The sequence below is a fragment of the Diadema antillarum genome, unplaced genomic scaffold (genome assembly GCF_040938485.1).
Source record: "Diadema antillarum isolate AM-2024a unplaced genomic scaffold, OU_Dant_1.0 seq00000097_RagTag, whole genome shotgun sequence".
Classification (NCBI taxonomy): Eukaryota; Metazoa; Echinodermata; class Echinoidea; order Diadematoida; family Diadematidae; genus Diadema; species Diadema antillarum.
In genome coordinates this window covers 1,520,259-1,664,437 of record NW_027271186.1, presented here as the reverse complement: position 1 = coordinate 1,664,437, position 144,179 = coordinate 1,520,259, and the positions used below count along the sequence as shown (strand labels likewise).

Below are 144,179 nucleotides of genomic sequence, written 5' to 3'. Positions count from 1 at the left end.
CTGGGGGCATTTCATGAAGCATTTTTGTCCGACAACTTGTCGGACAAAAATGCTCTCAGCCAATCAGATGCAAGGATTTCAGTAGCTTTTAACATTTTGTCAGACGAAATATCTGACAAAACGCTTCATGAAATGCCCCCCAGTTGTATCACAAGACATCCTACCATATACAGTTTTTGCAATCAAAGCAAACATATAAAGAGATATCAGTATTTTTCTCAGTAAAGCATAAATGCGGACGGTTTAGTCTGGAAACATGTTATCATAGAAATATTGTTCACATTTTGTGTTATTAACAATACTTAACATTGATTATACAGATTCATTTTTTACAGAGGTTCTTTGTATCCGTAACTTACACTTAAGAATAATTTTCAAGCACTAATTTTGGGTTTTTGCCTTTAATTATCCACAAAAAGGAGGACTCAGTGCATAAAAGGTGTATGCTTTATTTTTGGAAAATGTTGAGGAGATCAGGAAAATAATATATATTGATGTAGATTTTGGACCTGAAGGAGCAGTTGAAGCATTTTTAAGAAACAATGCCTTGTGGCATCGTTCTTATCATCAAAAATTAATAATGGCAAACTCAAATGAAAATTGGAGGGGGGAAGAAAAGATGAACATAATGACATGAGACAGCTTGGTAAAGATTAAACGCTAAAATAGACAATGCAGCCTCTTTTCTCAGTTCATACTTATCCAGAGTGTGTGCTTTCTTTCCAGTACCGGTATTATTATTTAGATAGGTTAGGGGAATCCCTTTGAATTGTGTGATACATCATTTTAAAGCTTACAGTCTGCTCTTTCAGAATCTGTCCTTAAAGGACAAGTCCACTTTCATGCGCACGTGGATTCAGTGAATACAACAATATTAGTAGGACACATCACAGAAAGCTTGGAAAAAATCGTACAATCCGTTCAAAAGTTATGATTTTTTAAGGTATCTGCACAGTCGCGGCTGGATGAAAAGACTACCACAGTGTATGATGTCACATGCACACATTCTAAGGAAAATGAAATGAGAATTTCACAAAACCATACTTTTTGAATAAAGTTCACATAGTTTCTTTGACTTGCTACTTACGTATGTCAAGGGTAAAATTATTCCCCCTGCCTTCTGAAAGAGAAGTCGAGTATCCTTTTGTAAGCGAAAATAATTTATGTTGAATTTTCTTTATTCATTCTTTATATCGTTGTACACATGTGACATTACAAGGTATAGTAGTCTTCTCATCCAGCCTCGACTGCATGAGCAGAAACTTCAAAAATTCATAACTTTAGAACGGATTGTCCAATTTTCCTCAAACTCTCACTGATGTGTTCTACTATTGTTGCTGCATTCACTCAACCCACATGCTATAAAGGTGACAAATCTTTGTCTGGCGACTTTTTTGTTGATCAATTATACCAACCCTGATGGAAATCTCTTCAAATTCATAAGTTCTGAAGTCTCCTTTAAGTTTAACCAAAATCTATATATGTAGTTGCCATGGCAACATACCACTTAACACTAATGAAAAGTATTTCAAACCTCTATACATCCCGTTGATCAGTTGTACCTATTCAAATGGAATCTCTTCCAAACTGGAAAATAGCCTCCTGTAACTAACTTCAATCAAAAACCCTCGTTTTGGGTTGCCATGGCAACGCACAAATCAACAATTATATTTGACCCCTGGTTTATACTCTTGGTACCTTCTATATAACGTTCATATCAAATTTTGTGAAAATTGAATCTTCCTACCTGGAGAAATAAACAAAAACATGATTTTTAGAAAAAGTTCATTGACCTTTGACCTTTGACCTTTGGAAAATTCACCCCAAATTCAATCAAAATATTTTACTTGTTCTCAATATTCTTCCTGCCAAGTTTTATCCAGATTGGATATTCCTGACCTGAGAAATAGCCAAAAAACCTATTTCACAAATAAAGGTCATTGACCTTTGACCTCTGACCTCCTTCCCAGCATCAATTTTCTTGGAGCACCCTATTTTTTGAGAAGGTACATCATGAAGTACCTTTGGTGAAAAAATCATGCTTTTGTCCGCCGTGTCACGATAATTTCACTAAGCCACCCCACTATATTGTGTTGTATTTCTTTATTTTAGAGAATAAAACTGTGAAATGTAACTGTATTGTTGTCAACTTAGTATCAGTCATATAATAAGTTCAGCAATTCAGAGGTTTTTGGTAATCCTGCAGCTGAAATAAATAATGTTACTAGACCTAGAAAGACAAGTTCAAGTGAAAGAGAGGTTTTATATCATGATATGAAATACAATGTACTGGCCATTGATAATGGAAAGAATTATGGTTATAGCTACAGCATAAAACCACAGAAATATAAAACATGAAATGTCTGCATGCCAGCCAAACATAAAACCTACCCACAAATAACCCTAACCCTGCTTTAGCGTATGTAATGGGAAGAAGATGTGAAGCAGTTTGGTCCAATTTCACTCTTTGTTGTCCATACGGAAATTACGTTTGCTTCAAGTTTTACTTAAAAACACATAAAATATTAAGCAAAAATACATTGTATAAGACATTCACGTGAAAGGGACTGTACAGTACTGGTTGAGGTGGGAATTCATGTTTTGAACATTCTTAATAAGTGAGATAATGAGAAACCTCTTGTGAAATATGAAAGAGCATGTAATTTTTAAGAAGGATTCAACGTTTATTTGATGAAAATTGGTTTTCAAATAGCTGAGATATAAAAAAAAGTGATAATAATAAAAGGCAACATGCCCCATCTTTATTAGGATCTCTTTGTTTCACGTTGTTTTTTGATATCTCAGCCATTTCAAAACCGATTTTCATCAAATAAACTTTTGATACCCCTTAGAATTGCATGCTCTTTGACATCTCATAGAGTGGTTTCTGAATATCTCCCAAAATGTTAAAAGCTAAACCCTCACCTCAACCAGAACTGTACACACCCTTTAAACTGTGTGATGATGTATGGGATTGTTTGCCGGGTTGCGAATGTCTGGACGTTGGTGTGTGGTGTGTAGGATAATTGGAGGATGATGGTCTATGGATTGCATGTGGCTTTGTGTGTTTCTATGTGATTCAGTGGGTTTGAATGTAGCATTACTGGTCATAGATGTAGATGCATACAAAATTTTTCTTAGACTACGAAACTTGACACGTAAAGTACACGGACTGTGAATGAAAGAATACTACATGTACTACTAAGAGGCAAGGAGTTTGTTGACATTTCTTTGATTCTCTTTATTGGTTAAATTTGTAGTAAACAACAAACAGCGATGCATGTATATTACTTCATCCCATATTACACTGTAGAGTGTATTAGATATAACAGCATGTAAATCATACATCTTGATAGACTTGAACGTATGATCCCTGATCTTTTGTCAGGACACATTTGCTTTTCTGACATCAAGGCACGAGATATGTGATACCATGAATAAGCCTTGACGTACATTGTACATTTCGTACAACATTATGTCACGACCATATCAATAATGTTGTTAGACATTTCACTGCGTTAGAGTAGAACATACATCAAATATTACATACATCATTACGTAGTACATTGTACATATCACGTATAGACTGACAATGTCATCAAATGACTTCACGTTGGTGACTGCACTGCTATTAGCATAGAATAGTATGACCGCAGATATGATGATTATTATAAGGAGTATAAACGTATAATGAACGAATATTATTAATCACATATAACGCAAAAGTATGATGAATAACTCTGCATAGTGATGTCAAAGTGTGTCAATGCTCACTGTCTCTGTTGAAGTCCAATTACTCAGATATTTGACGATTTTATTTATTGTTCAATAAGGAAATTCAGTTTTCACGTGGTTTGACAATACAGATAAATATATATAACAAGATATTTTCGAGATGTTGGAAGTGAAAACAACAGAGCTAACCAAACAACTTGAGCGTGAATCTCGTTAAAGTGACCGAAAAATCTTAGAAACCTATTCACTTCCCCGGACTCATAGAGAAATTTGAAAACTATTTTGTCGGAACTGCCCGTGGTTGTATTCAACCGGTAGATATGATGTCAATGCAAAAACAGTATCTTTACCCAGCTCTCTTGCAAAAAGACCCGATAGATTACCTCATCAAAAGTATCATAACCACATTCCTACTAAAACTGACAATCTCGATTATCTTTATACGGTATCACTTTTCTTGCTCCGGACGTTGCGTATGTCACATATCTCAAAGCATAAGATTGTGAGAAAAGATAGGATTTACTTTCCGTACGGCTGGATGGAACGTCAGCTACCTCCGATAAAGGATTTTTGTGATAACGTCAGCTACCTCCGATAAAGGATTTTTGTGACAACCTTCATAATGATAATCAGTTTTCCCGATGAACAGTGCTTGTACTGCCAGCTTGTGTGGAAAGAGTAAAACATTCAACATGACGTGTCTCTAAGATTATTTCACCTGGTATAACAACCGTGATTCGACACCATTCATCGAGCGGTTAAAAAAAAGATAATGATAAAAAAGCGAGTTCTGTAAAGGTCTGACAATCGACCTGCACTTGTCAAAGAGTGCTTGGTTACGATGTTAATGCCCTTTATTTCTAGGCTATTATGCAGGATATGCCGACTGGAGAAAACATTCGGGGATGAGGAGAGACCGAGTTTGTTATGAACATGACAAGAAAACCAGTGTTCCTCACATTGCTCGAGATTTGTTATGATGGGAGGCCCATGAATGGAATATTCGCATTTGCCTCAAAGAAAATGGTGTGGAGAAAAACAGACTGCCAGTGGATGGATTTTGCAGTGAAACCTATCAAGCGTTCAAGTTTAAAGGATGCTATGGAATGGTCATGATTATGAAATTATCATAAGTAAATTATGAATATTAGGAGAAATGCCTTCATGGTTGATTTGTTCATGTAGACTCGAGAAAAACAACCTCTTTGTTGTTGCAATGGTATATCTACATGATGGAAAAAATGTGAGTCGCATCTCCCAAGCAGTCGAATGCATCTCTAAGAGTTGATTCAAAACATTCGGGGAAGTTGTTTTCAGATGCCAGAAGGACTGGAGATGCTGACTCGTCAATATGTATCATCGCCGACACCATGAAACTTATCGGTAATTCATCTTACGGGAAAACCATCACGAATAAATTTAAGGCCGTCGAATTAATGGCCACATTGCAGATGACGATAATGCGTATACGTAAATCAACATACCACTCTTTCTGAACATTAAGAAGATGGCAACAAACTGTCATGAAATGATCATGACAAATGAAACAATCGGAGAATATATACCCCTACACTTCGGTTGCGATTGGAGATGAATAGGGAAAACACTGGAATTATGGACAAAGTAGAATCGCAGTGAAAGAAATGAAAACGTGAGATTTTTTTACCCTTTGCAGTTGAAGAGAAATACTCCTGACATTGAGCGGACTTCTTCATATTGGAGCATGTCAGGTGCTTGCCAACAGCAAACAAAGTTTACTCCCAACCTCCGAACACGTCAACCTGAATGTTGGCGGGAAAAGTTATGAAACTATTATACAATCGATACACGAACTCAAGAATCCGACTCTCTCCTCAGTGATGTTCACTGGAAATCGCCAGGAATAGAAACGACCACTACCTCATCGACAACAATGGTAAAATGTTCCAACATATCTTGAAGTTTCTGCGACATCATCGTCTCGTGCTGCCTTAGAAATTCGATGAGGTAGCTTGTTGATGTGCAAGAAGAGGATGTGCAAGAAGAGCTATCATTGCCGACACCACAAAACGTATCGGTAATTCATCAGTACACCAAGTTTCGTGTTTACTGTATAATTCAAAAATTAGAAAGTACTGGAATGCGGGCAGAGAGGACAGCGTTGAATGTTATCACAACGTTGTAAGGTAAGGTTTCTTCACCCTTCCAGTTGAAGAGATATTTTCTTTGCATTGAGCAACGAACAACGGCGTCGGGTCAAATACCATCTCGAGTCCCTGGTGAGTACATGAAATCGACTTCCAGAGGCTTCAAAGGCTACTGCAGAGATAAAGAGGACCTCCTCGACCGCGTTGTATTAAATACCAAGAAGCTTGATTGTACCATGCGTCATTGGGACACGACCTACGAGTGCAGAGTCAAGGATCAATCCAGGAGGAGATATGAAAAGATCGAGTATAATGCCCGTTTTTATTTACGACGCGAAATTGACGCGCATGAAATGACCATGGGAAAGAAAGCAATCAGACAAGATATGTCCTTACGCTTTACTTGGGACTTGAGATAGATTCGGAAAGCACTGGAATTATGGATAAATATAAACGCGGGTAAAGAAATGAAAGCATAAGTAAGATTTCTTCAACCTTGCAGTTGGAGAGAAATTTTCTTGACATTAAGCAGAGTTCTTCATAGGAGATTCAGCGCAGTAACGTCGCGGGACATTCCGAGCACATCGCGAGGTTTCAGCGCAGCAACATCGTTAAGTATACCGAGTACATTCGAAAGATACACCTGTACATCGAGAGGTCATCTGCATGCATACGATGAGAGGAGGAGGAGGTGGGAGGCGGGCCCCTGTCACCGATGAGGAATTCTAAGGTTCATCCGATAGAGCGAGAACTCATACGCCCAATCACCAAGATATCGGCAATGTGCCGGAAGAAATTCAATTTTTTCATCATGTGAGTAAGGTCACTCATAGGAGGATGAAAACGTACAATGCAAATTCTATCGATTACACCGTATCATTTAATTCCGTGAATCAATTCGGTCCCATGATTGAATATTGATTCCGAGGGTTAGGGATATGTTTGGTAATAGTGGACGAGTTGTTAGTTGGGGTGAGGGAAAGGGATATGGTACGCATTGTATTTATTGCGCCACAATTAGAAAGGCCTGTTCAGTTACCTTTTGTCAGGCGGGACCAGCTTGATAACGATATGCTGGCAGCTCGCATAGAAGAAATGTTACAATCGAATGAAGAAATTTCACTCGATGAAAACGTGGCCCTAAATGTAGGGTCCTACTACAAGTGGAAATGCCCGAGGGAGGTGATCGTGCTAAGAGATACTTGGAAACAGCGCAGAGGTTGATCAAAAAGAGGTCTATTACTCAAATCATAGACAGGAGTAACGAAAAGATATTATGCTGTGAGCGCTATAGTGATGGGGATAGCTCGCATATCATAATAGAGAGATCCCAACTAGAACTCCATAAGGATGAGTTATGGTAAACAAGAGGTATATGCTCGTAAGCTGCATGCGGCAGCAGGCGTTCCGATTGGGCCTTGCGGCATTTGATGAAATCAAGCGATTTGAAAGTATCCCATAGCCAATGCACAATAATCGGAAAGTAGTAGTTTTAACCATATAGGCCCTACTTTGCGCGCGGGCCCGGAAGATCGTGAACATAGCGCACAATTTTTAAAGCTACGACTGGATATTTATTCAGAAGTATCTGTATGAAAACTGTAAAGTGCCAAATGTCATTTTCACCGGCGGAAAGATAATGTCACTGTATGTATATTTTACTAAGATTCGCTTTATCGACTCTCTCAATTTTTGCTAATGCCTCTGGCTGCTATGCCAAACACATTCGGTCTGTCAGAACTGAAGAAGGGGTATTTCCGCATCTCTTTAACACGAAAGAAAACGGGGATTACGTAGGTCCACTAACCCCGAAAGAAATGAATAATCCAAAATTCATGAGTAGCAAGACCCAAGCAGATTTTTGGCTTGTTACGATAGTAAGGTTGCTTCCACCAAGCAATTTGTCATGGAAGATGAGATCTACGCTCATTGTATCAGTGACGTTACGGTATATATCATGCGTCGCTGCTGCACTTTAATAAATAGATCGGTTTTTATCTACATTGCTGAAAAAAAAAAGATTCGGAAAATATTGGAGTAGATCCCTTTACCAAGTGCTCCACGAAAGCTGATGCTTGTCATTTGGTGAAGAGACGCAATTTCGTGCCTAAAAACATAAGAACATACACATTATAGGCATGCGCGAAACCTATAGGTGAGATGAGAATTGGGAAGTATGAATGAGAACTATACATGCATTTGCTGTTGAGATTTTTACACTCGGCAGTCTACATTCCTACTTCGTCATGGCTTCTTTTACTTCATCATCACACGCTGCTGTAGCAACATCGGAAGAAAATGGTGCACTATCCCCACATCAATTGGCAGAAAACTTGATTAACAATGCTTTTCAGGTAAGATGCAAGACGCAATTTAGGTATCGTGCTGTTTCCATTGAGGAAATCATGTCAACCCGGAACAAAACTGGGGAGGAGGAGGAGGAGAAGAAGACTATTATACTCTTTCAGCGTTATTGATGGTTGTTGTTGGAACGGTAATAGCTAGAAAGATAAAAGATACAGTATGTTTTCGCTGCTACGGTTATGAAGACTGTAAGTCTTTCAGCGTCATTGATGGTTCTCGTTGGAACGGTAGTAGCGAGAAAGATAAACGACATACACTGTAGTACGTTTCGCTGCTATAGGGTTGTCAGCATGACTGGCCAGGACAGAGAGACCATAGAGTGTTTATGAAGGAGTTGGGAGGAAATAGTCGATGACTACTTTGATGAAGCCATCAAGGCAGTCAGTGAGGCTGATCTGATAGGACAACTACGCCAGATCTATCACTGGGAGGAGCTTTTTGAGGAAGACAGAGAACTGTAGGTAGTTGATATGGTAGAGTTTTTTTCACTTCTAGTTAGGCACAGACCCCGTACAGAAAACACTAAAAAAAAAACAATGTTAGTGGAGGAGTTGGGATAAGATAGTTGATGACTACTTCGATGAAGCCATCAGGTTAGTCAGTGAGTATAGGGTCCAAATGTAGGGTCCTACTACACATGGAAATGTCCGAGGAAGGTGGTCGTGCCAAGAGATACTTGGAAGCAGGGCAGAGGTTGATCAAAAAGAGGACTATTATTCAAATCATATACAGGAGTAACGAAAAGATATGCTGCGCGCGCTTTTGTGGCGGGGATAGCTCGCATTGAGAGAGATCCAAACTAGAACTCCATAAGGCTGAGTTATAATGGTAAACAAGAGGTTTATGTTCGTATGCTGCATGCAGCAGCTGGCGTTCCGATTGGGCCTTGCGGAATAGATGAAATTAAGCGATTTGAAAGTACCCCACAAATGCACAATATCAACGAGAAGTAGTAGCTTCGAAAGAACACCTTAACCATATAATTTGGACATCTACAGCAGATCTATCACTGGGAGGAGCTTTTTAAGGAGGACAGAGAAATCTTGGCAGCTGAAATGGTAGTTTTTTCACTTCCAGTTAGCAACAGACCCCGCACTAAAACACTAAAAAACAATGTTTATGAAGGAGTTGGGATGAGATAGTTGATGACTACCTCGATGTGAAGCCATCAGATCCGTCAGTGAGGCTGATCTGATAGGAGAACTACGGCAGATCTATCACTGGGAGGAGCTTTTTTAGGAAGATAGAGAAATGTTGGTAGTTGAAATAGTAGAATTTTTTTTCACTTTTTGTTAGCCACAGATCCCGTACAGAAAACACTAAAAAAAGTGCTTATGGAGGAATTGGGATGAGATAGTTGATGACCTCTTCGATAAAGCCATCAGGTTAGTCAGTGAGATGGGTCTAAATGTAGGGTCCTATTACGCATGGAAATGCCCGAGGGAGTTGGTCGTGCCAAGAGATATTTGGAAACAGCGCAGACGTTGATCAAAAAGAGGTCTATTATTCAAATCATAGACAGGAGTAACGAAAAGATATGTTGCGCGCGCTTTTGTGACGGGGATAGCTCGCATATCATATAGAGAGATCCAAACTAGATCTCCATAAGGATGAGTTATGGTAAACAAGAGATTTACGCTCGTAAGCTGCATGCGGCAGCAGGCGTTCCGATTGGGCCTTGTGGCATAGAAAAAAAATTAAGCGATTGGAAAGTACCCCACAAATGCACAATTATTGAGTAGTATAGTAGTTTCGAAAGAACGCCTTACCAATACGCGGGTCCCGAAGATCGTGAACATAGCGCACAATTTCAAAAGCTAAGACGGGATATTTAGTCAGAAGCATCTGTATAAAAACTGTATAGTGCCAAATCTCATTCTCACCGGCTCGCCGGTAAGAATGAGATTTCCTCTGCGGCGGAAAGATCATGTCGCTGCATGTATCTTTTAGTAAGATTCGCTTTATTGACTCTCTTTTTTTTTGGCCAATGCCTCTGGCTGCTATGCCAAACACATTCGGTCTGTCAGAACTGAAGAAGGGATATTTTCCGCATCTCTTTAACACGTAAGAAAACGAGAAATACGTAGGTCCACTATCCCCGAAAGAAATGTATAATCCAAAAGGCATGAGTAGCAAGACTCGGGCTGGTTTTTGGCTTGGTACGATAGTAAGCTTGCTTCCGGCAAGCAATTTGTCATGGAAGATGAGATCTACACGCTTATTGTCTCAGTGATGTAGATATCTGCATGCAATTTAGATCGCTTTTCACTGAAATTACTACGAGAGATTCGGACGATGTTGGAGTAGATCTCTTTACCAAATGCTTCACGATAGCTGCTGCTTGTTATTTGGTAAACAGACTCAATTTAATGCCTAAAACCACTATAGCCTTGCTCCCGCCATAGGGTTATCGCCCACGAGATAGAGTCAGTGGCGAAGCGCCTTAGGGGATGGCTTCAGTACGTCGAGAAAAGGGAGAACATACACATTAGGCAAGCCCGAAACCAAGGTGAGAGGAGAATTGGGAAGTATAAAGCGGAACTTCATGCATTTGCTGTTGAGATTTTGACACTCGGCAGTCTACATTCCTACTTCGTCGTGGCTTCTTCTTTTACTTCATCATCATACGCTGCCGTAGCAGTATCTCAAGAAAATTGTGCACGATCCCCACATCAGTTGGCACAAAACTTGATTAACAATTCTTTTCAGGTAGGATGCAAGACACAATTTTGGTATCGTGCTGTTTGTATTGAGGAACTTATGTCAAACCGGAAAAAAAAAACTGGGGGGAGGGGAGGAGGAGGAGGAGAATACTTTTCGTAGCTACTATGATGAAGACTGTGAGTCTTTCAGCGTCATTGATGGTTGTCGTTGGAACGGTAGTAGCGAGAAAGATAAACGAGATAGTTTACGTTTTCGATGCTACGGTTATGAAGACTGTGAGTCTTTCAGCGTCATTTATGGTTGCCGCTAGAACGGTAGTAGCGAGAAAGATAAACGATATAGTACGTTTTCGCTGCTACGGTTGTCAGCACGACCGGCCAGGACAGAGAGACCATGTGGACCATATCGACGAGAGTATTGATGGTATCCCATGTTTCTTTTTGTTCTGTATAGGCAGGTGCTGATGAAAAAGGTGAAAGTAGTCTGAAGGTTGTTGAAGAGGCGGGTAGTCGGTATAGCCACGAGATAGATTACAAACTTTGCGAATTCGAATTGGGGTTAAAACCATTTCACTTGGGCGGAAAACGCTTTGCGGTTGTGAAAAAGTTCAGAGGGGTCCCCTACATAAATATTCGTGAGTACTACCAGCTGAAAGGGACAAAGAGAATGCTGCAGGGGCAAAATGGGATCAATTTGACGGGTGAACATTGGTGGAAGCTGATGAAAGCCTCGTTTAAGATCAGCGCTGCTATCCGTGAACTGAGCAATGTTATGAAATAAAACAATACAGAGATGCATTCAAAATGATTTAATCCAAAACGCAAACGTTCGTAACTCGAGTGTCTATACCGTTCTACTCCTCCATCTTCTCGTACCAAAGGCTGCTGCTGCTGAGGTGGATCTGCAGCACGAGAGACCTCCTTCATCCCCGCCATGTTTGACACCTCCAACCCCCGATATTGGTCCGATCTACATCGAAGATTCACCTTCGTCGCCGCTGCTATTTTCCCCCTTTCCGTCGCCAGAGGGACCGATGCCAGCAAGACCGCAGCTACAAAGGCAGAATGCAGTGGTGGAGGAGCCAACCAGCATACCACCTATATACACCCGATGCCCCGGCTGTAGTGGCGCCACGTCGAATGCGGCTGATGCGGCTGAGAACCCGACAGCAATACATGCATGATCTTCAGATAGCTACCCCACCCCGTGGATCAACTCAGCCACCATCTGCCCCATTACGCCAGGTTAATAGAGGAGGAGAACCGGCAGAGATACCCGCATCGGCCTGGAGCCTGGAGAGTGTGCAAAAAACCCTGAACTTCGATGAGGAAGAGGAGGAGGAGGAGGTGCAGCCTGGGGAAGACGGGAAGAAGGAGGAGCTACAGCAACGGTCGCAGCAGCCACCGCAGGAGGTAGAGGGTGGGGAGAAAGAGGCTGGGGAGCTGATGGAGGAGGAGGAGGGAGGACACCTACCAGTTGGACCAGTGATGATGACGATAAGAGAGCACTTTCGAGTCAAATAAGCAGGCTCATCCATGACTCTTGTGTGGGGTGTCAGAACGGGTACAGTAGTCAAATGGACCATGAGGATTGCACATGGTTACTGTGGGAAGATGTGATGGAGATATACTTCGACGCCGCAATTGACAAGTTGGATGAGGGCGAATACTTTGGTTTCCTCCATGCAGTGTATATAACATTGCACAAAATAATATGTAATGTTCGAAGAAGAGAGGGAAGCTTGCGTGGCTGAAGCCACGGAGTTTTTCTACTTGGACTTGCCAAAGAACTCCGTTAAAGCGTGTATCAAAACAAAGCTAAAGAGGCGGTAAAGGTTGAAAGGTGAAAGGGGAGGGAAAGGGAAGGGAAGGGAAGGGGGGAAAGAAATCGAACGCGAAACGAATGTTAATTGCGTACCTGGTATTATCATATTGTAAAGATTTGTGAGTACATATTTGCAGTTTGATGGTTTGTAAACTGGATTGAATATGTATTAAATGTTTACCAGAGATGTGAGGCTAATCTGATAGGACAGCTACAGCAGATCTATCACTGGGAGGAGCCTTTTGAGGAAGACAAAGAATTGTAGGTAGTGGAAATGGTAGATTTTTTTTTCACTCCCGATTAGCCACAGACCCCGTACAGAAAACACTAAAACGGTGTTTATGGACGAGTTTGGATGACATAGTTGATTACTACTTCTATGAAGCCATCAGGTCAGTCAAGGAAGCTGATCTGATAGATCAACTACGCCAGATTTATCACTGGGAGGAGCTTTCTGAGGAAATGGTTTCACGTCCGGTAAGCCACAGACCCCTTACAGAAAACACACACACAAAAAAAGAGGAAAAGAGGGAGGATGAGGAGGATGGGACCGGAACAAAACTGGGGAGGGGGAGGAGAAGAAGAAGACGAATGTGAGTCTTTCAGTGTCATCAACGGTTGTAGTCGGAACGGTAGTAGCGAGAAAGATAAACGAGATAGTACGTTTTCGCTGCTGCGGTTGTCAGCACGACAGGCCAGGACAGAGAGACCGTGTAGAGTGTTTATGGAGGAGTTGGGATGAGATTGTTGACAAGTTCGATGAAGCCATCAGGGAAGTCAGTAAGGCTGATCTGATAGGACAACTACGCCAGATCTATCACTGGGAGGAGCTTTCTGAGGAAGATAGAGAACTGTTGGTGGTTGAAATGGTGGAGTTTTTCCACTTTCAGTTAGGCAGAGACCCCATACAGAAAACACTTAAAACAGTGTTTATGAAGGAATTGGGATGACATAGTTGATGAATACTTCGATGAAGACATCAAGTCAGTCATTAAGGCTGATCTGATAGAACAACTACAACAGATCAGTAGTTATAGTAGTCTGTATAGACAGGGAGAATTAATTAACACTTACTAATTAGCGCTAATTGGGAGTTCCGGTGATGAGTGAAAGTGACTTCCGTTATGAATTAGTCGTTTTCCTGTTTATGACGATATGACTCAAACCCGTTTCCGGAAGGGGAAGCGTGTTGTTTACGAAATGAAATCTTGAATATGCGTCGGTACTTTGTTGGTGATATCTTGCTGCACAAATATTGTGTGCTACAGTTTTGCTATCAAGATGAAGAATGCGGTATAATGGTCAATGTTAACTTGCACGATGTGTACAGCCGCGATGAATGGTAATGCACAGTGATCAAAAGTGTATCCAGGCACAAGCTTGCAGTTCCGATGTATATTCCACACTCGGAGCAGAATGGAGGTGTACATCATTCAGGGTGGTATAAACACACATGAGCAGAATGGAGGTGTACATCATTCAGGGTGGTATAAACACACATGAGCAGAATGGAGGTGTACATCATTCAGGGTGGTATAAACACACATGAGCAGAATGGAGGTGTACATCATTCAGGGTGGTATAAACACACATGAGCAGAATGGAGGTGTACATCATTCAGGGTGGTATAAACACACATGAGCAGAATGGAGGTGTACATCATTCAGGGTGGTATAAACACACATGAGCAGAATGGAGGCGTACATCATTCAGGGTGGTATAAACACACATGAGCAGAATGGAGGTGTACATCATTCAGGGTGGTATAAACACACATGAGCAGAATGGAGGTGTACATCATTCAGGGTGGTATAAACACACATGAGCAGAATGGAGGTGTACATCATTCAGGGTGGTATAAACACACATGAGCAGAATGGAGGTGTACATCATTCAGGGTGGTATAAACACACATGAGCAGAATGGAGGTGTACATCATTCAGGGTGGTATAAACACACATGAGCAGAATGGAGGTGTACATCATTCAGGGTGGTATAAACACACATGAGCAGAATGGAGGTGTACATCATTCAGGGTGGTATAAACACACATGAGCAGAATGGAGGTGTACATCATTCAGGGTGGTATAAACACACATGAGCAGAATGGAGGTGTACATCATTCAGGGTGGTATAAACACACATGAGCAGAATGGAGGTGTACATCATTCAGGGCGGTATAAACACACATGAGCAGAATGGAAGTGTACATCATTCAGGGTGGTATAAACACACATGAGCAGAATGGATGTGTACATCATTCAGGGCGGTATAAACACACATGAGCAGAATGGAAGTGTACATCATTCAGAGGCTACGTAAGGAATGAAGTGTGCACACGATGAAGATATCAGCAGCGAGTGACTATCCCTCTATAGTGTAAGACTATAGAATAGCATATACAACCTATGTCTTGGGATGATGAAGCAAAGTGATGATGTAGAGGGAAACAATTGTTATCCAGGTATTTCCTCTTTGAACAAAAATGGTGGACTCAGAAAATTCAAGACAGGATGGTGTGGCCTGACACAAACAACAGGGTATGGCTCAGGAGGAAATCGGTAGACAATGGAAGGGAAGGGGTCATGAAGTCCATTCATACGGTAAAGGTACACCTTTTTGAGTGTTGGGATGAGACACAGGTAGTGAGGAAGCAGGGGGGAAATCGGTAGACAATGGAAGGGAAGGGGGCATGGTCAAGTCCTTTCATACGGTAAAGGTACGTCTTTTTGTGTGTTGGGATGAGACACATGCAGTGAGGAAGCACGAGGAAATTACGACTCAAACCCGTTTCTGGAGGGGGAAGCGTGCTGTTTATGAAAATGAAATCTTGAATGACCAGTAATTAGGCGTTCCAGTGATGAGTAAAAGTGACTTCTGTTATCAATTAGTCATTTACCTCTGTATTAGTTAGGAAGAGGAAGTTTTCCTGAGCTGGGATTGGTTGACTTTTAATCAGCTACCTCGATGATGATTGGTCAGCAAAGAGGTTGCTTGCTGATGATTGGTCGAATAAATAAAGAGTGCGAAGGGAATGGTCGAGAGGGTTGGTACATAGGAATGTGTAGTGAAGAGAACGCATATATAACAGTGTATGATACGAGTTACGAACATTGATCCAGAGCTACAAATTCAGATCTTGAGGAGCATCTATAGCACACATTACGTATTACTGCGTCATATCGATCGTCATGATGGCCACACACTCACCGACGAAGACTTCTGCCACTACGTGCCACTTGAACAGTGTACTGCACACGCCTAAGTTATTGATACCAGAGAACCATGCCCATGAAGTCTTGCGCCCTGCCAATTTTTCACTTTCGACAGTGATGGAACAGAAGAAACTCACACCAAAGACTCCCCCTGGAATCCTTGCATTGAGGGTAAGTGTTAATATTCAAGTTATGATATGATATGAAAAGTTTGTGTGTATGTATGTGTCCTGTGATTTCAAAACAATAACTATGTATAAGGCAGAGTGACTGCATGAAGAAAATGTGAAAGCATGGGTAAGCAACACTGTTTGAATCGAATGCTTAATTTCTTTTTCCATCGTTATTTATGTTTCTATATATTAGGCATCTAAGGAGAGAAACGACGAGAATGAGTACAAGGTAGTGGAAGAGGCAGGGTGTCATTACAGTCAGGAGACAGGTGTAAATACATGTGAATTTGAAGCGGGGTCAAAACCATTCCATTTAGGTGGGAAGCGCTTTGCCGTTGTCAAGAAATTCAGAGGAGTCCCATACGTGAATATTCGAGAATATTATAAATTGAAGGGCACTAATAGGATGCTCCCAGGTCAAAAGGGCATCAATTTAACGGCGGAAAATTGGTGGAAATTGGTCGGTGCAAAATTCGCCATAAGTGATACTGTGAGAGCATTCAGTAATGTAAAGAAATAGATGATTTTTGTGACATTTGATTTGGACTGGTATTGAATGTTAGAGACCGAAACAAAAACCAAAGCAAAATAATTTTCAAAGAAATTTCATTTTTTGTAAATTGGCAAATTTCCTGACTGTTCGACACTCTAACCTCTGTCCTTACCCAGACTGCCCTCGCTGAGCTGGATCAACAACTTCAGACAACTTCACCACAAGTTGTAGCTGGTCAGCCGTCTCCAGCATCATCATCACCGCTAACTCCAGACGTCATACTCATCGAAACGTCTCCCCCGAGAGCTCCAGTAGTCCGCCGCCACAGACTGCGGAGGCAGCATGCTGTCATAGAAGGAGTGACCACACCAAGGCGAGGGTCAAGTTTGTTATCACCAACTCTACGGGAACAACCGGGCCAGATAGAGGCAGAAATCTCCCCCAATGTTCCTCAAGATCTACAGAATCTTCGCAAAAAGCTCACCTACGATGAGGAAGAGGACAACCTATTATGCGCCGATGTGAGTGTACCAGAGACCGAGGAGGAAAAGATGGAGACCGATGGCAGTCATCTTCCAGTGTCGCCCGTCCTCATGGCCGTCAAGTCCATTTCGGGTATAATCAGCGAGCTTGTGCATCAGTCTTGCGTTAGATGCATGGAGGGGTACCCCAGTCAGAAAGACCACGCAGACTGTACGTGGCTTCCATGGGGAGACTTGATCGAGAAATATTTTGATGCAGCCGTGGGCAAGCTCACTGAAGAGCGATTCTTTAGTTTTGTCAATCATGTCTACAATGTGGAGAACATGTTTGATGACGAACAGGACGAATGTGTGCGAGAAGCCACAGAATTTTTCAAAATAGAACTGAAAAAAAAGGACGTTCAGTCTCACATCAAGAGAAAACTCAAGGAACAGTAAGGATGCAATTTCGTTGGTATACGAGTGAACTGAGAAAAAAAAGGACTTTGCATACACATTTGAAGAACGTTCGTCTTGTATATCATAATAATTAATATCCTTGTACATTGTGTGTTTACTTCGTCGTTCATCTTTATGGAATAGTTGAATTGAATTTGAATTGAATGGTTATTTATTCATTATTCTTTTTTTGTTTTTGCAAACGCGTTACATTATTCATTTGAAACTTGTTTAGAGTCATGCATGAACTATCATATAATTCTGTAAGTATTGTGGGGGATGAATTTGTTGATTAAGAATTGGATTTTTTTTTCTGTGTTTACGAATGTTCATCTGGCGGGATTATTCATTTGTACAAACTTGATAAATTATTCGTTTGAATCTTGTTCGCTTTACTTCTTGAACCGTCCATATAATTTTCAAAGTATTGTGCAACCGAAATTGTAAATGCAATGAAATTCATGTTGACCAAGTTTAACCAAACAAACAAAACTGTTTCAAAGTGATTGAAGTTGTGAAAAAATAAATTTGCGCATGAGAAATGAAATAATTTGTTACATCGTCAAATGTTGAAGTGAAGTCCATCACTTATATTTTGAATGAAGTGTACGTTGATCGTCATTTGTCATTTGCACATGGTGACTTGCGAATGTAAATGTGTGAAGACTGAGTGCTGTAGCGAGATGGATGAGTATTTGCGAGAGATATACTTTGATCCGATGCATGAAGCTGGTTTCAGTGGTGCTGAGAAACTTTATCAATTTGTCAAGAATGAAGGACAGTTTGACTTGTCGAGAAAACAGATTAAACAGTGGTTGGAAGGGAATGATACTTATACTCTACATCGCCCAGTGAGGCGAAAATTTGTAAAAAGTAGAGTCATGGCCTATGGAATTGATGATGTATGGCAAATGGATTTGGTGGATCTGACTTCTCTCTGTAGATACAATGCGGGATATAAGTACTTACTGACGGGCATCGACGTCTTATCAAAATTTGCGTGGGTGGTTCCTCTCAAAGATAAAAAGGGGAAAAGTTTGGTTAGCGCACTCAAGAAAATCATCCAAAGATCTAAACGGGAACCATATCATATTCAAACCGATAAAGGGAGCGAATTGACAAACAGACAATTTCAATCATTTCTCAAAGAAAGGGACATTTCATTTTATACTACCCAAAACATGACTAAAGCGTGTATAGTAGAGAGGTTCAATCGCACGCTCAAGGAAAAGATGTACAAGTACTTCACGCATCGTAACACACAAAAATACATACCTGTTTTGAGCAAGTTAGTGCATGCTTACAATAATTCCTATCATCGATCCATTAAGACGAAGCCGACACTGGTTACAAAAGAAAATGAAGGGGGCATATGGAAAACGTTGTACAAGTCAAAAACTGAATCATCAAAGTCCAAAACTTTAAAGTATACTGTGGGGGACAGAGTTCGCATTAGCGAAGCCAAAAAGACATTCGAAAAGGGCTATCTTCCTATTTGGACGGAAGAAGTTTTTAACGTAAAACGTTTCGCGTTTCGCGAGGAGGAGGAGGAGGAGGGAGGACACCTACCAGCCGGACCAGTGATGATGACGATAAGAGAGCACTTTCGAGTCAAATAAACAGGCTCATCCATGACTCTTTTGTGGGGTGTCAGAACGGTTACAGTAGTCAGATGGACCATGAGGATTGCCCATGGTTACTGTGGGAAGATGTGGTGGAGATATACTTCGACGCCGCAATTGAAAAGTTGGATGAGGGCGAATACTTTGGTTTCCTCGATGCGGTGTACATAACATATTGCACAAATGTTCGAAGAAGAGAGGGAAGCTTGCGTGGCTGAAGCCACGGAGTTTTTCTACTTGGACTTGCCAAAGAACTCCGTTAAAGCGTGTATCAAAACAAAGCTAAAGAGGTGGTAAAGGTTGAAAGGTGAAAGGGGAGGGAAAGGGGAGGGGAGGGAAGGGGGAAAAAAGAAATCGAACGCGAAACGAATTTTAATTGCGTACCTGGTATTATATTGTGAAGATTTGTGTGTACATATTTGCAGTTTGATGATTTGTAAACTGGATTTAATATGTATTAAATGTTTACTCGAGATGTGAGGCTAACCTGATAGGACAGCTACAGCATATCTATCACTGGGAGGAGCTTTTTGAGGAAGACAGAGAACTGCAGGTAGTTAAAATGGTAGAGGGTTTTTTTCACTCCCGATTAGCCACAGACCCCGTACAGAAAACACTAAAACGGTGTTTATGGAGGAGTTTGGATGACATAATGATGACTACTTTGATGAAGCCATCAGGTTAGTCAGTGAGGCTGATTTGATAGGAGAGCTACGGCAGATCTATCACTGGGAGGAGCTTTTTTAGGAAGATAGAAAACTGTTGGTAGTTGAAATGGTAGAATTTTTTCACTTCCACTTAGCCACAGATCCCGTACAGAAAACACCAAAAAAAGTGTAGACGTTGATCAAAAAGAGGTCTATAATTCAAATCATAGACAGGAGTAACGAAAAGATATGTTGCGCGCGCATATATAGAGAGAGATCCAAACTAGAACTCCCTAAGGATGAGTTATGGTAAACAAGAGGTTTATGCTGGTAAGCTGCATGCGGCAGCAGGCGTTCCGATTGGGCCTTGTGGCATAGATGAAGTTAAGCGATTTGAAAGCACCCCACAAATGCACGATATTATTATTTAGTAGTAGTAGTTTCGAAAGAACGCCTTACCTATACGCGGGTCGGGAAGATAATGAACATAGCGCACAATTTCAAAAGCTAAGACGGGATATTTAGTCAGAAGCATCTGTATAAAAACTGTATAGTGCCAAATCTCATTCTCACCGGCTCGCCGGTAAGAATGAGATTTCCTCCGCGGCGAAAAGATCATGTCGCTGCATGTATCTTTTAGCAAGATTCGCTTTATTGACTCTCTTATTTTTTTTTTTTTGCCAATGCCTCTGACTGCTTATATGCCAAACACATTCGGTCTGTCAGAATTGAAGAAGGGAAATTGTCCGCATCTCTTTAACACGTGAGAAAACGAGAAATACGTAGGTCCACTATCCCCGAAAGAAATGTATAATCCAAAAGGCATGAGTAGCAAGACTCGGGCTGGTTTTTGGCTTGAAAATCGTGCACGATCCCCACATCAGTTGGCAGAAAACTTGATTAACAATTCTTTTCAGGTAGGATTTAAGACACAATTTTGGTATCGTGCTGTTTGTATTGTGGAAATTATGTCAAACCGGAACAAAACTGGGGAGGAGGAGGAGGAGGAGGAGAATACTTTTCGTAGCTACTATGATGAAGACTGTGAGTCTTTCAGCGTCATTGATGGTTGTCGTTGGAACGGTAGTAGCGAGAAAGATAAACGATATTATAGTACGTTTTCGATGCTACGGTTGTCAGCACGACCGGCCAGGACAGAGAGACCATGTGGACCATATCGACGAGAGTATTGATGGTATCCCATGTTTCTTTTTGTTCTGTATAGGCAAGTGCTGATGAAAAAGGTGAAAGTAGCCTGAAGGTTGTTGAAGAGGCGGGTAGTCGGTATAGCCACGAGATAGATTACAAACTTTGCGAATTCGAATTGGGGTTAAAACCATTTCACTTGGGCGGAAAACGCTTTGCGGTATAGTGAAAATGTTCAGAGGGGTCCCCTACATTAACATTCGCGAGTACTACCAGCTGAAAGGGACAAAGAGAATGCTGCAGGGGCAAAATGGGATCAATTTGACGGGTGAACATTGGTGGAAGCTGATGAAAGCCTCGTTTAAGATCAGCGCTGCTATCCGTGAACTGAGCAATGTTATGAAATAAAACAATACAGAGATGCATTCAAAATGATTTAAATCCAAAACGCAAACGTTCGTAACTCGAGTGTCTATACCGTTCTACTCCTCCATCTTCCCGTACCAAGGGCTGCTGCTGCTGAGGTGGATCTGCATCACGAGAGACCTCCTTCATCCCCGCCATGTTTGACACCTCCAACCCCCGATATTGGTCCGATCTACATCGAAGATTCACCTTCGTCGCCGCTGCTATTTTCCCCCTTTCCGTCGCCAGAGGGACCGATGCCAGCAAGACCGCAGCTACAAAGGCAGAATGCAGTGGTGGCGGAGCCAACCAGCATATCACCGACACCCGTTGCCCCGGCTGTAGTGGTGCCACGTCGAATGCGGCTGATGCGGCTGAGAACCCGACAGCAGTACATGCATGATCTTCAGATAGCTACCCCACCCCGTGGATCAACTCAGCCACCATCTGCCCCATTACGCCAGGTTAATAGAGGAGGAGAACCGGCAGAGATACCCGCATCGGCCATTATCAGCCTGGAGAATGTGCAAAAAACTCTGAACTTCGATGAGGAAGAGGAGGAGGAGGAAATGCAGCCTGGGGAAGACGGGAAGGAGGAGGAGCTACAGCAACGGTCGCAGCAGCCACCGGAGGAGGTAGAGGGTGAGGAGAAAGAGGCTGGGGAGCTGATGGAGGAGGAGGAGGGAGGACACCTACCAGCCGGACCAGTGATGATGACGATAAGACAGCACTTTCGAGTCAAATAAGCAGGCTCATCCATGACTCTTGTGTGGGGTGTCAGAACGGGTACAGTAGTCAAATGGATCATGAGGATTGCCCATGGTTACTGTGGGAAGATGTGGTGGAGATATACTTCGACGCCGCAATTGAAAAGTTGGATGAGGGCGAATACTTTGGTTTCCTCGATGCAGTGTATATAACATATTGCACAAATGTTCGAAGAAGAGAGGGAAGCTTGCGTGGCTGAAGCCACGGAGTTTTTCTACTTGGACTTGCCAAAGAACTCCGTTAAAGCGTGTATCAAAACAAAGCGAAAGAGGCGGTAAAGGTTGAAAGGTGAAAGGGGAGGGAAAGGGAAGGGAAGGGAAGGGGGAAAAAGAAATCGAACGCGAAACGAATGTTAATTGCGTACCTGGTATTATATTGTAAAGATTTGTGTGTACATATTTGCAGTTTGATGGTTTGTAAACTGGATTGAATATGTATTAAATGTTGATGTGAGGCTAATCTGATAGGACAGCTACAGCAGATCTATCACTGGGAGGAGCCTTTTGAGGAAGACAGAGAACTATTGGTAGTTGAAATGGTAGAGGGTTTTTTTTCACTCCCGATTAGCCACAGACCCCGTACAGAAAACACTATTTTTATGGAGGATTTTGGATGACATAGTTGATGACTACTTCTATGAAGCCATCAGGTCAGTCAAGGAAACTGATCTGATAGATCAACTACGCCAGATTTATCACTGGGAGGAGCTTTTTGAGGAAGTCAGAGAATTGCAGGTAGTTGAAATGGTAGAATTTTTTTTTTCATGTCCAGCAAGCCACGGACCCCTTACAGAAAGCACACACACACAACCAAAAAAAGAGGAAAAGAGGGAGGAGGACGAGACCGGAACAAAACTGGGGAGGAGGAGGAGAAGAAGAAGAAGACTGTTAGTCTTTCAGCGTCATCAATAGTTGTAGTCGGAACGGTAGTAGCGAGAAAGATAAACGAGATGGTATGTTTTCGCTGCTACGGTTGTCAGCACGACAGGCCAGGACAGAGAGACCGAAGAGAGTGTTTATGGAGGAGTTGGGATGAAATTGTTGACGACAAGTTCGATGAAGCCATCAGGGAAGTCAGTAAGGCTGATCTGATAGGACAACTACGCCAGATCTATCACTGGGAGGAGCTTTCTGAGGGAGCTAGAGAACTGTTGGTGGTTGAAATGGTGGAGATTTTCCACTTTCAGTTAGGCAGAGACCCCATACAGAAAACACTTAAAGCAGTGTTTATGAAGGGATTGGGATGAGATAGTTGATGACTACTTCGATGAAGCCATTAGGTCAGTCATTAAGGCTGATCTGATAGAACAACTACGACAGATCTATCACAGGGATGAGCTTTTTGAGGAAGACAGAGAATTGTAGGAAGTTGAAATGGTAGTTTTTTCACTTCCAGTTAGTCACAGACCCCGTACAGAAAACACTAAAATACAGTGTTTCTGAAGGCGTTGGGATGAAATAGTTGATGACTACTTCGACGAAGCCATCAGGTTAGTCAGTGAGTAGGGTCTAAATGTAGGGTCCTACTACTCATGGAAATGTCCGAGGGAGGTGGTCGTGCTAGGAGATACTTGGAAACAGGGCAGAGGTTGATCAAAAAGAGGACTATTATTCAAATCATAGACAGGAGTAACGAAAAGATATGCCGCGCGCGCTATAGTGATGGGGATAGCTCGCGTAGAGAAACATCCAAACTAGAACTCCATAAAGATGAGTTATATGGTAAACAAGAGGTTTATGCTCGTAAGCTGCATGCAGCAGCTGGCGTTCCGATTGGGCCTTGCAGCATAGATAAAAATCAAGCGATTTGAAAGTACCCCACAAATGCACAATATCATCGAGAAGTAGTAGCTTCGAAAGAATATCTTAACCATATAATATGGACAGTTACAGCAAATCTATCACTGGGAGGAGCTTTTTGAGGGAGACAGAGTACTATTGGTAGTTGAAATGGTAGAGGGTTTTTTTTTTCACCTCCAGTTAGCCACAGACCCCGTAAAGAAAACACTTAAAACAGTGTTTATGAAGGAGTTGGGATGAGATAGTTGACGACTACTTTGATGAAGCCATCAGGTTAGTCAGTGAGGCTGATCTGATAGGACAACTACGCCAGATCTATCACTGGGAGGAGCTTTTTGAGGAAGACAGAGAACTGTAGGTAGTTGATATGGTAGAGTTTTTTTCACTTCTAGTTAGGCACAGACCCCGTACAGAAAACACAAAAAAAAAACAATGTTAGTGGAGGAGTTGGGATAAGATAGTTGATGACTACTTCGATGAAGCCATCAGGTTAGTCAGTGAGTATAGGGTCCAAATGTAGGGTCCTACTACACATGGAAATGTCCGAGGAAGGTGGTCGTGCCAAGAGATACTTGGAAGCAGGGCAGAGGTTGATCAAAAAGAGGACTATTATTCAAATCATATACAGGAGTAACGAAAAGATATGCTGCGCGCGCTTTTGTGGCGGGGATAGCTCGCATTGAGAGAGATCCAAACTAGAACTCCATAAGGCTGAGTTATAATGGTAAACAAGAGGTTTATGTTCGTATGCTGCATGCAGCAGCTGGCGTTCCGATTGGGCCTTGCGGAATAGATGAAATTAAGCGATTTGAAAGTACCCCACAAATGCACAATATCAACGAGAAGTAGTAGCTTCGAAAGAACATCTTAACCATATAATTTGGACAGCAACAGCAGATCTATCACTGGAAGGAGCTTTTTGAGGAAGACAGAGAACTGTTGGTAGTTGAAATGGTAGAGTTTTTTGTTCTTCTTCTTCCAGTTAGCCACAGACCCCGTAAAGAAAACACTTAAAACAGTGTTTATGAAGGAGTTGGGATGAGATAGTTGATGACTACTTCTATGAAGCCATCAGGTCAGTCAAGGAAACTGATCTGATAGATCAACTACGCCAGATTTATCACTGGGAGGAGCTTTTTGAGGAAGTCAGAGAATTGCAGGTAGTTGAAATGGTAGAATTTTTTTTCATGTCCGGTAAGCCACAGACCCCTTACAGAAAGCACACACACACAACCAAAAAAAGAGGAAAAGAGGGAGGAGGACGGGACCGGAACAAAACGGGGGAGGAGGAGGAGAAGAAGAAGAAGAAGACTGTTAGTCTTTCAGCGTCATCAATGGTTGTAGTCGGAACGAAAGTAGCGAGAAAGATAAACGAGATGGTACGTTTTCGCTGCTACGGTTGTCAGCACGACAGGCCAGGACAGAGAGACCGAAGAGAGTGTTTATGGAGGAGTTGGGATGAAATTGTTGACGACAAGTTCGATGAAGCCATCAGGGAAGTCAGTAAGGCTGATCTGATAGGACAACTACGCCAGATCTATCACTGGGAGGAGCTTTCTGAGGGAGCTAGAGAACTGTTGGTGGTTGAAATGGTGGAGATTTTCCACTTTCAGTTAGGCAGAGACCCCATACAGAAAACACTTAAAGCAGTGTTTATGAAGGGATTGGGATGAGATAGTTGATGACTACTTCGATGAAGCCATTAGGTCAGTCATTAAGGCTGATCTGATAGAACAACTACGACAGATCTATCACAGGGATGAGCTTTTTGAGGAAGACAGAGAATTGTAGGAAGTTGAAATGGTAGTTTTTTCACTTCCAGTTAGTCACAGACCCCGTACAGAAAACACTAAAATACAGTGTTTCTGAAGGCGTTGGGATGAAATAGTTGATGACTACTTCGACGAAGCCATCAGGTTAGTCAGTGAGTAGGGTCTAAATGTAGGGTCCTACTACTCATGGAAATGTCCGAGGGAGGTGGTCGTGCTAGGAGATACTTGGAAACAGGGCAGAGGTTGATCAAAAAGAGGACTATTATTCAAATCATAGACAGGAGTAACGAAAAGATATGCCGCGCGCGCTATAGTGATGGGGATAGCTCGCGTAGAGAAACATCCAAACTAGAACTCCACAAAGATGAGTTATATGGTAAACAAGAGGTTTATGCTCGTAAGCTGCATGCAGCAGCTGGCGTTCCGATTGGGCCTTGCAGCATAGATAAAAATCAAGCGATTTGAAAGTACCCCACAAATGCACAATATCATCGAGAAGTAGTAGCTTCGAAAGAATATCTTAACCATATAATATGGACAGTTACAGCAAATCTATCACTGGGAGGAGCTTTTTGAGGGAGACAGAGTACTATTGGTAGTTGAAATGGTAGAGGGTTTTTTTTTTCACCTCCAGTTAGCCACAGACCCCGTAAAGAAAACACTTAAAACAGTGTTTATGAAGGAGTTGGGATGAGATAGTTGACGACTACTTTGATGAAGCCATCAGGTTAGTCAGTGAGGCTGATCTGATAGGACAACTACGCCAGATCTATCACTGGGAGGAGCTTTTTGAGGAAGACAGAGAACTGTAGGTAGTTGATATGGTAGAGTTTTTTTCACTTCTAGTTAGGCACAGACCCCGTACAGAAAACACTAAAAAAAAAAACAATGTTAGTGGAGGAGTTGGGATAAGATAGTTGATGACTACTTCGATGAAGCCATCAGGTTAGTCAGTGAGTATAGGGTCCAAATGTAGGGTCCTACTACACATGGAAATGTCCGAGGAAGGTGGTCGTGCCAAGAGATACTTGGAAGCAGGGCAGAGGTTGATCAAAAAGAGGACTATTATTCAAATCATATACAGGAGTAACGAAAAGATATGCTGCGCGCGCTTTTGTGGCGGGGATAGCTCGCATTGAGAGAGATCCAAACTAGAACTCCATAAGGCTGAGTTATAATGGTAAACAAGAGGTTTATGTTCGTATGCTGCATGCAGCAGCTGGCGTTCCGATTGGGCCCTGCGGAATAGATGAAATTAAGCGATTTGAAAGTACCCCACAAATGCACAATATCAACGAGAAGTAGTAGCTTCGAAAGAACATCTTAACCATATAATTTGGACAGCAACAGCAGATCTATCACTGGAAGGAGCTTTTTGAGGAAGACAGAGAACTGTTGGTAGTTGAAATGGTAGAGTTTTTTTTTCTTCTTCTTCCAGTTAGCCACAGACCCCGTAAAGAAAACACTTAAAACAGTGTTTATGAAGGAGTTGGGATGAGATAGTTGATGACTACTTCTATGAAGCCATCAGGTCAGTCAAGGAAACTGATCTGATAGATCAACTACGCCAGATTTATCACTGGGAGGAGCTTTTTGAGGAAGTCAGAGAATTGCAGGTAGTTGAAATGGTAGAATTTTTTTTCATGTCCGGTAAGCCACAGACCCCTTACAGAAAGCACACACACACAACCAAAAAAAGAGGAAAAGAGGGAGGAGGACGGGACCGGAACAAAACGGGGGAGGAGGAGGAGAAGAAGAAGAAGAAGACTGTTAGTCTTTCAGCGTCATCAATGGTTGTAGTCGGAACGAAAGTAGCGAGAAAGATAAACGAGATGGTACGTTTTCGCTGCTACGGTTGTCAGCACGACAGGCCAGGACAGAGAGACCGAAGAGAGTGTTTATGGAGGAGTTGGGATGAAATTGTTGACGACAAGTTCGATGAAGCCATCAGGGAAGTCAGTAAGGCTGATCTGATAGGACAACTACGCCAGATCTATCACTGGGAGGAGCTTTCTGAGGGAGCTAGAGAACTGTTGGTGGTTGAAATGGTGGAGATTTTCCACTTTCAGTTAGGCAGAGACCCCATACAGAAAACACTTAAAGCAGTGTTTATGAAGGGATTGGGATGAGATAGTTGATGACTACTTCGATGAAGCCATTAGGTCAGTCATTAAGGCTGATCTGATAGAACAACTACGACAGATCTATCACAGGGATGAGCTTTTTGAGGAAGACAGAGAATTGTAGGAAGTTGAAATGGTAGTTTTTTCACTTCCAGTTAGTCACAGACCCCGTACAGAAAACACTAAAATACAGTGTTTCTGAAGGCGTTGGGATGAAATAGTTGATGACTACTTCGACGAAGCCATCAGGTTAGTCAGTGAGTAGGGTCTAAATGTAGGGTCCTACTACTCATGGAAATGTCCGAGGGAGGTGGTCGTGCTAGGAGATACTTGGAAACAGGGCAGAGGTTGATCAAAAAGAGGACTATTATTCAAATCATAGACAGGAGTAACGAAAAGATATGCCGCGCGCGCTATAGTGATGGGGATAGCTCGCGTAGAGAAACATCCAAACTAGAACTCCACAAAGATGAGTTATATGGTAAACAAGAGGTTTATGCTCGTAAGCTGCATGCAGCAGCTGGCGTTCCGATTGGGCCTTGCAGCATAGATAAAAATCAAGCGATTTGAAAGTACCCCACAAATGCACAATATCATCGAGAAGTAGTAGCTTCGAAAGAATATCTTAACCATATAATATGGACAGTTACAGCAAATCTATCACTGGGAGGAGCTTTTTGAGGGAGACAGAGTACTATTGGTAGTTGAAATGGTAGAGGGTTTTTTTTTTTCACCTCCAGTTAGCCACAGATCCCGTAAAGAAAACACTTAAAACAGTGTTTATGAAGGAGTTGGGAAGATAGTTGACGACTACTTTGATGAAGCCATCAGGTTAGTCAGTGAGTATAGGGTCCAAATGTAGGGTCCTACAACACATGGAAATGTCCGAGGAAGGTGGTCGTGCCAAGAGATACTTGGAAGCAGGGCAGAGGTTGATCAAAAAGAGGACTATTATTCAAATCATATACAGGAGTAACGAAAAGATATGCTGCGCGCGCTTTTGTGGCGGGGATAGCTCGCATTGAGAGAGATCCAAACTAGAACTCCATAAAGATAAGTTATATGGTAAACAAGAGGTTTATGCTCGTAAGCTGCATGCAGCAGCTGGCGTTCCGATTGGGCCTTACGGAATAGATGAAATTAAGCGATTTGAAAGTACCCCACAAATGCACAATATCAGCGAGAAGTAGTAGCTTCGAAAGAACACCTTAACCATATAATTTGGACAGCAACAGCAGATCTATCACTGGAAGGAGCTTTTTGAGGAAGACAGAGAACTGTTGGTAGTTGAAGTGGTAGAGGTTTTTTTTTTCTTCCAGTTAGCCACAGACCCCGTAAAGAAAACACTTAAAACAGTGTTTATGAAGGAGTTGGGATGAGATAGTTGATGACTACTTCGATGAAGCCATCAAGTCAGTCAAGGAAGCTGATCTGATAGGACAACTACGCCAGATTTATCACTGGGAGGAGCTTTTTGAGGAAGTCAGAGAATTGCAGGTAGTTGAAATGGTAGAATTTTTTTTCATGTCCGGTAAGCCACAGACCCCTTACAGAAAGCACACACACACAACCAAAAAAAGAAAAGATGAAAAGAGGGAGGAGGACGGGACCGGAACAAAACTGGGGGGGGGGGGAGGAGGAGGACAAGAAGAAGACTGTTAGTCTTTCAGCGTCATCAATGGTTGTAGTCGGAACGGTGGTAGCGAGAAAGATAAACGAGATAGTACGTTTTCGCTGCTACTGTTGTCAGCACGACAGGCCAGGACAGAGAGACCGAATAGAGTGTTTATGGAGGAGTTGGGATGAGATGGTTGACGACAAGTTCGATGAAGCCATCAGGAAAGTCCGTAAGGCTGATCTGATAGGACAACTACGCCAGATCTATCACTGGGAGGAGCCTTCTGATGAAGATAGAGAACTGTTGGTGGTTGAAATGGTGGAGATTTTCCACTTTCAGTTAGGCAGAGACCCCATACAGAAAACACTTAAAACAGTGTTTGTGAAAGAATTGGGATGAGATAGTTGATGACTACTTCGATGAAGCCATTAGGTCAGTCATTAAGGCTGATCTGATAGAACAACTACGACAGATCTATCACTGGGATGAGCTTTTTGAGGAAGACAGAGAACTGTAGGAAGTTGAAATGGTTGTTTTTTCACTTCCAGTTAGCCACAGACCCCGTACAGAAAACACTAAAACACAGTGTTTCTAAAGGCGTTGGGATAAAATAGTTGATGACTACTTCGATGAAGCCATCAGGTTAGTCAGTGAGTAGGGTCTAAATGTAGGGTCCTACTACTCATGGAAATGCCCGAGGGAGGTGGTTGTGCTAGGAGATACTTGGAAACAGGGCAGAGGTTGATCAAAAAGAGGACTATTATTCAAATCATAGACAGGAATAACGAAAAGATATGCTGCGCGCGCGCTGTAGTGATGGGGACAGCTCGCGTAGAGAGAGATCCAAACTAGAACTCCATAAGGCTTAGTTATATATGGTAAACAAGAGGTTTACGCTCGTAAGCTTCATGCAGCGGCAGGCGTTCCGATTGGGCCTTGTGGCATAGATGAAATCAAGCGATATGAAAGTACCCCGCAATGCACAATATCATCGAGAAGTAGTAGCTTCGAAAGAACATCTTAACCATATAATTTGGACAGCTACAGCAGATCTATCACTGGGAGGAGCTTTTTAAAGAAGACAGAGAACTGTTGGTAGTTGAAATGGTAGGATTTTTCTTTTCACTTCCAGTTAGCCACAGACCCCGTAAAGAAAACACTTAAAACAGTGTTTATGAAGGAGTTGGGAAGATAGTTGACGACTACTTTGATGAAGCCATCAGGTTAGTCAGTGAGTATAGGGTCCAAATGTAGGGTCCTACAACACATGGAAATGTCCGAGGAAGGTGGTCGTCCTAAGAGATACTTGGAAACAGGGCAGAGGTTAATCAAAAAGAGGACTATTATTCAAATCATATACAGGAGTAACGAAAAGATATGCTGCGCGCGCTTTTTGTGGCGGGGATAGCTTGCATTGAGAGAGATCCAAACTAGAACTCCAAAAGGCTGAGTTATACGGTAAACAAGAGGTTTATGTTCGTATGCTGCATGCAGCAGCTGGCGTTCCGAGTGGGCCTTGCGGAATAGATGAAATCAAGCGATTTGAAAGTACCCCACAAATGCACAATATCAACGAGAAGTAGTAGCTTCGAAAGAACATCTTAACCATATAATTTGGACAGCTACAGCAGATCTATCACTGGAAGGAGCTTTTTAAAGAAGACAGAGAACTGTTGGTAGTTGAAGTGGAAGAGTTTTTTCACTTCCAGTTAGAAACAGACCCCGTACAGAAAACACTAAAAAACAGTGTTTATGGAGGAGTTGGGATGAGATAGTTGATGACTACTTCGATGAAGCCATCAGATAAGTCAGTGAGGCTGATCTGATAGGAGAACTACGCCAGATTTATCACTGGGAGGACGTTTTTGAAGAAGTCATTGAACTGTTGGTAGTTCAAATGGAAGAGGGTTTTTTGTTTTTCTTTTTTGTTTTACAGTTCAAAAGAAATGTCCGCCTTAATGTAATCTTCAATTTGGAGAAACCTGTGTTTTATAACCTTATTATACCCGTAACATCTTAAAGGAGCATAACGATATTGTTAGAATTTGTATGTATATGAGGTTTCGAAGAAAAAGAAAACGTGTTGTGAAATATAAACTTGTGTCACTTCATCGTGGCATATCATTATGGTAGATAAAGAGTGAAATTACAGTAAACTTGACGAATATCATGATCAAGTGGTCGTGTAATTGATTGGATATTAATGTTCTGAGTCTTAGTTCGTGATCCATCAATCAGCAACTTGGCAATTTCAAGCGACACATGAGTTGTTGCTGAGCGTTTTTGATCAATCGGAGATTGTGATTTAGAAATTGTGTATAGATTTTGTTCGAACCCCCCCCCCCCTCCCGATGATCTGGAATATCTCCTATAAATCGTAAAGTTTGGCAAAACATCAGCTTGTTTTGTGAATGCGTTAAATACATACGCACTGTCATGGTGCATTCGAATTGAGTTTGCAATTCATTGTTATTATAACAGGGAATACCAGTGGTAAAAGCTGTATTGTTGTTTTTTTTTATGAAGTGCTTAGTCTACATTACTTCCAACGTCAGGTACAGTAAAGTCCCTATGCCATGTATACCAAGGATTCAAATCTGCGGTCAAACTAGTGCTTCTAGCAATGCACTCACCACACTATTAGCAGGGTATTTCTCCAATATAGCTCGTCGAGATCTTTGATCCGCATGCGTGGTACTCCATTGACTCTCGGCATCAAAGGACTTGACATATCATTCGTTGAGGCCCGGAGAAATTCAGAAGGCCTTGTATTTCCCGCTGGATTAGGAATGAACAACACAAATCGAAATTCAGTCTTTAAGAAGTTTATGCCCTGACTTTGATAAATCGTAGTAAATCATAGCCACTGAAACAAAGACTATAAATGAAAACGCCATAACTCTCCAGTTAACCTATTTATTGATTCTATAGACCGTGTATATATCGATGATAATAATAATAATAATAATAATAATGTCTTCTTTATCCAGGGCATATAGATTCTTCAGTGTTGCCACTGCTCTACCAGAGGGCCCTGCCATTATTATTACCCTAGCGTTGCCAGGTACCAATTTATACACCTGGGTCGCGAGGGACATGGTGGGTAAAATTCTAAAAACATCTTGTCCAAGGACGTAAGCACTGGGCGGGAATCGAAATCGGGTCCTCCGATTGGCATGCGGATTGGGAGTCGGGAGTCCTATCCACTTTGCCACAGCGCGGTAAGCTACCTTGCTGTGAAATAATACGCGATTTTGCCCTTATTGAAAACACGAGTATTAATGGTGTATGCACATGACACTTACGTGAAGTTGTCGGATAAGGTCATCCACCCCGTCCTTGTTAACCCCCTCGATGCCATGGCCTTCCCCCTCGTCGATCGCATCGCTGTCTCCACTGTCTTCAGGTGAGACGTGCCAGGAATTTTCACTACTTCGTATACAGGGAATTGTGGGGTCGCTGTAGTCATGAGGAAAGTAATCAAAATACAGATGGATCAGGTTATGAACCATTTTATGAGAGTATTAAACATTTTACAAGATGAAGGGAGTGGTCGCAATTGTAGACTTCGTGTTGTGAAGAAAGTGTGGATGTCTAACCTTTCTACAATGTGGTTCTGGCGTCTCGAGGATGACCAAGGGGGATTCCATCAAAGTAGAAGAAGATGTGAACAACTGCTCTTTTACCTCAGCTTCATGTTGCTGTGGTTGCTAGGCTGGCGTTGTAGATATTCATACTGCCCTTGTGCGAGGTTTCGGATCGCTGATTCTTCGATCGTTTACCATATTCTATAAATAGTGGGACAGCTCGAGTGTCGTGACGGTAGTGGCGAAGGAAAGCCATCTATGCTGACCATTTCCTCAAAACGGGTGACCTTGAGCTTAGAGCGAAGAGCAGTTTTTCCCCTCGTGTTCATGAAAACCCCATTCATCGTTAGCAAGTTGATGTGTTTAAGCTTTGGAAAGACACGCATGATGAATCTGCGTGAAAAAACAACAAACAAACAATACATGTTTTGGTTATACAAGAATATGACACGCAGGTAATAATTAGACCTGATATGGGTGACTAAAAAAGGTAAAAAACAAACAAACAAACAAACAATAAAACGTGTATACATAATTATATTGGAGTCAAAAGGGGCCTGAGCTTTCGATCCTAGCAGAATCTTCCTCAGAGGCAAAAATGACAAACAGACAAGGACAGCAATCACGTATAAGGACTTCACACAACAAGAACAGTCAGGGACAGGCTGGGTACACAGAACAAAGAAAACAAAAGGGGACGGTTGGAGGTCACTGGCAAGGAGCCCAACAGGTTAAGGGAGGGGGATTAGGGAGGGTGGACAGACAAAAGGCAGAGGAAGGTCAGTGATGATCCCGAGGACCATGGGGGCAACCTTTGAAGGATAAGGATGAATAGGGAGGCAACATCAAACGAGATGAGGAACAACAGAGGGATAAAGAAAGGAAAAGAGTGAAATAGCAACAGCAAGAGTGTGTGTGTGGGGGGGGGGGGGCAGTAAGCAGCGAGCCCTAACCAGAGGTGTACCAAGAGGAGGCACAAAAAGAAAGTAAAAGTCAACCAACAAATGCAAGCTATCAAACATATCAAAGTGTGTATAAAATAATAATAATAACAACAATAAAGATGATATTGATAATAGTAATGGTAAAGATAATTACCATTACATAATCATATTGGACAACATAATGCACCTATGTATGTGAGGAACAGCCAAAATGTGCTCACAACAAAATACACCGACACAGTGTAAATTTCACAACCAACATCTACAAAACCGAGCAAGCTACAAGACACACACAAACACACACACACACACACACACACAGAGGATGTTATGATTATACACTTTTCAGGAATATATTAAATGTACATTGTACAAGATGGGGAAACAAGCTCCTTTCCCTCATCTAAAATAATCTATATTCGCCTCCAAGAGTATATGACTCAGGGCAAAAGTTTGGTAACTAAACCAGAGAAAGAGAGAAAGAATTGAGACTAGCACACTTGCATTTTTACATAAAACAAGACAACTCCTACAATGTATATGAACAGCTAAACTAACTCTTCAGATTCTTGTTGCTTGGTGTACACTGTAAAACTATGAATTTTCGCGCGCATGAAACTTTTGCGTATTTCGCGAGGACCCAAGAATCGCGAAATTCAATGCACGTGAAAGTGCTTTTTTGATTATACGCCAGGACATGATATAGCGCACCCATTACTATGTGTTTACTAACACCTTATGGTGTAGGACCCTGCTCACACCAAGAAGGTACTTCACATTATGAACATGATGTCTTCTCATCTTATAATAAGGGAATGATTGAATAAGTTTTCACTGTACTGTACCATTCTGTTCTTACGTAATGATTACACAAATAAGCGTAAACATACATTCCATTATGGACAATATACAGTGTACTAATGATACTGCAAGGAGACGTGTTTCCATATATGTTTACAAGGAAAAGAATACATGTACTCTACACAATGGATATGGATGGCATGATTTAAATAGTACATAGCTGTTCTCAGCATGCTAACTTGCCCAATTCGTTAATTACAAGTTTGATATGAAACTTACCCCCTCGATGTATCACTTCACGTGGCTTCATGGGTCTGAGGGTTCCTTGTGCTGCCTGTATGTACCAAGAGAAACATATTTATAGTCATGATAGATACCTATTCACACAATATTGGCTACAATTTGGTCAATTTGTCAATATACTGTGTCTATTTCATAGACACAGTCTCTCACTACTTCCTATCTCAACGATGGTGTAACAGAAAATGACAGAGAAGCATTCTTACCCGCACTGCCTCATGGCCAAACAACTTACTGGTATATAGGGAAAGATATAAAGAGAAAAAGATAGACAAAGGGGAGGGTGGACGGAGCGGGCAAGAGAGCAGAAAGGAGAGGGAGGGAGATGAAAGAAAGCTAGGGAACAAAGAATTTCTAGTGAATGGGGCACTTCCTGAGTTGCTCTTGTTGGGAACATTCCCACCATACACTCCACATAAAACATGGTTATCCAACAGAACACGATATTGGCAAAAATAAATGTAAAACATAGTATGGTACATGCATATCCTTACAGATAATGATAGATTATCATATCCTGATTTTAATTTTATACACAATAATGAAGCTACATAGCGATAGAATCAGGATTATTCGGGCGTCATGGATCAGCCATTTATGCAGTGTACGGTCTCTCACGCTTTATAACATGCGATCATTGCCAGCCGTTGGTGCCTCAAAAATCAAAGGCATGGTACAGTTTCGGTTGAGATGGGACTTGAGGTTTTCAACTTTGATAATAATCCTTTGAGATAATAAGAAATCTCTTACAAAATATGAAAAAAACATATATTTCTAAGAGGAATTCAAAGTTTATTTGAAGAAAATTGGTTTTGAAATGGCTGAGATATCCAAAGCAAAGTGATTCTTTTTGTTATATAAAATTCGGATCGCTTTGTTAGGTGATACGCTATCAGCGTATCACCTATTGTGATTGCCAAAATTTCTCTTTTTAGGTGATACGCTATCAGCGTATCACCTATTGTGATTGTCAAAATCTCTCTTTATTTCTTTTTATTCTTCTTTCTTTCTGGACAATTTTGTGTCATCAATATCTCAAGAATGACATTACGGAATAACATGACATTTTCAGGGAACATGTCTCATGACAATATCTAGCCACAATAAGGTTTTCATGACAGTAACATATCTATGACGTCGTCTAGGCGCCATTTTGTGATTTTTGGACCATGTTACATGATCGATCATAACTTCATAACTAAAGGTCATTTCTGTATCATTTTTTGTGGACATAAAGTTCAGGTCACGTTCTATCTTACTTCTTTTGATGCTAATTACCTAGGACATCATTAAGTGCGCGTAAGCGCGCGTCAAAATTTTAAAAGGCTCAAAACAACTTTCCAATGGGAAATCTCGAAGTTTCAGACAATTTTATGCGTTTCAAACAATTTTGCGCGTGCGCGTCCGTCCGCGCATTTTCGCGCGCACAGCGCGTCAGCAACATGAAAATACACTTTTTTTGACAGATTTGGATTCCTGATACTTTGAGCAACAATATCCATTGATTTCTAATCGATTCCTACAAATAACAAAGCAATGCACTTGCGTCAAAGTTCAAATTTCGCCTGCGCGTCTATGTGCAAATATAGTGAAAAAACATGTCTTTGTTTATTTCGCCATAGCTCTTTAAAACGTCAGGTGACCCTATGTTTTTATTGCATATTACAAAAGCATATAAATTGGACTTGACGTTTCAAGTATCATTATTTCCATAATTACATTATGACGTCATCATATCGTCATCTGAAATCAAAAAAGTGGAATTAATTTTTTTGAGGTACTGTTTCTGACATTCATTTGCTCGTATCTCTGTTGTTTAAGCTCAATATTATCCCAAATTCAGATATGTTGTACTTTGAACATTTGCCTTTCAAGTCCATGTCATGGTTTTGAAATTTGATGACGTCATCATGCTTTAAATTGTGTTTAAAGGTAAAGACGCAAAATCGGACAAGTTTACGTGTATTGTCTATGGGAGGTGATTTTTTTAGAAACCATGCATTGACTTGACAACGTTTAAGCACCTTTATCTCAGCTGATTTTGCTTCATTTCCTCTGAAACTTATTTATGTTGTAGATGTGACAATAAGCTGCAGTAATCATGCATTTTATTCTTTGAAATCTCCTCATGAGGTTGACAATTTTGCAATTTAAAACTGAAAATGAGAATGGAATGCGGACCAAACGATTCGTGATTCATCTTTCACGTACATAAGCTTACGTTCCTCTAATTTTCTCGTCGAGACGTATGGCCGAGTGGTTAGAGGCGTCGTCTTAGAAACGTGAGGTTGCACACGTACGGGTTCGATCCTCACAAGAGCACGAAAGAAAATAATAATTTTTTTTAACTTTTTTTCTTCAATGGAGTACTACACCTTCGTCCATGTAGAAATCACGTTTGCATGTAAACACACCTATACGCACACACTCACACAGTATACCTTTGTTTTGCGTTGGAGACTGCATTACTTCGTCTGCTGCAAAATTATAGTTTTGCAGGTTGGGCTTTTCAAACTGATACAGTATACTGTAACAAAATGAAATTTGTTCATATCAATTCAGTAACACAATGTAGTCGTGGTTACTTTGTGCTGATTTATACATGTAACAAGCTATACATTGTAAAAAAGGTATTCAGTCTTCTGTATTGATGATTATTTGTCAATTAGTGGTTTTTGTGGAGTTTCAGATAGTGATAAAAAGTATGGATGATAAGTGCAGCGATAATTCCTATAGTTAGTTCAAAGCTGTGTTACAGATGTTTGATACATACATTTAGCATTGTGTGTGTGTATATACGTGTGTATACAGGTTGGCCATATGACACATTCTAGACAATTACTCTTAATTGATTAGCAAACGTGATCAGCTATGGAACTGAATATGGTACTAATGTATGATGTTAATGATTCTAATTAAACTGTGACGAGTTTAAAGGGATAGCGTAACTGTGTGTAAAAATAAGGCAATTATAAGGATATTTTAGGGCAATTTGATAACCATGCCTATAATAATTTCATACAGGTACTAATGCCTCCCTCATATTCATGTGATAGATCGTCATGTCAATAGCAAACTGACAACGTATGATGAATGTGTTATATATTGAACAACTGTCTTTCAAGTCCATAACGTTCCCCATATTTTCCCGTCGAGACGTGTCGCCGAGTGGTTAAAGGCGACGTCTCAGAGACGTGAGGTTGCGGGTTCGAACCTCACAAGATCACGAAACAAAATACTTAGCTACTTTACTGTTTTTTTTTCTTCAATTTTGTATTACATATTCGTCCATGTAGAAATCACGTTCGTATATAAACGCACCTATACACACACACAGACACACACACACGCCATATCCCTCTTTTTTGTGTGTTGGAGACCACATTGCTTCGACTGCAGCAAAATTTTGCAGGTTGACTTTGTCAAACCGATCATAGTATGTAATGACGACGACTGAGGTGTTGTACTTTGAACAATTTTCTTTCAAGACCATGTCATTGTTTTGTAATTTGATGACGTCATTACACTGAAAATTGTGATTAAAGGCAAGGTATCAAAACCAGCCGATTATAGGTTTTATGTCTGCGGGACGTATTTTTCCCAAGTTGCCAGAAATGGTATAGCGACCTCAGTCGTTACAAGGCCGCTTTTCCGTCTAGCAATGCAATAGATGTTCACACGGCCGCGTTAGTTGAGTGGGCATTGACTTTCCCCCCGTTATATCTATACATTGTTGTTGTTTTTCTGTCTTACCATTTCCGTGGATGACCCGTGGCCGAGTGGTTACAGAAACGGTTTCGCATGCACGCTCAATATAACTTCAAGGTGCCTATATCACATTCTTTTCTTTGTCGATCACAGATGACTGTCATCTGATGACCACAAGCGTATCACCTAACTCGTCCTCAATGTGACGAGTTTTCATGTCTCGTTTTTTATTCTTCTTTCTTTCTGCCACATTTTGTGTCGTCAATATCTCAACAATGACATTACGGAATAACATGACATTTTCAGTCAACATGTCTCATAACAATATCTAGCCACAATAAGGTTTTCATGACAGTAACATATCTATGACGTCATCTAGGCGCCATTTTGTGATTTTCGGACCTTGTCACATGATCGATCATAACTTCATAACTAGATATCATTTCTGTATCATTTTCGGTGGACATAAAGTTCAGGTCAGGCTCTATCTTACGTTTTAACGCTAGTTACCAAGGTCATCATTACGCGCGCGTACGCGCGCGTCAAAATTTTAAAAGGCTCAAAACGACTTCCCAATGGGAAATCTCGAAGTTTCAGACAATTCTAAGCGTTTCAAACATTTTCTCGCGTGCGCGTCCGTCCGCGCAATTTCGCGCGCAGAGGGCGTAACCAACATGAAAATGCAATTTTTTTTGACTGATTTGGATTTCTGATACTTTGAGTAACAATATCCATTGATTTCCGATCGATTTTGACCTATAACAAAGGAATGCACTGGCGTCAAAGTTGAAATTCCGCGCGCGCGTCTTTCTGCAAATATAGTGAAAAAACATGTTTTTGTTTATGTCGCCATAGCTCTTTAAATCGTCCATTGACCCTATATTTCTATTGCATATTACAAAAGCATATGAATTGGAAATAACGTTTCAAGTACCAATATTGCCAGGAAAACTCATGACGTCATCATATCATCATCTGAAATCAAAAAAGTGGAATTAATTTTTTTGAGGTACTCTTTCTGACATTCATTTACTCGTATCTCTATTGTTTAAGCTTAATATCACCCCAAATTCAGATATGTTTTACTTTGAACATTTGCCTTTCAAGTCCATGTCATGGTTTTGAAATTTGATGACGTCATCATACTTTAAATTGTGATTAAAGGTAAAGACGCAAAATCGGACAAGTTTACGTGTTATGTCTATGGGAGGTGATTTTTTTAAAAACCATACATTGACTTGACAACGTTTAAGCACCTTTATCTCAGATGATTTTGCTTCATTTCCTCTGAAAATTAAGTATGTTGTAGCTGTGACAATAAGCTGCAGTAATCATGCATTTTATTCTTTGAAATCTCCTCATCAGGTTGACAATTTTGCAATTTAAAACTGAAAATGAGAATGGAATGCGGACGAAACGATTCCTGATTCATCTTTCACGTACATAAGTTTACGTTCCTCTAATTTTCTCGTCGAGACGTATGGCCGAGTGGTTAGAGGTGTCGTCACAGAAACGTGAGGTTGCACACGTACGGGTTCGAACCTCACAAGAGCACGAAAGAAAATAATAATTTTTTTTTTACTTTTTTTCTTCAAAGGAGTACTACACCTTCGTCCATGTAGAAGTCACGTTCGCATGTAAACACACCTATACGCACACACTCACACAGTATCCCTTTGTTTATCGTTGGAGACTGCATTGCTTCGACTGCTGCAAAATATTGCAGGCTGGGCTTTTCAAGCTGATCATGGTATATTGTAACAAAATGAAAATTTGTTCATATCAATTCAGTAACACAATGTAGTCGTGGTTACTTTGTGCTGATTTTATACATGTAAGAAGCTATACATTGTAAAAAAAAGGTATTTGAATTGTTCCTTTAAGTCAGTCTTCTGTATTGATGATTATTTGTCAATTAGTGGTTTTTGTGGAGTTTCAGATAATGATAAAAAGTATGTATGATAAGTGCAGCGATACTTTCTACAGTTAGTTCAAAGTTGTGTTACAGAGGTTTGATACATACATTTAGCATTGTGTTTGTGTGTCCACGTGTGTATACAGGTTGGCCATATGGCACATTCTAGACAATAAATCTTAATTAGCAAACGCGATCAGCTATGGAACTGAATATGGTACTAATGTATGATGTTCATGATTCTCATTAAACTGTGACGAGTTTAAAGAGATAGCTTAACTGTGTGTAAAAATAAAGCAATAATAAGGAAATTTTAAGGGAATTTGATAACCATGCCTATAATAATTTCATACAGGTACTAATAGCTGCCTCATATTCGTGTGATTGATCGTCATGTCAATAGCAAACTGACAACGTACGATTAATATATTATATATTAAACAACTGTCTTTCAAATCCATATCGATGTTTTCTAGTTTGATGACGTCATCATACTTTAAATTGTGATAAAAGTAAAGACACAAAATCGGACAAGTTTACGTGTTATGTCTATGGGAGGTGATTTTTTTTAAAACCATGCATTGACTTGACAACGTTTAAGCACCTCTATCTCAGCTGATTTTGCTTCATTTCCTCTGAAACTTTAGTATGTTGTAGCTGAGACAATAAGCTGCAGTAATCATGCATTTTATTCTTTGAAATCTCCTCATCAGATTGACAATTTTGCAGTTTAAAACTGAAAATGAAAATGGAATGTGGACAAAACGATTCCTCATGTATCTTTCACATACATAAGTTTACGTTCCCCATATTTTCTCGTCGAGACGTATGGCCGAGTGGCTAAAGGCGACGTCTCAGAGACGTAAGGTTGCGGGTTGGAACCCCACAAGATCACGAAACAAAATACTTAGCTATTTTACTTTTTTTTCTTCAATTTTGTATTACATATTCGTCCATGTAGAAATCACGTACGTATATAAACGCACCTATACACACACACAGACACACACACACACGCCATATCCCTCTTTTTTGTGTGTTGGAGACCACATTGCTTCGACTGCAGCACAATTTTGCAGGTTGACTTTGTCAAACCGATCATAGTATGTAATGACGACGACTGAGGTGTTGTACTTTGAACAATTGTCTTTCAAGACGATGTCATTGTTTTGTAATTTGATGACGTCATTACACTGAAAATTGTGATTAAAGGCAAGGTATGAAAACCAGCCGATTATAGGTTTTATGTCTGCGGGACGTATTTTTCCCAAGTTGCCAGAAATGGCATAGCGACCTCAGTCGTTACAAGGCCGCTTTTCCGTCTAGCAATGCAATAGATGTTCACACGGCCACGTTGGTTGAGTGGGCATTGACTTTCCCCCTGTTATATCTATACATTGTGTTTTTTTTTGTCTTACCATTTCCGTGGATGACCCGTGGCCGAGTGGTTACAGAAACGGTTTCGCATGTACGCTCAATATAACTTCAAGGTGCCTATATCACATTCTTTTCTTTGTCGATCACAGATGACTGTCATCTGATGACCACAAGCGTATCACCTAACTCGTCCTCAATGTGACGAGTTTTCATGTCTCGTTAACTTTGTTTTCGGATATGTCAGCCATTTTAAAACCGTTTTTCATCAAATAGACTTTAAATTCCTCTTAGAAATAGAATTGCTAGCTTTTTAACATTTTCATTACTGGTTTCTAGGTATTTCGCAAAATGTAAAAGCTGAATTCTCACCTCAAGCAATACTGGATCATCCCTTTAAGCACTGGATGGTCGGAGGAGGAGCTAGGAGGGAGATATCGTGCAGCATCTATTCGTAGCGATGTGGAAGGGTTCTTGATGAGACGGATGCAGACAGCCTGCCCTTGGTGACTCAAGAAGACAGCTCTCGGAGTCCTCACGACGATCAAACGCCTTGATTACTTCTTACAGCTTCTATTCGTAGCGATGAATGAGGCTGAACGTTCTTTAGAGCTGGCTATCTCCATTCTGTAGTATGATTCCACACTCGGAATCGGTCCATATAGGCTGCCGGAGTGACTGATGCGCGCAATGCAACTTCCCTCGTGATTTGAAGCGTTTTTATACCATGCACTTTACCCACCATGAGTGTTAATCTATCTCAATGGCAGGTGCTACAACCACACAAAGGTAACTTGCGAGTTATGTTTATTTCAGCTCGACCAATACAAAATTCGTGTACGCTCTAAGAATAGTGTTCTGCAGTCCGGGTACCAGTAAGAAATACCGTGGTGGCAGATCTTTTTGTCCGTCATACATTGCCGGTCGTTCCTGGGCGCATGCAGGTTGCCATGACTGTGTTCGCTTCAAGTGCGCAGTATAGACCAATTCGGTTTGGACGCTGGTTTTAACGGTTCTTTCTAACTGGGAGCTTCAAGTATGCAAAACAACAAATAATTTATGCACTGACATAGCAACGCACCTGTAGCATGGCTCATTGCATATCCCATTGAAAGTGCTTTTGTTCTTCTTTGGAATCCCCACCCCCCCCCCCCCCCCATGGCCGCCATAAGTTACAGTGCTCTGAAGTCGGATTTATCTATAGGCAGTTTGCTCCGAGAAGGGGTGTCCATGGTTACGCGCAGGGCCAGGTTCTCAGCTGTGGAGGGAGGGGGCAGGGAATCCACTGTTGCAGCGGTAGGCCGATAACAATGATGGACATGGTGGGAAGGGGGAAGGGCTTTAAAGAGATCGTATAGTTTTGGTTGAGGCCTACAGTAACTTCCGGTTTCTAACATTTTTTGGTGAGATAATGAGAAACCTCTTATGATATATATTAAAGGGCGTGTAATTTCATGAAGAATTCAACGTTTATTTGATGAAAATTGGTTTTGAAATGGCTGAAATATCCAAAACAGAGCGATTCTAATTAAAAAGCGGGACCCATCTTTTATTACGATCGCTTTGTTTTACTTTGTTTTTGGATGTTTCAGCCATTCCAAAACTGATTTTCATCAACTAAACTTTTCCTCTTAGAATGGTATATGCTCTGTACTATTTTATAGGTGTTTTCTTGGTATCTCGCAAAAAGTTAAAAGCCCAATTCTTATCTCCACCAATACCGTACCATCCCTTTAAGTCGGGACAGGGGGAGGGGGGGGGGGGGTCACCGGAAGATGAATGAGCAGGAGAGGAAGCAGATGGAGAAAATAAAAAAAGGTAAAGAATATGGATGAAACGAAGAAGGGGAAGATGATAAAGACGGAAGAAGAAAAAGATTTTCAAAAAGTATAGGAGAAATTGAAGAAGAAGAGAACGGGGAAGCAAAAGAGATGGTAGAAAGAGGCTGTTTACCAATTGCAAACAACCAGACAAAGTGCAAGAAGAAGATATTATACTGCTGTGTGAATCTGTTGGTTTATGATTCATGGATTGCCATACACCGTTATAGAAAAACACAGAAATTTGCAATGAAATATCGCGTATGTTCTCTTTTCGCTCCTGTAAGTAAAGGAGAATAGTACATCAGTATACCTCACACTTCACTCCTTTTTAGTTTACAAAATTTAAATGAATATATTATATAATGCGGGAAGCATCACTACTGTTGTCATCAATATCATGGCCGGCGCAGCCGTGGGGGCAGTGGGGGCTCGGGCCCCCACACTTTTTGTGCACCATACAAAGGAATACATAAGGTGTCATCACTTTGGGCCCCCACACTTTTTTTTTTAACCCGGAAGTACGTAAGTGGCACTAAAATAGAAACAGATAGGGATCTTGAAGTATGGCGGCGGTAAGGTTATGTTTTTTTCTCTGAAGACCTTTTTTTTTTTTTTTTTTTTTTTGCTTGTCAGCTGAAGAAACCCGGAAGTGGACGGGGAGAAGAGATGAGCCTTTTTTTTTTTTTTGCTTGTTAGCTCATGAAACCCGGAAGTGGGCCCCCACACTTTTGAAAACACTGCGCCGGCCCTGAATATAACCACGATCATGGCAATAATGGTGCAGCAAGATCATAAATCATCCTTCTCATCATCATCATCATCATCATCATCATCATCATCATCATCATCAATACCACGCATCGTTAGTCTACATAAATGATATCATTTTGCAATTATTAAAACATAGTAAAAGTTTCTCGCGAAAAAAACCCGACAAATTGTCAAGGAAAAGGTCAAATTGCAATGCCGAAATATGTGGAAAATATTGTCCTGATATATGCCTGTACCAATATATGGGAAAAGGCTAAAATGTATTAAAATAAACCCTGCGTATCGAAGCTATAAAGAATTTGGGAGAGAAATGGTGGCTCCTTTTACATGCAAAGATACTTTCTAAAACTAGTACGTTGTTAGAGAATTCGAATTTGTCGTGGTGTTCAGTTATCACTGTCATTCCCACGAAAGTATCCTTATTCCTTTTTCACAAGAACGTCCATAGAAATATTGTCTATTACCTTCTGGTGACAACCGCGTATAGATGCAGGATAATTAAATTCCCATTGCTACCTGTGCGGTAACAACATTCTGTAAAGGAGTGTTTGAATAAGAACGATATAATTACGGACATGACAGCATCCTGGATTATTGTGAAGAATGTTATTAGGATTAATGTTACTTGTGTCGGAAATCATATCTGGATTTGTATATAGATCTAGATAGGTCATCGAGTAATGGTCACAGCTGCAGAGCGGCCCGATATTGTTAAAGTGAGTAAGAGAGCCCCATATCTCGAATGCAAACTAAAGAAAAGAAGAAATTTTACTCACCTCTTCAAGAAAATTGTTGAATCACATGGCTACAAATATTCGCAACTGGCTCTCAAGGACTATTGAAAGAAAGCAAAATGAAAATCTGTTCCATATTCCGGTTCGTATAAACAAAAGGCGTTTTCACATCAGCCCGATAAAAATCCAAGCTCGAGATATTTTTTAATTTCCCAAGTCAGAAAATAGCGCGCTATTTTGAAACATCAGGCTGATGTGAAAACGCCTAAAGAGAGTGAAACAAAAGATCGTATCCAGGCTCTGTAGAAATATCAATTATCTCGTCGTATATGTCATCCTATAGAGCCCGTTAAAGAATCAATACCATGAGAAAAAAAAATGAAGTTCTGGTTTATCATGAATGCACGATGCTATAACATTTACATGGATTTATCATCGTTTATGAGTTGTTGGATCGGGTTTTGTTTTGTTTTGTTTTGTTTTGTTGTTTTGTTTTTACGAGAAAAATGAAATGTAGTTCTGAAAAGAGATGAATAAGGCGTATCTAGACGCATCATGCAATCTCATGTGCATTCTCTCGTTTTTGTTGTAATTCTCCCACCGTATTATAGTGAATAAACCAATACCGAATAGCTTAATTAAACGATAACGGTCCGCACCCTAGGTACTAGTTAGTGGAGCTTGTTCGTAACGACTTAAAGTTTCAACATTCGCATAGTAGAAACAACTTAAATGCTCACAATGAATCTGCTGTGTCTATGATTATTCGAAGCTGCTATATTATATATTTTTTCTCTCTCTCTTCAATGAAACGGGTCCCTTGCTTGTTCCCATTAGTGTTAAACTCCATACATCTGACTTCTGAAGATGACGATACTTAAGTAGGCGTCACACTGCCACAGAACCAAGCAAAGATGGGCACACGATAAAAAAAATGTTCGAATATAATTATGATCATGACAATGATAATGAGAAGTGATGAAACGAGGAAGTAGCGATTAATAAGACTATAACTTATTCGTTCAAGAAAACGTGATATTAATTAACTGACAACGAGTACGATAAGATATGCACTTTTTGTATTCTTCCACTTGTCCATACGTAATCGTGGAATATTTCTGCAAATTGTCAGTGTTTCGCAATCATCTGAACTATTTTCAAGACAGCAATCATGATAGGTTTTGTATTTCAATTTATTTATTCATTTTATCTATTTACTTATTTATTTATTCATTCGTTCATCATTCATTCATTCATGCATTCATTCATCCATTCATTCATCCATTCATTCATGCAGCATTCATTCATTCATTCATGCATTCATTCATCATTCATTCATTCATTCATTCATTCATTTATTCATTTATGTATGAATTATTTATTTCTGGATCTGGATCAGTACGCTGCTAGAACCTGTTTATTCATTTATTCATCCATTCATTTATTTATTCATTTACTTATCTATTCATTTATTCATTTATTTGTTGTTCTTTATTTTTTATTTTGAAAATTAGGCGAGTTCGGTTCATAAAGCAGAATTCATCGCAATTTGTCATCACAGAGTTTGACTACTAGTATACTGACAGTCACCGGTAGATGGCGTCCTGTTCAAAACAATCAGTAACATTCACTCTGCCTACGCTCGTCGGTCCACCACACCACCTCCACAGCCAGCGCAGCGGCTAGCGAGCTACAGCTTCGCGTTCTACGTAGAAGGTAACATCTGTGCGAGCTGCAGTGTACATATAACATACCGGAAGTGCTAAGTAGTTATTTATGTCTTCGCATTTCTCACTGTCATCTCGAGAAACATGGGTAGTCGTTTAAAGTGAGTACAAATAATTGTGTTATTGCTCGAAAGTTTTAATGATGTGATTTTCTGTGTGAAACTAATCAACTGTTGGTTGAAATTTGTTCTACCATGCATGTACGAGAAGTGTGCAGTAGTGTCTGACTAACTGTTCATTGTCACTCGGTTTTTCTCCCTACAGACTTTACAGTACATAAAGTGTGAATACTAAAATAGTGCAGTGGTCTATGACTATGGTCGTGGTAGTAATGATTGCCGCAGTGCAGTATCACATGATGATGACTCCTTATAGTCATTAGATTACATAGTAGTAGTACCTCCTTGTATAGACCAGGATCGAGGGAAAGCTAGAAGAGTCGAGTGGTGATAGTTGTTTGTCACAGATATGTGCATTCTTCCTCCACCTGTTCGATTTATCACTCGAGGACGATGTACATTCTGTTAGCTGTTGAGTGTTGTCAGTGTTGAAATTTTGATGTATGAAATATTGGTCGCATTAGTCTGCACTTACCACACGGCTTACAATTGACCGAAAGATCAGTCTGTATCTGGTCATCAGGGATATGTTCCACGGAGACTTCATGCGGCTTCACGGAATCCCCTTCTACGGAGGAGAGTGATAACGTCCAAAAAATAAAAAATCCTCTGGACAGACGGATACCTTTCTGTCTAACATACACTTAATGGAATGATGGAGGAAGACTATTTATTGACTTGACATCAGTGCAATACATTATATGTCAGGGATCCATATGACAATACCTGGTACTTATTGTGTGCCTCACTGCCCTGTCATAAATCTTGACTAGGTTGTGGTTCTACATATACAGCATGTACCTGCAGTTGTACAGATGTGCAGTCTTGACAAGTGGTGTAAATTTACTGTACCATAGTAGACTAGGCTAGATTTATGTTAGACCCTTATTTATGTCTACAGCTCTTAAACTTGCATGACAAAGTAACTCATTGTGTAGTCATTTCAAATACTAAACGCAGGTCATCTCTCAAGACTCTAGAGCTCTAGCACTAGACTGTAGACACACAAATGTGTATTCTGCCTTCAGAAGTGGCTTACAACAGTCATCAACATTTAATCATTGAACATATACAGTTGTAGTTGCCATGTACACATGCATGATGTACACTGTACATGCAATGTTAATTCAACTACTTTAGTACACTGACTTTCCACAATTTGGAGAAGACATACAATGGTGTATTAGTTCCAGTACTTACAATGTCAGCATACACATACACGGAATATGTATTGTTTGGCCTTTGTCTAATTCTTTACAAAGTATTATTATGTGATACATTAATCATTATATCATTTTATAGTATTGTTTGACAAATGATATCAATAGAATTAATGTAATAATAATGTTGATATCATACTGTTGACTTCATCAAAGTATTTACCATTCAGATAAATATGTTTAAATTGTAAACAATGGATACGTTAATGTACAATTATAACAACACAATCAATATCACAATCATTCCGTTTGTATGTAACATTACATACATACACTATGCACTGACAGTGACTGACTACATTCAGTGATCAGTGGCAGATCCAGAGGGGGGCGCAACCGGCGCACGCCTCCCCTTTATTTTTTGTTAAAAACAAAAGAAATAAAATGAAAAAAATGAAATGAAAACCAGAACTGGCACCAAAAAATATTAGTTACACCCCCCTTTACAGAATTCCTGGATCTGCCCCTGGTGATGGCATCCTCCCATTCCTGTGTGCAAGACATTAATGTGCTGAGGGAGAACAATTTATGTAATTGAATTTGCGTGATAATGATAATTTAACTGTACAGTTTTATTCAGAAAATTAAAAACAAAAACAACAGCATTAACATTCATTATAGCACAAGTAAGAAACGTCATGAAATCACATTTGATAATCTCTTGCTGTGGCATATTACAATGTGAAATAGTCTTTCCCAAGTTGTATATGGCTTCAATCAGGACATTCATGTAGGGTACATCGATGCTCCATTGTATTGCGACAATTTTATTGTGCACATGAAATGCACCAACAATTGTAAGATCCACTAGACATATTTGTAGGTAAACATTAATGAAACGGAAGGATGATCCATTCTACATCAAATCATGTTTTGAATACAAGTCTGTCAAAATGTGATCCATTCTAGCATTTGGAGTGAGTGGAAATCCCTATGGAGATGTGAATCATGGACTGGTTTGAGCACTTTAAGCAAACCCACTTGAAAAACAAACAAATAAATATATATTTTTTTACCATTAGTCTTGTATACTGTATGCGCCAAATATTTTGCGAGGTTTTTATTTTCACGAATTTTGCAAGTCGGGTGCTATTCGCAAAATTAAAGGCACGCGAAAATATTGACTCTGATCCCGATCTGAATATGACGTACGCGTGTACACTTCTCCATTCAGTACAGGAGTCTACGATTACGAAGCTAACCACTCGCAAAATAGTCGGGAATTCCCGATTCACAAAAAATTAGACTCGCGAAATATATGCCGTATACAGTATTTTACAAACAGTGTGTATTTGTGATGTATGAAGCATGATGAGTCCCACCAACACGCTGTATATGTTTTAATGTTGTGGACTTCCAAGCATGTTGCTGCCAGTAAGATATCCAGCCAGTACAGTACGGTACAAATACATGTAGTATGCCCTGTGCCATGCCTGTCTTGAGCTGAGCCCTAGCAAGAACAGTAGTGTACTGATCTTGTAGAAGTGTGTGGATGTACATAGCATCCAGTTGAGTGCACAGGCAGCAGGGTACAAAACGTTATGCGAAATAAGTTGATAAGGATGGTACAACATTTGGCATTAAGTGATTTTTAGAAGAGAATAGAGAAGAGAGCTTTGATTGACGTACAAAATGTAATATTATTAAAATAACCTGCAGGTGAAAAATTATTTGATGTACAACACATATTTGTTCATGATTATCAAAATACATTAATTGTATGAGTTTCTGGAACATTGTTTCTGCTGTAAATAAGCATAGGATATTCACAAATTAATACTCACGCTGCCCCTGCAGATGGGGAGCCAGTTAGCTGACATGATCATTACGCTGAAGGGGTGGTGCCCTGAGATAGATGTGTAAAACCTCATTTCTTTTTCCATGCTTGACAGAGACTTGGTATTTCTGTGGTACACATGATTTATTTTGTGATTTTTTTTTATTTGATTTGATATGACTGAGAGATCCAAAACAGAGCAATCCTAATAAAAGATGGGACCTACATTTTATTAGGATCGCTTTGTTTTACTTTGTTTTTGGATGTCTCAGCCATTCCAAAACCAATCTAATAACCTTTGAATTCCTCTTAGAATGGCATGCTCTGTATAATTTTGTAAGTGTTTTTCTAGTATCTCGCAAAAAATTATACAGTATGCCCAATCCTCATTTCCACCAATACTATACCATCCCTTTAAACACTTGGTGGGCCACCAGAACTTTATATATCCTTTCTGAAAAAGTGATGGCATCGGACCACCGCTAATGTTGAGCCCTGCATGTACATTGCAGACCTGCTCAATATCTGCCTTGAGCTCTTCTTTTTCAAAACTGAAAATGACTGAATGGTCTAACATTAGATTTAAAGGGACTGTACAGTATTGGTTGAGGTGAGGATTCAGCTGGTAATGTTTTGCAAGATATTTAGAAGCCACTCTATGAAATGTTAAAGAGCATACCATTGTAAGGGGAATCAAAAGTCTATTTGATGAAAATTGGTTTTGAAATGAGTGAGATTATATCTAAAAACAAGGTGAAACAAAGAGATCCTAATAAAAGTTGTGGCCTGTCAATTTTATTAATATCGCTTTTTTGGATATCTCAGCCATTTCAAGGCCAATTTTCATCAAATAAACATTGAATACTTCTTGAAATTACAAGTTCTTTTATGTCTCATAAGAGGTTTCTCATTGTCTCACCAAAAATGTTATAAACCTGAATCCTCACCTCAACCAGTACTGTAAGTCCCTTTGATAATTCTAGATGTGAAAAAGAAAGAAAGAAAGGACTTAAAACGATTGTTTTTTTTGTGTGTAAAAAGAAAGAAAAAAGGAAACCAAAACATTCTGAGAATTCATTGGAAACATACAAATCACAAGAGAACCATGTCATGGTGTACAGACAACAGCTCAGTTTTCAGGTGATGCTACAGAAACATACAAATCACAAGAGAACCATGTCATGGTGTACAGACAACAGCTCAGTTTTCAGGTGATACTACAGAAACATACAGTGTATACTGTGCATAGTACAGTTTCCCTATCTGTGACTTTTCATTCTTTGTAATATATTGTACCTGTACATCTGCCACAAAGGGTGCCAGAGACATTGATTGTTCCTTTTTTATATAATACTATAAATATTTTCTTTTCCCATTTCATTTGTGTGTGTACAAACAGTATGACTCAGTCTTGGTACACTTTAGTGGTGGAATGACACACAACAATACAGTCCAGCGCACAGTGTGGTCATTTCACATTCATCTGTTGTGCTGACAAATGAAATGGGGAATGGATTTCCCTGTTGTTCTGAGTCATTCCAGCGTGAAATGAACACTGACAGACAAATCCGTCAACCCTCCCTGTAAAATTGTAATATACATACAGTATTAACTGCAGTCAATATCCAAGATAATTCAAAAACAAACAAACAACAACAAACAAACAGACCCAAGGTAACATAGATTTAAGCTTGTTTGTGTATCCACATTGCGCTGGATATGAATGGGAATGCCAGGTACTCTTATAGTGAATAGTTTGAGTTGATTTTTCATGTCGTATGCCTTTATTGATTTGTGTGTGTTGGTTTTGGTTTCATTTTGTTTTGTTGTGGTTTTAAGTGCACAGTAAAAAGCATTACGTTTTACAATGTAATGGTCTAGCTGTATCAATGCTCATTTAAACTTTTCACAAACCATCCTGTCGAAAGTCCTTCCCATTTTTTCTTTCAGTCAAAGTTTATGGCATAAAATGTGTTCTAAATCTTCAAAGATTTTGTGCTGGGTTAGTATTATTGTTAATGTTTAATTCCAGCTAGGAGATTGTGCTAAAAAACAAATAAACTTTAAATAAAATGGACAGTATGTTTATACTCTCCGTAACATGCAAAAAGCACTACATAATACTGAACAGTGGGTGTACATGTGCTTTGAACTGACGTCAGACAATATGCATACCTTACAAGACTCTGTGTTTACAGTAATCAATGAGCTGATGTTTATTACATCGTAGTCCAGGTAATTTACAATCATAGCCCTACCTGTAGGTGACCATTACTGCCATGCATTCCTCCATGGTTACCCAGCAATGGTTATAGTCGGCTATTAAGTTCTAATAATGTTTGTTCATCAAATATTGGCCTTGAGGCTTGGATGGTCAGTAGCCGGGGTATTGTAGTACTAATTAACATTTAATGTGAGGACAATTGAATGATACCTAGATATTTAGTGCCCCATAGGCTTGAACTGTACTTGCGTATTTCCATCAGCGTGCATTATGCTTCGGCTTTTATGATACCAGGTACCTAGCTTTTTTGTCCCTTCTAGCCGAAGGGGGCAGCATTATGTAACATGATGTCTTTCAGTTGTCTGTCTCTGGCTCTGTTTGTGCCCCAGATCTCATTAACTCAGTAGATTTTCTTGGCACTTGGCCCAAATGCTCTAAATGCTGATATTTTTCGCATGCAGATCCATTTATGAATGGCAGTTGATCAGGCATTTTGGTATGTTGTTAATTTCGCCCTTAGTGGTCTTCTCGTTATAATGATAACTGGGAAAAAACAACAACATAGAACAAACATTCAGAAGAAAGTGGGACTTCTCAAACAAACTGTTTTGTTATTGAAACATTGTTTGATTCATGATCAAATCTCACAGAAAAAATACTTTGGTATATTTGGTACTTTGTAAATCAGACTGAAGATGTCATTGCCAGTCATATCGTCAGTTATGATAGCTACAGTGGAGCAATGTATTGGAAGAAAGGATGAACTACTTGTGTATATACAAAACAACTCCTATCACTGGACAATTGCCTCATTGACATGACAGAATTTTTTTGAAAAGGCCAAATTTCAGGGTCAAGGTCTGTAAAATTTAGAGGACATTTGTCAATTTCTGCTATCCGTCTGCTAGGGCAGTCCTGTAGAAAAATGTAATTTAATATCCTGGACAGGAATATATTTGGATATAATTCTATGTGCAAAGATAGTCAGAGGTCAATCCTGAGGGTCTATCCATAATCTACAATGGATCAATGACATGCAAATGAAGGGCCATGCACAATGATATTGCAGTGTTGTGTCATTCCAGTAAATTGTATGCTGTTTTTGCATCGCTCAAGTACATACTGTTTGTGTTTCTTGATTCCAGGCCATGGATGTTTTCATTGCTAAAGTGCTCCGCACTCTCGGGTATCCTAGCTGATAAAGTCTGTGATTTATAAGCTCTTGATCTTTGTATCGTAGGTACAGGATTCTGGAATGTTGACAAATCTATTGTCCATCTGGAAGAATGAAAAAAAAAAAGGATTTTCATTGGAATTTACTTTCATCCACTATTTGCTCTGTCATGTCAATATGAGTCTAAAAACATGACTTGTACAATGCAGACAACACAAATTGTGTATTTGCCAACATGCAAGTGTCATCGTATCTGAGGGTTTACACAATGTAGTGTCTTTTCATTTTCTGTATTATAATCCTAATGGTTGATGCTATTGGCAAGATTGTGTGCACACCACAATAATATCTGATGTTTGAGTGGTGCATACTGTACAGCATTTCTCTCCCTTTTCTCATTTCTTGTACCTTCCTGGAGCGGAACTCGCAAAGGTAGCATTACGCGTGCCCCAGTGACTGCATGCATTTTACAGATCGCTGCCTAACATGCATTTTAGCTGCCGTGTTGGCAGGGAGAGAAAAAAAGAAGAGAAATCATGATTTTGTTGTACATTCTGTAAAGGACATAGACGTCACACATGAAGGGTGTGTTGAAGCAGAGATCCGAATCACATTCAGTGCTGTATACATACCTAATCTCGGAGAGCAGTGCAGTGCACCCTTGTGTATATTATATGATAATTATGCACAAAAGTAGCAGAGCAGAATGGCATATTCCAAAGGGAATACCTCCATCTGTAGCCTATCTTCATTATCCTTGAATGATAGCACACCAAAGAACCACAGTAAAATGTGTAAAATGTGTAATGTATGGGGGTATGTATAGTGTAGGTATGTGCATGAAAATACTCCAGACTAATTGTGATTATGACACTGATACAAATTAGAGTGATTGGTATCATGCAACACCTGAAAAGATTCTAGCTATCCGATTGGTCGATTGCTCATCATGTGACATGCAGTCAAAAGTACTATTGCATGCTGTTGCTGTTGAGCCGACCAATTTTTGTCTACAGAACAAAAATGGATATTGCATGACTGATGTCAATAATTTACAGCAGCGCCTCACTCCTGTGCTTAATAGGCTCATGATCAACTCATACGTTGTAATTCTTACACCATTGCCCGCCTCTGATGTCACCTTTGCTGCATGTGCTCAATCAGTTACCTGTACAAGCCTGCATTCAGTCACTCATTTTACTCTCAACAATTTCAACCAATCACTTTTGCATGTGATGGACAACTCTACTGTTGTGCGCCTCTGATACCATGTACAACCATTCACGCGTAACAAAAATAATGGTTGTCATTTCTATACTACAATGTACAATCAAGAATCGGTGTGGACCACATGCGCTGACGTCCAAGGTGTTGTATAAAACAAATAGTGTATGGTCTTTACTCATGCAGTGGAACAAGATTTTACACTCCACGAAAGATGAGGCACACTTTTCAACTCAGCTTCGCCTCTTGAATAAAGTGCCTCACCTTTCACCTCGTACGAAATCTTGTTCCATTTCACTTGTGACTTTTCCCTATTTGTATACCGTCCTTTTGTTGCACCTTTGGGAGGACACAAATTTGCTTTGATGTGAAGATCACCTTTGAGGAACAGGTGCGAGGGTACTTAATATCCATCTGGTATCCTGTGAACATCGTCATAAAATGGACACCATCCATTAAATCCTGATGGACTGCTTGGTGACTGGACATGATCTCTAAGACCCCGTTTACAGTGAGTGAAAAGGCCAGGCTCAGTCCGGGCTCAGCCCGGGTTTCCTTTCACTGTAAACGCTCAAAAGGCCAAATGCGGTCCTAAAACGGCCGCGCATTTGGCCAAGCTGTGGAGGTAGTCTTGGCCTGGCCTTTTCTCGCTGTAAACGCAAACTGGGCCAAATGCGGTACCAAATTGCGATCGGCGCGCTCCCAATAGTAATCGTTTGTTTACAAGCAGAGCGCCACTGCGACAAAATATTGAAAGGTTTGAATTAAAAGCCCTGGTCGAGCCCTCCACTGTAAACGGACAAAATTGCGGGGCCGAGTATCGCAATTGAGGCCGGCCCATGTGTAAACAGGGTCTATGAGGAGCGTCATTGCTCAAGCCGGCCCCGACGCTCATGTGTAAATGGTCCACAAAGCAGCCTTGGGCTGGCCTCGGGCCGGCAACGAAAAGCAGGACTCGGGCCGCCTTTCGTAACAGGGGTCCATGTCATCTTGTGGAAATGCAGTACTTCTCAATCATATCCTATCACAAATTCTAGCAGCATTAACAGCATATTTTGTAGGTGCCACTGTGCAAAGTTCTGAATTCCCCGTGTACCTAATTGGGCAAGTAGGATTAAAGAGAGAGAGAGAGAGCACAGGAACCAAAGAAGAACCTTTCCCAACTTCACTAATGTCTTATAGAGCAAATGATCATAAGCATGAGTGAAATGCTGAGAAAAAAAAGGTACTCATTTATTTTTTTAAACACAGCAATTACAGTGATTTATCACTATCATAAAAAGAAAAGTAGAAGAGGAGGCATAGTGTTTAAGAACATTTACAATATGAGAAATGTTAGGCTTCAATATTTAAATCCATTATTACAAACATGGAAAAAACATGGACCCAAGGAGTGTCAGGGCAGAGTTTCAATCATGAAATCTGCTTATCTGAATAGCATCAGAGACTTGGAAGTGAAATTCAACAAAATATTGAGACTCTGCTGCTGAAGCATAAGATCAAATTCTATGATTTACAACATTGTACAAATAGTATATTGTACAAGATATGTCTTATATGTCACTTCATCAGACTTTATGGCTGATTGGGATTTTTATGACAGGGCAAAAATTTTTTGAGCAAAATCTTATAAAGGGAGAGGTTAAAAAAAGGTGAAGGTTGATTGAAAAAATTTCACATTCAACACACACAAATGAATAGGTTTATACCCATACAATTTTGTATTTCACAAAACATGTATGGCTATTTAAAGGCTCTGATTACTACAGGCCTAATATTGACATGTATTCTACTCTTACCTGCCGGGGAAATGTCTGGCAGATTATGTATGTATGTCTAGCAGTCAAGTCCAATGTTTATTGTTTTCATATAATGCAAGTATTTTCAAAGTATCATGTATATTTTTCTGAAATGACAGGTAGGTAGAATGTAGGTTTACATACTAGATAATGTGGATCTATAGCATAAGACTTTGTAGGATGAAATCTAGTATGAAGATTGAAGGTTGTGTGTACATGAATGATCAGTAAGGTCAGGGTCAAATTTTAGACTTTCACTTTCTGTTTTAATAGTGAATGACAAAACTTTACTTTCTTGTGAACATCAAATTTGGTGTCACACCAAGATAAAGGTAGAGGGAAATACTCTGATGAAAATGTGGACAGATTACTACAATTGTATGACAGATGGAATCCAGCTCTGTTGCCGTGCAAAACTCTTGTACTGTTGAAAGCTCACCAAACTTTGATATTGCATTGTTTTTATGATATAATGGGGTACATGTACAGTATTTGCAGGCGAACAGTACACTTTGGTATTAAATGGCTCAAAAACTGTGAGGTTTGAAAGGTGTTGTAAGGTCAAAGTTTCGCAAGTGCTCATTCACCCACATCCTGTTGCTAAAAATTACTACCTGATGGGGTAGACTTTGATCTGACAAAGTTTGGACACCTCTGGAGCTTCCGCAGCACAACCGATCCTAGTATTAAAAAAGTATGTGTTGTTCGCAATCCATGGGGCTTGCTTGTATATGAACATGTACAAACTGTAGGTGCAATAAAATATGCATGCATAAACCATAGCACCGTGAATCACAGTGTGTACATTTTGTATACATGTCTTTAATGCAAGTTTCTAGAGTGTCACAAAGCAATCACGAAGAGTTTTAGTGTGTGAGCACATCAGAAGTCTTTGGCTGCGTTTTCTTATCAACTTTCCCCTGTTTAAACGGCTTTCAGAAGCCGTTTCCAAAGCCCTTCAGAAAGGGCTTCCAAAATAGTTGCGTTTATCAACTCTTCGCGAACACGATAACTGGCCTGTCACTGCACAGCTGCATTGCGCAATTCGACCCGAGGAGAAGAGGTCATATAAGGCGTGCATTGTTCATAACTGCAGTACAATACTACAAAGCCGTTTCAAAACAGCTTTGCGTTTATCAACTTCAAAAGGCTTTTACAAACAGGTTTCTGAAAACCTGTTTAGGAAACCTGTTTGGAAAGCCACAAATTTGCGGCTTTCGAAAAGGCTTTCCGAAAGGGCTTTCAAAACAGCTTTGCGTTTATCAACTCGTAAAAATTCCTTGAAAGCTGTTTGGAAAACCTGTTTCTGCTGAGAAAAAGAGTTGATAAACGCACCCATAGTCAGTAATTACACACAAATGGACACAGCGATTGAATAATTTAGTAAGTGATTTCGTTTAATCTCCTTTGTGTTCTGTTGAGCCTTTTTTTTTTTGAGTGGGGGTAATTAGATGTAACTTCTAGTGGTTTTGCAGGAACGTGTCTTTTAGTACTTCACTTGCGCTGACACATATTCAAAAACAATGATAAATGTTAGCCACATTTTTGACTTATCATTGGTAATATCTACATTGTAGTGTATTCTTGTATACAAAGCTCAGTTAAAGTGCATTGACAGTTCACAAGCACAAACACACCCACACAATTAAAAAAAAAAATCTTTGAGTCTGTTCTATGTCAGTGTAGATTATATTCCACATATTACACAGAGACCACATACAAAGCAGAAATTTGTAATTGTGCAAGAAATATATGATGTACATGTAGACCATACATGGAAAAGTAGGCCTATGTAGAGTGTATGTACACTGATGTACACTGTACTGCATACTATGTACTTGTACTTTGTATTTATATGCATAATATGTTTATTGGTATTTAAGGCAGCATTCACTTCTTGCAAACTCCAATCTCCCTTTAAAAAAAATGACCCTACAAAGTATTTCTTCAATGTCGTACCCTTGTAAGAAGGAAATGCCAGTTCAGTGCTCATTTTTAATGTGGAGCAAAATGAACTGTTGATTTCGCTTTAGTAAAACTTTAATTAACCTCCGAGTCTATTAAAATCTCATTAGCGGACACCTGCTCCCTTCCGATGTGCTTCTCAAGAAGTGCTGTGTTTCATCCAGGAATATTTCTGATTGAGCAGTCTCCGACTCGTTCATACAGTCTACATGTACATGCATCCGTTCTTCTCAGGTTGTGTGAGCCCCAAAATGAGATTCCCATGCAAGGGTTAGCTGCCCTTTACATCGAAGTACAGCTTGTATATTACAGACTGTGTGCGCCCTTGGATGCATGTGATAAGGTTTGTTCTCAAAGACTACTTGACTATAGGGCTCACACCTGTAAATATAATGGAATATCCCTGACCGCATCACAAAATTGTACCAAAGATACTAAAATAAATGAAGAAAAAAAATTAAAAATCAGAAAAGGCAGTTTGGCAGAAAATGAATAGCTGTAGATATTGAGTATGAATTCAATGTACAAACTGCATTTTGGTTGGAAGATGAAGACTTTTCTCATGGAATTTGAAGGGACTATATTTGTTTCGGTGCATGTACAGAAAGTATGTGATTTTTTTTTAGTTAAAATAACTTGTAGTCTGGCTTTGCGAACCCTTGGACAGAGTTTGAGCCAAAGAACTTCCCTTGGAAATTTGATGGATGAAAGGGTATACCCCACTTTTTCAGCTTACTGAAGATGAAACACCTCATTTCTCCCAGCTATTTTACAGAATTTTTTGAATTTTGAATTTTAACACATGTCTTTATGTGAATTATTTACATGTGTGAGCCCCATAAACTCTCCCAGAATGTAATGACAAGTGTAAAGTGAAAAAGGAGATCTTTATATATAATATATAGGACTGAAGTGTAGTAAATATTTTCAGGTAAATTTTCAGGTTCAATTAAAGACTTTACACAAAACCAGCCTAATTTTTTTTTTGATAATCCAAGGGTTAATGAATGGGTGTCACAGATTGTTTGTCTTGGGTGTGAGATACTTTGAAGTTTTGTATTTTCACCAGAGAAATTGTATACTTTGCTCTTCCAGGATATCTAAGAAACATTCTGTGTAATGAATATTCATTATATTCAATAGATTTTATTCAGAGAAAGCATGAAGGATGTTTAGAATGAATCAGGATAACATCCTCAATATTTAGTTTTATATATATATATATATATGTTTAGAGTTTATTTTTGAGCCAGAAAGTTGTTGAGAGGGACTGCCTAAACACAAAGTGAAGAGTCTTTAAAGGACAAGTTCACCTTCATAAACATAAGGATTGAGAGAATGTAGCAATATTAGTAGAACACATCAGTGAAAGTTTGAGGAAAATCAGACAATCCGTTCAAAAGTTATGAATTTTTGAAGTTTTTGTGCAGTAACCGCTGGATGAGAAGACTACTCCAGTGTATGAATAACTTAGATGTCACATGCGTACAACAGTATAAGGAAAATATAAAGAGAATTTCACAAAATGCCATCTTTTGAAAAAAGTACACATTCCCCTGACTCGTTACCGACAAATGTTATGGGTAATATTATTCCCCCTGCCTTTAGAAAGAGGCAAGTCAAGAGCTCTTTTATTATGCGAAAAAAGTGAAAATATGTTGAATTTTCTTTTACATTTTCTTTATACTGTTGCACGCATATGACTCACAAGCTGTAGTAGTCTCCTCATCCAGCGGTTCCAACACAAAAATTTTAAAAATTCATAACTTTTGCATCGATTGTCCAATTTTCCTCAAACTTTCACTGATGTGTTCTACTAATATTGTTGCATTCTCTCAATCCTTATGTTTATGAAGGTGAACTTGTCCTTTAAATATACATTGCAAATTGCCATAAAGATTTGTATGACGATCATATGATACAATGTATCGACATTATAGTACAATGCCAAACTTCATGGAAATTGGGGAACAAAAAGGTATCTGATTACCACAGGAAAATTTAACATATTGTCATTTGGGACTTATATTATGTGTAGTACATGTAGTTTTTTGTTTTTTGTTTTTTTTAATGAGTGATAATGGGGACATTTTGATGGCAATGCTTTTCCTCACCCGATTCATTGTTATCTCTCTGAAAGTGGAAACCAGACAATAGTTTCGCCGATGCTCTGTTTCATTTCCGCAAGTTGTTTATCTTCGAGAATGTGTGCATACAGGGAAGGTGAATTGGTAATTTCCTTTTGTTATTTCTGGCACTCTCTCTTCTAATTTTCTTTTCAAGTTGCAAAAGTCTGTGCAGTAGTATACTTTTATAGTGAATTTGAGAAGTGATCAGCACATTATGATCATGGAATGGGAAATAGATAAATGAACTGCCTAGTTTTTTGTGTATCACCCTTCACTTAAAGGGATTGTGCAGTTTTGATTGAGACCTAATTTCAGGTTTCTATAATTTTTTGATGAGAAAATGAGAAACCTCTTATGAAATATGAAAGAGCATGTAATTCTATGAGGAATTCAACATTTATTTGATGAAAATTGGTTTTGAAATAGCGGAGATATCAGAAAAAGAGTGATTACGATTGCTTTGTTTTACTTTATTTTTGGATGTTTCAGTCATTTCAAACCCGATTTTCATCAAATAAACTTTGAATTCCTCTTAAAATGGTATGCTCTGTACTATATCATAAGTGTTCTCTTGGTGTCTCACAAAAAGTTAAAAGCCCAATTCTCATCTACACCAATACTGTACTATCCCTTTAAAGACCTACATTTGTACATAGTGTGGGGAAACCATGGCGTGGGAAGGTTTGCCTGGCCTAGTAATGGATGTACAAGTATTTGAGAGTCCTTATAGTGAATTGTGACACAGCTTTATAACTGGCCTCTATGTAGGACTACTGCAGAGACTCCAACCCCAATCACCTTCTGATCTGGAGATTCTCCCGCCCGAAACCCCTAGCAAACGGGAGACTCCAAGTTGATGTGTGCGAAGCGCAAAGTTCCGAGGGTTCTAGATGTTCTCTGGTGCTCTCTAAGGCTTATTTTTTCAACATAACGATAGCAATAAGTAAGAAATCCTTTCCACCGGGAGACACAGAGCCAGGGCGGGAGAAATCAAATCTCAAGTGGGGGAACGGGAGATTTTGCAAAAATGGGCTTTCGGCGGGAGATCTCCCGTCAAAAACGGGAGAGTTGGAGTCTCTGCTACAGTATATGCTGTATATATTTCGCTAGGTTTTTATTTTCGCGAATTTCGCGAGTGAGGTGCTATTCCGCGAAATTAAAGACACATGAAAATATTGACTCTGATCCCGATGTGAATGTGACGTACGCGTGCACATTTCTCTGTTCAGTACAGGACTCCACGATCGCGAATTGAACCACTCGTGAAATCGTCGGGAATTCCCGATTTGCGAAAATTTAGACTCGCGAATATGTCGTATACAGTACATTAAAACACACTGACAGCCTAAGAATCTTGACCGGAGTTTACTGCATAATGATGAGCATATGCTTCGATGGATACATTTGCTGACAGGTGTATGTGTGGTTTTCGAATGTACCCCAATGGGTAGTTTTCGAATGTACCCCAATGGATAGTGTTTGAATGTACCCCATGGGTAGTGAATGAAGACCATATCAATCAAGCTACCCAGTCATCCCCATGCTACCAGGGCCCCATTTCATAAAAGATGTTAGGATGGCAACTCTTGCTGGAATGGCAACTTCCCATAGCATCAGCCAATCAGGAAGCTGGATTCTTGTTGTTACCATGACAATTGCCATTCTAGCAAGAGTTGCTATCATATCAACTTTTTATGAAACGGGGCCCTGGTCTTTAATTTAAAAGATTATACAGAAATCATGTGTGCGATTATAAAAACCAGAAACATTCAGGCCATGAAACTTTCCCCGAGTCAGCGACTAGCATTAAATGCATAGTGTAGACAGAAGCTTTTGCATGCATTTTACTTTCACAAATCCTAGCTCGTCATGAAATTCACAAAAGTTTCATGAATGCCAAATTTCTGGTTTTACAGTATAAAGGCAAATCAGTCATTGTTTTGCAATATTTAGTATAATTTTATATAGATGTGTGTGCAGTTTACATGTATATTCAGTATACATGCAGTTTTAAATTCCAGTTCCCTTGCCTTTTAGACTTGAGAATACCCAAACCTACATTTGTATCATGGAGAAGCAAAAAGAACCCTCCTCCCCCATAAAGAAACAAAAACATCGACAACAGCAACCAGATTCTACCATTGTGGTCCAGGAGAGTTAACATACAATTTACAACGAACATTGTCATACACGAGTACACATTGCTGTCAATGAGGTCTGTGTTTACATTTTTTGCTCGCTATGCCATGGGACTTCCCCTTTCTTTTGTACACAGTGTAGTGTCCATGTTCACAATTCAGCATTAAATACAGATCAATGTGTCATCAAGAGACAAGGTGCAACACTTCCTATTGTGGGTTATTGTCTAGCCATGCATTTCATCAAGGAGCTTCAAACACATGATATGAAGCTCCTTGATTTCATGGTGGAAGAGACTCCAACTCTCCGGCTTTTGCCAGGAAGCAACCCATTTTCCATTTTGCACAACATGCAACCCGCTACAACAGAAGGATCCGAAAGTCGGTGGAGGACGATTTTCTGAAAATGACATGACATTATTCCCTTACTCTTCCTCTTTAATTTATATAGCACAACTCATAAAAGTACTCGGTTGCGGAGATATGGATGATTATATTAGTGCATGTCGAGTGGTTTAGGAAATCAGTGTTTCGAGAGAACTGCCTTGAAAGTTTTCCTTCCGACGATATCATGATCGAGGGGAGGCAAGATAGTTTTCACCTCTTGACAATAGAATGTATGCTCCTAGCAACCTCTGTGATGTTTGTTCAAGCTTAATAGCACCAGCGGTCTACACACGACCAATCAGTAACCAGGATGCCACACACTGACCAATAAGATCATTCCCTTGTTGCTAGGGGCGGAGTCTATCTGCGGCGCTAAATCCAAATCTTCGGACACGTTTCTGTTCCATTGAAAGTTGGAAAATCATGGCCCAGAAAAACGTTAATTTCTTGCCTTTCCATTGATCATTTAGCTTTGAAATTTCAGCAGATGAAAGACGAAACTCTAGACTACAAAATCATGCCAAAAACAGAAATCCAATTGTTTTGACCGATTTTGATGATCTGACTTCAAACTTGATTTTCTCGGCTCAGCTGTCGGTGACTTTAGGATCCTTTTGTTGTGGTGGGTGACACCGCAGGTCACATATGTTGCTACTGTACACGTACAATTGTATGGTGTAAAAGCCTCTGCAATTTTGGCAGTCGGGAACAATGTACCCTTTTTTCTTCGTACATGTATCCTGTGTCATTAAAGGTATTGATCCACTCAAATTTGAATAAACCAGTCTATTGAGTGTAATGTCTTGGCAGTGAATGACTTCTCAGCCACAGATTTTGTGAGATTGTGTGTGTGTTTGGATTGCTGTACACAAAAAGGAAACCAAAACCCAAAGAGAAATGTGAATTGAGTGAAAGCAGCAACATCAGTAGAACACATCAGTAAAAGTTTTGAGGAAAGTCGGACAATCGATGCAAAAGTTATGATTTTTAAAGTTTTGGTGTTGGAACTGACGGATGAGGAGACTAGTAGAGGTTATAGTGTCATGTGTAGACAACAATATAAAGAAAATATAAAAGGGAATTCCACAAAAATTAACTTTTCTAGCATAATGAAAGAGCACTTAACTATTAAGTAACCACTTTCAGAAAGCAGGGGGAATAATTACTACCCTTAACATATGTCAGTATCAAGTTGATGGAATGAGTAATTTTCATGAAAAATGACTTTTTTTCCGGAATTCCCTTTATATTTTCTTTACATTGTTGTCCACACATGACGTCATAACCTCTAGTAGTCTCCTCATCCAGCGGTTCCAACACCCAAACTTTAAAAATTCATAACTTTTGCATCGATTGCCTGATTTTCCTCAAACTTTCACTGATGTGTTCTACTAATGTTGCTGCTTTCACTCAATCCACATTTCTGTTTGGGTTGTGGTTTCCTTTAATGCATACTCCAGAGTGTCAAGAAAGCTAGAGTGTACAGGTATTCCTCACCTAGCCAAGCAAACATTGCTTGAACACAGCAGTGTCATTTCTGTCCTGTGACTCTTTGATAGCGCTTTCAGTGTTCAGTACAAGTCAAGGCAGCTGTCATGAGCGCTAAACCAGTGACAAGTTTGACAGTGGTGCAGGGACAGTCCAAAGGTCTGAATCGTGATGTCTTGGATGTGAAACAATCCGTCTTTCTGGGGTCAGGGCTGACCTGCAAGTAATTTGCCAGTGCCTGACACACAGCCAAATTTAAGTGAGCGGAGAGTCCCTATGTATTTACATGAGTGATTATATGCTGTCAAGCGTGACATCCCGTTATTAAAGTGGGTAATAATGTTTCCATCGCACCCAGATGTCTGTGGAATTGTGTCTTTGTGCAGACAGTGTTTGTGTAGCTCTTCTGTTCTTGTTGTTTAGTTGCAATGTCTGCTCTCATCTGTACACAGTGCTGCATCATTAAAGGACAAGTTCACCTTCATAAACATAAGGATTGAGAGAATGTAGCAATATTAGTAGAACACATCATTGAAAGTTTGAGGAAAATCAGACAATCCGTTCAAAAGTTATGAATTTTTGAAGTTTTTGTGCAGTACCCGCTGGATGAGAAGACTACTGCAGTGTGTGAATAACTTAGATGTCACATGCGTACAACAATACATGTATAAGGAATATATAAAGGGAATTTCACAAAATTCCATCTTTTGAAAAAAGTACACATTCCCCTGACTCGTTACCGACTAATGTTATGGGTGATATTATTCCCCCTGCCTTTAGAAAGAGGCAAGTCAAGTGCTCTTTTATTATGTGAAAAAAGTGAAAATATGTTGAATTTCTGTTATATTTTCTTTATATTGTTGTACGCATATGACTCACAAGCTGTAGTAGTCTCCTCATCCAGCGGTTCCAACACAAAAATTAAAAAAATTCATAACTTTGGCATCGATTGTCCAATTTTCCTCAAACTTTCACTGATGTGTTCTACTAATATTGTTGCATTTTCTCAATCCTTGTGTTTATGAAGGTGAACTTGTCCTTTAAACCTGTCTGCTCATTCCAAGTATTATCACTAATACAGTCAAACCCATCTTAGCGACCACCCTGTCTTTAGTGAGTGGTCACCTGGCGTATACAACCACTAAAAACAATTCCCTCCAAGGGAAAAGCATGCTTAATAAAAACCTGTCTATAGTGACCACCTGTCTATAATGGCCACTTTTTCCGTCTCCCTTAGGTGGCTGCTACTTATATAGACAGGTTTGACTGTATTAGGAGGGGAATAGGAAAACTTGTCTTCAGTATTACTGACTATCTGTGTGTGTGTGTGTGTGTGTGTGTGTGTGTGTGGGTGGGTGTGGGTTTTTATGTGTGTGTGTGCCCCGTGCAGGCTCTGTGCATCCCAGCATAATGTTACAATCAGGACGAAACTACCAGTGGAATATTGCAATATTTTCAAACGTGTGATAATGAGTACTGTGATTTGAGTGATGTTGAATTGGTGTTTGATGGTCAACACTGTAAGCTTTAGGACAGTCTCAGGTGGAATAGCCATGTGACTGGGGCTTTCCCCTAGGAATATGACAGTGTATCGTATGTGTTTGGGCATTATATACTGTATAGATATGACCCTAATGAGAGTTGTAAAGCATAGAATACAAGCAAGTGGTGTCATTACGTGTATGTCGTATGCAAGTGAAACTCATCTACATATCTGCCATCCATGCAAGCTGTAAATCAAAGAAATAATGTAGGCATGTGCTTGCTTCACAAGGCAATGGTAATAGAACAGATAAGATCTATGACTGGAATGCTGTACAAGTAATTTCTCTGATGTCTACCCCCAAGTTATATGAAGGAAGAATTTTTGTCTCTTTGTGTCATGTTGAAAGGCAGTCACACATACCACATAAGAAAAGAGAGTTGTTCTTGAGAGAGCAGTTTGAAAAAAGGGATAGTACAGGCAACTCTTGTCACAACAAAGTCCATGGCATGGGCAGTTTTCCTTCATTATAGTGACATTTCGTTCATGATAGGCCAAACTAATAAAGTATACAATTATATTAAATGATGTGTACATTTCAATAGTTTTTGGACCTGAACCCGTTGAGGACGGGCTGATTTTGCTGCAACATGCACTTCCCATAGACACCTGCCCGAGTATACTCAGGACCCGTCCTCAACGGGTTAAGTTTTACTTTGTTGTAACCAAATCCTGTTGTAATCGTGTCCGTTGTAACGGGAGTGCACTGTAGTGCGTTTCTTTGCAGAATACCGCAATAGTGATTTTAGTTAATACTTCAAGTCTGGTTTAAATAATGAAAGAATCAAGAGAGTGTTTACAGAATACATGCAAAAGAATGTTATACCAATGTGCCCTATCCAAAGAAATTACTGGCATGACAATGGGCCGGATGCATAAACGCTAGCAATTGCTTGTGCTAGCCTTTTACTCGAATCCGTATGCATAAAAACAAGCAATTGCTTGCGAGCAGAAGCTCTTGCTAGCAAGTACAAGCAATTGCTTGCTGTCCGCAAGCAATTGCTTAAAAACGTATGCATAAAACATACCTTTTGCTAGTTCTTGCTAGCAGTTGCTTACGATTTTCCAAGCTCTGTAAAATGAGCTTGAGCTTTTGCTTATCTGGGACGTTCCCTTTTAAGTATCATTTTCATATTCATGGAAGAAAGACAACAATTGTGAAGGAGTGGTATAAATCTACAAGAAATTACTCTTAAGTAGAGTAAGAAAGTTTTCATTTCAACAACGGGAATGTCCAGTGGTTAGCATGCAAAATTTGATGAAAAACAGGTAGGATGTCTCACTTCGGTGGAGAGCAAGGAGACGTCTCTCCACGTGCGATCTGGCAGATGCGGGCTATTGTAAGCAGTGATGGGAATCAGCCAGTAATACGAGTGTGTATATAGTTGTGTGTGTGTGCGTCTGTGTGTGCATTATTTATGAGTGTCATTTCATAGCTCTTCTGCTATGTCAGGAAATGTTTCTGCACACACATGCCCTTTCAAATGCATGCTGCCACACTCGCCTTTGTTCTTGTGTTCGCACAGGCGTGACGTCCCTTTTGTTGAAAACGCAAGTAATAATTGCTTGTGCGGGACAAGCAAAAGGTATAAGCATATGTGTGTGTGTGTGTGTGTGTGTGTGTGTATTTCATATGAGCGTTGTTATGATCACTATATTGCTATGTCAGGTTCCAGCTCACACATGCCCCTATGAAATACCTAATACGAAACACGCCTTTGTTCTCAGACGTACAGTGTCCGCACAAGCGTGACGCTATTGTTCGAACCCTATAAGCAATTGCTTGCTGAATGCAAGCAAAAGGTATGTGCACAAGCAAAAGATTATGCATATGTATTTAAGCAATTGCTTGAGCTACACCTTTTACTAGACGAGCTTGTGCTTTTGCTTGAAGCAATTGCTTACAAGCAATTGCTTGTTTTATGCATTCGGCCCATTGCATAGCAGAGCATGTATGATTACTTGTACATCAGTGATCATGATGCATTTTGTCGTAATTATGAATGTTTAAAATTTTAATTAAGGTCAATTCATTTCAATTCAATGTAGTTTGAATATACTTTATTTTCAGCAAACAAAAATTAACACATGTTACTATGTTTCATTTTTTCCACTTCATTTCATGCAGGACTGACCCAGAACATTTATATGAGGCTTTCTTCGAAGTAGCTGGCCCTACAGATGAAGCTCCCGGTGAGTAGGATCTATACACACACTGTAAAATCAGTGCAAACCCATCAGGGCCCCATTTCATAAAAAGTTGATATGATAGCAAGTCTTGCTGGAAGGGCAATTGTCATGGTAATGACATGTACCCATACAAATGTATATGAAGTTGGTCCCAGATTACTAGTATGTTGGGGGAAAAGAGGCAATTGGAGATAAATGTGTATATGTGGGCCTACATGTACATGTAGCTATCTACTATATTGTACTTTTTGGGAAAAAAATATGGCATGAGAAAAACTAATCAATCAATACAATTGATCGTATGAAATTATAATATATGTAGCTTACATTGATTTTCTATCAGTAAAATTTTTGATGTTTTTTCAAGTTATGTGGCACTCCTGATGCATTTAGACCATCCAAAAATAAAGGTGAGTAAGCAATGATTTACAAAGACCTAAAACCCATTTTACCAAAACATTATTGGATTGTCACTTTAACCCGTTGAGGATAGGCTGATTTTGCTACAACATACACAGGCCTTGAATTTCGCCAGTTTTAGGGACAGGCAATTTTTGGTTTTAGGAGCACTCTCTCTCAAAATTTTTTAAGGGCAGCAAGAAAAAGTTGCAGTAAGCATGGTAATTTTGAGAGAGGCATTGCGGCAAGTAGATAGGGCATTGCGGCAAATTGCCTTTTGCCTCCCGGGTAATTCGAGGCCTGCATACATTTCCCATAGACACCTGTCCGAGTATACATGTACTTGGGACTACAGTCTTCAGTGAGTTAATACGAAGAGGTCCCTATTGCTGCAGAGTAAAAGTGGGCTGAGTTGTGGCTTCTAGGAGGCCTCTTCACATTTCTCCTCACAGTGACTGGTGGATGGTAAAATCAGAGGCAATATAGAACTCCTTCGATTGACCTTTGCAGACAGCAAATTTTGCTCCACTGTCTTCCAGAGAGAATAGGAGTTGATTGGGGCCAAAGGTGCTAATGCCAATTTGCCAGGATCTCTCGTGGCACCTCTAAACAGCTGCTGATGGGGAATGGCATCGGTTCAATTCAAGGCAAATTTGGAGCGATTTGTGGCGCTGCCGCCGATCGGGCTGCTATAGTCGCACAAGAAGTGCTTGCACCTGATGTACGAGGGGCAGCTTGTCTGTGAGCATAATCTGTGAATGTAGTTCTTGGAGCTGCATGCTCGTGAACTTCTGTGCATGACACAGATTTTGCCAAGTTACTGCTAAGATGAAGAATTGAAGTATCTTGCTAAGGGCTGGACGGAAGATGAAGGTCAAGGCCTGTAGATTTGAAAGCATAGAACAAAAAAAAAATGCCTCACAAAGTATAGGGATTCTGTTTTTTTTTTGTTTCTTTCCTACGTTAAGGTGTGTGCGTGTGTGGGTATGGGGGGGGGGGGGGGGGGCTGCAGGTCATTGGTTAACCTCTACCTCCCCTTTTTTTTCTGATTTTTTTTTTTTTTCCAGACCAGAAAAAAAAAAGGGGGGGGGGGGGGGACTCACCCCCCTCCCCCAGCACCTCTGGTTCTGCAGCTCCTTGTATCTCTTTTGCAAACATCACAAAATTTGCATCGCTGTAGAATGATGACTCCCAATAATTTTTGAATGCAGTAATATACACCTCAGGTTGTTGTAAGAAATTAAAAACCATGTCACTAAAGAACACCCTCCCCTTTCATACAATGAATGATGGTTGGAATGTTTTCGAGGTCCCAATAGATTCACTGGAAAGCTCTGATATTGCTTCCCGTCCATCATAACAAAGTTTTCAGGTTTTTATCATTCTGAGGAAAGGCCTGAATTTTATGTACCTCTACAGTATATATACAACGTGTACACATACCTGTACCAGCTTGTATGAAAGGAATCTATGATGTACTTTTCAGGTGACACAAGGGTCACATTTCTGTTACTGGCACTGGTTGGTTGGTACATTTGCAAGACATACTGGAAATATATGATATCTGTTGATCTCCCTACAAAGTGTAGAAAGAGATGAAACACATTAACACTGTAGAATCATCACTTCAACCATACAGCAGAACAGACTCGGCATATATACTGTAACAGTGCATGCAGAACACAATGTGTTTTCACTGACTGCAACACCTTTCGACTGCAGCGTGTGTCGTAAACATGACAATGCACAGTTCATACTTTGCAGCGACACTTTTACTTCCTTGTGTCTTGTGCATGTGAGTATGTCATGGTGTGGGGTGGGGGAATTGCTCTGTAGCCATAGTAAATATCAAGTACAGTCATGCAAGAGACCTTGCATTTGTGATGACTGCAATGAAGTGTCTGTAGGATACTACTTTCTGTACGTATTGTACATGTAGTGTGCAGGGATGCCAAGTTCAAAGAAATTTTATGAGTGAGATTTTCATGACTCGGCATCTCGGCATGCGAATGTGCACACGAGCGAGGGTGTGGGAGGGGTTTTTCCCCCTGTGGCCCGAGTCCCACGTTAGAGAGCTTTTTCAATTTTTAGCTCTTAATGGTGCGATCAGGTGCATACTTAAAGGACAAGTTCACCTTCATAAACATAAGGATTGAGAAAATGCAACAATATTAGTAGAACACATCAGTGAAAGTTTGAGGAAAATTGGACAATCGATGCCAAAGTTATGAATTTTTTAAATTTTTGTGTTGGAACCGCTGGATGAGGAGACTACTACAGCTTGTGAGTCATATGCGTACAACAGTATAAAGGAAATATAAAAGAAAATTCAACATATTTTCACTTTTTTTGCATAATAAAAGAGCAATTGACTTGCCTCTTTCTAAAGGCAGGGGGAATAATATTACCCATAACATTTGTCGGTAACGAGTCAGGGGAATGTGTACTTTTTTCAAAAGACGGAATTTTATGAAATTCTCTTTATATTTTCCTTATATTGTTGTACGCATGTGACATCTAAGTTATTCATACACTGCAGTAGTCTTCTCATCCAGCGGGTACTGCACAAAAACTTCAAAAATTCATAACTTTTGAACGGATTGTCTGATTTTCCTCAAACTTTCAATGATATGTTCTACTAATATTGCTACATTCTCTCAATCCTTATGTTTATGAAGGTGAACTTGTCCTTTAAGTGACTATAAGACAAAAGGGAAATATACCTTCATTTGCAACATCACTTAATCTTTTGAGCTATGCTCATTATTATAGGCCCAATTTGCAGCCTTCGCCTGATGTGTGAGAAAAATGGGTGTCATGCGTGAGATCGTGAGATGGCCCCAAAATGCTTGAGTCTCACGCAAAATATGTGAGACTTGGTAGCTCTGAGTGTGCGTGCACCATTATACTGACATTACCTGGTAATGAATTTCTGATTACTTGTCTGATGTCGCAAAAATTTTCACTTTCTTTGGCCCGGTATCACTGACAGAGTTCTGAAATGAATATCTTTGATTTTGGACAATTCCTTGAAGGTCACTCATCAGAATTGTAACTCAAGGGATAGGTTGTTATTGGGTGTTGAATATTAATTGAATCATCTACTTTAAAAGTGAAAATATATTCTCATGACCAGAAATTTAGTGTGAAAATAAAAGCATGTGATTAGTTTTGCCTGTTTATCATACCATGAAGTAACATGTAATGTCTTGATACCATGGAATTTGTACTTGCAAAATTCATCTTTGATACTCTGCAGAGCGCGAAAAATTACCCACTTTTACAGTGCATGTTCCATTGTGTGCTCTATACTGAGTAGAAATATGTGTAGTACAGCTGACTTGAATGAAGACTAGTGGTGCAGCAGCCCCATGTGGTTGGCAAAAAGCTTCACTTTGGTTGGCACACTAAGGCTCTAAACCACATTGCCCAATACAAATGTATGATGTCATTAAAATGGTATTCCTTTGTGACAGTCATGTACACATTCTAAAGATTTTCTTCCCCCCCCCCCCCCATCACATTGATATTTCTGTACCGCCAGCATGCCGTCTGCTTAAATAATAATATCCTTCCTCAAACACACTCTTTTCTCTTCCTTTGAAGTCTTTGTGAGGATGTTGTGGTCACAATTTTAAACGGTGTGAAGAAATTTCTTATTTACGCATAACCTATTGTTCTGCAGGTTTCGATTGGTAATGGCTGATTTGTCACCAGCACAAGAGAGGCTACTCGACTTTGTTCTTTCTTTTCTTCTCACTTATTAATAATCTTTCTTTTTTTTTCTTTCTTTTTTTACTTTTTATCAGCCGTGAAGGAGCTATCTTGGTCGCATGACTGTGATCTCCTTGAAACCTTGAAGTATTTTTTTAATTTGAACACAAAAGACCTGAAATCTCTCTCAATTTTCTGACATTCAAATAGAGCTTGGAGGATACATTTTTATATGATGACATCATGTCCGTGGTATATTTCCCGAATAGAGCCATTATATACGAAGATCAATGTACGTGCTTTGATAATATGGAAGTGAACGTTTACTGACAGCCAAAAATCAAAGAATATAGTGTAGTCAAAGGAATGTCACAATCATTTAACACTTTTTCATGCAAATGACTGACTTTTAATATATATTTATATTCAGGTAAACTTTCTTATGGTATCTTTCGTGTATCTGTAGGCACTGTAAGATGGCTTTGAAAAGAATTCACCTTTAAGACTGCCTGTGAAATAGTTCTTGACTTTTTCAGACTGTCATTTCCTTGATTTTTTGTTATTTTCTTTTTCTTAAAACTTTAAACTATACCTAGATTGGCTTTGTAAGTACAGTAGTATGCATTTTGGACTTGGAAGTTCTGCTGGATGCATGCAAATCAGCCTTTAAGAGTAGACATTTTGCTGAATTTGGTATTTTTTGACACCCTTGGAAACTCATACCTTCTGTTCGATGATAATAAAGATGATGATAATCATGATAATGATTCTAGCAATAATATAGCAACAGTAATTAAAATGGTAATGATGATCGCAAGTCTCATACTACCGCACACTATAGATGATCTACGTACAGTTGTATAATGCATGCTTTTGTGCTTTTTGTTTGTTGCAGAGCCTCACATTGTTGCTACGTTTCCGGAAAACTTCAAGGATGAGGTGGTATCCAAGGAACTTCCAAGGTTCTGCTTCCCATGCGACCTCAGCAGGTAAGCATGGTCCCTCTCTGTGGCACCCCTCTCACACCAGGCAAAGTGTATCTTGTACCCCTTTCAGTAACTCATGCATTTCTGGCCAGCTCCTGGCCCGAGCTAATTTGGCCCGTGCCAAGCAGTAAAAATTGCGTTCAGTAACTACAGCAGAGCCGTGCTACTTTTACGATGACCCATTCACGAACTCGGCCACGTAAGGGATAACTACCATGGCAACTGAACGCGCGCTCCGGCGGAGGGCATAGCCAGGTAAGTGTGACCTTTGACCATGTAAGAAATTTTGGCCCGAGCCTGGTGCTGCTATCATTCATAAACTCTTCGATTGGCACCAGGGCCGAGCCTGGCCCGTGCCTGGTGCTAGCTTCAGCAGCGCCAAAATAGTCCACTCCTGGCAAGGGCCACTTTGACCCGACCCATTCATAAACTCAAAATTTTACGACTTAGCTCAGGCCTGGCGCTAGCCAGGGGAGTTACTGAAAGGGGTATAAATACATGAACATATATACAAATTTGGCCAAATATTTTGAAGCAGGAGAAAGGCATTACATATTAAATGGTGCATGGTGTGTGACTGCCCTGTCAGATGTTTTGGAATGCTGATCCTTCAATAAGTATACAAATTATGCACAGGTACAACACGTGTAGGAGTAAGTGAGTGGATATCCTGCGCACTCGAAGTTATGGTCAACATGCACAACGTGCAGCCGAGTGCATGATGCATGACATTGTGAATACCGGCATGATTGTAAATGACAATAATACTTTTTGTTCTATCAAAATGACCCGGCCATTCCTTCTCGTGAAACATACATACTTGTAGACATCAATTATATGATGACTAAACTTGGCTACATTCGCTTGCCCAACTCAGTCAAGAGTTTGCCCACTTTGCTTTTTTGCTCAAATGTAGAAACACACAAATAGATCAATAAACGGCAATTTTCTGCAGTACATTGAAAGCATCGTATCCATAGCTTTGTCATGTAGTAACATCATAACAAAGCTGACAATTTTCTCTATGATTTACTGGACTGCATTTCTAGCATAAACAGTGAGCTATAAAAAGTTACATGGCTTTGAAAATCAGAGTGTTTTCAAGAAGTGTTCATGTGTTGCTGTCTCAGAATTATGTGGCATGCAGGGGGTTCAAAAAGCAGTTTCCACAGGAATCCGCAGGGATGTACTAGACATGTCTGCAGCTCTTCTGTGGCATTGTGTTAATCTGTCTAGCAAGGTCTCTTGAATACTTTAGTCAGTCTTAAATATTCAAATGTCATGGTCTTGTATGTATATGGGGGCCTCTGTACATTCGTCTCCCACATAATGAATTTCCCCTAGAATAACCCTCCAGAAATAATTCAATTTATCCAGCAAGAGGATTTTATGACACACAAAGCAACCCAGAGCCCAAACAGGACCACCAGGGGCCCGTGTGTGTGCAATGTCAGTTGGACTTATAGGTGGCGGTGTTCAGAGGCTTAATCAGAGTCGACAAAGGCAGTCTCAATGCAGGAGAAATGATTGCTATGCAAGCCCTCCCTTCGATGTGACGTACAGTGTGGGAAGCTGCGGCAAATGCACCGCCAAAGTCTTCGCCCACTGTGTGAGTCAGTGTGAAAGACAGCCAACTAATCCCATTCACGTAAAAGTGGCCGCACAAACCCCACCCCCTTCTCCTGGAAAAAGGGAAGAGACCCTCCATCCAGACAGTCGTAATATCAAGCAAACAGCTGCATACTTGGTACAGTTATTTGTCGCTATACCCACACATACTTTTATCGCATGCATTGTGTGCTCAAACAGACTGCAGAAAATACAATCCACAATGTATGATGGGGGGGGGGGGGGGGTGGGGGTAGGCATGTCACGTGACCAGAAATAAAGAAGGAAGGAAATTGTCACGCTTGTTGTTCTTTCCTGCTGAAGCAGATGCAGGAGGAAAGCCCAGCACAACTGAAAAGATGGCTGCGTGCATGCTGGTTGAACTTGAGCTCCATGTTCTACGCTCTCTGGTCTTTTTCCTCCTCCTCATCCTTGTCTTCCTCCTATCCCATCATGCCTTTCCATATTATGTTTCCCGAATTGGTGAAGCCAAGTTCACCGAGACCACGCTTGGCATTGTGGGGGTGGGAAATAGCAGGCCATGTGAGTCATACATGTATCGTCTGTGATGAATGAGAGCGAGATATTGAAAGCACTCAGTGGGTTGCAGCACCTGTCTGTATATGGTGGATCTCATTTTAAAAGGGCACTCTGAGTTGGGGTGAATGAAGAAGAAATATGAAAAAAAAGAGCCATTCCATCAAAGGAAGGCAGTATTTGAAGATCTGTCACTTCAAAGTTACATTCTGCACATGAGCAGATAAAGGTCATGTGAGAAAAGAAAAGAACAAAACAAAACAAAATGCAGAGTTGCAATGAGCGATGTCATGGACGGCGCCTGAAGGGTTTCTAGACGTCGCAGTGAAAGGACATTCTGAACATTCAAGGGAGTTTGTTAACATAAAACCAAGTTGCATTACACACTTATAAGTGAGTGATATTTAGCTTTACAATTGTTTTGTTTCATTGGTTTCAAATTTGGGTCATTGGACATTTTAACTATGCACTGGTCTATAGAGACCTGTATATTTTAGTAATATGTTGGAGGAGTCTACTATATTCATTTTTGGCTGTGGGATATGAGATCCAACTGAAAAAAAAATAATATGGTACCTTCAATGTGAACTATGAAACTTGTGAAAGTTTTGCTGCTTGTCCTGGGAAATCATCAAGAGCTAATACAGTTGCCTAAAGTTTGTGTTGGGATTGGGAGGGGAGCCGAGAAAAGGAAATTGTCTCTCGTTTTATGTCATAAGGAATGGATAGGTGTGTGCACTGATGTACTGCGACACCTGTTAACAGAAAGGGTGGTAGAGCTTTAAACGTTGCCCTTTTGACCTGCAAGGTAAATAGAAATTATTGCAGTTTGTTTGCTTAGGCAAAAGGAAAACCTGCCTGCCTGTGTGGCTGGGACAACATTATCTCACTTTCAAGCATTTAAAGGACAGGTTCATCCAAATTTATGTGTGGATTGAGTGATTGTACATTGCTGCAATGTTCAGAACACGTCAGTGAAGTTTTTGGAAAATTGGTCAGTCCTTTCAAAAGTTATAAATTTTAATGTTTCAGTGCTGCCATCAGTGGATGAGAAGACTACAAGTTATCAGTTTCTGAAAGAGTTATTCAAAGTCAAATGCTCTTTCATGAATGCTAAGAATATGATAATCTGTTTTTAGTTTTTTCTTTATATTGTTGTCATGCAGTGATGTCACAAATTGTTTGAGTCTGTTCATCCAGTGATGTCAGCACCAAAACTTTGAAATTCGTAACTTTGGAACTGACTGTCACAATTTCCTCAAACTTTCACTGATATGTTCTACTAGATTATTGCATTCACTCATCCCACACACATATTTGGTTGATCTTGTCCTTTAAATCTTTGAAATAATGTCTTTCCCATAATAAAAAAAATCCCTATCATTACTTAGGATTAGTCAAGGCTGACCCCCTTTTAAACATTATGGTGTTATTGAATATTCTGGGGGAGATCTTCAGATACTCATATAGATTAAGGGGTCTCAGTAATTTCCTGCTATCAAACCATATAACCTTTCACGTTATACACAAGGTAGCCATTAGTCAGTTTACTAGTATGATTCACACTTTTTGTATTGTTGTTTTTACAGTGAAAGCTTTCAACTTGCACCAGTGGGACCTTTACGATATATACGTAGACATGAATGAAAGAAATGAATCAGAAATCATGAAATTTTTACAAATCTGTGCAAAGGGTTGATTGTTAATCCGGATGCAAAGTACTCTCTTATTCGAGTCTATTCAATAAAGATGGAAGCCATATGCAGTGCATGTGCTGTTGTAAGTTGCAGAGACTCCAACCCCAAGCACCTTCTGATCGGGAGATTCTCCCGCCCGAAACCCATAGCAAACGGGAGACTCCAAGTTGATGTGTGCGAAGTGCGAAGTTCCTAGGATTCTAGATGTTCACTGGTGCTATCTTAGGCTTATTGTCCCCGCCGAACGAGTTCGAGCAGGGGACTATGAAACGGGCTCCGTACGTGTGTGTGTCCGTGTGTCCGTCCGTCCGTCTGTCCGTCCGTGTGTCCGTGTGTCCGTGTGTGCGTCCGTGTGTGATCAAAATCTTCAATTTGCTACTTCTCTGTCATTTATGAGCCAATTTTGATTCTGTTTGCTTTATATGATAGCACTACATGGGAGCTTTGAAACTTCTACACAGAATTTCAGTCGTGACCTTTGACCTTGACCTTTGACCTATATTGTACATTTTGCTACAAAATGCTACTCCTTCGCCATTTCTAACCCGATTTCGATTCCGTTTGCTTTATGTGATGGCACTAGGTGAGGGCTTCAAAACTTCTACACAGAATTTTGACCTTTGACTTCTTTGACCTTTGACCTTGATTTTTTGACCTATATTGTACATTTTGCTACAAAATGCTACTCCTTCGCCATTTCTAACCCGATTTCGATTCCGTTTGCTTTATGTGATGGCACTAGGTGAGGGCTTCAAAACTTCTACACAGAATTTTGACCTTTGACTTCTTTGACCTTTGACCTTGATTTTTTACCTATATTGTACATTTTGCTACGAAATGCTACTCCTTCGCCATTTTTAACCCGATTTCGATTCCATTTGCTTTATATGATGGCACTAGTTGAGGGCTTCAAAACTTCTACACAGAATTTTGACCTTTGACTTCTTTGACCTTTGACCTTGATTTTTGACCTATATTGTGCATTTTGCTACAGAATGCTACTCCTGCGCCATTTCTAACCCGATTTCGATTCCGTTTGCTTTATGTGATAGCACTAGGTGAGGGCTTCAAAACTTCTACACAGAATTTTGACCTTTGTCTTCTTTGACCTTTGACCTTGATTTTTGACCTATATTGTACATTGGCTACAAAATGCTACTCCTTCGCCATTTCTAACCCAATTTCGATTCCATTTGCTTTATGTGATGGCACTAGGTGAGGGCTTCAAAACTTCTACACAGAATTTTGACCTTTGACTTCTTTGACCTTTGACCTTGATTTTTTACCTATATTGCACATTTTGTTACAAAATGCTACTTCCGGCGGGGACATATGTTACGCACCGCGTAATTTCTACTTTTCCTTGTTTTTTCAACATACGATAGAAATAAGTAAGAAATCCTTTCCACCGGGAGACACAGAGCTAGGGCGGGAGAAATCAAATCTCAAACGGGAGAACGGGAGATTGTGCAAAAATGGGCTTTCGGCGGGAGATCTCCCGTCGAAAACGGGAGAGTTGGAGTCTCTGAAGTTGTAATTTACCAGCTGGGAAGCCTGTACCCCTCTCATAATTTTGTGATTTACACATGAAGTCTAGATGCATTGGTGTCTCACAATTCACTGGAGATATACAATGTACTTGTCATTGTTGTGAGAGTACAAGTTTAGATTGCTGCAATGAAGGGCCATTTAAGGTCAGTGTAGAGCTGTGGCTCTAATACTCTGTTGGTACAGGAATTATTGTTCTCATTGTAACGGGACTATTTCTAGTGTAGTTAAGATTCCCCGTCCCTCCCCGGCCTACCCCCTCCACAATCCTTTGTAACAGGTAAAGAGCATTTTGAAGCCTGTGTACAACCAGGGATTCTCTCTTCTATTCATATTTGATTGTCTTGAAGAAAAAAAAAAAATTTCCCAGTGTTTACAAAGTATGGCAAAAAAGACCAACTTTGTTGCTGTCAGAAGGTTTGTAGGTTGCTTTGTGTGCGCTTTAATTGATGGCAAAATAGTGCACTGCCGATGTTGATCAATTAATTTGGTTCAGCATGTTTATGTAACTTTGTACTCTTTGTTCACTTGTTGATTTTCCTTCAAACCTTGCAAAAATTCATGATTTTTTTTTCTTTTGCAACGTTTTTCATGAACATTATTTCTGACATTTGATATACTTTCCTCTTTTTTTTTTTTTGCGTGTTATGGAAGTTTTTGGAGAGGCTTTAAAGGACACAAGGAAGTTTGGCACATCACCAATGTGCCAACTGTAAGTCTCACCAAGTGGTGAGTTATTGGAGCAATTAAAATGTATTTCACAGCTTAAGTTCCTGCAGGGTGATGGTGCGTCAGTAAATATTTGCTATGTTTATACCTGTATAGAGTTACCAAGGTCTCCTTTCTGCTTTCTTTGATACTGGAAATATCTCTGAGCAGAACCTCAACTTGTTTAATACAATTTGAGTAAATTTAGCATTTACGGTTCAGGAGTTGTTTAATTTGAAAAACAACAACAACAATTATAAAAAAAGTTGGCACATTGACAGATCATAAAAGGTATCTCCACATCAGAGCGGACAATAGAAGATTCAAAGTAATACTTGATCCCTTCATGTGAGTGTCCTGTTGTTTTCTTCAGTATGTTTATGATGTTCAGCAAAATCAAAAAACTTCTTTTTACTTTGAGATATTTACATTTTGTCATCATGAGCATGTACATGTATGGGTAAGAAAAAAAGAAACTACACGTTGTATGTCAATGCATTGAAGCTTTTCACTCAAATTGTAAAAAGACTGTCACCCCAGGTCTTCCCCTAAAAGTTTGTATTACCACTGACATTTACACATACACCTGTACATGATGCGTACTTCTGTATTCTGTGTACGTGTGTAGGTGTACGTGAACGTACAATTAGACACACACATGCACAAATACAAACATATACTATGCAATGTATACATTAAAAAGGCATAATTTACCATTTGCAGATGAAACAAAAACCAAGCATTAGTGCTTCAAAATAGTTCTGAAATGTGAGTTAGGGATAGAAACAACCAATGTAAAAATTTGAATGAGTATAATCGATGTGAAGTATTGTTAAATATACAAAATGTGAACAATAGTTATAATAAAAGTGTTTCCAGACTAAACCGTCTACAGTTATGGTTTAATGAGAAAAATAGTGATATCTCCTTATATTCTAGGCTTTATTGCAAAAACTTTATATGGTACTAGGATTTTTTTGATACAACCGACCTTTACATGTATATGCATCAAAAGTGATATCTTGAACATTTCTTTAATCACTTCTCCCAAAGGTAAACAGGACCTTTGACATCTCTACATTACGTCTTTATAATAATTACACATTGTTCTACACATACTGCGCATCATACATTCACACATCTGTACATACAATATTGTACACATACGGGTATAGTGTTTATTCATGTATCAATATTAAAGAGAGAGAGGGGGGGGGGGGGGGGGAGGAGAAAGGAGTTTGTATGGCTGATAGAAGAGGGATAATACATCTATAGGCAAAGCCTAGGATACAGTACAGTGTAATGATGTGTGTCCGTGCCCTTTCTGTATTACTGAACTACCGGTATGCTATTTTAGGAAGTGGCTGTCACATCCAGTGTTTGTTCTGCTGAGCTGCTTTCTCCTGTCTTACTCTGATTCTGTAGCTTTACTCTACCGGTCAAAAACCATGTGACAGGGCTAGTGATGCCTGTAACATATTAAGGATGGCATGATCTCTTAAAATGCTCTATGGCTACAACTGTAAGGCAGACTATCATATGGCTTCAAGAATGTAGCCAATCAGAAGTGCAGAAATTAGTCACATATCGTCGTGCGCATGGCAGATTGTCATTACAGTGTGGGAGTGTGCATGGCAGATTGTCGTTACAGTGTGGGAGTGCGCATGGCAGATTGTCGTTATGGTGTGGGAGTGCGCATAGGGTTAACAACATTCTGCCATGCGCACGGAAGTGCGCTAACAACAATCTGCCATGCGCACGGAAGTGCACTAGCAACAATCTGCCATGCGCATGACGATATGTACTCTTTTTCTTTCTTTCTTTCTTTTTGTTTTTTGTTTTTTGCTAACATGCCCAGGAGTGCAAAAAGTACACGTCAAAAAAGTATAAACTGTGTTGTTGCGCTGCATGTTTAAACCCTCTTGTGGCATCATTGTTTACTGATCACTCTGCGTGAGTGTAACGAACCCAAACAACTGCTTTATTTCACACAGTCATCTGCACGGTCAATCAAAGAACAGCCCCATTGTATTGCAATGCAAAGTCTGATATGAAAAAAAAAAACAAGTTCATAAGCCCATTTTATAAAACAAATGATGAACAGGTATAAATAAGTGGATGATGCTGCACACTCTCGGGTATTCACAATGCCAGGCATCATGCACTTGGCTGCATCTCGTGCATGTTTTATCATTATTATAATTATACCCTCGAGTATGCTGCATCTCTACTAAAACACACTCTCACCTGTATGATGCATTATACATTGTACATGTATTACTAGCATCCATTAAAACTGAAAATACTGTAATTAGGTTCACATGACATTTCTGATCTTAAACATCTTTCAATATGGTGTATGCACTATTCATATTATAGTTTAGCATCATGTGGGCATGATAATCAACAAACTCGAAAGTTAGTGTGACCTCTCGTTAACTCTATTTCTTGTTAGCCTCCAAGTCAACCTCTAGTGCATGTTGTACTCTACTGTATCATTGCACATTTGTTAGCGTGCATGTACACGGTGTACATTGTATGTATTTCTTCTGGATCTGTGATTTAATCATTGAGTTGGACTCTTGCTTGAAAGTTTAATGTTTAAGATTAGGTGTCATGCGTTGTAGTCTGAAACTACAGGCTAATGATCAAAGTTTAAAACTTCAAGTTAATCATGAAGATTAGGAAGGTCGTGTGAACCTAAGTAATGTAACTTTTGCTTTAATTTAACTTTTGCTTTTGCTTTTCTTTTCTTTAATGCACATGACAGGTACAACCCTGCAGGTCAGCTCTTCACATTCGTCCTTACAGGGATCGACAACCTGCAGAGGTTTGGATTCTGCCGGCACCCCCCTGGAGCCAAGACGGCCATCTGTTTCCTCAGGTACATACCACCCTTCTCTGATACACCTTCATCCCCTGCCCAATTCTGCCCAATTTACCCACCACTCCTTGCCTATTTCCCATCCCACTTCCCTAAACCCTTTGCAACGCCCACCCTCATCTTCCACCATCTAATTTTCACATTTATTTCCATCCTATCCAGCAAGTGCGGTGAGCGGTAAGTTAGCTCAGTCAGTAGTGCATCTGCCTCATGATCCAAAGGACCCCGTTTCGATTCCCAGGTCCCACTGAACAATTTTCTGTGTATTTATACCGTCCCCAGTAGTAAGAGGCAAAACACTCTGTCCCTCGGATTGGACATAAAATCGAGGTCCCATGTCTGAGAGAGTCACAACTCGTGCACATGAAAGCTCCTGCTTCATTTATTCATCGCAAAGAGCAGGATGTTTATAACCTGGTGAAGTGGTCCTGCTTTACATCCAGCTGGATCCCATGGAAGACCAGCTATTGCAGCTGAATATGGGCTATCCAGCCATCTTATCAGATGGAAATGAAACAAATGAACCAAACAAACAAGTACATTCCCCCTTGTACTGTATACGCCATATATTTTGCGAGGTTTTAATTTTCAAGAATTGTTTTAGTCGGTTGCTATTCGCAAATCTAAGAAAACAAGAAATTACTATTACTCTGGCCTCAACATCAATCGACAGGCATGCATATATTTCTCTAATCATAACTGTACTCCCCGTTCACGAATTTAACCACTTGCAAAATCGTTGGGAAGTCCCGATCTGCAAAAAATTAGACTCACTAATGTATGGTGTATACAGTCTCAAGGGAAATGCTTCGCGGTGTCATAATGACATGAATAAGGGAGATTTTCTTACAAGCCAATGAAATAGTTATATCAAAGGTAATGAATTGTTTCAGATTTCGTGTTAGTTTTAACCTGTTGAAATATTATATTGGCTGGTGTCTATGGGAAATGTGTGTTACAGCAGAATCAGCTTGTCCTGAACAAGTTAATACAACTTTAATTATGAACTCCTCATTTTTACACTTTTTTTTAATCTCTCATCTTTATTTCATGTGTGATTATCTTATCTTATGAGACTCTGAAATTTTCAAAAGCTTTAAACCTCTATGACCACCAGATTCCTGTAGTTAATGGGTTAAATAATTCCCTTTTAATGAAATCCTCCACCTCCCTATCTCCTTTTGAGAATAAGTGTTTTTCCTCAAATTTTCATAATCTTCTCTTGACCCATATCTGTCATCCGCTTCTTTCCCCTCCTTTCCAGTATTTTTTTAGAAGATCCCCATTCCCGTATCCCCCCCCCCCACCCATCCATGCCTCTCCTCTTCCCTCTTATGAAAAACCCTTTATTCACACAATTTACCCCATTTTCCTCCGCCCCAACCCTTTCCCATTCTGAGTGCTCCCCCACCAACACAGTATTTCTACCTCTATCTTTCTCTACAACTTCAGTCCCATGAAATTTTGAAACCTCTCTGCAGTAACACTCCTCCTCCTCCTCCCTACTCCTCATTTCCTGCTCTCCATTTGTAACCTCCTCTTGTTTGCCTTTTTATTCTTTACCCCTGCCCCCATCTTTTCATCCCATCACGTCTTGCCACATATGGCCTGATGGATTTACCCAGTTGCGGCTTCATGGTCGTTCATTCAGGCAGTCTCTTTGAGAAAAGCTCTGTCTCTCGCAGCCTTGCAAACAGACGTTAAGGATACTGTGCTTTGTGCAGTACTTCAGTGTACATATTGCACCTCACAGATGCCTGTCATGATTGTAAAATGGATTTCAGGGACTACAAGTTGCCCTGATATTGTTTTGCAAGGTGCTAGTGCACTTCTAGTCTCATTAACCTTTTAATGACTGGTCGAAGCACTGTCAGCCGATACGTCTGAGGAGAGTGTCTGCTTCAGCAAAATCAGTGTCTTCAAAGAGTAAAAGCCAAAAGCTCTTATCTCACAGTGCATTGCATTACAACAGAGCAGATTTCTGTCAGTAGAAATACATCAATTCACAGTCTACCAAGTCGTGCATTTGTGATGTGGTTTATTGCAGAGAGAGAGGCAGTGCGTTTGTGCGTTTGTGTGTGTTTGTGTGTGTGCATGCACGCAAGTGTACAATATACTTCTATGCAGCGCTACATTTTGTACAAGTCGAATTACAGTGTCACATGAATCATTTGTCCCATAAATGGTTTCAAAGGAGCAAATCTTAATGCATTGATGTTTCCTTTTTTGGTACCGGTACATCTTGATAAAAACTTTTGTTTTAAAACGTCATTACCAATACATTTGCTTGAGTTCTGAGCTACTTTGCAGTCTCTACTGGGTCTGCCATTTGATTGACATTCCACTTTATATTCTAAATTGACCTAATTGCTTTGTACTCCCTTCACCTCACAAATTTTACCTCTAAAGCAGTGATTGCAGTATTAATCAGAATTGTAATCAGCTGTTTTTTGCTCTGCACTTAACCTGTTGCCTCCTTTGTCATAATTTCCCATGAATTTGAATGCGGGGTAAACTCAGTTCTAGCTAGCGAGGGGTTTCAAAACATGCTGACAACAGCCCACCGTACTGTCATTTAATAGCCAGTCAGTTTACACAGTGTGTTTGCAGACATGCCATGGAGTGAGCTTTAGTTTCTACTGTCCTATAGTCCTTGACCTGTCTTTTCAACTGAGCCAACCAGTTAGAACGATGTTATGGCTGTTTTCTTTCTTTTTTTAAATTTCAATCAGTTATTTCTATTACAAGAGTCACTTGTATTGATTTTATTGATACCCCAACATTTTAGTATCACCATGATGTAATTGTAGTAGCACTGTAAAATCTTGCCTTCTTCCTAATTTTGACACCATCATACATTAAAGGGACTGTACAGTACTGGTTGAGGTGGGAATTCATGTTTTGAACATTCCTAAGTGAGATAATGAGAAACCTCTTGTAAAACATGAAAGAGCTTGTAATTTTAAGAAGGATTCAACATTTATTTGATGAAAATTGGTTTTCAAATGGCTGAGATATCCAAAAAAGTGCTAATAATAAAAGGCGACATGCCCCAACTTTATTAGGATCTCTTTGTTTCACCTTGTTTTTGGATATCTCAGCCAGTTCAAAACCGATTTTCATCGAATAAACTTTTGATACCCCTTAGAACTGCATGCCCTTTGACATCTCATAGAGTGGTTTCTGAATATCTCATAAAACGTTAAAAGCTAAATCTCCTCCTCGACCAGAACTGTACACACCCTTTAAAATCACTTTGTTGCAAAGGAAGTACAAGTACACATGTACATGTATGGTTTACAGTATACTGTGTTCTGCCTTGCAAGATGTTCTGCAGAAGAGAAGTGTGACAACATTACATACATTTTATATTTGTAAATTTTGATGTAACCATTCCTAAGTTCTCAGATTATACAGGCTTGATAAGGAAATCTGAATCAAACAGCATACAATATCTACTTTCATTTTAAATAGCTACATTTTTCTTTCGATTCAAGCAATGACAATTTACTGTGCATTCCTTTTGCTTCACAGTGCAGATTTGTACACAATTTCACACTTGGCTATATTTGCCCAGGTGCTTGGCAGGTATACTTGTCAAGCTACTCTATCAAAAAGCTGACTATTTGTTTGCAATTGATTTCCTACAGCCGATATAGTAAATGTAGTGTCCCATAGTATATGATTTTACATTGTATTTTGCTACCTGGCATATATTGAAAGCAACAATGGAAATTCATATGGATTAAACACAGAAAAGAAGAAGATTTTGGCACAGTGTTATTCTAACTCTGGTATTACAGAGAAATGAAACACACTGAAATTTCTATACTGCCAAACATTGGACATGTATTTCAGTGGAATTGGGATTTTATTTGCCAAGAAATAAGGCCGTAATCTTTGTTGGATTTCCAGACCACAGTCCATAAACCTCATTTTAAACTCATAAAAAATTGATGAATTAAATACAACCTTGTGCTAAAAGATTTAGCCATGATGTAAGTTGGATAGATGAAACATTGCAAAGACCCTCATGATGCAAAGATTCAGGAGGAGGATTACATAATCCCTATCCAGCGACAGTCGCTGTCTGGACATGTGGCTTGATTGGAAAAAAAAAACAAGCCAGAGGATATGTTTGGTATGCATGCACACCATATATTTTTTGAGCATAATTTCTGCCAAGCAAGACAACTATACGAGTGCTTGAATTCATGTGCAAGAACTGCATCAGCAGAAATACATACATGTATTTGTAGTATTCTCATGGTCGGACATCCGGGTATTTTGCGTGTCACGGGGTCATGGATAGCGGTTGGAGTGAAAACAAACCATCACGTGAGCCTGGAGTGGTAACGCTGTACGTGCTTTCTGCCGGAGCGCCCCGCGATCTCGCGAGCATAGCGCTAGCTGTACTACTGTAGCTGTGCGGGCGGCAGGATTAGGCCCTAGGCCTACCCTAAATTAGGCCCTACCCTAAGTACTACAGTACTAACGTTAGGCCTATAGACCTACCTGGAGTTTCTATGAGGTACTAAGTAAGCGTAGATATCGGGGTAGGGCCTACTCAAAGAGGTTCTACTGCACATCTGGCCATTTTGTCGGGTCGTTGATCCAGACTCAGAGTCCTGCCGCGATTTCATACGGGCACAGGTCCAGTCCGGCTGCCTTCAACTTGGCAAAATACCGGGACCGATCGACAGGATCAGATTCTTAGAATAATGCTGGCAAGACATGATGCATGTATCTCATGAATGGCACAAGTGACAAAATGAATAATGAAAAAACAGTCTCAATGTGCATGTCGTCCGCGTAGAGTTGCACATAAATTACTAGTATACGCGTCGCACATGCACAGGCTAGCATGCAGTATGCGCATTACTAGTATGCAGGCTAGCGCGCTTGCAAGCTGTTTGTTTTCACTCCAGTGAACCGGAAGTGACGTGTAGCCGACCGCAAGAATTCATTTCAAGACATGTGTTATTAATTTTGATATTCTCACCCTCTGCAGTATATTTCCAATATTGTTAATAACCCAAAATCAATGGACACACAAGGTTTCTCCACAGTCATTCTAATTCTTATTGCATACTGTACAAGCTGGATTTTTCACAAAGAGACATAATTTTTAAAACTGCTGAAGTTACCATGGCATTGTCTGACTTGTAGTAAAAGGATTGCTCATTACCTGTGGCTTTCAGTGTGGTTGTCACACAAGTGTTGGAAATTACAAATTTGCAATATATCGAAGAAGTTCTGTTCAAAACAGGATACAAGATTGACAGGAATGAGCGTTGAATGAGATATGTACAGTCAAACCTGTCTTTAAATAGCAACCACCTGTCTATAGCGGCCACCTGCTGTATGTGACCACTAAAAAAATTCTCTCTAAGAGAAAGAACCTGTCTATAGGGGCTGCCTGTCTCATAACATCCACTTTCTTCGTCTCCCTTGGGTGGCCGCCATAGACAGATTTGACTGTACATGATTACTGCGAAAGTAAATATTTTCCTGCTCGTAATTTTTGGGGCTCGGCCGGGTAAGACAATTTCACGTTTTTAATTCTGCGTAATCAAGACATTACATAGTGGTACATATAGCAAGCAACATTATTGACTATGCTTTTATTTTCATGCTAGGTTCTTATCTCGCAAAATATATTTTTTTTAAAATGCTCACACCATGAATATTTCCACTTTTACAGGTAACCAAATCAACATTAGATGAAAACCTGAACTGCAAACATTGGATATTAATGTCCCACTTTGCATTTCTGTCTCATCCTGTATCATTCCTCCCAGCTACCTGCCATGGTTCGACATCTTCTACAAGGTCTTGAACAAGATGGCTAGCCTGAAGAGCAGCAGTGAGCAGACGGCCAAAGCCCTGCTGACCGAACTGCACCGGATCAACGTGCCTGCTGCTGGACAGTCTTTCAGAGTCTGCATTGACGATGCTCCCAATTCAATAGTAAAGTTCACTTTTTATACATCACCCCTTCATCTCTTTCTGTCATCACCTCATCTTTACCTCATCACTCCATCTTTTTGTAACCTCTGCGTCTTTCTCTTTAACCCGTTGAAGACGAGTCCCAAGAATACTCGGGCAGGTGTCAATGAGAAATGCATGTTATAGCAAAATCAGTCCGTCCTCAATGGGTTAATATTACTTGATCTTTCTCTCGTCACTACGTCTTTTTTCTTTATTACTGCATCTTTTTTCTCATCTCTGCATTTATTGCTTTTCACCACATCTTTTTTTTTTCTCATTAAAGGTCACACTTTTGTTCTTCTCATAGTTCATATACTGTAGTTTTTGTACTCCTCTTCTTGTCCATTTGTTCTTATCTAATGTCAATCTCCTCCTCCTCCTCCTAACTCCTCCTTGTTACCATGGCGATACATCCTGTCTGCATCAAGAAGCAGTGGGTATGAAATAAAAGCCTAATGAGTAGAGTCTCGAGTGATGAAGAGCTGCAATCATTTGTAAGTGTGCTCATATTCGTAGGTAGCCATTGTGTCAGGAGTGATCAAATCTTGATACCAGATGAAACTCTTTATTCAGATGCTCTGGGAGATACCTGTTAAAACTGCTTTCAGTGAGATTTGAAATACTGGAAAAGCATGCTGACAGAACTACACATTTGCATGTTCTTTTATTCTTCTCTACTTTATCATACCCTCCATTGAAAATCTTTTCTCCTACCTCTTCATAATGATAATGAAATAGATTTGTCTTTCTACAGCAGATTTCTGGTAAGACATTAGTCATTGCACTTAAGATCATGAAAGTATGATTGCAGCAAGCTAAGAAAGAAAAGAAGAATTTTTTATTAGATTCTATTCAGAAATAGGTTCTGAGGGTACTGAACTAAGATCCTATGGCAGTGTCGTCCACAGTGTCTGTGGGAGCATTATTACACATGAACAAGCATCAGTTGTGCACCCCTGCTGTCAGTGGCATTTTTATTTTTCAACTTACCAATGGATGCATATGTATGATATCATTGCAAATTAATCCATTGAATGACAGCTGACTGATGCAAGGAACAGGCCTTTTTGTAGTTCTGAAGCCATTGTGCCTGTGGTTTCATTTTAATTGCTGCAATTGTAAACCTCAAGCTTCTCATTTAATGTGGCATCCACTTTCTTATCAAAGCCAACTCAGTACAGCTGTGTGCAGATATATTGTTCATAGTCACCAAAGCGGGTTGTCGGCACACTGCTCCCTCATTTTGTAGAATCAACGGTGATTCAGTATAGTACTGTTGATGAAATTTTCAAATTTTGTTTCTGCAGGTGGTGACAGGGAATAAAAAAATCAACGATCAATCCGTCATTCACATGTAACGGTCTTAGCTCGTTTTTATTTCATGTTCTGAACGTACTGCCATTCAAGTTTTACCAGCAGAGATCAGTAAACATGTGATTTTCTTTTTCCTGTTTGCTTCCTTCACCTAACAGGATTTACTTCATACTTGCCCAGACACAAAGAAAACCTTGCCTAGTATTCCAGAGAATGTAAGTATCATACATTTCCAGGAAATATCACCATGAGTGGTATGAAATAGATTGTAACTGGATTTGTTTTTAATTCATGAAGTATACACATAGTGCACGTAGTGACAATATTTGTACTGTACTTTTCCATGTATTCCTTACTACTGAGATATACACAAGTCGTCGATAGTCTCTGATATACTCATTAGTAAGGATAGGAAATGTTTGTTATTGAGGCAACTTCGGTACATTTTACATACCCTGCAGAAAAAATTAACAAATTTGACATTCTATGAAAATTTTTTTTGATATGTCGCTTTTTCTGTAACATATTTCAAAGTAAATGAATGTTTGAACTGTGTTATAGTTATTCTACATAATGAGCATGGTATCTTGTACACAGCTGTGTGATCTACAAATGTGTATTCAGTGTTGTATTGGAAATACTTCCATGGACAAGAAATGTGTGTGCAGTTGTATATGGCAGTTATAATATGTGGGCCATATTTCTTTCGAAGAAGGAAGTGGTGTGTGGCATTGTGGATTATCTGTCAGTATAATCTATATTATGTTATGAATGTTACATTGTACATGTAGGTTATCTGTCAATCCAATCTTTATTATAATGGTATGGATTGATGGCAAGTGAATGTCATAATAAATGTAGTGAATGAATCTGTATGACTTACTAATTATGTGGTTATTTGTTTCTTCCTTTCTATCTGCTACAGATCAATATGACAGAATATTTCAGTGCAGTAACTCCAGAAAACATGATCATTCTTTTTGTCAGGTAATTATGCCCTTGTTGGTGATAACTTGTTCCTTTTCTGTTTTGCACAATTTTGTGGTGGTAGAATTACACCAAAGACATGATTTATCTCTTAGTACCACCTCTTTTTCATTAATTTTTGCTCTTTGTGTACTTTTCTCAACAGTTGTCATGTAAAAACAAGACTTGGCCTCGCAACCAAAACACATACATTGAATAAGACTCTATCTGCACAGCCACTCTTTGCCTGTGATGCTTGGTAGATGCATTGTTTGTGTTTGTTATCTTGATTTTTAATTCAGCTATATGCGAGACATTCTGTCTTTCTCAGTTTAGATTTTAAAACCATAAGTGAATCGAAAAGTGTGTATAAGCCAAACGTGATATGTGTTACCGTAATTTATTTTTTTTGCTAGTGTAATAAAAAGATTAAAGGAATAGAATAAAGATATAAATTTCTTAGGGCATTAAATGTGGCGTAGAATGGTAATTCGGGGACATTGGTTCAGGATAGATAGTATTTTTTTAATCTATTTGTGTGCAGGCATAATTAATGAGTACATGACATTTTATTTACTTTCTAACACTGTTACATCTTATTTTCTCTTTTCGTGGTCAGTTTGTTACACGAGAGAAGAGTACTCATCACATCCAACAGGTTACACAGGGTAAGTAATTTTGAAGGAGAACAAGACCAACCCATATATATATGTATATATATATATATATATATATATATATATATATATATATATATACATATATATATATATATATGTATATATGTATATGTGTGTGTGTGTGTGTGTGTGTGTGTGTGTGTGTGTGTGTGTGTGTGTGTGTGTATATGTATTTAGGGAATGCAGCAAAGTTTCAGTGCAGTTTTGTTTCTGCCATCACTGGATGAAAAGACTACTACAGTTCGTGATGTTTCACATGGGCAATGATACAAAGAAAATTCACCATATTTTCACTTTTCCAGCATAATGAAAGTCGGTAGAGTACTTGACTTGCCTCTTTCAGAAAGCAGCGCTGGGCATTAGTATTACCCTTGACATATGTCAGTAGCAAGTCAAGGGAAATGTACTTCTCATAAAGAATTGAATATTATGGTGGAATATAAATTAAAGTAGTTTCCAGATATCTGTGCAATTAGGTAAGAGCACAAAAATGGTTAATAATGATAATACATACATACATACATTTTTTATAGAGCCATTTTCCATTCTGATTAAATGCTCAAGGCGCTTTATACCAAAGCAAAAAGACTGAAAATACATATACCATAAAAGGAGAAGAAGATGAAAAAGAAGACATGGAAGTCTGCCTTCAAAACGCACTGTCAAACAAGTAGGATTTTAGGTTACTCCTAAAAGATGTCATGGAGCTTGAGTTTTTCAGCTCACGTGGAAGTGAATTCCACAGTGTTGGTCCAGCGTGAGTGAAAGCTCGTTCCCCCCAAGATTTCCAAGAAAGCGGAATATATAAGAGTTAGCACGAACTTCAACTTCAAATGAGAGATTCTCTTTCTCCTGATACTGCAGTTAGCGGCCTGTGTCCACGGAGCGGTCTCGATGCTGTACCCCCTCCACTGGCAGCACATTTACATTCCTGTCACCCCCTCGCACCTGATCGACTACTGCTCGGCACCCATGCCTTTCCTCATCGGCGTTCATTCTTCCTTCATGGAGGTGAGAGAATTGTCTGGTATTGGTGCTGACATCATTTGTCTGCTATCAAATTAGTAATAGGTAGTTTCCGCCACACGACGGGAAGACCAAGAGTACGCAGAAGCAATCAGCTGTGACAGTCCCCGCACTCAGACTCCCGTCCCCATATCTAAGTAGTTTCGCTTTCCTGTTAGGACGGAGGCGTAGGGACAAGATCGCTGATTGACTGGCTGGCTGGCTCAATCCTGCCCAGCATTGGGACCGAACGCTATTTTGGCTGAATACCGTACTCGTTTTCCCCAGGATGGGACGCTTCTCAGATTTGATCATACGCAGAAACAAATTTTGCACATGGCACGCTCAACTACCGTTGTGCTTGCGAAAACTCGCTAATAATCCTTATCCAAGGGAGCAGCATGCAAATGAATTTTGCATCTTAGACGGGGCTTCCCCAGTGTGAAAAGAGTATATTATCTGAAAAAATGCAGTATCATGTTTTTTTTTTCTGACCAACCAATATGACTTTAATAAGTGCTTTGCTTTGATTTTTTATTCTTTTTTATTTTTATTTTGATGCATCCTATTGCAAAAAAAAAAAAATGAATAATTGTCACTTCCCATTAAAGGGAACTGTGCACCTGCATTCAAATCTGGAATATCTATTCTAAAAGAAAATTGGATATGAACCCATTATTCAATGTTTCAAAGTTAGCCACAATTTAACTTAGGCATGTAATTGGTCCATGATTCACATTTAAATCATCAGTTTAGACTTCAAACATTTTGAGATACTGCTATTTGAACAACAGGTGGTTTTCAGAATTGAATTTTCTTTCAGACTTTTAACTCTTTCAAATTTGAGTAGATAAATTTAATAGCAATAAAATCAATAGATATGTACTCAAAAAGAAGCCTATAATTCTATCTTAACCCTAACTAGGCCGGGGGGGCCTCCGAGGCCCCCCCCCCTCGACGTTCCGCGCGATGTATCGCAAACGCAAAAAGCTATCGCCGCAACGTTTCATGACTTTTTTCTTTCGAGTCTCCCGCATCTTTTGACACCAAATTTGCAACGCCCGGGCACGCGGTTCCGAAGTTACGCATAAATATGTACATGCATGTCAGACCAAAAATTGCTCAAAAACGTGAATTCGTGTACAATTTCAATGCAAACTGTGCTTACAGGCAAATTTCATAAAAGCATGATTATTTTGATGTTTTATTGATTAAAATCAATGAATAACATATTTTCTTGTTCGGAGCAATGTCGCGGACAAATTTCATCGAAAAAACAATGGAAAACATAAAGTCGAAAAAACAGGGAAATACATAAGAAATTCAAAAAACAATAAAATTCTATAAGAATTTTTTCTGATATTACAATTTTTTTTATTACATTTGCTAAGGACACTAAAAAGAATATTTACACAAAAAATGAGCCTGTTTTGAGCTTCATTTTATGATTTATACCAAATAGTCTGATTTCATGCATCATTATGCATAAATTAGCATAATTTAACATAAATAATAATTCTTTAAAAAATAAACTTCAAGGTATTTTAGATGACATCATAGGCAATGTGTGTGCCAATTTTCGTCGCGATCGCGCGGTCAACGGCCGAGATATGGAGGGGGGGCCTGGGAGGCCCCCCCCCCGGCTCTATCAACTACCTAAATAGCCCGGCCTAGTTAGGGTTAAAGGTAGGGGATACCTTTTACAGACCTCCCAAAATGCAGCAAAACATTAAATATGAACCTCAGGGGACTTGTTTAGGCCACTGCTGAGAAATTTGGAAGTCAACAGTTATCTACAATTTGAATAATGCACAAAACTCAACTACTCAGTAGTTCTGTGTGTCAGCCACACTTAAGCATTTTTGTTGCAGTCTTCTGTATTTTTTATCTATAAACACAAATCTAAAAGTATAAGAGCTGATGTAATAACATATAGAGTGTGTGGCAAGAATTTATATAGAAATGTTTCTAAGTTTTGATGAACTTTCTTCACAAAATATACATGATGGACACACATGCAGTGCATGGGTCTGCAAAGGTAGCCTAGTAATGTACTGGAATTTGCAATGAGCCCCGAAAAAAATTCAATTCAAAATCTAATGGTCAATAAAAGTGTACTAAATGTTACCTTCCACTTTCAATACTTTATGGGAGTTTCTAAAATGATACTCTCTTCAACATACCACTGTATTTATACAACTCTTCATTTAAGGCATGCAAATGGGATTTTCAAGGGATAAATCATTCAGGTATTTATGCTCATCAATTTTCTGAAATTAGGAAAAGAAGATTATACGCTTTTTGAAATGTATTGCTGTAAGCTTTTTTTCTTTATGATCTTTTTTCCAACAGCAAGTAAGGAGGATGGCCCTCGATGAGGTGGTCATTCTGGATGCTGACAACAACTCGATAGAGACACCATTCGACGATCTCCAAACACTACCCTACGAAGCAGTAAGTATGCCAGGCAGTGCTGTCTGTCAGCTAGGTAGTGGGAAATGCTATTCCATTAACAAAAGAGCAGTGTATCCATATCTGTCGGATTCCATTTGCTGAAAAGTGTATGATGATAAAGAAAGTGTCCATAGGTTGTGTTGTGCTGTCTCATCATGCAGTCTTTTAATCTTATTCCCCCTTCTCTCCCCACCCTCACCAACCTATTAATAAATATATGTTAATATATACCAAGGTAGGGAAATAATTGCTTGAATGAAGAATTCAATATGTTTCTATACGTAATATCATCCTTAAATACTGACATTATTAACTAACCTATTACAAAGTCTGCAAATAATCCTTCCAAAGAAAGAAAGAAATATTGTGTGTAGGTAGTAATAGGGATGTAATGTGTGGCTGTAATTTGCAAGCAGTACACATGGTTTGTAGAATATCCTTAACTTCAAGTACAGAGGACTTGTAAACTTTTTTCTTTTTTGTGGGGGGGGGGGGGGTAAAACTCTCAGTGTTTAATATGTTACATGTGTCCTTAATATGATGAGGATACAGTGAAGAAGTTCTGGCTGTATTGCAATGTGCATAGATGTGCAGTTAATGACCGAATTCCATTGTGAAGAACATTGATGGATTGTAGTCTTAGTAGGTGTTGGATAAGTTACATAAGCACATGGCTATCAAAATTCAATCTGTAAAGAAAACAGCGGATTGTTTTCTGTAAAATAAGCAAATTTCTGTGTTTGATCAGACAATAAAGAATCTAGAATCTTGAATCTTGGATCATGATTTGTAACAGCAATGACTGATCATGTTTAGCAACATATTCCCTAATATTTTCTCCTCGAGCATTGAGTAGTTTTGATGTGTTCTTCCATTTGCCTCTTTGCTTCTTCTAGGTAACACAGCTGAAACACAACCTCAAGAATTCCAGCCAGGTCAGCGGTGATGGCGTGGCCAGGTCGTTTCTCAAGACGATAGTCTACCTCCTGGGTAGCTACAAGGACGCGCTCAAATTAGAGGTGCGTCTTCCTATGTGCTTGTTTGCCCTTGTTGTGTGGATCATGTTTTGTAATATTTAGTAGAAGCATGTGCGCAATATGTGTATACAGTGTATACAAGTTTTGTATTTTATTATGTTAGAAATAGTAGTGGTAATAGTAGTGGTAGTAGCAGTAGTCGTGGTAATAGTAGTGGTAGTAGTAATAGTCATGGAAATAGCAGGTGATAGTAGTAGTGATAGCAGTAGAAGTAGTGGGGTACTAGTAGTAGCAGTAGTAGTGGTAGTACTAGTAGAAGTACATGTAGTAGTGGTAGTAGTGGTAGTAGTAGTACCTGTTGTTGTTGTAGTACTAGTACCGAAGGTTGTACTAGTAATAGTTGTACTAGTAGTAGAAGTTATAGTAGTAATGTAAGTAGTAGTAGCAATAGTAGTAGTTGTAGTAGTAGTAGTAATAGTAATGTAAGTAGTAGTAGTAGTAGTAGTAGTAGTAGAAACAGCAGCAACAATACTAGTAGAAGTACCAGTAGTGGTATATTAGAAGTAGTTTACAAAGTGGTTGTAGTAGTAGTACCACTGTTACCACCATCATCATTGCCATTATCATCATTATATCTCTTTTCCTTGATTGCTGATGCAGGATGGGCAGATAGTATTTGATCGAGACCAGTTTCTGGCCACCAGCCCCAAGCACGAGCTTCCCTTCCGGAAAATGGTACTACAGCTTCAGCACTTTACCCAGGTGAGCAACTGGTCTGGCAGATTGAGTGAATAAAACAATGACAATGACAATAACTCAGGGTTAGACACCAACATCCCATCCCCCCTCCCTCCCCCCCCCCCCCCCCCCAGGATTTAGGACAAAAATAATAAAATCAAATAATAATAATAACGTCAATGAGTAAGCAAATGAAACATAAGGAAGCTCATTGGGCTTACATTAAGATTTCAGCTTTTGGAGAAAATGTGGTCTTACATGAGAGACATTGGAACAGACAAACAAATTTGGGAAATTATTAAAACAAACGAAAGCTGCCCCCCACAAAAAAAGAAAAAAATGTGTAACAATTTTACTGATATTATCTAATATGGGATGCGATTTGTGTCTCAAAATTATCATGATTAAGAGGTATTTGTGTCAAAGTTTGGAAATATTTTTGGATATACTTGACTTTGCACTTTCTCAGAAGAAGTATTCTTTATGACTACACTTATTCACCTTTGAATACAGAAGAGTTGAATTCTTCTTGTAAAATTGAAGTCACATTGTAGTTTCTGTTTGTAGTGCAAACAAGCAACATCACTCCAGCATTAATATCATGATTACACAGCTGAGTGTGCTCTTGTAGATACCCACAGCAATAACAATTGACAATCCAGTAGCCTTAGAAGACTTTCTATTATATCGTTTGCTAGATTCTGCAAAATGTGTCACTATCTTTTGCTGTTGTTTGTGTTGCTGTTGTCTTGCCATTTAAAGTGAGTTCCTGTGATACTGAAAATCTCTCAAATCTGATCATTTGATGCATGATCATTTCCACAGTATCATGACTTTTGCTTTTAAAAATGAAACAGAAACATGATAATGCATTTTAAATGTGTAGACCTATTGTGGTGTTTCGAGAAACTTTTTTTTTTTTTCCTCTTTGTCATCACCATTGTCTTCCTGTTTGTGTGAAAGGTGATTGGAATTTTAGATGGAGATAGAATTTTCAGAGAAATAATCCCTTGAGGGTTTTGATAGTGAAATCAAATTCTTTTGAAATGGTTTAAATAATAACATTAATTTTACTGACAAGTCTGATGCGGAATTTTCTCTTTCGATTGTAACTGAACTGTTTAATGATTATAAGTAATATTCCCTAGATATATGCCAATGATATGCTTCACTAATCTTTTCGTTTCCCCCTCTTTGACTTGCAGTTTGTAGAGAGCCGCGTGGCGGCGTTAAATCTGGAGACATCAATGGAGGACCTGTTTGAGGAGGAGTTGGACAGCAGAAGTTCTTCGGGTAAAAATCATGCATATCTCTCGAGTGCTATTCCTTACACCAATTGTAACAATTATCTCACATTTGACAGATGAATATATGGCTTCTCTCTCCAGAGGAATGCAAATTTGGACAGTGTCTGGTGATATGTCATCAATGATGCTAATATATCATACTTCATATTCATACAGAATTTGCAGGTGGCAACCAAACGCACCTGTTGTATACATTTGTACATTGCAATCTTTCTTGGACAGTCTCAATCAACAGTCTGTACAGAATCAACACACATAACACCCTTACCGGTACTACTTGTAGTTGAAAAAATTTTCAGCACTGGATGCTGTAGAGAACTGCTCCCGAATTATTTTATCAGATGACGGGGTATGATTCTATCAACGAGTTGGCCATTTTTTCATATGTAAGAATTGAATTTGACAAGCAAATACACACGTTTTGGTAGTTCATAGAGAAATCTGCCTTCTCCCCTGGCGCGGCAATCATATTTCTGAAACAAACTCACACTGATAATGCTAAATTAAAACAGGAAAATATCCCTTCCAGGAACCACTCAACCAGATTCTTTTGAGAAACAGCCCTCAATAGGGATGTTCTCTCACAAGTCTGAGTAGCCCCTCCATGTTTGTTTCAGGCAGGTCATTATTCAGATCTCACAACCATTCTGAATTTGGAGAAAAGAATTTGAATTATGACCATTCTCAGCTCTCGTTTCCGTACGAGTTTCTATTTCTTATCCCTTTTTTTTTTGGGGGGGGGGGATAATTTTAGTATTCACACTCTGATGGGACCTGCTCTTTTATTCCTACTTTTGAGCCAAACCATCCTTAATTTTTGGTCAGAAAGGTTTAGGGTGTCTGATTACTGTTTGTCTTCTCCTTGTGTGTGTGTGTGTGTGTGTGTGTGTGTCTGTCTGTCTGTCTGTCTGTCAGGCTCCAAGTTGCAGGACAACTTCAAGCGGAGGCTGAACCAGGCCAAGCTAAAGAGCACAAACTTGTACGGACGGGTCAAGGAGAACGTCAGGGATGCCAAGGACAAGGTAAGGTTGCTGTGGAGACCAATTCTCCGAACTGTCTGCCATTCTTGCTCAGCTTGATGAAAAGAAGTTTTCCCAGAATGCTACTGTAAGGCTAAACACTACCTGATATGCTGCAAAATCCAAAACTCATACAGAGCTGTTGACAAGTATTTTTTTTTTTGATTTATCATTAGTATTTGTTTTTTTAAACGACTTCTGGTATGTTATATTTTCTCACTAAAATTTGGAAAACATGTTTCCTGGATGAAAAACAAGCTGTATTCTGAAAATTGTATTCTGAAATTTGACTGAGCATTCTAAATACATGTATGTGCAATTTTTCCATTTTCAGTTATACCAAATTATAATTTTTTTTTTTTGTTCAAATTATCTTTTTGGGGGTTGTTTTTTTCTTCATCTGCTGAGGTTAGCAATACTGATCACATCAAGAAATATCAAGAACTGAAGACGCTGTTTTTTCTGTCTTATTATGAATGTTCTATTTGTTTAGTTTAAGTTTGTGTGAATTGGAAGGATGTCAAAGTCGGTAATGGAAAATAAGCGTCTTCCATCCTGTCAGTCGCAGACCAGACTTTGCTATGCTCCATTTTCAAAATAAACATAGAGACAGTTGACAGGTGTATGAAGTCAAAATGAAATACCAGTCTGCATTTTACCTTGTTTGTCATGATGATATAGATAAAATAAAACAAAGATAATCCCAGATATATGAGAATTATTTCTAGAGTTATTTTGTCAAAATATTGTTTGTACTTATTGCTTCAGACTGAAATTAAACATTATATATTGACAATGAAGTCATGTTCCGTTGTGTCCACCAGAGGCTTTTAAGCTGACTTGATGTTCTTGAATCTTTGCAGTTTCAAAACTCGACTCTGTGATTTTAATATCCCAATACTACCCTCCCCGCTTAGAGGTTTTGATACGTCAAATCATGTGAATGTTATGTCTGTCAAATATCTTATTATGTTATATAGCTCACCTCTTTTATCATGCTGTTGTTATACCCTAATCTCATCATACTAATTGTAACCCACAATGTTGTATTATATTCCATTCTGTAATATTGACATTGATTTCACTGGTTACTGATGTGGGATTTATTTTAGTTGATTCATAATAATGGTAATAGTAATAATAATGCATATGATTTATATGACACCAATTCCACTCTGTCGTGTGCTAAAGGTGCATACCGTCGCTGGGGTGACAAGACCTTGTATCTGCAATTTTGGTGAAAATGACTTTTTGGATTAGTAGTCAAATAATGTGTTAAGTGATGTCCTGTCCAAATCCCAACTGTCTTACTCCAAAAATGAAGCCACCACAGCATGTCAAAGGAAAGGCTATCCCATTCGCTATAGTGCTTTGGCCGCCATGCTTTTTGGCTCTCCTGAACATTTGACATTTTGTAGATACGAGGTCTTGTCGCCTCAGCGACAATATAGTGTTTACATGTTACCTCTTTTTCATGACACTGTATATATGAGGCACTCTTCTATCTATTTGTCGAGAAGTCTCAATATCAATGATGGCAGTAATGAATTAAGATTTTTTTTTTTCTGTTTTAGCACACCTGATGGTAAAACATATTTGGAAGAGTTTTCCCCTGCTATTAATTAATGGTGAACACTACTTAAGATTAAATGTCTTTTTTCCCCCCACCCATTATCGTCTTGATGATACCTTTATGACACTTGTTATATAATATGGTAAAAAGTGTAAACAAAAAGTAAATGAGAAATGAGGATCAAGCAAGTTGTGTTATGATTCTGGCCACACACACAAAAAACACCAAATAAAAAAATAAATAAAAATACTGAACAGGAAGTGGAGATGTTGCACATGTACAGTGAATTAGCATTGAATGCATACGGGGAAAGTAGCTGATTATAAAGCTGCTATGAGTAAAATGGTAGTAGTAATTATTCGAAAAAGAGCTCATGGTGAAACAATTGTTGATACGTTGTTCATTGACAGTAGCAGGCCTCTTGGGATGTCTGTTCAAGAATAATGAGAGTAGTGATAGCGTGTTATGTTTTGTGCAGATTAGAAAGTATTTCAAATCATGAAAAGCGTATTATTTTATTTCCAAGGCATCCATCACCAGAAAAAGTGTCAAACACATTTAGCAACCATGAATCAACCCATCTTTCTCTGAATTTACCACTTAGCTACTCTGTATTGGTATGCACAGCAACTTCTGGCATAGAAATCTTTATAGTCAAAAAATATTTACACATCTTATCGTAGATACCGTAGAGCGTGTACTATATGAATCACATATTACCATGACAAATATATTGCACATTTTAAGTTGATCATAAACCATCGATGGCTTTGTGAAAAAGAGGAGATGCACACAATTGCTGTGTAAGCTCGATCTTGTGTCAAGATTTCCTCAGACATTTTTGTTGTCCTATGTTTTTCATCTTTATGCTAGCACCAAATATTTTTTTTTACAAAAATATATGTTTAGACTGGCTCTTCTCTTATTGATTCGAATAATATGTATACTATCATCTGTAAGAAAAAAAAAGTGCATTGCCCATACGTAGTTCATCATCTGAAAGTCTGTGTTTCCTTGCCATAATGGCAAAACAAAATTGTATGTATCATATGTGTTACGATGATGATTGACAGAATTTGTCATAGAATACTCATTAAGAATACAAGGCAGAATGGAATTTAACGTCATTGTCATGGAGATGACAACACCGTGCTTTTGATTATGTCCGGAATATTCACGAGTGTGTGTGGTTTTCTTCGCAACAACCACAACGATTCAGGTTCGACGCACTGACAACAAGAATAAGGCAAGACAAGAGCTTCATTTAGCTGCCAATTGAAAAAGAAAAAACAAAAACCCACATTCTTGCAGTTGCTGTTAGAGTCATTTAGAGTACACCAGAAATCATAGCTTCATAGCTTTTAAAGATCAGCTTCTTTTCTCAACAATCTCCCTTTTTCCATCTTTGCTTTTAATATGGGATGTAGTGTTTCATCTTTTATTTAAGTAAAAAAAAGGAGGGGGATGGGGCAACTTCAGTTCATTCTATTGAATGTTAAGATTTTGTGTTGTGCATTATCAGGTTTTGCAGTTATACGGGTACAAATGTAAATGCAATTCCTGTCCATCTCAAATCTCAAATACCGCACTGGTCTCGGAGACTTGATTTGAGGAGATATTTACTGAATTTTTGCAGTTTTGGATAGGCTTTTGTTTTGGGTATTATATTTGTTTGCTTAATTATTTTGTTGTCTTTATAGTGTTTCTAGTATGTGCTTGTAAGTTAGACGTCATGAACAAGATCTAAGCTTCTTCTTTTTTTTATAGTAAATTTTATGTTGTTGGTGGATTGGGGGTAGTATCTTTCTGTAAAAGAATGAATTGAACTTTATATTATATTTCTTTCATTTTTTTTTGAGGGGGTTCATTTAGATACAGACTATGGTGCATAGAATACACTTGGGAAAGTACAGTATTTTCATTCAATCTTTTTTTTAGTATTGTGTTTAATAAGTTTACGGTGAGGGTATTTGGTATAGTCTGTTATTAGATCTTAGCAAGTACACTCAGTCTCTGTTGAAAAGCTGGAAGAATCCTGGTGCAACCTTAAATTCTTGCACATTTAGGCCACTGCAGAGCCTGCCAGGCCATTTTCATTTGAGGTTTTATAATAGAAAAATGCAAAGAACTGAGGGAATGGTCTTTAAAAGCTGACTATCTTGTTGCACAATGGAAGAAGTAAAAAGTGGAAAATGGATTTTTACTTCAACCTTCCCTTCACTTTCCCCTTTCTTGCACCGCAACGAGAGTCGTTATTCAGGAGAAGGAATATAGGGTTCGTTTCTTTTAATAGCTTTCTGGTGTAATATTCCCAAGTCTGCATGATCTCCATCACCAGCCAACATTCACGCCTGCGCTAACGTCATTGGTCATTTTAATGGTTATTTTGCATTAACTGAATCATTCTCGTCATATGAAGTGAAGCATTTAGATCCTGGTATGTTAAGTTACACTGCGTCCTTGCCTGAGCTATGTCTATCATTACCTTCTCTCATCATGCTCCTTCATGGTATGCTATTATACACATACTAACATTTGCCATACACATGCATTAGAAAACCATTTTCTCTACTGATTTTGCTGTAGTGCAAATCACAAAAGTACCACATGGATTTATGGGTTGCACATTGCAAATGGGTGTTAGATGAAGCGGTATGGTACATACCGCTAGTCATGCCGAGTTAGTATTTCTCCCCAGTGTGTGTGTATATAACTGCAAGACAGTTTTGATTATTTGTCACTGTATGTTCATTCCTCTCCAATGTTTTCCCTGTTCTAGGTCATACAGGCTCAAGGGAATCTGAAGGTCCCTGTAAGTTGGAGTATCATATTATATAGATACCCTCTTTACAAACAAAACAAAAACATAAATAAAACATGAAAAAAAAAAATCATAGAGCATAGCTAGAGAATAGAAATTAAATGCCTTCATTATCACCCATTTAACCCGTTGAGGACGGTTTGATTGGGCTACAACACGCATTCCCCATAGACGCTTGCACGAGTATACCCGGGACTCGTCCTCAACGGGTTAAAGGTCACAATGAGGGCATGAACTGTAGCTGGACTCCCAGTAACTATGGCAACAATGCAATGTATTCATTGTCATAGAATATGTAGCATGATGCTGTGATTTAAATGAAAAAAAAAATCATTTTATGGGCAAAAAGAAATCCTTGTCTGTTTTCTGTGTGTCTTCCTTGCTCTCTGCTGGCTATCATTTACATGTAGCCATATTCAACACATGTCAAGTGCAATACTATTTGGTTTGCTTCTTTGTTGTTGTTTTTTTAAAGGGGTATTTGGCTGGGACCTACATGGGATGAAGACTCAATTTATGATAACATCAATTAGTTCAGGTTTGGGGAGGGGAGGGGGATATGGTCTGTCTCGAGTCTAGGACATGATTAGATGGGTGCATATGAAGACAAGCCGGGGCCCTGTTTCGTAAAGCTGTTGGTAAAGTTACGAACAACTTGCGAGCGACTGGTGATCAGTTCTGATGTACTATACTTATAAGAATTTCTATAATTCAGTACAAGAACTGATCACCAGTGGCTCATAAGTTGTTTGTAACTTGACGAACAGCTTTATGAAACACCCCCCTGAACTATAGCAGCAAAACGGTCTTATTGAATGGAGAGTGGGGGTTATGCGTGAAGTTAATAACGATTCTTGTGTGCAAAGTATGGAGTCTGGCGAGAGAATTTGGAGCTCAGTTATTGGGTAGCACAAATGATATATGAAGTTTTTTAGCCGCAGAACACTTTCATTGTGCCTAGAGAGAGTGTCTGCCGTAGGTTAGGCCAGTGTTGTGCCAATGGTTGGCACACTATTAAAAAAAAGAAGAAAAACAAAGTTGAGAAAATGCTTCATTGCATGTTGCTGTGATGCTGTTTCTTATGGTTACCGGCAGGGCTGCTTTGTCACTGATGTGCATTTAATGCCATCAGTTTTGTAGATTTCAGCTTCTTTGCAATGACCGAAAGGTTAAGGGCGGTAGAGTAATTCAGTGTCACTGTAAAAATTTGCACTGCTTGTAGGCTACCCTTTATTTCTTTGGCAAGCAAGTGCATCTTGTAAAATTTTGTATACAATTTGGCAATGTACAGGCTGTAAATGTCACTTCTGCATGAAAACATTCCTTTCTCTGTTGACTATTAAATCAGTGTTGTGTTTTAAAAATACAAATTTTTATTATATGCTTTTTTTGAGAGAGAGAGAGAAATGCTCCCTGAGGTCCCATGAAATTGCACCGCACTTTTGTCATTTTCTTCTCTCTCTTTTTTAAGGTGGTATTTGCTATAAGTGCAGTGTGGGTCAAATATCAGTGTGAAAATACTACATGTAGGCTTGTGGAAAGGACTCACTAGGTTTTTCTTTGTAGACCTTTATTCATATCGAGTATTATTATGTATAGTTTTAGCTGTTTTCTGTAGTTTTAGTGCCAATGTGTTGAAAAAAAAGACATAAGTGATTTTTTGTTAATGCTGTAAGGGCTCTTAACCTTCCTTGCTAGGAAGGAAAGACTTCAAGACTAAAAGGCTTTGATTCTTCTTGTTCAAGGGCAGTGTTACCATTAATTGAATACTCTTTACTCAATTCTGCATCTGCTGTCACTGGACATTGCAATGATGCTATTTCTTTTGGAAGAAACCTTCTTGTGTCTACCCCTTACTCCTAAACCCAACCCAACCCCTTCTTCTCCCTTCTCACATGCAAATAAAAGCTTTGTTTAAATCACTTTGATAATATAATGGTAATAATAATCAGCCATGAATAATGATGAACCATGTGTATATTTCCAAAAGTGATCATAGTTGATTACTTGTACCATGCAAAAACAATAAATGAAATGAAGTGAAAATGAAATAATAGTGATGATAATAATGATAATAACAATAACAATAACAATAACAATAATAACAACAATATAATTACAATAATAATGATAATAATTCATAGTAATAATGATAACAATAATAATAACAATAATATTAGCAATTATAATTGTGATAGTAATAATTCACACTATTTACAAAGCGCTTATTACATTAAAATGTCTCTATTAAAGCACTGAGAAGATAGAGAAAAAAATTTGTTGCCAGAGGGCAATATGTAGCATATATGACCGTGCACCACAAAACAAACAAAAAGTCTTACCTCTTGATTTTACGTGAGGACTCAAAAAAGGTGAAATGGGTCAACCGAGTCAATCTTGAGTTTTTCGTATTTAATGGAAGAGCTATCTTTCTTCTACATTATCCTTTAGTTTGGGATGATAACATGAATGGGAAAGTGTGTTTTCAACAGTTTTTCTACAACCTTTTTGGGGGGAGAGTAGAATGATCAGGTATGTCCCAGAGGCCCCTTTTCATTTCTTGAAATCCTTTGCACCCTCTTCACTTTCAAGTCTAATGACTTTTGAAATGATAACGCTACTGCTTTGAAAGTTGTCATAATCATGGACATATGTGTTAATAGAACATGCTCAATTTTCGCTTAATCTAATAATCCCTTTATTGTTGTTGCTGCGGTGGTTTACATCCTGTTTTTTGTCCCATTCATCGCCCAGCTAGCACAGCTTGGTGAAGATTAAATGCTTGAAGAGACCCTGTACTTCAGAGCTTTTCTCAGTTCACACTTTTCCAGAGTGTGTGCTTTCTTTCCAATATTTAGATAGGTTAGGAGAGTCCATTTGAATTAAGTAATACATCATTTTAAAGCTTAAAGTCTGCTCTTTCAGAATGTGCTCTTAACTAAAAATCTATATCTGGCGACTTTTTGTTGGTTTAGTGACGCAGGGTCACATATTCTTACATACCTTATAACCCTGTTTACTCACATTCGGTAAATCGTTGGGATATATGAGATTTTATGCAAGGGTCATTACACGTTCAGAAGAGGCACTTCACCTCAGTAGACGTTTATCGTCTGCCTGTGCAGACTGATAAAGGATGCATTATTCCAGCCCAAACTACGTTTGCGATAATACCATACTATTGGATTGAATCCCGGCTTATTTATCAGCTTCAATCTCTGCCTGTCATTCAAAGGATTAAATTGTTTTTCTCAAGGTTTTTTAAAAATATAAAGCAAAAACTCAGGAAGGGAAACTGTTTAAAGGAAAGCTTGGAAGATTGATGCGTCAAAATGCCGAGGTAGTAGTATGTAGTGAGATAAAAAGATTAGTGTCTGTATTGAATTTATGAAGTCAAGATATTCATTGCTGCCAAATATGGGTACAATTGTAATGGAATGCATTGATATTAAATCCTTCCTTCATGCATTTTTGAAAAGTGTATTTGTGTATCTCAATTTTCAACTCATTAAACCTCTTTGTAATACTTGCATCCTGACTTGTAAGCTCTTTCTAGTGGGATTTTAGCTTTAAGGTTCTTAGTCTGAAATTTTGATTGGAGTAGTGACTGTACCATATTTCACCAGTGTTTATGAATGTGTGTTGTGTTTGTGTTTGTGTGTGTGTGTGTGTGTGTGTGTGTGTGTGTCTGTGTCTGTGTGTTTCAGTGTGTTTCTTGCCCTGTTTTATGCATGCTTTTTGCGCGGTTCATCAAAATTTCCAGTTAACCAGCTCGTTGCATCTAATCAAGCTTGTTAGTGTTGTTCTCATTGAAGCTGCATGTTTTGTCTAGATGCCGGGGTAACTACTTCCAATACCAATTCGCCAGAGTTATGTAACTCCACATCGCATATCTCATAAAACCAAAGCTAACCTTTCATGATGTGCGACTCTCCTCGCTGTTTTAGCCTTGTTGCAGTTTTCTTCATCGGGGATATCCCCCGCGCTTCTTGTTGCTTTTTGTGAAATTGTTTGTGGTCTGTCATTTCAGTCATTTCAATGATTGCATCGAATCATGGTCTTTCTGCACAGGTCAATGTGAATCCACAAGCGGTGAAAGATGCTTTCTATCAGGTAAAGAAACTCATGACATTGATACTGGCTCCATCATCATTCCAGACCCTTTATGTGCCATGTAAATACCTACATATTGAAAAAGGAATGCTGGACCAGTTTCAAGTTGGTCTGAAAAGAAAATGTAACATTTTACCAGCACAAGAGTGAAAATTTTATCAAAATCTGAATATTCAGATTAAAATTAAAGATGTTATGAAATTGATAAGTTTTGTTAATTCTTATAAGACAGTTCTTTAACAGTCACTATGAATATGGAAATGAGTGCGTTGATGATGTCATAGCCTCACAAAGCTTGAACATAAAGTCTTGAAATTTCCCTTTGTGTGTGTGTGTGTGTGTGTGTGTGTGTTTGTGCGTGTGTGTGTAAATAAAATTATGGCCCAGTCTCAAATCCTAGTACAGTCAAACCTGTCTTAACGACCACCTGTCTATAGCGGCCACCTGCTGTGTACGACCACTAAAAACAATTCCCTCCAGGAGAAAAAGCATGTATAAGAACCTGTCTATAGCGGCCACCTGTCAATACCGGCCACCTGTCAATACCGGCCACTTTTTTCTATCTCTCCCTTGGGTGGCTGCTATAGACAGGTTTGACTGTATATCTTACTGATCATTGGTTTTTAAGTTATTCAACCAGAAATAGCATTATGTTTCATGCTTTTGCAGTTAAAGAATATAATATATATATATATTTTTTTCTTTTTTTTTCTTTTTTTTACCCATTTACCTAATCAATGGAAAATTTTGAGAAGATGAAATCATCAGCTCACTCATTTCCATTCTACTATCCGTATTGACTATTGACTGTTCAAGATTTGTTTTGAGAAAAAACAGCAAAACTTCACAATTTCACGATTTCATGACTTCTTTAATTTTTATCCAATTTGGTAAAATTTTCACTACTGTGCTGATAAAATTATGCTTTTTCTTCCTTTTTTTAAAAGCCTTTTGCATTTTCCTTTCAGACTTATATTTAAGAGGTCAGGAATATCCTTTTTCAAACCAAGTCATACTGCTCTGGTGTTGTTCGTACTTATCCCAATCGTTTGTGTATTGTTTACACTGTGGGGAAGGTGTTGCACAAATAGATGAATCCATCCTCAAATGCATTCATCATCTGTTTTTTAACTGTGTCAAAGTAGCACTCTGAAGACTGGAATTGAAGCTGATTTATAAGTCACTTATGTTTTGCTTGGAAGCATATCAAATACTAGACAAGGGCCATTTTGGTATCAGTCCTGCAACCCCAAACAGCTGGCACATAAAGGGTTACAACAATTCTGCTTCCTGTGGTTAGTAGTTTGCAGAAGCTACATGTATATCACTGTAATTGTACTGTTGCATATGGAAATTTGTATGCCGTTTTACCCGTATGTGATCTTGTATCATGACCCCCCAAGTTTATGTATCAATTTTCTGGTACAAATTGTAGGCCTGAATTGAATTATGCGTATTTCTGATCAACAGTGTAGATTTCCACATTTTGGTATTTCCTGAAGGAGTAATTCATCTCACATATAAATTTGAAGTTTGAAAGCCTAAAACCAGAGTGAAAATTAGTGTACTGGTTTCTGCACAATCAATGAAGATGCATGTTTTTTTCATATAACATTTTTCTCTATTTTTCCCCCCAAAAAGACATTTCAAAGTGCATGTTAAAACCAACCAAGAATAACCATAAAAGAATCGGCCAAAAACCCAATTCCAACTGAACTTTAAAATATTTTGAAACTGGACATGAATGGAGTTTGTATGATGAGCATGATTTCATAGTCCTTTCAAAGCAGTTTGATCTGAATTTTTTGAAACCTTTTTTTTTTCATTTTTATTGGCAAGATAAAGAATCAGTCAGTGATCTGTAGCATACCTTTACCTTCAGAGCTGTTTTCTTTAAAAGTAACAAAGGAAGTTATGTAACTTTTCCAAATAGTTATTAGTATTTATTTCTTATGAGTTTTACCTTGTTTAAAGCTGAGAATCTCTTCTTTTGGAATCTGATCTGAACATAGAAATTCTGATCTCGTGACCTTTTTTGTTGGTTGCCACATGTACAGATAAGAGGCGCTGGCTGTCAGAGATTTTTAAAAAAAGAAGAAGTGCAATGTGTCAAAGGTCAGCTTGTAATAAGAGCAAACACAAGTTGACATTAACACTTCTAATTGTAGTGACAGCAATACTATGTACACCTTTATGTTAGCTGACATTGCCGATAATATGGCCTTGCCAGAGTCCCCTTTGCATGCACTAAATGGAAAATGGACTGAAACTTTTCCATTTTGCAGACGAAGCATTTTGCTGGGAAGAGGCTTAATACTGTGAGGGACAAGCTGAAACCAAAGGTCAGATTCCTCTCCAGTTTTTCGTGCTTCTTCTTCTCATTTTGTTTTTCAGCTTTTCTTTATATTTCTGAAGATGCAAGGAAAAGAATGTATGTTCATCACAATGTGTAAATGCTACCTGTTTGAATAATAATGTGCAGCAGGACTGAGAAGGTTTCTAACTCGTCAAGTTTGCAACCCTTACTATGTACTCTGAAATATGAATTCTGTTGAGTATACCAAAATAGTCCTTGTTTAACTAGAACAAAGTTTATTTCTGTTGTAGAGTTTTTGCAAGTGAAGGAATAAATGTCTTGCCACTACAATTACAAATTTCATAGTTTCTTGGCTACTGAGACAAGAACACAAGTGTTTCAGCAATTGAGAAGTAGTTTTTGTTTCTTTTTAAGAGAGATGTAATGAATCATATTTTTTTTTTTGCCACTGTCAGCTCCCTCCTGATTTTGATGCATGCTTTTGTTAGGATCAGCTGTATTATCATCATCAGTATGTATGCAAACTTGACTTTGAGGTTAGAAGATTCTGCTGAATGCATTCATGTTGTAATGTGATATGTGCTCTCACTACTGGAATAGAGAACCATGTGTTTTAGCTTTAAAAAAAAATAACTAAAGGAACATTCTCATGTTTTCACATAAAGGTGAAAGTAAGAATTCTCCTGATGTATGTAATTGTTAGGCTGAAGATAGGCAACAAATATGTCACAAATATGAGCTACTTGATGATCTTCTCCCCCCGCCCCCACCAACAGGAGTCGGAAGACATCCTCCCAACGAGAAAGGACTATCCGGAGATCTCTCTCCCCATCTCAGGGGCGCGGAGCACCCCTTCCTCACCCACCACCAGCCCCGTGCTCTCGCGGAAGAAGCCCACCTCGGCCTCAGCACAGGTAGCACACCCTCTTCCCCTACCCCTTCACCAAGTACCCCTCTATGGCCTGCAGGTTTAACCCCTTCAAATTCACCACCTCAGAATACTGCTGACAATTGTGTCCACATACATGTAGCTGCCATTGGCAGTGGCAGACTTAATGCAGTGACTATGGCAGTAGAAATTCCTCTATCATAGTAGAACTCCACACAACTTTTGTAGTCGAATTTGATAAATCAAAATGTTGTATACCTCTTTTGCAAACGACACAGAATTTTGCGTTAGATGGTGAGAGAATAATGTCTTCCAACATTGTGTATGAAATCATACGGTAATACACCTCAGAGTTTTGATAAAACAAATGAACAACTAACCCCAACACTTATCACTTGAGAATATGCTTCCCTTGTGTACCAGGAATAATGGTTGGATTTTTTTTTTTTTTTTTTTTTTTTTTTTTGGGGGGGGGGGGGGAATAAATTCACTGGGTATCTATAATATTGTTTCCTCCACCATAGTAAAGAAATTTCGAGTTTAATTATTCGAAGGAAAGGTCTGAATTACCTACCTCTGCGATATACCAGCTTATGAAAAGAATCTGATTTTCAGGTGTGCAAAAAGGGAGCCACAAACTTGAAAGCATGCTGACATTCCTAACCAGTATGTGATCATTGGCCAGAGTCCAGTCAGCTGCAGGTGACAAGTCACACACACACATACCAGCATTTTTTTATTGTTTCAGTAGAGTATTACACATCTTTCCTTGACAACTAGAAAGCAAAAAAAAAAAAAAAAAAGGTATGCAGTGAAAAGGAGAGAATGTTTTGCTGTACAATTGGGAGCATAATCACTGTGTCATAGTGATTTTCTGAGTTTGCCCAGCAAAAATTTCATAAATTTGCATAAATGTATTTCAGGCCGAACTAAGCCTGTGTAAACCGGGCTCCTGCTGATATGACCTTCTCTCATTTTTTTTTCTTTCCTTCTTTTCAAACCAGAAAGATTTACATTCAGGAAAGTTTTGCCCTTTTTTGGGAGAGAATGAAATACCTCAGACCTTCTGACTGATTATTCTTGTGCTGGTTGAGTCACTTCACATTTCAAAACTAAAAGTCAGTCTGTCTGTCATTGTAAACTTGAAAGGAAACCAAAACCCAAATATGAATATGGATTGAGTGAAAGTAGCTATATTAGCAGAACACATTTGTGAAGGTTTGAGGAAAATCAGAGAATCAATTGAAAAGTTATGAATATTTAAAGTTTCGGTGCCATCAGTGCTGGATAAAGAGACTACTATACTTCATGACGTCATTATGGACAACAATATAAAGAGAATATAAAGAAAATTTAACATATTTTCACTTTTCCAGCATAATGAAAGAGCTCTTGACTACCTCTTTCTGAAAGCTGGGGGAATAATATTACCCTTAGCATATATCAGTAATAAGTCAATAGAATGTGTACTTTTCATGAAAAATGAAATTTTGTGGAATTCTCCTTATATTTTCTTTATATTGTTGTCCACAATGATGTCATGAACTTTAGTAGTCTTCTTATCCAGCGATGACGGAGCAGAAACTTTAAAAGTTCATAACTTTTGAACGGATTGTCTGATTTTCCTCAAACTTTCACTGATATGTTCTGCTAATGTTGCTGCTTTCACTCAATTCACATTTCTCTTTGGGCTTTGGTTTCCTTTAACTCTTTCAGGGCCACGCTATCCTAAAATCTTATGAACACTGTATATTAAGACAAATGTGATATGCACTGAATGAGTTAACTGCCAAAACAGCAAAAATCATTCAGATTGAATTCATTCTCAAACAATTCTCATAGCAACCATCGAATATGTGCTTGTATCTGAAGAAGACAAAATCTGTTGTAATATTGATCTCCTTAATTCGTATTATACATGTATGTTTACCTGCTTTCTATCTCCTTTGTCCTGTTTTATTAAACTAAGCCTGCACACAGGGACTATGTGATTTATGTTTAAAATGTCTACACTCTTCAAGAGAGACATGAGTTGACATCACCTTAGGGAGGATTTTGATTTGCAACGCATTTAAATAAATTGAGGTATATTTATTAGAGAGTGCCATTTTTGAAGTAGCTCTGTCATCACCCGTCAGTAACGATGTTCATCTTTTTTTCTTCTTTTTTTCAATGGCGTTCAGCAGGGTGCTATTATTCTATGTCCCAGGAAAGAAGTGAAGTCATATAAAATGGGCTCTATTACAGTGTGTGCTGTTCTATTATAGCTGTCAGCACAAATTTGCTACGCTCTCAAGAAAATCTTAGTGTGACGTGCATCCTATTAAGTTAAAGTCATCAGAGTCGGTTGGCGTACGGAGAGCTATGAAGAGGCGATGATGGGGGGGGGGGGGTTGTATTTATGGTTTAATGGATAAAGTACTCATGCTTCATGTTGTCAGGGAAGTGACAAATTCTAAGTACTTCAATCTGTAATGGAATACTTGTCTTTCCCATCAAGCTGCCGAGAGCAATGCACAATTGTGCTTTTTCCTTTGCCTACTTTTTTGTTGTTGTGGTTGCCTTCTTTTTTGTTGTGATTGTCTTCTTTTTCTGTTGTGGTTGCCTTATTCTTTGTAAAATATGTCCCGTCAGTACAAAATCCTGCCTCTGCAACAGCTAAAAGTACAGAGCCTCAAACCTGAAAGGATATTTTTGCCTTTAGGTTGATGCTGTGCTCTGTTCACTTTCAGTTGTTGCATCATATATCATGAGATGGGGCTGGTAGTGATTATATGTCAAGGGCTGAGGTAAAAATCTTTAATATGCAGAGGTTGTCATTCAGTAGGCTAACTGTCTTTCTCAAGAGAAATGATGTGTAAATCATGTTGCTCTCTACATCCAAGTGACATAATGAAAATTGTTTTATCATGGCTGTTTGGATGTATACATGTGCAAAGACAAGTTTTGTGGTCAGGAAGACTGGATCTCAGCTACCAGATGTGCATGATGATGAGGCCATTTGCACGAGCATGATGTCAAGCCATTAGATAATCAAACCTTAACTATCTTCCCTGATAAGATGTAAATTGATAAGTCATTTATGAGAGTCTATTTTTGAAATGTAATTCTCTCTTCCCAAATGCTTGAATCAACACAAGTAGATATCTATTTCTTGAATTCCATTTTGTCCCAGTCAGTTACATGACAAAGTATGAAGAAGATTTGTCCAGAGACGCTTACTCATGATAAAAACAAAATCTTAATCTCCAGCACAAAAGCTTTGTGCAAACAGAGAAGTCAGCATAATGGAAAGCTTGTATAGATACAAGGCATTCTGTGCAATAAGGATAAGAGTTCCATAGCTGTGCAATCACTATAGTGGATCAGGATTCCTAATACTATTCTCTTCAAGAGAGACATGGCTGACGGTCCAAGGGAAATTAGAAATGTCTATGCCATGGAATTATTTTTTTCCTCTTTTTTTCCTCTTTTTTTTTTTTTTTTTTTTTTTTTTTTAGTTTTGACCCTTTCCTTCTTCTGCTCTTGTATCAGAGTGCGTTTAGACCGAGGACTTTTATGCTTCCTTCACAGCTCAAAGACAGAGATGCGGACAAGTGAGTATGAGATGGGAAACGTGTGAATGCACCCTGGTACCCAGCTGCCGAGCAGTTTAACTATTTTCTATATTACTGTATACGCCGAGTATTTCGTGAGGTTTTTAATTTCGCGAATTTCACGAGAGAGGTGCCATTTGCAAATTTAAAGACACGCAAAAATATTGACTCTGATCCCGATATGGATGTGACGTGCACGCATACATTTCTCCATTCAGTACTGTACTCCACGATCGCGAACTTAACCACTCGCGAAATGGCCGGGAAGTCCCGATTCGCAAAACTTTAAACTCGCTGAATATATGGCGTATACAGTATCATAGCCATTGCTACTTTAGCCTTTGCTCATTCTGTGGATGAGATGTAAACCTGTCCCTTTTTTTCTTCTCATCCCCTCTCTATTTTCATTTCTTTTAAAGGGATATATATGAATGTTTTCATTTTGGTTTTCTCTCTCTTCCTCTCTTTCGCTCTCTTCCTCTCTTTCGCTCTCTCTTTGGTCTTGTTCGAGAGGACCATTTACTCTGCAAATATAATTCTTGTCTCATTAGTTTGTTAGTAACCGTTTACAAGTCCTCAAATTATGTTACCCGCTTTTGTTCAGTTGGCTATGGTAGCTGTTAGCAGCAAATACATCAGCAAGAAAGAAAAAAAATATTGGAACGTGTCAGTCTTCACATTTTGTTGCATTGGCCCCATAGAAAGTAGAACCATAGCAAGAAACATTAACATTGTCACACAATTGGCAAGAGTTTATCATATGGATATTCTTATTGGATTACTCACCAATTTCACTTCTGAGGTATTTTTAGTTGTGGTATTAGATACCAAAATGAAGACTTTTACCATCTTTCACTTCTACTATATGGCCACCATCAATTTCAGGATACACTGCAGTTCATATCAGAATGTATGTGTGTCCACTCAATAGAATTCACTGCAGAGGACCATAACACCATAAAACTATGCCACAATATGTTCGAACGGCCCACAAGTTGACTATTCAACATTTCACATGCCACCATAGATAGCGCACGTAGTCCATACTACAATCACAATAATTGTAGCAGGCACTCTTTCTGCAATTGGAGACACATTTGTCTCCTTTCCTCCTTTTGTTTCTAGCACTTTTGAGTAAGTTTTGTTTTAAAGTGTATGAGATGAAACTAACAGATTCTTCTAGTTTGTGAGAACACCAGCTGAATTGACTTTCATAAAGAAATGTTTTTTTCTTTGCAGTGTTTCACTAATCCCCTTGAGTTTGCACACCTAACAGTGACTGGTAGCAACATTTATCTTTCAAATTTATGTATTTTATGTATCTTTAAACAAAATTTGAGATGAATACTCTGGTGAAATGAAAGTATAGTATAAAAAGAAAGTGAAATCATTCAAGAAAAGTTTGCCAACTTTTTCAGCGCCTAGATATTTATTACTCTGCATCAGAGGTTACCTCAGATATTTCTATTATACTCTCTGTATTCATGTGAGCATTTGGGAATTTGGTTTTAGTTATGAAGAGTCATTTTGCACATTTATTGCATTTGCAACCAGCATGCATTACCCTGGTGCTTGTTTTACAATCTGTTTGATCATGTTCTTACCTAGAGTGGAGGGTTTTCATTCTTTTTTTCTTGATGTACTTGCCAACTTATGATTGAGTAAACAAAACAGAAAAAGAAAAAAACAATTTCATTTTCTGGCACTTGATTAAAATTGATTGCGCCGCATGTTGTGTTGGTTTTAGTGCTAGTATTATCATTCTCTGCTGTTTATTTTTAAAGGCATTGGCAACCAAAGTAATATTTGTGGTATCCTTACTTTGCATAAAGACAATTTGCAGAAATTAATTTGATGATATGATTAAACAAAAATTCTGTAAAAAAACTGTAAAGTGTCTTCAAAACTAACAATGCAAATCCGACCCCCTGCATCTTTGCATGTCAAATATTTCTTGTACAAATGATTTGCGATTTTTTTTCCTCCAATCAAAATTCAAAGTACTGCTCTTCACATGTATTTGTGCTGCTCTTTGATGATTTTTTTAAAACTTTCTTTTGATTTTGAGCCAAATTCTAATGCTGCATTGAATATTCATACATTACCAAATTGTGCCCCCTCTCTATGGCCTAATAGTAAAAGGACAAAGCTAAGCAACTTTGTGGTTTAAACATAGTACACTTTATATCTCCAGAAGAGAGAGAGAGGAGGCAAACAAACAAACAAACAAACAAACAAACAAACAAACAAACAAACAAACAACAAACAGACAAGATTGGCAAGCTATTGCTACTTTATATTTCAAATAGTTTGCCAGGAAAATATCTCATCTGTCTGCATTTTGTAGAATAAAAATGAGTTTTTCAATATGTTCATCAGAAACGAAAAAAACAAAACAATTGCCACCTTCTAGAGAAATACTTCCTGTGACTGACACATCCCGACTTGTCACACACACATATACCACCAGCCAGACCCATCACACACACACATATACCACCAGCCAGCACCAACACAGCCTCCCTACACCCCGTAACCCACCACACATTCCCGAAATCACCTCACCCGTACCCCTAACCTTCCACTAGCGCACACACATACACATACTACCAACACACAACACATTGAAACACATAACACATAAAACACACATACACACACACACACACACACACACATGCACACACACACACACACACACACACACACACACAACATGCAACACATAACACATAACACACATGACATACACACAAACACACACACACACACCCAGTCCCCATGGGCTGGTCTGTGATATGTTGAAAGCTATCAGTACTCGGCCATCAGGACCTCCTGACAGTACACCAAATATCAAGGGGATGTTCTCTGCTTTGGTAGGCGGGGCACGCGGCATTACAACACGCTGGACATTGACCAGACGGAGGAGCTAACCCTGGAGGAGGCCCTGAGGGACGACGCCCTCCTCCCAGCCCGCTACAGCAGCATGGACCTCATGCCTGCCGTCCAGCCCATCCTTCAGAAGCTGGACCGAGCCTCGCCGGCTTTCGAGGACACCGATACCGCTAGCCAGGTGAGTGTATCCCTATTACCCATCTTCGCAGTAGGCGTGGCCTCCTGCGCAGTAAAACTTTAATAGTTCAGGAGGTGCATCGCCACTCTGTTTTCAAGTTGACTCTTATAGAGTGATATCCAGCATACACAGACTTGTAGAAGTTTCATGAAGGTGGGATATTAAATCAGGTATTTGTGGAATGTTAGAGTGTTTAAATCATTTCTCAGAAGAGTGATGTTGGGTGCAGCTTTGGTCCCTCTTCTCTCAAGGTAGTGATTTCCAATTTATTAAAGCATCAGGGTGATATTTTGTGAAGGATACATATTTTTGAATTAATTTAATTTGAGGATATGAAGTCTTTAAACACTTGCAGGTGAATGGGAACCTTGTTGGCAATGATATCTCCCCTTCATCTCATGAGCATGATCAATATCATTGTTCTGTGAAAGCATGTTGCAATAACATACTGCACTATTTGATATAATATATACCGTATCTGATTTTTTTCATGAAACTTCTATCATTTGTGCGATGTCATTCTTTTTATTAAGGTTGACTTGAAGATGGACTAGAATTGCTCTCCCTTCTCATCTTCTTTTTTTTAAAATGAGAATTTGACTGAATTTAGTGAGAGCAGTAAAGTGAAAGCAGAATGGGTGCACATAAATTGGTTAATCTAGCAGCTATGAAAAATAAAGATACGAAATTGGTTACACTCTCTCTGTAAATTCTCAGAAGACCAACCAAAACCACAATTATATTTTCATATCTCACCGGGACAGGTGTAATTCAATTCCTTTTCACCAACTTTGGACACATTCCAAGTTTTCGTTGATAGCAAATTGAGTGAGGAGTACTGAGGCAAGAGACGCCACAGTCGGATCATCCATTAACCTTTATGCAATCATTTTTTTCATGATTGTCTAACTTTGCGTGCTACACCATACTTTGCTGCTTTAACTTCATTACTTTTAGTACAACCAACTATTCCTTGGAAGTAAATTCTGCTGTAAAGCACCTTGTAAATTTCTTGACATGTAATTCATGTGCTTGTGTGTGTGCGTGATTGAGACTACATGCTCCGGTTGGTACATGAGTATGAAGCAAACTAGATCCATTACTTTTGTCCAGAACATTCGACTTTAAAGGGACTGTACAGTACTGGTTGAGGTAGGTATTCATGTTTTGAACATTCCTAAGTGAGATAATGAAAAGCCTCTTATGAAATATGACAGAGCATGTAATTTTAAGAAGGATTCAATGTTTATTTGATGAAAATTGGTTTTCAAATGGCTTAGATATCCAAAAAAGAGTTGATGATAAAAGGCGACATGCCACAACTTTATTAGGATCTCTTTGTTTCACCTTGTTTTTGGATATCTCAGCCATTTCAAAACCGATTTTCATCAAATAAACTTTTGATACCCCTTAGAACTGCATGCTCTTTGAAATCTCATACGTTTTGTAGAGTGGTTTCTGAATATCTCACAAAATGATAAAAGCTAAATCTTCACCTCGACCAGAACTGTACACACCCTTTAACCGACCAGAAACAAATACTTGTAGTAAAACAAATGGTGGAACTCGTTGTAAGTCAGTGTGTGTGTGTGAGGTTGCTTTCAAAACTAGTAAATGCCTTCATACCTGCAGAAGTTGAAAGGTACACGCCAGCCAGCCATCGACATAGACAAGTACATAAACTATTGGTGGACGGTCTCAGCTGCTGGAAAAGTTCAGTCGGCGGTCAATTACTAAGAAACACCTGTTAAATTGGTCTAGAAGATGTTCTCACACATGAATACTCTTAACAAGGGATGTGTAAGCCTGTGAACATTGTACTTGAAATGAAAAGTGCACAAGGAGGGTTCACAGTCTGGTGTAAAGTGCCTGACCTCTGAATCGATGGTCAGGTGGGAGAACAAACCTATGCAGTGGACGGGTCCTCATTTGAAGGCCTTTGCAAGTGGGTGTGGGTGCGAGTTAGTGCATGTGTAAAGGTATGGACATTGCATTTTGCTTTTTGCTGAAACAGTGCAAAGGATTGATGAATGGATCATGATAAGTGTGATTATCAATTTCATGTGTAAGAGACCTCCCCCCTTCCACCTGAAATGAATTTTGACCCCCCATTGTTGGTATCAGGGGGACAGGTTGCCCCTTATTGCACAGGAGAAGGTGAGAGGTGTGCAGCCTGCCGTACCAGCAAGGACATATCTCACTTTGAAGGTTAGTCTCTCGCACTGGATGTTGTGATGAACTCCAAGGGGAATAATACCTCTCCAACAGATGACGTGGTTAGATGCAGTGTCCTTAATAATCGTCTCATCTCACCCTGTAACACACCGTAGCGAGATATGTTGTCTCACTACCACATACAGCAGCATTGAGTGGTTGAAGTCAGTACCATCTCACAGTGGTCACTCTCTAAAGATAACTAACATCACGAGTGATATCATTAACACAGTAGAAATAGTCACACTTAAAAAACAAAACAAAAACAAAACACATTCATACAAGGGATAGCATTTCACGGGGTTAGTTTGGAGCAGTAGTCCACAGTCAACGGGAACATGGTTGGTCATGTTAAAGGTCTATATGTAAATCTCTGAATCTACTCAGGAACCAGTTAATAGCATGTTGTGCCCATTGAAGTGTCTCTATCCAGATGAATGTTGTAGCTTTGATCTTGCTACAAAGTACACAGCTGTTCCTTCTTTCCATTTTGTCATAAATTTGGTGCACAGGAGAAATTTGTTATCAACCCACCCCAACCCATCTCAGAAAAAAGATATGAATACAATAGATGAATAAAAGTGAAATGAATTGAAGTTTAAAAAAAACCCCAAATTTTAGATTCTTTGTTGGTTGTAGGTATGAGCAACCCTAACATTGCACTCTCTTGATATCCAGAGTTTATACATTGTAATTATAAACTTATTATCCTTGTTGCGTTAACACTAACAGACAGCATATCATGTTACTGATTTTTTTTTTCTTTAAGTGCCTGTTTCATTGGAGCGTACAAGTATGGCTTTTTACAGTGAGAATCATGAATGCCCTTGGAATAACACATGGACAATAGGATTAGGTTGTATTTTTCTGCTCAAACCTACAAAATAAAGTCTCCCAGTTTTTACTTTTTGGTTTAACTGAAAAGCAATTTCTTGTTTAAATTTACGTAAGTTAAGAGAGGAACAGGAAAAAGAGTAACAAGAACAAAATTGCAAAAGGTTTTATTACCATCTTTATTGATTAAATATAAGATATGAAATTTAACTACAAAGAATTTGGGAGTTTTACTCATTTTTAAATGACAATAAAGTTAGTCATAATTACAAATGCAAATTGAATGAGAGGATTATTATCATCAAAGTCTTGTATTGACCGGCACACAATCTTTAGTAAGTTTCTTTTTTTTTATTAAAAAGAGTAACTAGTTTTTAGTCCATCACATCACATGATTGTAGGGTTGTTATAAGTGGGCGACAATACTTTGAATGTTGAGGAATAAAGAGGGTGCTAAATTTTCCATTAAAAAGTATGATTCTTATTGTGTTTTCTTGTACAACCAACAAAACATGTGATGACATCACTTTACTTAATTTTCACGTGTGATAGTGTCAGATATCAGTGTAAATAATTTACTCCTTTTTTGTAATTCTGTTTAAAACTTCCTTGTGTTAGTCGGGATTGAAATGAAAATTCTTCCACAACTCAATTCATCAAAGTCAGTTGGAACATCGGGTTAAGATTCCCTTTTATCAGATAGGCGACATGTCATCAGATGACTAGTTAAATCCAGAGAATTTGGGGTGATTTTTTTTTTAAGGTTACTGATTGCACTTTAAATGATTCATTTCATGATTGTTAGCTTCTTCAACAGGTATATTACCCACAACTCTCTTGAACATATCTCATATTCATGTTATCACACAGATGCCATATTTACACTAACTGTATTCTCCAGAAAATATTGTTGTAGGACACATTAGTACCAAAAGAATATATTGAATTTTCTGAGGATAAGTCTTATTTAAAGAGGAAATCCACCCCAAAAATAAACTACAAAAGAAAGAGAAAAAAAACAACAACCTACAAAACATTTCAAAAATGACAAAAATCGGATAAGAAATGTGGAAGATATTTTGAAATTTCACAGTTATTCAAAAAGCATTTATTGACCAGTCCTTATTGATATTCAAATGAGCAAACTGATAATGTTATGCCCTCACAATTTTTCATTAATATGTTATATGTGAAATTCAGGAAAATTTCATATGTTATATATGAAATTCATGAAATTTTTTTTTAGCTAATATAGGTAAAAGCATATTCCCATGCCAAAATATATCAGAGGTAACATTTGTTCTTTTTTTATTTTAGGTAGTTTTGAGACAAGTTTTATATTAATACAGTTGAAATATGAGATTTTTGTCATTTCTGTATGTGAAATGATTAAGAAATTGTGAGAGCATGACATCGTCAACTTGCTGACTTGAATATTCATAAGGACTGGTCAAGAAGTGTTTTCCGAAAAATTTTGACATCAGAATGTCATAACTCCCTTATTTCTTATCCGATTTTGATCATGTTTTCACTGTTCTGGAAGGATTTTTATTTTTTGTGTATCATATGAAATTGTCCTCATCTTTCCTCATCTTCTTGTTGATATATTGATAAATCTATCTGTATATTTATCTGTTCGTTCATCTATCAATGTCTGTGCGTTGATAAGATGCATAGTGACAATTTAGTGTGCTCGGACTCTTTTTTATGTGTGCGTTTGTGTGTGGCACTTTGGTACTCCTGATTTTGGTTTGTGCTGACTTCATTCTTTTGAGTTTGTATGCAGTATTTGCAGTATTTACAGTATTTGAACTGACTTTGTATACATGTAAATTTGTGATGACATTTATACAGCTCAAGATGCTTGATGATGTATTTCATGTAGTTTGATATCTTTTTTTTTTCTGCATGGCATCATGGTATGCTTCCCCTTGGGAGATGTATGTGCAGACATTATGGGGGGAAGAAGCAGTTTTATGGTTTTTGATATGTAGCGATATCAACCTGCCCAACCTGGCAGGTGGTGGTGCATGGATCAATGTTACCAGTGCAGGTGCATGGTTGCCCCTCATCCCCCTCTCCCACAGCTTTCTCCCCCCCCCCCCCCCACACAAACACACCCCACCATTAACATTTGGAATGCAGAACTGCGATTTCCCTGCCACGCTTTGTGCCCTGCAGTGTGAATGATCTCATGTGATTTTCATTTCATGCCACCCCTCGTGTAATATGAATCCACCTTTTACAGCTCCGTTTTATTTGCAATTTTGTAATCAGCCAAGTCTCAATCTCATCATCTCAATGATTATTGATAATAAGGCATCATTATATAATGTTTGCACAAATCCAAGATATTTCCTGTGCGCAAAAGTCATATTTCAAATGACACAAGTATTCTTAGCTGGCACGTCAGCATGCATTTCAATACTAGATATTTAGGTGATACGCTATCAGCGTATCACCTATTGTGATTGTCAAAATCTCTCTTTATTTCTTTTTATTCTTCTTTCTTTCTGGACAATTTTGTGTCATCAATATCTCAAGAATGACATTACGGAATAACATGACATTTTCAGGGAACATGTCTCATGACAATATCTAGCCACAATAAGGTTTTCATGACAGTAACATATCTATGACGTCGTCTAGGCGCCATTTTGTGATTTTTGGACCATGTTACATGATCGATCATAACTTCATAACTAAAGGTCATTTCTGTATCATTTTTTGTGGACATAAAGTTCAGGTCACGTTCTATCTTACTTCTTTTGATGCTAATTACCTAGGACATCATTAAGTGCGCGTAAGCGCGCGTCAAAATTTTAAAAGGCTCAAAACAACTTTCCAATGGGAAATCTCGAAGTTTCAGACAATTTTATGCGTTTCAAACAATTTTGCGCGTGCGCGTCCGTCCGCGCATTTTCGCGCGCACAGCGCGTCAGCAACATGAAAATACACTTTTTTTGACAGATTTGGATTCCTGATACTTTGAGCAACAATATCCATTGATTTCTAATCGATTCCTACAAATAACAAAGCAATGCACTTGCGTCAAAGTTCAAATTTCGCCTGCGCGTCTATGTGCAAATATAGTGAAAAAACATGTCTTTGTTTATTTCGCCATAGCTCTTTAAAACGTCAGGTGACCCTATGTTTTTATTGCATATTACAAAAGCATATAAATTGGACATGACGTTTCAAGTATCATTATTTCCATAATTACATTATGACGTCATCATATCGTCATCTGAAATCAAAAAAGTGGAATTAATTTTTTTGAGGTACTGTTTCTGACATTCATTTGCTCGTATCTCTGTTGTTTAAGCTCAATATTATCCCAAATTCAGATATGTTGTACTTTGAACATTTGCCTTTCAAGTCCATGTCATGGTTTTGAAATTTGATGACGTCATCATGCTTTAAATTGTGTTTAAAGGTAAAGACGCAAAATCGGACAAGTTTACGTGTTATGTCTATGGGAGGTGATTTTTTTAGAAACCATGCATTGACTTGACAACGTTTAAGCACCTTTATCTCAGCTGATTTTGCTTCATTTCCTCTGAAACTTATTTATGTTGTAGCTGTGACAATAAGCTGCAGTAATCATGCATTTTATTCTTTGAAATCTCCTCATGAGGTTGACAATTTTGCAATTTAAAACTGAAAATGAGAATGGAATGCGGACCAAACGATTCCTGATTCATCTTTCACGTACATAAGCTTACGTTCCTCTAATTTTCTCGTCGAGACGTATGGTCGAGTGGTTAGAGGCGTCGTCTTAGAAACGTGAGGTTGCACACGTACGGGTTCGATCCTCACAAGAGCACGAAAGAAAATAATATATTTTTTTTTACTTTTTTTCTTCAATAGAGTACTACACCTTCGTCCATGTAGAAATCACGTTTGCATGTAAACACACCTATACGCACACACTCACACAGTATACCTTTGTTTTGCGTTGGAGACTGCATTACTTCGACTGCTGCAAAATTATAGTTTTGCAGGTTGGGCTTTTCAAACTGATATAGTATACTGTCACAACATGAAATTTGTTCATATTAATTCAGTAACACAATGTAGTCGTGGTTACTTTGTGCTGATTTATACATGTAACAAGCTATACATTGTAAAAAAGGTATTCAGTCTTCTGTATTGATGATTATTTGTCAATTAGTGGTTTTTGTGGAGTTTCAGATAGTGATAAAAAGTATGGATGATAAGTGCAGCGATAATTCCTATAGTTAGTTCAAAGCTGTGTTACAGATGTTTGATACATACATTTAGCATTGTGTGTGTGTATATACGTGTGTATACAGGTTGGCCATATGACACATGCTAGACAATTACTCTTAATTGATTAGCAAACGTGATCAGCTATGGAACTGAATATGGTACTAATGTATGATGTTAATGATTCTGATTAAACTGTGACGAGTTTAAAGGGATAGCGTAACTGTGTGTAAAAATAAGGCAATTATAAGGATATTTTAGGGCAATTTGATAACCATGCCTATAATAATTTCATACAGGTACTAATGCCTGCCTCATATTCAAATGATAGATCGTCATGTCAATAGCAAACTGGCAACGTACGATGAATGTGTTATATATTGAACAACTGTCTTTCAAGTCCATAACGTTCCCCATATTTTCCCGTCGAGACGTGTCGCCGAGTGGTTAAAGGCGACATCTCAGAGACGTGAGGTTGCGGGTTCGAACCCCACAAGATCACGAAACAAAATAATTAGCTACTTTACTGTTTTTTTTTCTTCAATTTTGTATTACATATTCGTCCATGTAGAAATCACGTTCGTATATAAACGCACCTATACACACACACACAGACACACACACACGCCATATCCCTCTTTTTTGTGTGTTGGAGACCACATTGCTTCGACTGCAGCAACATTTTGCAGGTTGACTTTGTCAAACCGATCATAGCATGTAATGACGACGACTGAGGTGTTGTACTTTGAACAATTTTCTTTCAAGACCATGTCATTGTTTTGTAATTTGATGACGTCATTACACTGAAAATTGTGATTAAAGGCAAGGTATCAAAACCAGCCGATTATAGGTTTTATGTCTGCGGGACGTATTTTTCCCAAGTTGCCAGAAATGGCATAGCGACCTCAGTCGTTACAAGGCCGCTTTTCCGTCTAGCAATGCAATAGATGTTCACACGGCCACGTTAGTTGAGTGGGCATTGACTTTCCCCCCGTTATATCTATACATTGTTGTTGTTTTTTTGTCTTACCATTTCCGTGGATGACCCGTGGTCGAGTGGTTACAGATACGGTTTCGCATGCACGCTCAATATAACTTCAAGGTGCCTATATCACATTCTTTTCTTTGTCGATCACAGATGACTGTCATCTCATGACCACAAGCGTATCACCTAACTCGTCCTCAATGTGACGAGTTTTCATGTCTCGTTCTAAATTCTAGTGGCATTCTTTTGTCACTTTGAATAATTCTCAGTCCACTGCAGTGGACTCCCATCATAATGAAGTCCTGGGGAATGGCAGTTTTCTTTCATCATATCAAAGTTTCGTTATAACTGAACAAGTAAACAATAAGAATAAATACACCGGATAATGTTGCAGCCTGAATTTACACTCCATTCTGACAGGAATTTCGTTATAACTGTGTTCATTATAATGGGAATGGACTGTATAAGAATGAATCAAGTGAAAAAAAAAACAGAGATGCTAACACCCCCCCCCCCCCCCCCCCCCCCAGTCCATGGATGCTAGTTTGTACTGTAGGTACATAGTTATAGGACTACTGTAACTGTGAATCTCAGGCTTGCCTCAAAAAGTTGTTTTCATTTTAGTGGGGGGGGGGGGGGGGGGTTCTAAGTTAATAATGGTTAGCAATATAGATAGATTAGCAGTAGAGACTCCAGTCCCAAGCTTCTATTAAACAGGAGACACTTCCACCTGAACCATTTAGCAAACTAGAGACTCTGATCATTTGCGCAATATTATGCGCACATCACTAGTATGAAGCGCAATATCAGCTGCAGCCTAGTCTAGTTTCCAGACCCTTTTCCAACTGTAGTCCCTTCCACAAAATGCACCCTCCGTGGCAATGAAGTCACCACTCATAATGAAGGGGAATGCTAATGTGTGCAGGACTATCTGCTCAGCATGCTACTTCTTTCATCAATAGAGGGCGTCGATATTCTGGGAAGCAAAATAGTGTAGGCATTGAAGCAATATAGTATGTACAGGCAGATGGTCTGGAAGCCAGACTACTTGCAGCTAGGGTCCAGGGCGCGATTAATTGCCTTGGAAGCTTCATTTAGCTCCCCAGTGCTGTCTTAGTCTTATATTTTAACATACAGTGTACATTGCAAGACTTTAGTTTAGTGGGAGGGAGCAAAATTATGAGTAGGAGACTTTTTAAGATGTCTTAAACAAGAGACACACAGCTAGAGCAGGAGAAATTTCAACTCAAAGAAGAGAGTAGGAGATCTTGCAAAAATGGCCTCAAAGCCAAAGGTCTCCTACTAAAAGTGGAATATCACATAGTAAGAAGAAACTGTAGCAGCCTGATTTATACCCATTACTGTATGACCATGAACCAGGCTTGCTGAAGATTACCCCCCCCCCCCCAAAAAAAAAAAAAAAAAAAACTTCATTTTTTTTGGAGGGGATGTAAGAAGGTCCCAATTAGACCCATTTCAGTTTTCTCTGATTTCTCTGAGTTTTCTCTAATGTAAAACTAATTCCCTTTCGTTTTTGCAGGAGGTGTATTTTACACTCTCGAAAGAATGTAATGAATGCTCATGTATAATCAGTCATGTCAGTCTTCAATCAGCACATTGTCATGCTAATGGTAATGAGAAAACTTTTATTTTCTGTCTGGCAGGTATGGGATGAAATTCCTTCTGCCTGCTCCTCCCAGTAGCAGGGGCGGATCCAGGAATTCTGTAAAGAGGGGGCACCTTTACAAAATTAAAGGGGGTGCACGCACCCCTCCCCCATTTTTTCTTTTTATTTCTTTTGTTTTAACAAAAAATGAGGGGGCGTGTCTGGTGCGCTCCCCCCCCCTCCCCCCCCTCCCCCCCCCCTCCCCCCCCCCCCCCCCCCCCCCAATCTGCCACTGCAGTAGAATTGTTGAAGGTTGTGTCAGGGTGTCAGCAGTTCATGCTTAGACTTAAAATAGGAAAATGTGAATTCACACACAAATGAAAATTTGTCTTATAGCTGAATAGAAAATGAAAATAGAATTAGGTCTTTTCTGACATTTTTTCACTATCCAAACACATCCCAAAACTGACAGTTGTGTGGTTTACAGGTGTTATTTCTGTATGATTTTTATCATTCATTGCTATTATTTTATGATGAGAATGAAAATTGCTTTCTTTTCTTTCTTATATAAATCCTATTTCAATCAAGTATCATTTTTATAGCAAAATGATAAGCCTTTCATTTACTAACTATATAACTGGTTCTTATGAATGACATCATATTTTAGAAGATTTTGTGTTTATATTTTTGCCTCAATTTGGCCAAGTTTTGTATTTTGTGTGTGTGTGTGTTATTGTGTGCACATTTAATGAATTTGATGAGTCCAATCTAATGTCTCTCCAATTAAGGATAAGCAGTAAAATCTAGACTTACCAGTTTATTGAGGTCAGTATAAAGTTTATGCCACAACATTACACCGGAACTAATGCTATTATTTGATAAATTCTACGTCCATTGGAAAGGTTCATGTGAGAGGGCTGTTGTGAATGTGTTTAGATTTGTGTGCACAATGCATTGCACCTCCCAGGCACTCTTTCAGTTGTGTGGAAAATCAGCCCCTGAGGCTTGCCTGACTGGATGTTTAATAAGCAATCACATTTAAGGCTTTTAAACAGTCCCTGTGGTAGCCATGTGGTATAGTGCCTGAAAAGCTGTCAAACCACAAAGGATTCAAACTTCCCTTAAATGGAAATACCCCCTGTTCAGACACCACAAAACATCTGTACTCGGAAACTTCATATAGAAACATAAGATCTTCATCATATAGCCTATGGACCTGTCAAACTTAACATCTTGACCAATTAGCAAAAGTATTGTATAGCTGTGCAGTTTTCATCTGCGCATGTTGTTATGGTTGCTGCTAGCCGCTGTTTGGCCCCTGTCCATAGAGTGCGTGGAATTTGACTTTCGACGAGCGAGTCGAGTGCCGGTAATGGTAACCTTTTGTGTGTGCTCACATTAAGCCCTGACCAGTCATACCATTCATACGGTCACCATGCTTTCAGACGCACACGAAAAGGTGATTCGTTATGGAGTTATTGAGTTCAAGTTCGAAACAATGCTCTGACCTTTGTTTCATTATTCAATATTTCGGTGTATGACATTTTGTAACCTGGTCAGCATTCAGACACATGAATTCATCATATAACGTTAATGCTTTGGCATTGCTTTTCACCATTTTAGTACAATTTTGTGTGTGTGTGTGTGTGTGTGTGTGTGTGTGTGTGTCTCAATGATGTGATAGAGAGCCATGGTACAGCATGAAAGAAGTCACCCAGGCCTTTGGGATATTTGTAATGAAATTAGGATTTTTTTTTTTTAATTCCCCACTGAAAGAAATTCAGGCTGCTCTTCTAGGGGCTCGGCAAAGTTTGCCGAGGGGGATTATTTGAGGCCAAATCAATCTCCTCCACGCCTGCCGTGTGGAAGGAGAAACTTAATGCACCATCGGAAGAAAGTAGAGATGCTCTCTCTCTCTCTCTTTCTCTGGTATCGTCATGGCAATTTCCCAACTCCTCTGGCTTGGGTAATCTCTGGTGGGTGTTTCAACACCTCGTGAAGTTTAGTCTGAGCTCTCGTTTGTGACTGGCAAGCAAATATTGATAAATCAGGGCAATAGATCTGACCGTCAAGTCCATTATGTGAGGATTTTTTTTTTTTTCATTTTTTTGGATCACAGACACTCTCAGGTATCAAAGTGGTGTGATGCTTAAGGCTTGCTTGTTGTGCTTATTTGTCTGAAGAAATTTTGCACAGGCATACCTTCAAAATTTGCTCAGAATTAGTGTACCTTCCCCCCACCCCGTCCCCCGTGAACATTCGTAGAAGTAATGGTTTTCTTATTATAGTAACGGTGTGTGTTTTTAACCTATCATAGGGGATCAATCTAACTTATTTCAATATGTAAGCTTTCTCCGATAATGTGTTTGTATGCAGTTTCTTCTCTTTTTTCATATTCTCTTTCTTGGAGTGTGGTGAGCAGGTGTGTCTTTAGGAGATCTGATGCAAAGCAATTGATGAATTTAGAGATTTGCATTTAGACAACATGTGCTTGACAACTAATAATCTTAAAAAGGAAGGGCCTTTGAGGACCGGTGTGATGTAAGGAGATACCTCTTTTATTGTGTCTGAGTGCTTATCCTTGGAAAAAAGCCCTCTTTTTCTTGAAGTTATCTCATCTTGTTTGTAGTTATTATAGAATGAATCACGAATGCAATAAAGCTTGTCCCAGATATTGCTTGCCACTGAACCAGATTGCATTATGAGATGGCTGTGGAAGTGCCCGACATAATGATGGCCAATTAAGTAATATATTCACCTGCCTGCCTTGTTTTACCAACAATGATTAACGGTATATGTTGTTATTGTTGTAACTGCTGCTGCTGCTGCTTTTCTTTTCTCCCCTGTCAAAGATGACATTTTCAGTTTTGGTTCATGAAGTTTTCTGGTTTGTTCAGTACCATGGTTTTAGTGTTTGCATTCATCTGAGGGGGTTAACGTGACTCTCAATTGTCTTGAATCTTGTTGCGTTTGAATGTAAAACTGCAATAATATGCTGGAATGAATGGAACAGTGTTCAGTGGAATGCAGCATGCTCATATATATACAAATGATATAATGATATGAATTATACTTTCTTTTCAGCCAGTGACAGCTACATTTTGTTGCTGACACTATCTCGCCTACTAGCAAGCAGCCTGGAATTGGTCATTGACATGACATCTATTACAACTGATGATTTGATAGTTATGTGCAATATTGTTAAATGGATAGACTTGATAGTTGCAGATAACATGATATTATGTTTTAACAAATTGTGTTTTAAAACCAGAAACCAGCATTGAATTCATTTGTATTGATAGTTAAACAAGGAATTTAGCTTCAAGTTGTAGATTAATAAGATTTGAGAAGATATTTGCTGATTTTTTTTTCTTTTCCTATTGCTGATTAGTTGCCAGTGATATGAAATTGTATAGTAGTAGGAGATTTGAATATACATATAAGTGTATATTTGAATATACAGGAAATATGCATGTAAATTTACATATAATTTTATTTGAATATACAATATAAATATTATGGGGGGCTAGCCAACTTGTATCAGTACCTAAGAAAAGCAGCACCCTATTGACTTTTGTATACAGCTCTCCTACTCTCCCTTCTCCCTCCCATGATATATCCCCCACCCCAGCACCCCTGGGATGAGAATGCCAGCACACTTGCTCTATGTGGGGTATCCAGGCAATAAACCCTGGTGCTGTTACCATTTTGAGTCCTACCAACATAGCAACATCCAACCCCTCTTCTTCCCACATCATCCCCCCCCCCCCCACCCCGAAGAAAAATTGATGAAAAATATTCCATGTAAATGTCAACTACCCCCGCTAGGGTGATTTGTTCCCACAATAGAAAGTTGCAACAGCAAATCCCTAAACAATTACCGGCTCTAATGGTTGAAAGGGTTAGTGGTCCGAGAGCCAACTCCTCAGGGCAACTCTGTGAATTGTTCGTCTGATGGGTACTTACGTAAATGGAACAGGAGCATGCTTGCCTGGGAGCTATGTCTGTGCATTTTGTTTCTCTCTGATGTATGACTTAGTGTGCATGCAGTGAGCTTGTCTTTACTCCACTCTATGATCTAGTTGTCGTGTTTGATATGATGCTTGATAACAAGATATCATCCTGTCTGCCTTCCAGGGGTCCAGTGGTGGTCCGTCGACTCCTCAGCCCCTACCCCGAAAAAAGAAGGAGAAGAGGCGGCAAGACGGAAACGGTGACAACATCAGCCTTGGTAGCAACAATAGCAGCTCTAGTAGTCTCAATACGCAGGCCGTAAACAGCTCTGAGGGCCAGGGGGCCTCCCGACTACCCCCACCTCCCAAGGCTCGGCCTAAGTGTGCCCCGCCTCCACCTCCACCACCCACGTACCTCCACCATCAGTCCTCAAACAATTCCAACGATGTCAATCTCATAGATATCTCACCGGACAGTGCCGCAAACGACGGGGAGGTAGGACAGTTTGAGGACAACTTTACCACGTTTGACGCTGGCAGTAGTGCCACGGCAGACGGCAAACCGAACTTGGCAGCGCCGAAGAAACAGACGGGGCAGAAACTGCTGGAAGAATTTGGACTGCACTTTGACTCATTGACGATATCAAGACCCCCGTCACTACCCAGCGCCCCTCCAGGGCAGGCGGCTAGAGCTTCGCGAGCATTCACATCGGCCAGGCAGGAGCCAGCGATAAGCTCCGACAGCGCTGCATTCCAGGACCTTATGGCACCACCCCTTGTGACAGTTACCACGACAGCAAGCCCATGGGCCCCGCCCGGGCCAGCGGTGGCTTCTTCCAACCCTTTCTCGCCTCAACCAGCAGTGCCTCAGCCCCCTGTCCTCTCATTCCAGGCCCCGTTGTCACCGGCAAAGGTCCCTGCTACAGGTCAGCAGCCATCAAATGACCCGTTCGCTGACCTGGTGACCATCCAAAGAACCACCTTAAGCCCAGTAAGAAAAGATGCAGCTGGAGCATCATGTCAAGGTGAGTTTGGCAATTGTGACTTAGATGTTTATGTCTACCAATGTTTCTTTCTGATTTTGCTCTGATAAACACTGTAACTAATGGACTATCAGGGCGTATTAAAGTTCTCTGCATCCTTGGCTCTTATGAAGTAGAAACATCCTATGAGCACATACACAATAGATTTTAATATTCATACAATTTACCTTTTCCTTGAGAGGTGATTTGATTTAGACGTTCTTAATTGTGACATATTGTTATTGCTGCTTTTTCAGAACATTTTAACCACTTGTCTGACACCATCTGTTTGGTGCAGTTGTTGATGAAGAATCTCAATTAAACAGCAAATGTCTCTAGAAGATATGATTGGCAGGATTAACTTCGAGGCTTGAACACAGCAGTTTTTGCAGAGACTCCAACCCTCCCGTTTTCGACGGGAGATCTCCCGCCGAAAGCCCATTTTTGCAAAATCTCCCGTTCTCCCGTTTGAGATTTGATTTCTCCCGCCCTGGCTCTGTGTCTCCCGGTGGAAAGGATTTCTTATTTATTGCTATCGTATGTTGAAAAAATAAGCCTTAGATAGCACCAGAGAACATCTAAAACCCTAGGAACTTTGCACACATCAACTTGGAGTCTCCCGTTTGTTAGGGGTTTCGGGCGGGAGAATCTCCAGATCAGAAGGTCCTTGGGGTTGGAGTCTCTGTTTTTGTTATCCAGGGTTTTTGGGTCCCAGCTGCAGTTGAAATGGAAAGAGTGTCAGCAGAAGGTAAAATGTTTAGAAAAGTCAATTGTAACCCTTGACATTATCATTTACGGCTTTAGGCTTGACAGCCAACATTGACAGTTGCACATCCTAGACATTTAAAGGGGGGGGGGGGGGGGACAACAGAGAAAGAGAAAGGAGATGAACCTGCGATCCTCTTCTAAAGGTTAATCATTGTGTGTGTTTGTGTAAGCTGTAGGCTCAGTAATCCAGGGTCATGAAACCAGAGCTTGTCTGACTGAATACTGTACTGAACACTGCCTGTCCCAGTATGTTAATCCGGCCATCAGTATTCATAGCGGACGAGGATTAGTTCACCCCGCACCCCGCTTGCAGCTCACTTGTAGCTCTTTAGTTCTCTCGTATCAACAGCGCCTCCGCTAATGCGCCAATCCCCTTTCCTCGGCAGTGGGTGTGAATAAACGTTCATGCAGCTGTCCTCCACTGTTTAGCAAGCAATGCCGAGGGTCACGAGGTAGAGGGGTTGGGGGGGGGGAGGGTTGATGGGGGAGGGGGGAGGGGGATGAATACTCTGTGGACAAAGTCAGAGCTTGTTAAATGCAATATATTGTTGTAGCTTTGTGTTTACATGTTGTTTGCTTGTTGTCAACTTGTGATTACTTTAAATGTGTGTCTCGATTTCTTGAATAATTGTAAAGACATCATTTGCAAGTAGAGCATGGGTAGATATTTGAGTGGTTTAATCCTAAACATTAGCTTTCAGTGAATACCATCATCCAAATACACCAAGCTATTGAGCCAGTGGTTTCAAGTTTACTTCACATCTTTTGAAATAAGTACAGCATAAACAGAAATACAACAGCTAAATATCATATTGTATTTTATGTTAAAAGCATAATTATGATACAATTCTAAATATTACACAAAATAGATTGAAAAAAAGTCGCAGTTGAAGGAGAAATAAACTGTGTTACAAACTTAATCGAGACTACTGGAAAAAAACTATTTTCACTCACACAGTGAACACATAGATAAAAAAAAAAAAAAATTCAGTTGCCTATGAAAAGCTTAACCATCAAATAAAATTAATAATGATATATATATATATATTTTGTAAGTCATAGAAGCATGGTTCTATAAGTTGAGGTATGATAATGGGACAGCAACGTGTAACAGCTGGCAGTCAACATATAATGCTTATTTCACATAAGTCACATGCTGTACATACATTTGTTGTATTACCCTCCGTAAGTGTGATTGCATGCTTGATCTGTGTTATCATAAACACCAAGTAACAACGCAGGAACCAGCATTGGATTTGAATGCGTTGCTGCCCATTGCTTTAGCTCAGTTGGTAGTGCTACTGCCCGGTATGCAGTAGGTGACAGGTTCAAAACCCACTCCTGTTCCTTCTTTTTTTTTTTCACTTGACATTTATGATTGCACAGATTCTGCATGTGATCTTTTAACCCGTTTCGTACAGGAACCTGGTGACCTGTGTATTAGATTTTATGGGGATTTCAGAATTCAGTATTGAACGGGTTAAAGGAGGGTTCCAGTAAAAAACACATCTCTCTTACTCAACCCTCTCTGCTATTAAACAAAGTTGAGTGTTGCTTGTGTATGTGTAATAGTTTGTATAATAGGTCCTTTATGAAACACTTGACAGTGGCAGCTTTTCTTCTTTTTTTTTAACTTGCATTAGAAAAGTGTAAACAAGAGGCAGACAGAAGCAATTAGACTTCTTTTACAGGTGTTTGCATATGGTTGTTGTGGAGGCTGCATAAATTCAAAATACTACTGACGTTTTGAAGACTGGGCAAGGGGCGAGTTTTAGTATTCTAACAGGGGGAGATGCATTTTGTTAAATGCCATATGAAGAGAATCCTTCTTAGATCAAGCTTTCGGGGGCTTGCAGCATTTTGAATGATTTCATCGGTGGTGAAATATCCACCGGGTATTACGGTAATCTGCACAAAAATTTTATTTTCATGATTTGCAACCTTTTACAAGGTCGCTGCTGTAGCTGTGATACCGACACGATGCTCACGTAGACAGCTAATTGCCGCACTGCCCTCTCTGTTGAAGCTGAGCAGTGATTAATTGTCTCGAAAGGCAGATCATCAACAAGCATCAGACTTAACGATCAAGCCATTTATTGTATCCTTCTTTAAGTGCAGGCAGTTGAAGTCAGCTTTGTCCTGTTTCAGTGACCCAGTCGACTTTAAGCACAGATAATGCTTTTGTGTGCCACAAGTTGTGCTCAGCTCGATAACAAAGTTGAATTCCTTGAAACTTTGAATAATTATTGAAGCAAAGAAATAATAATGTAGCCTGATTTCTGTTTATCTGTTATATCAGAAAAAAGCCTCATCTGTCATCTGATCAAAATCTTAGCTATTTAAAGCTTAGTTAAGATGAGAAAAGGAGAAAATAATCATTCAAAACAACTTTTGATGCAATATCATTTTACACTGCCGTGTGATGTGGTATGATTTGTTAAATGTCTTGTTTTAAACGGTCTTAGATGGTTCATGACATGAAAGTTTTTCACCCTAACCTGCTGTGAAAAATATACAGGAGAGACTTATCCTGCATTTATGATGAACATGGCTGTTTATCAGTTACATCACAAACTAGTATAGACACCACTTTGCAAAAGCCATACTTTTTTGGACATTTCTTTTTTCTATAGTTTTGTAGGGCTGGATATTTTATTTTCAATCCCCCCCCCCCCTCCCAAATGATTACAGCCTTTTGAGAGGGTGAAAGGGATAGACCAATAAGGATGCATCAAAATGAAATGAGTTCAAGTCTGCGGTACTAGTGCTTCTTTTTCTTTTCAGATTTACTTTTCTCTCTATCTATCCACATGTCCATCAATCAATGTTTCTTTCTGTCCATCTATCTTCTTACTATATGCCATATATCTAGCGAGTCAAATTGTACACAAATCAGGACTTCCCGACAAGTTCGCAAGAGTTTAAATTCGTGATCGTGGAGTATGGTTTTATTACACACCTTATTCATGTACTGTGTACTGTCTGCCCGTACATGTATGCAGCACTTCACATTCGTGTCGGGATCAGAGTCTCTATTTTTGCATGTTGTTGAACGTGACTCATGAAATGAAAAAAACAAAACAAAAAACATCACAATATATGGCATATGCAATATCTATTTATTTCATTTTGCTGCAGGCCCAACAGCGTCTCACTGAAAGCAGAAAGGCTGATGGCTTTGATAGAAACTGCGGTTTGCAGCTGCTGCGTTTGGATTCCTGTTTGCCATTTTGTGAACTTGTCAAGAACTGTCTCCCCTGAACGCTCCTTCCGCGTCAGTCGAAAGGTCTAGAGGCTTTGAATGGATGACATTACAAGAACCAGCTCCCGGAAGCTTCTTCCACGTCACTCCGCACGCGATGAGTAGATGACGCTCACCACTTTGACATATGGCTTGCGGCGACACCACTAGGCTGCATCGCGATCACCTCTGCACAAAACAACCATCCAGTCATATCTATGAGGGCAGTCCTGTCGTTCGCCCACTCGGGTCAGAATGTATCACCGGTTGCCTGTTCGCTATCTGGCAGCCATTTTATACGTGCTTCAGAGAGAATCCTTCACAGGGATTGCATCTTCTCACATCTATTCCAGGTTGTCCTTCCAGTGGAACAGATGACAGCAAATAGGAATGCTCTTTCACTGGCACATGGGACCAAGTAATGAATACCGTATCAAAATGCTTCCCATCCAAAAAGACTTCTCTACTTATTGAAGGATCAAGGGACTGAATCATGCAAGATTGGATCATTACGTGCACCGAAAATTGATATATTCTTGCAATATTCACTCAGCCAACAGAAGTTAAGTTATGCACAACAGGTTTGTCAGAAGGCATTTCAGGACCACGCAACTATAAATAGAGAACTTCTTTTAGTTCTGATGTTATCATGAAATCCTGGATTGCTGGAATGACAAATGATGTTTGGGACATATGAACCAGCATCCTAGCTCAGCTCCCGTCCTGGTCTGTCGAATTATTGGTACAGGAATTAGTGTGGCCACAAAATTCCCTGTTATTTACCGAAATGTGAGACAGCTTTTGTCACTCATGGACAGATTTGTGAAAGTCACAAAAAAAATTGAAGATGATAGAGTGAGGAATTATTATTTCTTGAAATGAAAACAGTTAATATGAAATCCATCAAGAATGTCAAAATCAGCTCATTTACTGTTTGTTTCTTGAAATCGGATTGGTGTTGCTTAGTTTTCCTAGAAAACGGATACCTCTTACCTGTATTGAGGTGTAAGGACTGTAAACCACAACTCAGAATCATGATATGTAATTGTGGTAATGATAAATGTTACAGCCAATAATGAGCTTGTCAAAAATGAATTCAGCTTGACGCTTGTAATAGATGGAAGCTATCGCACAAGGCACTTGGATATGGAACAACTAATTACCCTTCCCCCATAATGGGTTATTTTTTTGGTTGTGCCTAAGCAAAAGCCATGTCTTTTACCTATTAATCTTTTTGCTTGGAGGCTAGTATATAATGGAAAGCATTTATAATTAGATCCTACGATTTCAATGCCCCTATTCAATTTATTTCAACTTGAATAGCCATGTGGTGATACTGACATTAAAAGAATGTGTTATTGCAGCTACTGGGTGGACATCCACTGATACAAAATAGACCCATAGTGGGCTTTTATGATAATCACATTACTTAATGGTGTTGGCAACATCATGCGTGTCACCTGACATAGTATGCTCCAAATCGCCCAGGGTGTAACAAGACCCATTCCCAGGTACCCATATATCAGTCTCTGTTGCAATGCACTGAATTATCTTTCACCCTATCATTTGACCACTGGCAAGAAAAGGGTGTCAGGAGAAGATAATACACGGAAATATATTTGTGGTGAAATTCAAAAGATCACTCGGTCTCATAGTTGTTGCTCAGTGAGACTATATCATCATATGATATTATCTATGAGCCTGTGTCTTGGAAGTATATGAATTCGGACACTCTACACAATTCTTCAGAATCCTTAAATGTAAGAAGTTAAAAGAACAATAAACATTAGCAATATGATGTATGCAGATGGAGAACAGTTAGCATTGTTTTGTTTTTGTTTTTTGGTGGTTTTTTTTTTATACAAGCTATTGTATAAAGATAACAGCAAGAAGGCATGGTGTTCCAAATGAGTTAATAGCTTGCTCCTCAACAATACCATTTTGTATAATCAATGCATATTAAGAAATGCATTATGTTGCATTTTTGTTCAGAACCTGCCGTGTAACACATTCCATGAAGAGTACCTGTAAAGAATCTAAGATACCAGAGGTATGTCAAGGCTTTTTTTGTTTGTTTTTGTTTTTGTTTTTGTTTTTTTTCTTTCTGTTTTTTTAAGATTACACATTCATCATATCATTTGCCTAGCCCTTCAAATATTGACCCGATTTCATTTTGAAATGCTTGAGTATTGTCTCTATTTCTTTTTCTTTTTTTTTGGCTCACCTATTGTCTGTAAAGTAAATCTGTGCACAAAAATTTAATTTTCTGGCATTGTAGATTGTTCTATTGGTAATGTCCTTGGGAAAACTGAGAGTGTGACATTGCTCTCATATAGAAATATTGAGTCAAAAAGATCAGTCACCAAATACCTAAAATTACAGGTGCCTTGATCTAAAACTAGTCATCTGGCATTATCAATTGCATTTGATTGCGTAGTTCAACAACTTTGTGCAAACCTGAATGTTCAATATCGCTTTTATGGATAGAAAGTATCCGATAAAGATGTTTGCAGACAGAGGCAAGTGAAGGAAACGTGCACACACGGCAGCACACGGCGAACTGGCTACTGTCGCCTCACGCATGATTGCATGGATTTTAAAAGATTATATTTTTCAGTTGTGGGTGCTTTTTGTGATGAGCAAGAACTTTCTCTGAGGTACTAGGGACATGTTCTTGCAGCTCTCAAAGTTGAATTTCAGGGTTCAGATACAACTGAATGCAGGAGGAGACTTAATCTGTATATCTTCTTTACGTAATCCCTCATAAGTACAAGGGTCAACACTCACATGTGTTTCATTGTAACCATTGATTTAATTGTGTGATTTTCCCCAAAGAGACCATCTTGTGCCCAAGATGCCCCCCCCCCCCCCCCCCCGGAAAAAAAAAGTGATAATACCCACCACACATAAATTTACTACAATTATATCTTCAAATGAATTTGCAGGCTTTCACACATTAACTGGTGATTCTTATATTTTAAATGTATTCTTGTGACTTCATCCTTTTATTTTGTGAGAATCTTGGTTTACAACCATCCAATTGGGATATGGCAATGTCTCATTTTGTTTCATTATCTTACATAAACTCTTTCCAGGAAATTATATCTGAAAAAAAAAATTAAGAGATACTGCTACGTTTCAGAAAGACTCAAACAAATCCATACACCATATCCTCATCTTGAAGTAATGTGGTCTTTGAAAAAGAGAAGAAAGGTTTTATTCATCTGTTTCATGCATGGCAATAGACGGAAAAAGAAAAAAGAAAAACGATGAAAGCACTTTGGAGGCTAGACTGTATAACTGAGATATTTTAGATATGTCATATTCATTATTGCACACTAGCCAAGTTTTTGCAGATTAGTAAGAGAATCTTTTCTCATTGTTTATTGAAAGGCTGTAACAAATACAAATGTCTGTACATCCACAACTCATGCTTATTCTGTGCCAACAAGAAGAAATTACATGTATATCCATGAATGTCACAATTGATTAATCGTTGAGTGCTAGTGTTTCAGCCCCCCTTTAGGACATGACAACTTAATCCTATTGCCTATTATCGTATTGATGATTCTGATCATTTTTTTTTTTTAATGTCTCCATTCTGTGTGGGTTTCACAGACGTCTTTTTAAAGGCAGATTTGTAAAATAGATGATGGATTTATATACTGTTTCAAGGCCCAGGAACCTCTTTATATATATATATATTTTTTTTTTTGCATTTACCTGGATTACTTATATATGAATTCTTTTTTTCAGTCATGTTTCACCAGTAAGTCTTCCATATGCCCAGAAAGGTTTTGGATTTTGTGCTTGCAGTATAGAGATAAACTTTCAATACTAACGTAGATTTTGAAACTGATGTTTTTCGTAGAAATATTTAAATTGGCTGACTGGGGTATTTGGTTCCTGTACTTCCCAGGACGTTGACAACATCAGAGCAGAAATTGAACCATATACAAAGGTTTCCAACAAAGTGGGACACTTCAAAATGAAAAATGCTGAATTTCAATACTGCAATAGGCTTATCAAAATATTTATACATCAGATGTACCAAAGACAAATAGTCTCTACAGTGGTGGATAAGGGAATATGTTCACGCTTTTTGTTTTATGGCTTGCGTCCGTCGCATTGTCACCAATTGAGAAATGAGAGGGCATAAGAAATCTTGTCAGCGATAGATACCCCCTCCCTCCTAAGCCCCCCCCCCCCCCCAAAAAAAAAAGGAAAAAAAAAAGAGAAGAAATGAAAAGAAAAGAAAAAAGAAATCACCCGCCTTGTCTGGATTGTGTTTCTAAAATAACTGCAGTATCGTTTGCGTTTGATGGCAGCCCAGATAATGTTTTCAGTTATCAATATTTATAGCCGGATCAGGAATCTTCATTTGAGCGTGCGTGCTTGCGTGAGTGCGTGATTAACCGCCCGTAAATCACCTCTTCCATCGCCTCGACGAGTATTATAGCCATGGCCTGTCTCGTGCGGCCAACTCCTACAACGGCTTTAAACGCCACCGCCGCTGGCACGGACACATTGCTGGAAATGTGAGTGTGTCGCCGGGCAGCGCGCAAGACTTGGCTCGCCCCTCCCCGCTCGTCCGTCCGTCGCTCGTTGCTTGCAGCTAGCTAGCCAGGCAATCGATAGCGACCGTGAAGGGACTTACTTATCTACGGGGAGGGAGATGAGAAGAAAAGAAGGATATGAAAGTCAATGCGATACCTCGTGCCTAGTCAAACCCCGGATCTGTGCATTTTTTTTCTTCTGCGAATTGTTAATAGGGTGCTGAAGAGCGTGCTCATTTTGTCTAATCCCCAACCAGCCCTCCGGGTTTCGTTCGCTCCCCTGGAAGTACGTGTGGTGAAACAAGGGGATTTAGTTACCTGCGTTTTCCACTCCAAAACTATTGTTTTTACGTGGCTGTGACAAATAGGTATTTGGTGCCGCATTAACATGTCAATCAATTTGGAATCGCGGTAAACACCACAATTTCCGTTACTCTCCCACAGAAAATAAAATAAAGTGTCATTGAACGGTGAATTTGTGAGAAATATAAGATGGACGAAAAGAATCGAAACACATTTTGTGAAGTGCTTTAATTTGAAATGACCTGTATTTTTTTCTCCGATGCATGGCTCTAACACAAGAGGTGGAATGCATTGTCCGTGTAACGTGTAGGCCCTATGTGTCATTTATTGCAGACGTTTGTCGAACTGTCAAGAATAATGTGTTACTCTTTGATCGACTTGGATAATGACATCTAAAATAATCTGTTACTTAGCATGTGATGGGATGTTTGTCCGATCGTCCCTATCAGATCCCACTTTTTATCAGTATCATACTTGCCTAGGTGTGTTACATGAGGTGTTGATACGATAATAATATTGAGTATGCCGCTTTGTCAAAGGCCACTAAACTGTGGCTGTCAAACTTGTTTGTTTGTTTGTTTGTTGTTGTTTTTTTGTGTGTATGTGTGTTTGGGGTTTCTTTTTTTTTGGGGGGGGGGGGGGGAGGTGGGAGGTGTTTTGTTTTGTTTTTTTACCTGTAGGCCTAACTGTCCACTGATATTTGGAACATGCTCGTTTGAGTATTATAGGCCTACATTCTTCAGTGTATATCAAAAGTGATTATATTTGCGTGGAAACAATGGAATTGCTTGCGTAATGGGCACATTTATTTTGCTTTCAAGCGCTGCTTATGCACTCTATATACGCAAGATTAAGTCCTTCCCGTGATAATACAAGGAACCTACCTATGTCATAGCGAAGAGTATATAAAGTTGGACATTTCGAGTTCGCCCGTTGTAGGCAGTAACGCGTTACAAAAAAAAAACGTATTAGTTTCACCGCAGTAATTGAATAAACGGGATTATGCAGCACTCCATGTTAACCTTTGGCTTTTAACATTTTCCATCAGATCCTGTTTGTTTCGACCTTAGTGTTGAAATGGTACAGACGAACCTCATGTAGCTTGACATCTCCGTTCATGTGTGACTTTAGAAACCTGACCAGCGGTCAAACTTCCTTGTCACCCATCACGTGTTAAGTCAAATTTTTCCTCCGTGTGATGAGTCATAACACGACCACCATCTTTTCTCTCTCCCCCTTTCTTTTACGGAAGGTGAAATTCAAGCAATCAAAACTAATCAATTTGTGCGAAGTCGAGGCTTGTAATATGCATTATTTTCATTGTTCCCTTTTTCAATATTTAGTGAAAGTATTCTTACCCAATATGAAACTACAATGTATAACTCTGAAACTATATGCAGAGACTCCAACCCCAAGCACCTTCTGATCGGGATTATCCCGCCTGGAAACCCCTAGCAAACGGGAGACTCCAATTTGATGTGCGCGAAGTTCCTTGCTCTAGGGTTGCAGATGCTCCCTCGTGCTATCTAAGGCTTATTTTTTTTCAATACACAATGATATTAAGTAAGAAATCATTTCAAGCGGGAGACACAGAGCCAGGGCGGGAGAAATTTAATCTCAAGCGGGAGAATGGGAGATTTTGCAAAAAAGGGATCTCGGCGGGAGATCCCCCGTCGAAAACGGGAGAGTTGGTGTCTCTGTATATGGAGAGGGGGGGGGGAGGGTTAGAATGTGCGTCTGTATTATAGGATTACATGCACATGTTCCAGCTCCTGAAGCAGTTAAACGCAAAAAATACGATTATCTGATCATGTGCGCAGATTTCACAGAGACGTCAACACTGCCTCGATCCATGTCGGGATAACGACGCCCGCCCACCCAAAAGATTTTCCAATGAAAACTCCATTAGGATGCCGACGTGTGCTAATTTGGTACGTTGCTGTTTTTGTGTCTGAAAATGAATGCCCTTCATCATGAGGCGTACCACGTGGAGTTAATCCAACCAAACTTATCTCGAAATCGTGTTACTTTGTCGATTAAAAAAAAAAAATGAGAATAAGCAGAAAACAAGTGAAGAAATATAAATCCATGGACGTGAAAGAGTGCGGGTGCTGGCAACCTAACACTTCAGTATCTTAGGTAGATATCAAAGTACCTGACGGTATGACAGAGTAAAGCGCGCTCATTATACTCTAAGTTTTAGACACATTGTGTTGCACTGGTTAAACAACAGAAATTATATGTTGAAAGTTACGCAACAAAGCCTAAACGATTTGAGGTAATTTGGATCTAGTTTTTGTTCGTGTGTGTTATTTTGATGTGAGGTTTCATATATTTGTTTGTTTTCTTGTAAGTTTGTTTTTGTGAAAGGAATAGCTTGTTGGGCAAGTTTTCGATCGCTGGTTTCTTACGCAGTGCAATAGCCTGGTTACATTCTTAATGAAGGACGTGTAGACAGCCAACATGTATTGACACGACGAAGTAGTTTTTGATTAATGTGATAGCTGGTTCCTTTGCAAAAACCTGTACAAGCCTTTACAAAAGCGCTAGCACGGACGGAATGACGCGAAAAGTTCAGGGGGAGGGGAATTGAAGGGTGACGAAACTTCGCGATGAATAATGGGAGGTAACGACAAGGCGCGATACGATTCTGAAATTCCGCTTCAATCATACTTGCGGTAGAATTTAGTCGGATATTGTGTGGAATGATAACGATATACACTTTTGGCGTGGCAAGGAGTGGTGCTCGTTGACTGTCACAGGCTAGAGTGTACGTATTAAACAAGGATACATTCCTCTAGCACTATGAAGTGAAAATGTGTATTTTCCCCTTTTTGTGGATGGCTTTTGCTTTGCACGACGATGCCGCGGTTTGGCGACATTCTTGTTTATACTTGGAGATAATATACATAATTATATATATATATATATATATATATATATTTTCGTCATATATAACAAGGCGCTGTGAGAATTTTAAAGTGCACATTTTGCAATGCAGTCACTTGAAGTGTCATACTAATTACTGTTTAATGCTAGTACCAAGGGTAAAAGTTATGATATTGTGTCGTTTACAGG

At 39.2% G+C, this 144,179-nt stretch overlaps 2 protein-coding genes and 1 long non-coding RNA gene across 4 annotated transcripts; 2 read left to right on the top strand and 1 right to left on the bottom strand.

Annotated features, from left to right (window-relative positions):
- Positions 1-15,819: 15,819 nt before the first annotated feature.
- Positions 15,820-16,621, top strand: LOC139726705 (uncharacterized). The gene is made up of 2 exons (XM_071637690.1): positions 15,820-16,099; positions 16,295-16,621. The coding sequence occupies exons 1-2, from the start codon at positions 15,905-15,907 to the stop codon at positions 16,619-16,621; spliced, it is 522 nt and encodes a 173-aa protein (XP_071493791.1). The 5' UTR covers positions 15,820-15,904.
- A 15,397-nt stretch (positions 16,622-32,018) lies between these two features.
- Positions 32,019-33,368, bottom strand: LOC139726704 (uncharacterized). The gene is made up of 3 exons (XR_011710715.1): positions 33,014-33,368; positions 32,720-32,873; positions 32,019-32,192 (listed from the first exon to the last, which is right to left on the bottom strand). It is a non-coding gene; the product is annotated as an uncharacterized lncRNA (long non-coding RNA).
- A 13,720-nt stretch (positions 33,369-47,088) lies between these two features.
- LOC139726728 (DENN domain-containing protein 1B-like) lies at positions 47,089-136,879 on the top strand. Of its 2 annotated transcripts, XM_071637722.1 has the most exons (22): positions 47,089-47,199; positions 68,414-68,478; positions 73,484-73,577; positions 82,443-82,556; positions 88,358-88,526; positions 90,020-90,076; positions 90,787-90,848; positions 91,447-91,495; positions 92,372-92,518; positions 94,865-94,966; positions 95,863-95,985; positions 96,604-96,705; positions 97,887-97,974; positions 98,904-99,010; positions 103,360-103,392; positions 107,473-107,514; positions 109,800-109,856; positions 110,608-110,745; positions 114,294-114,316; positions 117,197-117,389; positions 131,396-132,236; positions 136,140-136,879. In XM_071637722.1, exons 1-22 carry the CDS (start codon positions 47,183-47,185, stop codon positions 136,157-136,159), a joined length of 2,643 nt encoding a protein of 880 aa, XP_071493823.1. In that variant the 5' UTR covers positions 47,089-47,182; the 3' UTR covers positions 136,160-136,879. The 2 variants fall into 2 exon arrangements, with proteins under 2 accessions (XP_071493823.1, XP_071493824.1); XM_071637723.1 differs by lacking the exon at positions 103,360-103,392.
- The last annotated feature ends 7,300 nt before the right edge of the window (positions 136,880-144,179 follow it).

Excerpts from the sequence above, each read along its gene's own strand:
- LOC139726705 (XM_071637690.1), top strand. The coding sequence starts at position 15,905 with ATGATGGCCACACACTCACCGACGAAGACTTCTGCCACTACGTGCCAC. Across the intron at positions 16,100-16,294 it reads CTGGAATCCTTGCATTGAGG|GCATCTAAGGAGAGAAACGA; the intron begins GTAAGTGTTAAT and ends TCTATATATTAG.
- LOC139726728 (XM_071637722.1), top strand. Across the intron at positions 99,011-103,359 it reads TCAGGGATGCCAAGGACAAG|GTCATACAGGCTCAAGGGAA; the intron begins GTAAGGTTGCTG and ends TCCCTGTTCTAG. Across the intron at positions 114,317-117,196 it reads AAAGACAGAGATGCGGACAA|GCGGGGCACGCGGCATTACA; the intron begins GTGAGTATGAGA and ends CTGCTTTGGTAG.